This window comes from Neoarius graeffei, chromosome 18 (genome assembly GCF_027579695.1).
Source record: "Neoarius graeffei isolate fNeoGra1 chromosome 18, fNeoGra1.pri, whole genome shotgun sequence".
Classification (NCBI taxonomy): Eukaryota; Metazoa; Chordata; class Actinopteri; order Siluriformes; family Ariidae; genus Neoarius; species Neoarius graeffei.
Window position 1 is genome coordinate 16,948,690 of NC_083586.1, and position 144,179 is coordinate 17,092,868.

General features: G+C 41.6%; 1 protein-coding gene across 1 annotated transcript; it reads left to right on the top strand.

Annotated features, from left to right (window-relative positions):
- The first annotated feature begins 4,032 nt into the window (after nt 1-4,032).
- On the top strand, nt 4,033-119,718 carry LOC132865959 (receptor tyrosine-protein kinase erbB-4-like). The gene is made up of 27 exons (XM_060898466.1): nt 4,033-4,239; nt 41,657-41,808; nt 51,343-51,529; nt 77,179-77,313; nt 77,690-77,755; nt 78,185-78,303; nt 78,834-78,975; nt 79,190-79,303; nt 86,470-86,596; nt 87,020-87,093; nt 89,343-89,433; nt 89,562-89,761; nt 90,718-90,850; nt 102,520-102,613; nt 106,939-107,093; nt 108,342-108,386; nt 108,647-108,779; nt 108,911-109,033; nt 109,148-109,246; nt 111,464-111,649; nt 116,911-117,063; nt 117,200-117,275; nt 117,476-117,622; nt 118,019-118,116; nt 118,199-118,369; nt 118,490-118,751; nt 118,949-119,718. The coding sequence occupies exons 1-27, from the start codon at nt 4,146-4,148 to the stop codon at nt 119,716-119,718; spliced, it is 4,146 nt and encodes a 1,381-aa protein (XP_060754449.1). The 5' UTR covers nt 4,033-4,145.
- The last annotated feature ends 24,461 nt before the right edge of the window (nt 119,719-144,179 follow it).

Consider the following 144,179-nt stretch of genomic DNA (forward strand, 5'->3'; position numbering starts at 1 on the left):
CTTTCCTCCTTCTTTTGATGTGAAGAGAGGTAAGCAATTTATTATATATTTTTTCCATCAAAGTTGCATTTTGTGACTTCGAAGCTAAGTTTTAGCATGCTGTTTCTAGAACACAACATCAAGAAAACGTAGAAAAAAACAGCAATAATGAAAGAGCCGGGTTCTAAGCTACCTAAAACTAGCAATGGTAACTATTTTTTGTTACATAATGCACTCAGGCTGCCAGTCAGTGTGTGACCCCTGTAGGTGCAATAGGCTTATTGAATCAGTCTCATGTAAAAAGAGATCAGTCTCATTCATTAATCATTAATTCAAGTGTCTAATAGTTTATAGCTAAACTATTTAAATCAATGGAATAACTAATGGAAGCAGGGAATTGGTTACTAAGGCTATGGCATGGCACCCCCCCCCCCCCCCCTTTGAAAAATCCTAGCTATGCCCCTGTAATACATGGGCCGAATTACTAGAAATCACTAGAAATCGTTTGCTGTTTGCAGGGGCATAGCTAGGATTTTTCAAAGGGGCGGGGGGGGGGGGGGGGGGTGTCACACACTGACTGGCAGCCTGAGTACATTATGTAACAAAAAATAGTTACCATTGCTAGTATTAGGTAGCTTAGAAACCGGCTCTTTCATTATTGCTGTTTCTTCCATGTTTTCTTGATGTTGTGATCTAGAAACGGCACTAAAGCTTAGCTTTGAAGCCACAAAATGCAACTTTGATGGAAAAAATATATAATAAATTGCTTACCTCTCTTCACGTCGAAAGAAGGAGGAAAGTTTTGCTTGTTTTGACATGGCGAATTATTAACACAAGAGGAAATACTCGTAAATCACAACTAAACAGACTGCAGCTACACTGGCAGCTTGACCATGCTTTCTAGTGCGATTGTCTTGCGCTTGCGCAGAATTGTATCAATCCTGCGCTTCTTGGCTCGTACACCTGAAGGCGCGCCTGAGCGCGCGCCTAACAAGCTCTGGCACACGTGTCGTGAACAAAGAACACCTGTCTTTAATCAATGAACTATGTTTGGGCTATTTAAGGACTGCGCCCATGCAAGTACGATACGAAGTATTACGCCGCGTCTAGTTGTGCCTTAGAGAACCTTGTTTCCTGTCCCTGTTCTTGTTGACCTCCTGGTTTTTTGACTCCTGTTTCTCGTCCCTTGATCTTGTAAAGCCTCTGCTATTCTGTCCACGCCTCGATTGACCTCCTGCCTGTTTCCTCGATTACGACTTTGCCTGCTGTTTGCCTGTTGTGTGCATTTCACGCACTTTATGCTCATATCACACTGTGTATTATTTAACATATCTGCAGTTACATCTGCCTCTTCCGCACACACTCTGACAAACTGGGTTTTCGCGCCCAAACCACAGGGAAGAAAGAAAAAGAAAGAAAGCACAACTTTATTTATCACAAACTTGTGAAATTTCCTCTCTGCATTTAACCCATCTGAAGCAGTGAACACACACATGAGCAATGAGCACACACACAACCCAGAGCAATGGGCAGCCATGCTAACAGTGCCCGGGGAGCAGTTGAGAGTTAGGTACCTCACTCAAGGGCACCTCAGCCCAAGGCCGTCCCATGTTAACCTAACTGCATGTCTTTGGACTGTGGGGGAAACCGGAGCACCCGGAGGAAACCCACGCAGACACGCGGAGAACATGCAAACTCCGCACAGAAAGGCCCTTGCCGGCCTCGAACCCAGAACCCTCTTGCCGTGAGGCGACCGCGCCAACCACTACACCACCATGCCACCTGAAGTCAAGGTTATAGAAACCCTAATGAGGCTGAGGTGACAATCTAGTTTCAAAAAAAAATGTTAGAAAAGTTACAGTGGGCGCTTTTCTAATATTCTTATGTGGCTATTGAAAAAATGTATAATGTATGGTCTGACAAGGGGGGGGGGTCACAGGCACCCCAGGACCCCCCCCCCCCCCACAGCTACTCCCCTGGTTTGTTCATTAACATATGCATCCTGCCAAGTGGGCGGCACGGTGGTGTAGTGGTTAGCGCTGTCGCCTCACAGCAAGAAGGTCCGGGTTCGAGCCCCGTGGCCGGCGAGGGCCTTTCTGTGTGGAGTTTGCATGTTCTCCCCGTGTCCGCATGGGTTCCTCCGGGTGCTCTGGTTTCCTCCACAGTCCAAAGACATGCAGGTTAGGTTAACTGGTGACTCTAAATTGACCGTAGGTGTGAATGTGAGTGTGAATGGTTGTCTGTTTCTGTGTGTCAGCCCTGTGATGACCTGGCGACTTGTCCAGGGTGTACCCCGCCTTTCGCTCGTAGTCAGCTGGGATAGGCTCCAGCTTGCCTGCGACCCTGTAGAACAGGATAAAGCGGCTTCAGCATCTGACATGTCATCCTCACAGTTCCCCCCCCAACACATACATACATACATCTCATCGTTCATTAACACACTGAACTCAGGCACCACACATCTCACTTTACCTCGTTCATTTTCACTATTCTGCACTACCTCATCTTAACAGCTGCTAGTTTTTTTATACTGCTTATTTCATGTTTCATGTTTACCTGCTATACCTCAAGTGCCCTTGACTGTTTGGTTATTTGAACCAATTTATGTGTGTGTGTGTGTGTATATATATGTATGTATATATAAGTGTTTAGTCTACGTCTAGTTCATATCTAGAGTGTTTATACTAGGCTTGGGAAGATTCACCGATGCACATCGGAAAATCGATACGACCTGTTAAGATGCAGTTGCATCGATTTGCAAACATCGCATCGGAAAAAACCGCACATAAACTCGAGATGCATCGTATCTAAACTGTCTGCATCGATATAAACCGATTAATATCTTAATTTAATACATATAATGAATAAATTATAACATAACAGTTTAGAAAAGGGTCTGGTATTTCTGGGTTTCATCTCTCTATCTCTCTCCTACTCAAGTCTCGGCTCAAGTCTCGCGCGAATAGGTGGGTCCAACCTAGCTTTCGAATAGGATAGAGGCGGAAAGTCAGCCAGATAGCGGTTAACATGGAGGAAGACAAAACAGACATTGTTCATTCGGTGGTGGGTTTCAAGTCTAACGTATGGAAAGATTTCGGGTTCTACAAGCGAGGGGGAGAGCTGGACAAGACAACGGCCATATGTAAACTCTGCCGTTCCAGAGAGACCTGTAAGCACTTTATGTTGTACTTCCTGTGTTTCAAAATAAAAGGCACAGCTTTAATGCTTCAAGTGCCATAACTTGAACTACTCTGTATTCCATGGTGCACTTTTCTTCTGCATTGCATCGTATCGAATCGCATCGTATCGCACTGGACCGCATTGTATTAGAATTAAATCGTACTGTATCGCACCATATCGCAGCATGCGGGAGAATCGTATCGCATCTTAGCACTGGCAATTTCATTAATCTTGAATGTATCGAATCGTTGGCAGTGTATCGAGATGCGTATCGTATCGCTTTGATTATGAAGATTCCCATCCCTAGTTTATACTGTTTATATTGTCTGTCTGAGTGTTTAGTCTGTGTGTAGCTCTTATCTAGTGTTTACACTGTTTATATTGTCTGAGTGTTTAGTCTATGTCTAGTTCCTATCTAGAGTGTTTATACTGTTTATATTGTTGTTTGTTTTTTTCAATTATTCTATTTTTATTTATTGCATTGCCTGTTTGCACCGCGGGTCAGAGAGGACTGATATTTCATCTGTGCTGTATGTCGAGCATGTATAGCATATTTAACAATAAAGTTGACTTGACTTGACTAGAGATAATGAGATGAGATGAGATCCTGCCAAGTTGTCAAAAGCTAGGCCTATAATATAATGTTGTAATTATAAATACATTATTACACATTATAGCATTATCAGTCGTCTCTCTCTCTCTCTCTCTCTCTCTGGAGCAGGTGCGTTTATTTCAATAACACTCCTTTCGAGACCAACCTCCTTCTCGCCAGCCAATCATATAGAATAGTGGGCGTGTTTATGTAGATTAGGAGGCGGTTCTTTACCGTGGTGCTCTGAGGTAAAGTTGTGTGAGTGCAGTTTTAGCAGCGCGGCTAACAGTGTGAGAAACGCGGGCACTGAGTTAGGACATGAGGAAGAGAAATAAACTCTTATTTACTCCCAGGACAGAGTCACACCGCGGAATCCTTCTCAGCATGTGAATTTATGGAGACAGGAGCGAAAAAAATGCAGGCGCCTCGGCTTGTTCAGTGTTTTGTGCTGGCGGTTGCTGTCATCCGGACGAGTCGCGCGCAGGCAGGTAAAATAATAATAATAATAATAATAATAATAAAAGCTTTATACCTAACAGCTCCAACTTTGAAATAAAAAAAAATGGGAATTCACTTTAATATTTATATTAAATCTCCATATATTCACTTATAGCCATGCTTTAGTCCTGTGTGTGGGTGAGTGACGGGTATCTCGTGCGTAATGGACAGTTTTGGTTCGTCTCCGTTATCCTTATTCAGTTGCGCATGCGCGTTAATAAAACGCACATATGTCTTTGCTTGTACAGTATATAAGTTAGTGCGTGGTGTCTTCGAGTGCGTTTTATTTGGTCCTGGAAAAGTGTTGGGACTGTGCTGTAGTAGAGACAGAAGCCACACAAAGTGTGTATGCGTGTGAAAATGTGTGATGGATATGTCATGTGTGTGCAGATGAATGAATGCTCGTGGCAGTGACGTAATGACGTTGTGACACAACCAGGGTGTAAAAGATGTTGTGGTGCACTACAGAGAAAGAATACCATTGGACTATATAAGTTGGATTAGTGGTGTAGTGTACTTCTGTCACGTGCACAAAGGGTAAAAAAACCCCAACAGTTTTGGTATAATTTTTTTTTCGACCCTTCTTCTGTATACACTCATGCCAAGATGTGTAAGTCGGGATGAAAATCATCAGCAGCTGAAGGAAAAAAATAAATCAGCTCTGAGTGAATTTTAGATCTCTTTCTCTGACTCTCTCTGAAATCAGTTCTCTTTCCAAGCTTATAACAGGGTGAGTGTAGAACTGAGGACGAACGCTTCTGAAAGAAGGTTCAGTGTTTCTTTCTATTCAGAAGTGCAGCTCTGTCCCCACAGTGCTGCCGTGGCAGTGTGCCTGTGCTCTGGGTGTGTACAGTGTAGCCGACTGTCACTTTAGGTCACTTTAGGTCCAAACAGCACAGCCTTGTTACTGTGTGCTCTTGTTTCACTTCTCCAGTGACTCCAGGAGTTCTGCTTTTCGCTTGTCATTGTTTGTTTGAGGGTGGCATGGTGGTGCAGCGCGGAGTATTTCCACCTCACAGCTCCAGGGTTTGTTGTGTGTGGAGTCTTGTGTCCAGGTTCTCCTGTGTCCCCCCACCTCCCAAAAACATGCTAGTAGGTGGATTGGCTACACCTCAGCATGTTTTACCTAACAGGTGTGTGTGTGTTGTTATGAATTGGATCCAGGGTGTTGTCCTGCCTCTTGAAAAGTGTTCCCAAGATAGTCTCCTGATCCACTGCCTCCCTGACTGAAGGTTTTGAAGCGTTTGAGTCTGTTTGCTCTGAGGTTATTGTTCTGATCTTGAAGTGCAGTGCAGTGTGTGGATGTGTGTGATTGTTTGCTGAAGTTCAGGACCAAATGAATGAGGGGAGTTGTGTAGACCGAGACAAGGGGCTGCCGTTTGTTCTGAAATGGAGTCTCTCTCTCTCTCTCTCTCTCTCTCTCTCTCTCTCTATATATATATATATATATATATATATATATATATATATATATATATATATATAGTCTGTCTCACTCTGTTTCGCGTCTCTGTCTCACTCTTTTTAAACCTCTCATCTCTCTCTCTTTCTCACTGTCTTGCTCTTTATAAATCTCTCTCTTTCTCTCTCTCTCACTCTGTCTTGCTCTTTTTAAATCTCTCATCTCTCTCCCGCTCTCTCTCTCACTTTGTCTTGCTCTTTTTAAATCTCTCTCTCTCACTTTGTCTTGCTCTTTTTAAATCTCTCTCTCACGCTGTCTTGCTCTTTTTTAAATCTCTCTCTCTCTCACTCTGTCTTGCTCTTTTTAAATCTCTCATCTCTTTCTCTCACTGTGTTAGATGACGCGAATAATTATGAGAAAGTAATGAAGTATGTTGTCATATTTTTAGCCACTGAATCCTCACTTGTGCTGTCACTTTATTCGACTATCGGTGGGATTCAAATGAAGATGTTTGTCTTTACACATTTCTCAAAATGACAACACTCCAAATATTGATGAGTTGTAAAGGAAAGACAGTGTGATGCAGAAATTAGTGTTGATAAGGGACTGTGTTTTTAACCTCACTGACGTACACTCTCGCAGATATTCTGACCACTCATGCTTTCTAATGACATTAACAGGGCCTAGTTTCCCAAAAAATAAACAAATAAATAATTTAAACAATTTAAAGGAGAGCAAACAAATGACTGAAGTCCAATTAACACTAATCTCACTGGGTTAAGTGCACTGTGCTGTGTTCAAAACAAGCCTGTATTAGTGAATGCGGTCTTTCTCTAGCCAGAGAGCTTAATATCTGATCTGCTCTAGACCTCTCTAGGGTGAAGAACTAATTAACTTTGTCGGTTTTATTTCCAAAAATCTAAACAAAGAAAACAGTTACTGAAGAAAAAAAAAGAAACAAACAAACCAGTAAAGCCCAAGTTACATCAAATGCAGCCATGCTGTGTATAATAAGCTCCTGTATTAATAAACATGGCCTTTGAACCTGAACTTCCACGCCATACTTCATATCTGAACACCTGCTCCAGTGACTTTTTTTTTTTTTAATCCCTGTCCCAGTGCACACCACCGGGAGCTGAGTGCCACTTGGATACTGTAGTGCACTAGATAGGGTGCAGAAGTCATTAAGATTCGCTATATGTAGTGCAGAGTTGAAAATGCCCCTGGAAGCTGTTTGGATAAAACATTATTGTAATGCATAATAGCATGTGAAGTCAAGAGGTTTAACACCAGGTCAAATGTAACCACATCAACTCTGAGGCCATCCATTAGTTCTCTATAGCGCTTATCCGGCAGGGTTGTGGGTGAGCTGGAGCCAATCCCAGCTGACTACGGGTGAGAGGCGGGGTTCACCCTGGAAAGTCGACAATCTATCACAGGACTAACACAGAGATGAGCAACCATCACACTCGCATGGGCAATTTAGAGGAGGGAGTTGACCAAATCCTCATGTCTTTAGGCTGTAGGAGGAAACTGGAGCAGGGGGTTTTCTAGAAAAATTTAGCATGAGGGTGCTCACCATGGTGAGGGAGCGAAGCGACCAAGCGGGGAGTTGGTGCGGAGGGGGGGGGGGGTTCCCCCCCTTCCGCTGTGCAAAGCCTTTGAAAAATTGAGGCTACAATGGGACATTCTGAGGCTATCTGAGAGGGAAATTGTAACAAATTGTTTATTTGTCAACATTCTCATCTCATTATCTCTAGCTGCTTTATCCTTCTACAGGGTCGCAGGCAAGCTGGAGCCTATCCCAGCTGACTATGGGCGAAAGGTGGGGTACACCCTGGACAAGTCGCCAGGTCATCACAGGGCTGACACATAGACACAGACAACCATTCACACCTACGGTCAATTTAGAGTCACCAGTTAACCTAACCTGCATGTCTTTGGACTGTGGGGGAAACCGGAGCACCCGGAGGAAACCCACGTGGACACGGGGAGAACATGCAAACTCCGCACAGAAAGGCCCTCGCCGGCCCCGGGGCTCGAACCCAGGACCTTCTTGCTGTGAGGCGACAGCGCTAACCACTACACCACCGTGTCGCCCCTATTTGTCAACATTGAAAAAGAAAATTAAACTTTGTCACAAACAACACTTAATTCAAATTCTAATACCTCATAAGTCAAATTCAAGTTACACATAATACTAATTCCTCATGATTCAAATTGAAATTTATAATTCAAATTCAAGTGAATCAAGCTTACAAAGTATTAAACATTCACCAGAGAAATCTGTTGTTTTCTTATACTAGAATAAGGTAGAGTTAGTTGTTCAACATGAAAATAATAATAATAATAATAATTCCAGAGCAAAATTATTTTCTTTAAAAGGAAACTTAACAAGTAAGCATTGTAAAGTTGGAATCCAACCCAAATCACATAAAGTTTGAAACCATGCAAAAAATGTAAGCGCGCTTTAAAAAAAAAAACAAACTTTTCCTGGAACTTTTTCTCATTTTGCTTTTCCACTGAACACTTGGTGCCTTCATCAGAGCAAGACATCTGGTCTTCGTTCGTCACGGATTCTGCGACGCTGCTGTCACAGCGCTCTGTTGGCGTGTCCTTCAATGAGCGCTACGGCTTCAATGAGCTTCAATCAGCGGCACGGACCGATCCCTCGATTGTCGAGGTCTCGCCATCGGAAACATCTTTATCCGCTTTGTGACAGCAAAAAGAAGTCATCTTCTTCTGCCCCGGACAGTCTTTGGCTTTCTTCCGTTTCATGCCGCGGGATGACATCTTTAAATGCCCAAGTGTCAACAAAAACAACTCACGAACTTCTTCTGTCAAGAGCTCCCGCAACAGTGGGTGAAAAGTCATTCAGTCTCGAGAAATCTCACTCTACAAGTCAGCTGACCTTGTATGTAACCTATGTCAAATCTCGCGAGAGCAGCCGCGACAAGTTAACAACTAAACAAAGGGCGCCTCGGTCTGGAAAACGCCAATTCGGATCATTTTTGCACTGTCTGACGGTGTATCTAATATGATTGGAATATTTTTGGAATAATTATAACATATTTGATGATCAGACACATTGTCACGTGGTGTTGCTGGGATGTTTTCACAGAGAAAAGATCGTTTTGAGAAAGATTACATGTTGTGAAGTAGCATATACTGCATGGCCTAAGTGTGACTTGGGGTTCAATCGGCATTTCGGTAAGGGGGCGCGCGCCGAGAGTAAGAGGGCGCAGCACCCCTGTTCCCCGGTTTAGATGAAAGCATGTGGAGCACCTGGATCACACACACAGGGAGAACATGCAAACTCCACACAGAAAGATCCCAGTTGGCCACTGGGCTCGAACCCAGAACCTTCTTGCTGTGAGGTGACTGTGCTAACCACTACACCACTGTGCTGCCCACTGACTCTCTTTAATTCGCTACATAGCACTGCTCTTTGCACATGTAGGTCTGTAGGATGTGGAATGGCTTCATAAAGCACAGTTATCTTCCATGGAGTCCGTTTTATTTCTCCAAAATAATACCTTTCACCTTTGCTCACACTGTTTGATACTGGTGTCTGCTGTAACATGATATGTTTGAGCGAATACTTGTTTAATCATCCACCGATGTGGTCATGTGGTCATATCATCATCATCATCATCTGTGTGTGTGTGTGTTTCAGTGCCTTGAAGGAGCAACAGAAACCTCATTGCTGTTGTTTCCTTAAATTTGAAGGAACATGAAGCTCCGGGAAAAAGGTGGAGGTGATGGTGTGTGACCTCAGCCTGGCTGTATGTGGGGGAAAAAAAGGTTTTCACAACACACAGTGGTGAACACACAAACTCACACCTCCTGGAACAATCCCGCAATCATTTTTCATTCTCTTTCCACTACATATGCTCTTTCCTCCAATCTTTTCCTCCTCCATGCATTTTGTCATAAACTTGTCTTAGGAAATACATGCCTTTTAATCTTTCTTTGGCTTTTACTCATCCCTTGTTCTGCTCGTTTTGCTGTTTGTACATCTATCATAGGAACCTGCGTCAACTCCTCCGACTGTGTTTCTCCTTGTCCTGCTCTGAGGTCATAATCACTGGACGAGGCTGTAAATAGTAATGGAGAATCAGAAGGAGAGAGAGAGAGAGATTGTTAAAGGATGCAGGAGGATGATAGAGGGCTTGTGATGAGAACAGGTTGTATACGATTGAATTTTGAGATTGAGTAAGTTTACTCACTGTTCTCTTGTATATTATAGCTGGATCAAAAAGCATCATGCTCCCGTCAACCTGCAAGGCCGATTCCAATGGAGATGTTCGGGAAACATAATTACCATCTTTCATCGACCATCTGCTGCTGTCTGGCTCAGTTAGATAATTAGGACAACAGATCCTCAGGCTGGATTGCACAATTTCATCCAGGGATATGGAGAGGAAGTGCTGGAAGTTCTACTGGAGAGATTAATGGAGCTATAGAGATTATGGGAAGCTTGATTTGTATTATTATTTTTACAGTTATTGATTATGTTGATGCTTTGCAGCAATGAGTCACTTCAGTTCATTGTAACAGCCTGATTGGACTTGATTGTTTTAGTCATACTGTTGCTGAACAGTGTAATTTTCCAAACAGATGATTAAGCCGTGTTTGCAGATTAGAGATAGTCAACTCCCCAGTTATCTGTTCTAACACTCAATCAGTATGTGATGTCCTTCTACCTGTTGGTGTGTGTGTGTGTTTCATGCTATGTGTGTCGGTGTGTTTCACCCTGTGCTGTCCGTGACAGCAGAAATCCTCTCCATCTAATCAAACTGGACAACCTGCTGTGAGGTTTCATTCATCAGCTCGAGAGCAGACAGGTTTGATAAATGACCCATACTCTGGCCTGTCCTCTTTCTCATTGTCCTTCTCTGTCTCACTCACTCGCGCACACACACTGTCTGACAGGTTGAAATGTCTCTCTTCTATCAACGCAACCCTTTCTTAGCTTCTTTAAATAAGAATCTCTCTTTAGTCCAGCTTAAATGAAGTATGGTGCTTTCGGTGGAGTAGAAAACAGTCCAAGTTTAGACGTTTTACTTGGATCCTTTTAGCAACTCCATCTTTTAAACACCAACAAACCCCGACATTAGAAACTTCTGAGAAAGGATCTTTCACTCACACAAATGGGGATTGAGAGAGAGAGAGAGTGAGAAGTTTGCTTTTCCCACCTTTATGAAGACAAACTGTTGGTTTAAAACAGAAAATGGCTGAATGGATTGACTATGAGGACTTGTTAGTTTCTCCAGTTTTTTTTTTTGTGTGTGTTTTATGTTTCTACATTACTATTGGTCTTCTACTTGAAAGTGGAGGGATTTTTTTTTTTGGTCCATATTGTGGCTGTTAGATAGTTATTGTCTCCCTCAGAGAGAACAGCTCTCCGTATGTAATTCTTTGGTCACTTGTAGCCTGTGTTAACATTTAAACCTGCAGCATGTGTTTTATTAACAAATAATTCAGTGTTTTTGGAGTAGAGTGCTTGTAATTGGACAGTTATAAGCCTTTATCTACAAGATTAAATGTAAATATAAACGGATAAAGTGGTATAAGTTAAATAAAATTTGATGTTCTTGGAAAATAATCAACTTCAAGGTGGAAACAGTAACTCTGCTTCATCACACTGATTATTTTCCTCTAACAGCATGGCACAAAGTTTTTTATTCCTTACCAAACACCACCTTGATCACCACCACTTTGAAAATAATTGTTTTCCATCCTATTATCTTTTTTAAAATATTTTTTTATTTTTCATGAATTTAAGCATGGACATTAAACATATCTGATAACCCCTCCAACAACCCACCCACCCACCCCATCTCACCTCCTCCCGCCACCCTCTCCTATCCCTCCCATGTCCTATAAGTACATAGATAGACTATAAGAAAAAGATGAGGCAGCCTGCACAGACAAGCAGGGTCTCAGCTCATCATCTCTAGCTGCTTTATCCTGTTCTACAGGGTCGCAGGCAAGCTGGAGCCTATCCCAGCTGACTACGGGCGAAAGGCGGGGTACACCCTGGACAAGTCGCCAGGTCATCACAGGGCTGACACATAGACACAGACAACCATTCACACTCACATTCACACCTACGCTCAATTTAGAGTCACCAGTTAACCTAACCTGCATGTCTTTGGACTGTGGGGGAAACCGGAGCACCCGGAGGAAACCCACGCGGACACGGGGAGAACATGCAAACTCCGCACAGAAAGGCCCTCGCCGGCCACAGGGCTCGAACCCGGACCTTCTTGCTGTGAGGCGACAGCGCTAACCACTATACCACCGTGCCGCCCGACAAGCAGGGTAAAAAATAAATAAATATGTAAAGAAAAACAATGAGAAAGGAGGGGAAAAAATCCTATTATCATGGTGGAGACTGGTTTAGCTTTCATGGACCCGCTGACCCTGAATCATGGTACCGAATGGTGTGAATTTATTAGTCTAATGGCTACAGGACTTTCCTATATTTATATTCCAATGATGGAATGAGCACAGACTCTGATTCTTGCACCTGAGTTTAACATGCAGTCTTGCGTCCACAACGGTCTTAAACGGGTCGGGTTATACATGTAGATCGGATGATGGTATGTTTTGTGGTGTGAGACAGCGGCACCAGGGATCAAGGTAAGGGAAGAGATTCTGTGCTTAATTGGATGACCTGGTATTGATTGAGAAAAGGAGCTTGGGCTTGAAAGTGATAAAGAATGACCAGCTCCTGCCATTGTGTCCTATTAGGAAACCGTTTGAAGAGCTGCCGAGGTGTTTAACTTTGCATACTATGCATTCCAGTATTCCAGCGTTTTAAATGCTCTATTGTTAACTTAGCCTACATTTTCCTCTTGATAGAATTCACCTCCTCAGTGCAAATTGGTTTAGTTGTCATTTGTTAGATAAGAGATGTAAATATGACAGAACGGTAAACCTGAGGAGCAGGAAATTTATTTTACTCTAGATTATGTAAATTATTGGTGCCATTTGAACTATATAAAGTTGAGCTTTTTTTTAAATTTAAAGTCATATACATTGAGAAGCCATTCCATCATAGGTAATTCCATTGTTGATATATAGTGTGTGTGTATATACAGTAAAGTTGCTATACACACAGTACCAGTCAAAAGTTTGTACGCCCCTACGCTACTCATTCATAGGTTTTTCTGTCTTTTGTATTTTCTACATTGTACAGGACTGAAAACATCGACACTATGAAATAACATATGGAACATTATATAATTATGTGGTAAACAAAAGTTTGAAAAACATAAAAATGTTTGATATTTTAGATTCTTCAAAGTAGCCAGTGTTTACCTTGATGATGCTTTGCACACTATAGACCCTTTTCAGTCACGTGACCTTCGTAAACACGACCACCATTTTGGACATGTAGCAGACTTCGGCTCGAATTGGTTTGAATGCGAGGAAGACGACAAACGGAGAACATACAAGAAAAAGGAGTGAGATGCAGAAAACACCTTTGCTATCCAGTGACGTAGGGCATTTACAGGGCGAGCAGAGGGAGAAATAACAACAGTAACGACACATTAGCAACGCCGTACAGAAATAACGGTTTATGGCACAGACCCTTTCGGTTCTCGCTCATCTAGCTGCTACAATGACTGCTTAGACTGCAACAATAATACCTAACACACATTTAAGTAGGGCGGCACGGTGGTGTAGTGGTTAGCGCTGTCGCCTCACAGCAAGAAGGTCCTGGGTTCGAGCCCCATGGCCGGCGAGGGCCTTTCTGTGTGGAGTTTGCATGTTCTCCCCGTGTCCGCGTGGGTTTCCTCCGGGTGCTCCGGTTTCCCCCACAGTCCAAAGACATGCAGGTTAGGTTAACTGGTGACTCTAAATTGAGCGTAGGTGTGAATGTGAGTGTGAATGGTTGTCTGTGTCTATGTGTCAGCCCTGTGATGACCTGGCGACTTGTCCAGGGTGTACCCCGCCTTTCGCCCGTAGTCAGCTGGGATAGGCTCCAGCTTGCCTGCGACCCTGTAGAAGGATAAAGCGGCTAGAGATAATGAGATGAGATGACACATTTAAGTATCCGTTGTAAAGACGTGAAACTTGTCGAGTGACGAGTGTGTTCATTGATAAGCTAACACAATCTAAAAGTAGACATACCATCACACTGCCCTGGCGCTGTGTACAGTTTCCCTTCTCTGGTTTGTGCACTCACTATTTGCCATTACTTTCTCCAACCGTTGTTACAGATTACAGGGAACGGCCTGGATTTAAGAGACAAATACATGTTCCTCTTATTTTGAACACTTATTTGTAGGCAGTGCTTAATTTGTAAAGTGGGAGGTCCGGAGCGCAGAGGATGAGCGGCTCCGGTGCGGGGAAAAGGAGAGGGGGGAGGGGGGCGCAGCGCTGCGCTTCTGGGCATGTTTTGTAATAACACTGCAAATTAAGTTCATCTGCAGATATTTTGTGGATGTCGTTTCATGAGAGAAATCACCAACAAGACAGATATCAAAATCAGACATTAACACTAAATAAACTTGCATTTTTTTATTTAATTATTTGTTTTTTTTTTTTTGTTACATAGTCAAAAGAGGTGTCGGATCACCGGATCCAGTGTAAATAGCTGCCAGAGCCAACGCCCGAGGTTCCGGAGCGCGCTCTGGCTTGCTCCCCCTCAAATTAAGCGCTGTTTGTAGGACACTGCCTCTGATCTGTCCTACAGTCTACCAACAGCAAAGGAACACCACGCTAGCTAATGTCGTTAGCTAATAGCTACTACAGAAGAACAAAGAGGTTACAATGGGTTATTTTAGCCTATTTGGTTACACACTCGCCGCTACAGAATGTTAACAGCAATGTAATGCCTTTTCTGGCTAATTTTATTCGTCTTACCTCCAACAAAGTGGTCACTACACAAGCGCTGGTATGCCGAGGGCTGCCAATCTTTCCTGTTTATGGCCGCTATCCATCTTCTCCGTCAGGATCCGATAAAATGATAAACCTTGCCTTGTTTGTTGATGGTTACTACATCCAGGTGCACAACAATATAGTGGCATGATGGAAGTCTTGCTGAAAATAAACACTTTCTTTGCTGCCGTTCCTCAATGCTGGCTGTGGTAAACTACTGGTAGTACAGGTCCAAAATGGCGGCCGCGTTTGTCGTGACGTCACGTGAAAAGGGTCCATAGAGATCTTGCAGTCACGTGACCGGAAAGTACACAACCGCCATCGTGTCGGTCAAAAACACCGCTGAATACTGCTGCACTCGTGTACAGAATGGATCAATTTCAACCGACGGACTACACGGCTCATTTTTCTAATGAACAGATAACTAGATATATGTCTAAAATAAACGATCTACAGATTTGTGACCCTTATGGCTTTCCGGACGGAGTTTTCACGACCGGATTTTGAACTGCCAGCGGAATACCCGGACGTGTATGATTACCTCATCAACTTTCCCTCGCTGTTCAGTGGTGAAGCACTGCGTGCTTATAAATCTCTGGACAGTTATCTTTACAGAAATTCAGGATTTGTCAGCGACTCAGATGTGGCATCTTGTAAACAAGAAAATGATCCTCACTGGATGGGTAAGTCACTTAAGTATTGAGTATAGCACTGACCAGCCGATTATAGAATAGAATAAGGTAATTCCAAATCGTCCGTGTTGTTTACATGGATCTGGCGTTGGAGAGGTAGAGGCTTGGCAGTGGAGATTTGCGTGGCTGTTTTCTGAGCTTAGTCAACAGGCCGGCTCTGCCTGTAGCCTCGCTTTTGCTCCCGGCGCCGCCTCCTTCGCTTTGCTTCCGATAACAATCCACGGAGACCCCGCTGGTCTCGCAATCTCGTCCGGAATTTTTTTTTTTCTCGTCCGGAATGTTGTGCATGCGATGGAAATCGCTACAAACCATCATTTTCTGCTGGAAACCAATGTCCAGTAAGTCCATATGGTTGTAGTGGATATTGAAGTCTGGTACAGACGAACAACACGCAAAAATACACACAAAAAACATAAAAACCGTGCACAGGTAGGGAGAGCTTGTAGCCACAGCCGTTGTAGTAGAATTGTATATAGTAGGGTTTTCCCGAAGAAAAGGTAGAAGTAAAAGCAGAAGTAGAACCAGAAGTAGAAGGCGGAATATGGCGTTTGACCGACACGATGGCGTCTGTCACAATCTGGATCGGCTGTGACGTCACATGCAAGATCTCCTATAGGCATTATTTTAACCAGCTTCATGTGGTAGTCACCTGGAATGCTTTTCAATTAACAGGTATGCCTCATCAAAAGGTAATTAGTGGACGAGTTTCTTGCCTTCTTAATGTGTTTGAGGTCAAACAGTAAATAGTAAATAATAAAAATACGCTAAGTAAATAGCCCTATTCAACACTACAACTGTCATAATCCATAGTATGTCAAGAACTGCTCAACTAAGGAAAGAGAAACGACATCCATCATTACTTTAAGACATGAAGTGACTTTTAATTGAAAAATAAAGAAAAACCATTGAATTCGAAGGCGTGGCCAAACTTTAGACTGGTACTATGTGTGTGTATGTGTGCATATAAATACATAATTTTTATGTAAATGCATTCTACATACAGAGATGAAAGTTTAGGAATAAAAGCTTTATGGCTCTGTTAAACATCCAGACAAAGATGTTTACTGATGAAAAAGTTTAATAAGCTGTTAAAGCAATCAATAAAATTCTCAGCATTTGTTGATATGAGATTAAGCAGGGATGAGAGTTTTTGGCGGATTTCCGCTTTTTCTGAGCGAAAATCGATATTATGCCAAATCCGTTGAGATGTTTTTTTCATTGAGGGGGGTTGGGGTATGTTCCTTCGTGATACTCAAGCGTACGATGATGTTACATGTTTACATTTTCGCCATCTTTAGTCTCGCGGTAGAATACGTGTTATCTACAATGTAATTGGCCAAAACATCGCTGGCAAAAGCATGATAGCCAATCATAACAGTTGTTACAAGAGTGTGGGAGAGAACAAAAGCCAATCATAACAGTTCTTACAAGAGTGTGGGAGAGAACAAAAGCCAATCATAACAGTTCTTACAAAAGTACCCGCATCGTTCTATTTTATCGAAACTTGCACATGTTCATCGTCGCTGCGCTTCAAAAATACGTTTCTCTTTCGTATCGGCTTTTTTACTCAAAATGCCGAATACAATTGACAAGCGAGACGAAGCGAAGGTACGTGAAATTGATGCTGGTATAAAAAACAGAGAGAGGACTGACAAGCTTTTGTTTTTGGCCAAAAGGCTGAAGAAGTCGAAATTATTAAATGAAAATGAGAAGTGACTGTGAACTATAAATAATTGTATAAAGTGTACATAGACATTATCCCATAAACTTAGCATTCGTTTGATTTAATACATTGAACATGTATATGATGGTCAGTAAATCTGAATTAATGCTGACAGTTTTGAAAACTTAAATATTTCAAAAGACTTTGAAATCATATGCAACTAATGAGGACATAGGGTGACTGACCTTTTCTCCCTAAGAAATTTTATTTAATATATGAACATTTTGATAATTAATAAAACTTACATTTAATGTGAATTTAGTTTGTCATTTTTGTTGATCATAAATTATAACCATACCCTTGAATGTAGAATGTGATTTTATTTTGAATTCAAACAATACTCCTATTGATTTGAAACATATTTTCATGTAAATATATAAAAAAGACAACAGATTTTTTATCTACTACAGCTCAGATTGCAGGAAAAGTGGTTTGTAAGGCCTTATTTTTCAAAATTTTCCTGGGGGGGTATCCCTCCCAGACCCCCGACTTTGGGCGCCATCTTGTTTTCTGCTTTTTTGGTGACCACCCACTCTCATCCCTGATTAAGAGAGGAAAAAGCTGATGTATTCTGGCCGGGTATAACGTTACACTTGAGTTCATTATTCAGACTGAACAATGTGAGATTTCCATCACCGCTTTTAAACATTTGGGAGTTTTGGCCACACCGACCATGCTCTTTAATTAAAGGGGATTATTTTAATTAGAGAGCGTTGTGGGTCTCCTTATGAGGTCTGTTCTGTTTCACTGTGTGAGCTGTACTTGAATTTCTTTCCCTCCAGAGTGCTCCGAATACCAAACCAAAATGTTCTAATCTCTTTTCCTTCCATGAAACTCATCTGTGGAGTTGTGAGCTAGTTTATTTTCTTAATTAAAGGCTCAACAGAACTTGGTTGTCTGGACAGAAATATTAGACCCCAGATCCCTGGCTCAGGGTAAATGTTATTAGGCCAGCGTGAGTGTCTTAATTATTTTTAGATAAGATTTTGGAGAATGAGTAAACACAAACACATACACGAATCACAGTGCTGTTCTGAATGACGGCCAGGTCATTAAGAGATTGCACCAGGTTTTAACCATTAGCCCATAATGCTAGTTTAAGTGAATTAGTCAAGACAACAGGCTCATAAAGTGCTCACAGGATCCACACAGCATTTCTCCTCACACTCTGGCACCAATCCTCTCATTCCTAATGACCATCACTGTGTGGTGAAGTGGAGAAGAAAGTCAATGCCAATGGCAAATTTTCAAAGAGTCCCTGAGTGAGTGCCAAATCTGTTAGAGGGGTTACAGTGTAATAGACATGAACCCAGGCAGTCTCATTATTTCCTTGTTCACCTCTCCATCTCTGCAGGTGAATGCTGCCAGCCAGATATGCTGTAAAAATTACAAATCATTTACACTGTAGTCAGTGAGTTTATATATGATATATACAGTGCCCTCTATAATTATTAGCCCCCTTGTAAAGATTAGTAAAAAGGGTAAGAAAAAAATTTACCTTTTACTGAAGTTGCTTCATCTCACACAGAAAAAATGAGAAAAATCCAACCTTTAATTGAAATAAATTTATTCAGAGAAAAACACATGCCTCATCAAGAAATTATTATTTTCAACAAAAACATGTGCCACTATATTTACACGTACACACACACACGTGTGTGTGTGTATAGAGGATATTACATGGTTGTGTATCACAGTTTTTTGATATTATATGGACACATCCACAAAAAAATACTCGAGTTAATCCATCCATTATCTGTAACTGCTTATCCTGTACAGGGTCGCGCGCAAGCTGGAGCCTATCCCAGCTGACTATGGGCGGGAGGCGGGGTACACCCTGGACAAATTGCCAGATCATCGTAGGGCTATCACATAGAGACAAACAACCATTTACACTCACGCCTACGGTCAATCTAGAGCCACCAGTTAGCCTAACCTGCATGTCTTTGGACTGTGGGGGAAACCGGAGCACCCAGAGGAAACCCATGCAGACATGGGGAGAACATGCAAACTCCACACAGAAAGGCCCCCGTTGGCCACTGGGCTCGAACCCAGGACCTTCTTGCTGTGAGGCGACAGTGCTAACCACAATACTATCATGTTAATCATGTTACTCAAGTTAATCAAAAGGATTTTAATTTTGAACCGGTTTGCCACTTTGACAACGCCTGTCTAATCAGCAGGAAAACACTGGGAGTGACATCATCGGAGTGAAATATTGGAATTTATTATCCATACAAGACACTTTCAATGGAATAAAAACGTGTTCTATTCCCTTCTAGCAGGTTTCATTCATTTGGTTTGATAGCATGCAATATTGTTGGCATATCGCTTATCCTACGTGTATTACATCACTCTACCCAATGGAGAATGAGCATACAATATGGTTTACAATATCGCATCATTGTCAAGATAACGATATCACATGTCGGAAACATAAAACTTCCGCACTAGCAAAGGACTGTGACAATTTGTAAACAAATATGGCCGCCAGGTTTGCTTCATTAAATGTGGAAGGTTTTGAGAGAATTTTGGCTGCCAGGTTGTTCTGTTGTGTGTAGTTGTCGATGTTGATTTTAAAAGTAACTAAGTAAATGACATACACAATGAATGAAAAATACTGTGATGAGTGTGTGTGGAAGAAGAGTCTTGAAACAGAAATCTTAGTTTCTCAGTTGTTAGACAGTGCTACTTGCTCTTGATAGCGTTGGCTTGACCACTTTATTAACCCTCTGGGGTCTGAGGGTATTTTCTGGCACTAATGATTTTGGCATATTCTGATTTTGTTGTCAATTTCAACAAATCTAAGTGGTATTTTCAAAGTCATGTGACTTTTTTGTATTCAGCACAAGTTCAGCTACAATAATATTCATGTAGTATATATGTCATGATTGTACTTAAAAAAAACAAATAAATGAAGATGTTGTAAAAAGCAGTTTTAGAACTGTGCTGAAATTTGTGAAAAAAACATGACCTTACCCATTGTGTCAAACTGTTTTGGTCACTTGAGGTGATTCTGTTCAGTCTTAGGAATGGATCAAGCACAAAAACTTTCATCTGCTCCACTGATTTGGACATATGTCCTATTGTTTTGGGATAAAGGGTTGGCAGTGGGAGGAGTATTCAATGAGAAGGGTAAAAAAAATTCCATTCCATTCCAGGAGAAGAGTGAAAACCCCTCCCATTGTCAACTCTTAATCCCATCAGGTCAAGTCACAATGGGTAAGGTAATGTTTTTTCACACATTCCAACATAGTTCTAAAACTGCTTTTTACAACAGCTTCATTTATTTGGTATTTGACTTTATTTTGGTATTTGACTCTATTCAGTGTGTCTTGAAATTAGCTCTTGTACTATTTTACTCAGTTCAGAGCCACAACCAACTCTGTTACACAATTACTCTGTAATTTTGCTCCCACTCCAACTGCAAATTTTATTCTCTAAGCTCAAAATCAAGCAAAATTAACTATTTTTGAGGAAAATACTTTTAACGCTGGAAAAATAGCTCAGTCATTTTTCCTGTGTATGCACTACAGCACACACATATCACCCGGTATTCTCACAAGAAATAAAAGAAATATTTACACTTACTCGAGTTGATCTTTGGCTGGATCGAGTCAAAGTGTAAAAAAAAAAAGAGGCACCGCTCATCATCAGTGTCACAGTTCTCAAGATTGAATTGAATCACTGTCCTGAATCATGAATTGAATTACTGTCCTGAAATTGAATCACTGTTCTGAATCATCCGAAGTCCATAAAATCCGTGCGCCAAGTTTTACCTCCAAATAGCCTAAACTATGCCTGACAGATTTTATCCTGTTTACGGTGGGCGTTCCCACCGTGGAAGAGAAACCAATCGAAACTGAAAGAGTGAAAGTGATTATCATTCCATTACCATGTGAATAGTCTAATATGAATGTGTAAGTGCGCACTCAGCGCTCTGACTCCAGTGTGACTAAGGTGGCAAGTTTTATGTTTTATTTAATTTAGGTAATTTAAAAATATATATATAATATTATTTGGCATTGGGCACGTATGAAAGTGTAAAATATAAAGTTTCTGTTAATATGTTTATCATGCTTGTGTGATAAACTCACAAAGATATTTATCTAAATACATGACCTACTCATTCTAAAGCTCTCGACCCAGAGGGTTAACATTCGCAAACACTACTGATGAACGCTACACCGGCTGGAAGGTGACTGCACTGCCATACTGTGCTAACAGCGCTGAGTTGTGGGTAAGTTAGTGTTGGCCTTTGAGTACAGTGGGGCTTGAAAGTTTGTGAACCCTTTAGAATTTTCTATATTTCTGCATAAATATGACCTAAAACATCAAATTTTCACACAAGTCCTGGAAGTAGATAAAGAGAACCCAGTTAAACAAATGAGGAAAAAATATTATACTTGGTCATTTATTTATTAAGGAAAATGATTCAATATTACATATCTGTGAGTGGCAAAAGTATGTGAACCTTTGCTTTCAGTATCTGGTGTGACCCCCTTGTGCAGCAATAATTGGAACTAAACGTTTCTGGTAACTGTTGATCAGTCCTGCACACCAGCTTGGAGGAATTTTAGCCCATTCCTCTGTAAAGAAAAGCTTCAACTCTGGGATGTTGGTGGGTTTCCTCACATGAACTGCTCGCTTCAGGTCCTTCCACAACATTTCAATTAGATTAAGGTCAGGACTTTGACTTGGCCATTCCAAAACATTAACTTTATTCTTCTTTAACCATTCTTTGGTAGAATGACTTGTGTGCTAAGGGTTGTTTGTCTTGCTGCATGACGCACCTTCTCTTGAGATTCAGTTCATGGACAGATGCCCTGACATTTTCCTTTAGAATTTGCTGGTATAATTCAGAATTAATTGTTCCACCAATGATGGCAAGCCGTCCTGGCCCAGATGCAGCAAAAACAGGCCAAAACCATGATACTACCACCACCATGTTTCACAGATGGGATAAGGTTCTTATGGTAGAATGCAGTGTTTTCCTTTCTCCAAACAGAACGCTTCTCATTGAAACCAAAAAGTTTTATTTTGGTCTCATCTGTCACAAAACATTTTTCCAATAGCTTTCTGGCTTGTCCACGTGATCTTTAGCAAACTGCAGATGAGCAGCAATGTTCTTTTTGGAGAGCAGTGGCTTTCTCCTTGCAACCCTGCCATGCACACCATTGTTGTTCAGTGTTCTCCTGATGGTGGACTCATGAACATTAACATTAGCTAATGTGAGAGAGGCCTTCAGTTGCTTAGAAGTTACCCTGGGGTCTTTTGTGACCTTGCAGACACGCCTTGCTCTTGGAGTGATCTTTGTTGGCCGACCACTTCTGGGGAGGGTAACAATGGTCTTGAATTTCCTCCATTTGTACACAATCTGTCTGACTGTGGATTGGTGGAGTCCAAACTCTTTAGAGATGGTTTTGTAACCTTTTCCAGCCTGATGAGCATCAACAATGCTTTTTCTGAGGTCCTCAGAAATCTCCTTTATTCATGCTATGATACGCTTCCACAAACATGTGTTGTGAAGATCAGAGTTTGATAGATCCCTGTTCTTTAAATAAAACAGGGTGCCCACTCACACCTGATTGTCATCCCATTGATTGAAAACACCTGACTCTAATTTCACCTTCAAATTAACTGCTAATCCTAGAGGTTCACATACTTTTGCCACTCACAGATATGTAATATTGGATCATTTTCCTCAAGAAATAAATGACCAAGTATAATATTTTTGTCTCATTTGTTTAACTGAGTTCTCTTTATCTACTTTTAGGACTTGTGTGAAAATCTGATGATGTTTTAGGTCATATTTGTGCAGAAATATAGAAAATTCTAAAGGGTTCACAAACTTTCAAGCACCACTGTATGCTGATATGAAGAGAGCATGTATGTATGTATAATAATAATAATAATAATAATAATAATAATGGCTTTTTTGTGGTATATCAGACGTATTCCATTCAGCTACTCGTCTTCAACTCGTTCAGTATCATGCTGGCTGAATGGAATATATCTGCTAGACCACTCAAAGTCAACCAATTTTATTTAAATATGTCCTTCAGATCCGTGATGTATTTTGTATGAAAAATGTGTGTTTTTCAACATGAGAAGATAAACTTCATATCTTCAAGCCAACGTGTGATTTTCTTTTTATTATATAGATACATTCACAAACAAAAAGTACCCAAATTTATCAAAACAATTTGATCGATTTTCTCATGAGTGACATATGGAGATTTACGCCATGGTTTTGGTTCTTTATGTCCTGGATGAAGCTCATATGAAAAATACGAGAGGCGTATTTTAGTCATGAAAGTGTTCCGGATTTTCCCGGAATTCCGGATTTTTAGATTTTCATGAAAATTCCTCCGGATTTTTTCCGCTAATGACGAAATACCCTGAAATCTGGATATTTGACAAAACTCTTGAAAATCTCCGGTTTTCCGAATGGAGAAATTTATTTTTTGGATTTTTCGCATTCCTAGACGCGGCGTAATACTTCGCATAGTCCTTGCATGGGTGCAGTCCTTAAATAGCCCAAACACAGTTAAATTATTAAAGACAGGTGTTTTTTTTTCCACAGCGCGCGTGCCGGAGCTCGTTAGGCGCGCGCGCCCAAGGCGCACCTTCAGGTGCACGTGCTAAGGTGCACAGGACTGACACCGTTCTGCGCAAGTGCAACACAATCGCACTAGAAAGCATGTTCAAGCTGCCAGTGTAGCTGCAGTCTTTTTAGTTGCGAATTATGAGTATTTTCTCTTGTGTTAATAATTCGTCATGTTAAAGCAAGCAAAACTTTCCTCCTTCTTTCAAATTTATTTTATATATATATATAATTTTATGGTTTCGAAGCTAAGTTTTAGTGCCGTTTCTAGAACACAACATCAAGAAAACGTGGAAGAAACAGCAATAATGGAATTATTCTTTTAAGTTCTTTTCTTAAGACACGTATTTTAAATACGTGTCTTAAGAAACGAACTTAAAAGAATAGTTATAATTATCAGACATAATGAATTTTCACTACATAGCAATAATGGAAGAGCCGGTTTCTAAGCTGCCTAAAACTAGCAATGGTAATTATTTTTTGTTACATAATGTACTCAGGCTGCCAGTCAGTGTGTGACACACACACACACCCTACGCCCCGATTTACATGAGAAATTTGGTATTCATTGGTGTGTTTAAATTTACAGACAATACGAACTAATGTAAACAATTGGCTTCAACTCGCATAAATCTCATCTCATCTCATTATCTCTAGCCGCTTTATCCTGTTCTACAGGGTCGCAGGCAAGCTGGAGCCTATCCCAGCTGACTCGCATAAATATGAATTGGAAATTTTTAGTTCACTTTAGCTTCTGCAAACGCACAACTCTACTAAAAGATTGAAAAACGAAGCTCAATGTCCCCAACATTGAAACCTGAAAGCTTTAGAAACTCTAACAGACCTTTACTTTTTAACAGTACTGTTTTGGGATTTTGCTGAGTTTACCTTCAACTGTCTGATTTTTTTTCAAAGTAATGAACTGTGTAGCAGGAAAATCACTGCGTTTTCTAAATGCACTCCTGAAAATTACTCATTAACTAGGGGAATAAAATTTGATATTTTTGAAATGTTAATCATTAATGTACATGAAAGAAAAAGGCTTAAAAGTTATAACTTGTTTTAGTGAAAATAAGTACTAAAATGCACTAGAATGCAGGGTTTTGCGTGTTATTAAAATATTTTCGGGGGACATTGCCCCCCCCCCCATATCTTAGTTTGACTTTCAAAAGTTCAGGGTTTTTTTCTTTGCTCCACTTTCATCTCTAGTAGTTCCTAGTAAAACACCTGTGTCCATATATATATATATATATATATATATATATATATATATATATATATATATATATGTGTGTGTGTGTGTGTGTGTGTATATATATATATATATGGTGAGGATCTTTGAGGATCTGTTGGTTATAGAATTTATTTATGCCCTTGAATACACTGGGAAATGGGCCCTGTTATGCTTACTTAATGACTTGCTTACTGAAAGAAGTGTGTGTGTGTGTGTGTGTGTGTCCTGCAGCACTTTTTTTTTTTTTTTTAATTCCCGATTTTCCACTGTGACGGAAATGCAGTAGTCAGGATGAAGTCTGATCCCTGCCATGACTAAAGCCTTTGAGCCGTACATTTGTGCATTTTATCACATTTGCTTCCCTTTAGTAAAAAGCAGAACCTTTAGGCTGGTTGAACTCTTTGAAAAGGATGCCTGTTTACTCTGATCTTTTCACTTTGTCTTTTTTTGCCATCTCTCTGTTTCCTGTTTTCCTTTTGTGTCAGCTCTTTACATTTCTCTTTTTTGTAGCTCACTTTTTTCCCCTCTGTTGTTTCTCTACTTTGTCAAAAATCAGTAGCCATCAAACCAGTGATGCATGCAGCAGTGATGGTTTTCTTCATGATTAAAAGAAATTGGGCCAACAAGAGAGCTTGAAACTCAGCAGCTGCTCAGATATACAGATGTTGTTTTGGTCGACCAGTCAGAGAAGTGAGTGATTGTAAAGGAGTGAGAGAAAACATGTGTTTTGACATCATGTATGAAGATGAATGAGAGACAGACGGTCCCAGTGGCAGCCAGGTTGCTTGTGGCATCTGAACTCAATGCGGCACATAATCGAAATCTAATAGAAACTCCTGTGACTTCTCATCAGTGTGGTGTTAGTGGTGCACAGGGCTAATTTAAGGGTGAAGATGTTATCTTTAAATTGCTCTTGTCTGTGCTGTTGAATGGAGCTCAGGCATTGAGGATGGATAGCTGAGATCTTCACTTTCAGCTGTGAGATTTAGCAACATCCAAACGCACACTGAAAATCTGAGAAATTCACTGCCTCTTCTGTGAGTCAGTCTATTGACTTGACTTTTGGCTTGCTCTGCCTCCACAGTGTAGGTCAAATCAAACTGACCCAAAGCTGTGGAGTATTTCACTGTGAGCAAGCGATATTTTTGTTCCTGGTTAAACTTCTGCACTCAAGCTTTCAAATCAAATTCGAAGGACATGTTTGGAATTCTGCATTATGAATCTCGTATTGCTAGCTTTGAAGAATTCTTTCACCGTGTGTGATTTTTTTTTTTTTTCTGGAGGAAAAACGAAAGGCAAAATGTAAGTATATTTGTAATGAGTAGATTTACAAAAGGAGGACACAAGTAAGCATGAATGACGGCATTACATTTCATCCACTCTTTAATTTGCGACGCAGAGGGAACGAGAGGTCGGAGTTTCGCTATATGTGCTGTAGAGGATCCTCTCACCTCTCAGCTCTCCTCCATTAGCTGCTGGTGAAAAGCAGAGCTGTAATTTACTCACTGAGTGTTGGAACTCGTCCAGCGTCAGCCTTCGAGCACAGGATAATCCACACTCCCTGTTAACACTCATGCCACCTAAGCAGACTAATCAGTGGTGGTTCTTTCAGGTAGGTGAAGCTCTTGTATAGAAGTGGATTCAAGAGTCTGCGGTTCGCTGAGAGCTGATTGAAAGAGTGTGAGAGATGAGTGTGTCTTCACAAATGTCCGCATGGTTATCACATAAATTCCACACATCCTACATACACCTTACCTTAATACAAAGTATTTGTTCAGACCTTTGTTATAGTCACTTGGTGTAGGGGGTGTGGCCAAACAAGTTCAGCTTGATCATTTGTAGGTCACATGACAATAACTTTTATATAGGCTATGCGTATATACAATACTGTGCAAAAGTCTTAGGCACATGTAAAGAAATGCTGTAGACCAAAAATGGGTTTAAAAATAATGAAAAGAAATGTTTCAACATTTCATGCTATAAACATTAAGCAGTAAGCCATAATAAATTAAAGAAGGTCAATATTTGGCATGAGATGACCCTTTGCTTTAAAAAAAAGTAGTCTCAGGTACAATGAGTGCAGTCTTATAATGAAATGAGCTGTAGGTTTTACTGAGCATCTTACAGAACTAGCCACAGTTCTTCTGGACACTTTGACTGTCACACTCGCTTCTTAATTTTACACCAAAACCCAATAGCCTTCATTATGTTTTCTTTTTTTAATCTGAAAAGTGCTCTGTTATGTAATATGCTGCTCAGATACAGACTTTTTTTTCTGTAACATTTAATTTTGTGCTGGAAAATGAACGTTTGGAACTCTAAATTGTGTTTATATTGACTTGATAATGTAGAAGTCATAAAATAGAAATCTATAACAGTGTGTATGAAAAAAAAATAGTGCTGAAGACTTTTGCACAGTATGATGGACGGTTGCCTTGTCCCTGAACTAATCACTCCCATTAGTCAGTGGTTGTCCAGGAACATCGTTACAGACCTGCTCTGTGGAAAAGCTACAGACAAATAATTTTTATAGAGTCTAGAGTAACTCTGTTGTGAATAACTGTGTTCTTCCCTCCTGTTATTTGGTGATATCTTGCAAAATGTATAGACAGAATCCAGCTGGGAAGGGGAAAAAAGAGATAAGTGTGGAAAGGAAGCTTGTGTTTAATGAGCCATAAAAAAGAGAATGAGCTCATTTTCTAATGCTATGGCTAATCGGCACAACCTTGGCTAACTTTGTCATTCAGAATAACTAAACCTCCATTTCATGGTTGCGTTTCCTTTTTTAAAACCCGATACTTCAAATAAAATTCTGTTTTACTGCAGTGCAGGATTCAGTGATCCATTATTCAGAAACTACACAGTGCCTTTGGACACTGACGTGTGTAGATTTCACAGTGTTTAGGATCATCTCTCACTCAGGGATTGCTGTGGGGAAGAAGAGATTATTCTGTATGTGTAAGGTTGTAGAGAAAACACACGCTAATTTATCTGCATGTAGATGGCAGTGGTGAATGAGTCATTTACTCTCGCTTCAGCAGCCAAGACCCAGCGATCAGGCTTTTGTGTTGTTCCAGTACTTCCTTTCAAGCTTATTTTGCTGAACCGCTATTTAACTACTGGCTTTTTCAGGATTAAAGTTGATCCTGGTGTTGTTTTAAAATGTTTACAGACGTTCCTCAGGCATATAAAGCCTCATTACTAAGTCATTAGACACGAATCGAAATAAAACAGCTGGGTGCTTATTAAAATGATACAATTCATGATTTTCGGAGCACCAGGTGTAATGGATGGGTGGGCTTTAGGCCTTGTTAAGAATAATTAGTTTGCATTTTTAAAAGTTGTGACTTTGGAGAGGGCAGCACGGTGGTGTAGTGGTTAGCCCTGTCGCCTCACAGCAAGCAGGTTCTGGGTTCGAGCCCAGTGGCCGACGGGGGCCTTTCTGTGTGGAATTTGAATGTTCTCCCCGTGTTTGAGTGGGTTTCTTTCAGGTGCTCCGGTTTCCCCAACAGTCCAAAGACATGCAGGTTAGGCTAATTGGTGGCTGTAAATTGACCGTAGGTGTGAATGGTTGTGTGTCTCTATGTGTCAGCCCTGCGATGACCTGGCGACTTGTCCAGGGTATACCCTGCCTCTCGCCTATAGTTGGCTGGAATAGGCTCCAGCTTGCCTATGACCCTGCGCAGTGTAAGTGGTTATGGATAATGGATGGATGACTTCTGAGAAGAACTACAGTTTCATTGATGAGTCCCAGGCCCTGTTTTTTCAAGATTAGTTTTAATAATTCATCAGCTGCCTAGAAAACAACAAAACATGTGAAGCAAACACTCACAGACACAACAGATGTTCATGTAAATCATACATTTGGTCCATTGGGGAAGTAAAACATTCCAGTGTGCTGCACAGTGCCATGATTTGGTTGCCTGGAAACATCATCAATGAGGCTAAAAAGCTAGCTAGTAATGAGTGCTTAGATAGTAGCTAGCTAGTTAAGTCTGTGAATATTGACTAAGGGTTGATGTTCTGACATACATGTTGATGTTCTTGTAGCTTATTGTATTTGATTCCTCGACAGAAAGTCACCAACACACTGGCCAATGTTTCTATCTTCACATCGCACATAAAATATACTATTTGATTCAGCATCCTTCCTTTTTTGTTTATGTTTCATCATGAAGTGACTCAGCTTTAAGTTGCACTTTATTTTTCTGTGTTTTTATCAGTATTTCTTTTTTTCCTTCTTGTTGAACCTATTGGTCCACATGGCAACTATAAATAAAATAAAAACTTCTGTCTGATTGTTACAAAACAATGACACTGGAGACTCCTTCCATAAATGTTCACTAAACATCTCACAGAAAACATCGTATCAACAGCTTGTACACTCTTCTTTGTTATGTAATGAATAGTTTAGGTTCCAAAATCTGATTGGCTGAGCTGCGTTCATGGTCCTTGATATACACACACCTGTGTCAACATCACAATAATTAAATTCTGTAATGCTGCAAGTTGTAAATGAATAATGAAGTTTGTCTGTGAAGCTTCTCAGTAGGGGTCGACCGATAATCGGCCTGGCCGATATATCGGGCCGATATTCTGCATTTTTAGGGTTATCGGTATTGGCCATAATTTCCACCGATATGCCGATAACATGCGTTTTTGCAGCCATTTCGTTCCTAATGCGACTGTCCCTGCACGTCCTTTCCTGCACTCGCCTCTCTGAGTTCAAGAACACGGTCCCGCCCACCACAACATCTGATTTGTTGTGAACTGTTTCAAAGCGGCCGTACGGGCACTCGGGCAGAAGCGGCACAAGGGATACAGCCAATCAACACGCGTAGCTAACCGCTGTGAACTGTTTCAAGGCGGCCATATGGGCACTCGGGCAGAAGCAGATCCCACTTCAAGGTAAGGACACGCTGCTTTTGCCGCAATAAGTCACAAACACACAAGTTGCAAAAGCACAACATCATTATATGTTTACATTCTTCATCTACTACTCATTAAAACTGTCCATTTGCATCCGTGTAGCCAGGCAAACTTAGCTTACGGAAGGAAGCACTTGAATTAGCCTACAACCAACTAGTCTCGCTGAAACTACATGTAATGTCAGCAGTCCCCAGCATAATGTAGGCTGCAGTCATTTTTAAATCCCCGTCTGGAAACGTTGTGAATGTGTCAGTAGTTCTACTCGAACAGTAGAATGACAGCCATACAGAGAGGTGGTCAAGGGAAGACGAAATAAAATGTAGTGTTTGTGTTCTGTAGGCTAGCGCAAGCCTACTGGCTATTTGTTATGGTGTAGGGCTGTGCGATGTCCCCTTAATTGGCATCGACGATGTTTACAGTGCAAACATCGTGATGGACGATCATAGCGGGGGGGGGGGATTTTAATACCACATTATTATTATTATTATTATTATTAAAAGTATTAGATACTCATCCGAGGCTTTGGCACGTAAAGAAAAAAAAGCGCTAGGTGATGTGGAATATTTGGCCTTGATAACGGATATGTGGTCCAGCTGCAACATGAGGCCCTATATGTCAGCTACCGTACATTATGTGGACCGAGAGTGGGCAGTGGAGTCCAAATGCCTGCAGACGAGTTTCATGCCAGAGACACATTCAGCGGACAATTTAGAAGACGCATTGCGCGAGACACTTGCCGAAAGGAAAATAGAGGAGAAAAAGGTCACCTGTATAACAACGGGGCGAATATTATCGCAGCCATCAGGCAATTGAAATGGCCGTGGTTAAGTTGTTTTGGGCACAGTTTGAACCTGGCCATAACCAACTCGCTTGCGCAACAGAGGGCCAGTACAGACCGAGCGTTTGGAGTTTGCCGAGCAGTCAACACTGCGTTTGCGCACAGCTGGCTTCGGAGAAATGAGCTGCGCAAAGCGCAGGTGGAAATGAACCTCCCCGAGCACTCACTGATCACGGCAAGATATTAATCTGCTCTAACAATGAAAGACTAGTATTCAAACTATGAGAAGAAACTACACTTAAGCTATTACTCATTGTTTATTTACACCATATCAATTGAAGATGCGTTTCGGCCTTTAGTGCGCACTTGAACGCGTTAATTTTTCCAATTTATTAGTGTTTGAATTATTGCGCCAGCTTTTAAAATCATGATTTAATATTGGTTTTTTTTTACTGTCTTTACATTTATCAGAATCACCTTCATTCTTCCATTTGGTTTGACATTATGGGAGTGGACCATTTTGTGTCTGAAAGTAGGCCTATTTACCAGATTAAAGTTATTTGACTTCTGCCGAAGTCTGCGCTTCACTGCCGTTTGATAAGGTGCAATATTTCCTGACTGAAATCGTTAATAGTGGCTATTTGTTTGAACAACATGACAAATTTTACATTAAAAGTATAGTGTAGGCTAAAAAATGAAGTCAAAATTTATTATTAGTAGCATACTGTATTTGTGTAACCACATGTTATGTTCACTAGCACGTCCCTGCACCATAGCCTACGTGAGCAAGCGGTAATATTACTTTATACTGATTTATATAATTATGTATTTATATATAATTATATGTTAAATAATATATTTATATATTAAACAAAACTAACTAACTAAACTAACAAAAAACTAACTTTTTAGGTTAAATAGGCCCAGATAATACCGTATATGCATGTTTATGACAGGAGGGGGCGTGGTATCACGATGGTGGCTCTCCATCGTGATGGATGACCACCATCGTTGATGGACGATGGCATCGTCTGTCGGCACAGCCCTATTATGGTGATGAGTAAACTTCATGACGTGACTCGTGCTCAAAAAGCGCATTGCACTTGTATATGTTAGGTAACTTTATAAAGTGCTATTTGAACATTTAAACAAGCCAGGTGTGATATGGTGCTAGTAGGCTGTGCAATACTGTAGGGAGTTTGTCAGGACGCTTGTTGTGGGCTCAGTAATTAATTGTGTCATGGATGCACACTTGCTTGGATAAACGGTAATGAACGAAATACATCAATTAAACTCTTGACTTAAATGTTCTTATGCTACTTCACATTAGGGCTGGGTATCACCAGATACCTCACGATATGATACTATGGCGATATTTTGCCCACGATAACGATAATATCACGGTACAGCGATTCTGCGATAATCGATATATTGCAAGAAATTTCAACCACATCACAATATCTGTGTCACTGAAGAAAATCAGAATTTATTGACCACTGTAAAATTACATTTCACATACATAACTACACACTCTTGCCAGACATATATTTGTCTCTATTCTACTGCTGGCAAAACCAAGAGTTGCTTCACTACAACATACAGAAAATTCCCATTTCTGTGCTAGTATTATCAACTTTTCTGTAAGCATGGACACATCAGTGCTGCTTAACAAGCAGAATCAAATTGTTTTATGAAAACTTAAAACTTGCACTGCAGACTGCACATACATTTCAGTGCTAACACTAATATCAATTTGATCTTTGTAAACTTGAGAACATATACCTGAGAACATTTAACTTGTGCTTATTTTGCAGGAACAACACACTGTCTGAAACACATTGAAAAGTGCAGTGGGCATCTTAATTGGAGCATCTTAATTTAATTGGAGCGAAACAGGTTTTGCAAAGTGCATTCTCTTTGTCCGGCTCACTGTTTTTTTTTCTCCTTTCCTTTGGAATCCAAAGTGCCTCCAAACATCTGCCTTAAAGTTCGGCGGCGTCTCTAGGTTTATGTTAACAGCCATGCTTGCCTGTTTTTTTTTCCTCACTGCAACCGCCGGGGAAAAAAGAGAAGATGAAGAGTGCCTTGCAGTGAGGTAGCGGCACAGCGACACCTCGCGGAGCGGAGGTGCGGAAGTCGTACTGGATTTACAACCCGTCTGAAACATCTCATCTCATCTCATTATCTCAAGCCGCTTTATCCTTCTACAGGGTCGCAGGCAAGCTGGAGCCTATCCCAGCTGACTACAGGCAAAAGGCGGGGTACACCCTGGACAAGTCGCCAGGTCATCACAGGGCCGACACATAGACACAGACAACCATTCACACTCACATTCACACCTACGGTCAATTTAGAGTCACCAGTTAACCTAACCTGCATGTCTTTGGACTGTGGGGGAAACCGGAGCACCCGGAGGAAACCCACGCGGAGAACATGCAAACTCCACACAGAAAGGCCCTCGCCGGCCCCGGGGCTCGAACCCAGGACCTTCTTGCTGTGAGGCGACAGCGCTAACCACTACACCACCGTGCCGCCCCCGTCTGAAACATGATTTTATTATTTGAAAAAATATCGATATTCAAATTTTGAGTATCGATATTGAATCAGAAGACAAAGTATCGCGATATATCGCCGTATCGATATTTTTGCACACCCCTACTTCACATTGCGCTGTAATGTATTCCACTAGTATTTAATTCTTGCGCAAGTGATTCTCCTCGCGAGCGCTTCTGATTCGGAAAGCGATATACTCTTAAAGGAGCAGAGCCGTAGATGGTTACTTGTTAAGTTGTTACATAATAGGGAGTGATAGCCTACTTTATGTTTGATTTTACTTTTTAAAAAATGCTGCAGGCAGCTTCCTACACTTGATTTGTTATTTAAAAACTACTTGAAGTTGGCAAGTCTTACTTAGTTCTTAGTGTAAAAGAATTCAGAGTGTATTTTCATTTATTTTCCACTGAAAATGGTGAGCTGTAATATAGTAGGGAGTGATTTATTTTTTTATTGGTGAATATTTTATTATTATTTTATTTCTCATTTTATTCTAACTAATGTTTGACTTTATTGTACAAATGCTGCTGGCATCTCCCTGCACAAAATTTCATGTTCAGTTTTACAATTAAACATACATTTCATGGATATGAAGGTCTGTGTCAGTGTGTGCTATGTTTAATTTCATGTGAATTATAATGTTTACATTTATCGGTTGCACATATCGGTTATCGGCACCCCAATTCCATAATAATCGGTATCGGCCCTGAAAAAAAACATATCGGTCGATCCCTACTTCTCAGTCATCCAGGTATTGTAAACCATAGCTGCTAAAGAAAGCAACTGGAATTGCTTGAAATTCTTGAAAACATTTCACCTCTCATCCAAAAGGCTTCTTCAGTTTTGTCTGGCTAGTGGGGAGTTCCAGGTATTTATCCTCTAGTGGACCAAAAACAAACCTAAGAAGACTTGTTGACCCTCTCAGTCATCCTGTAGGTGTTTGGCTCACTGGTGGCCGGGTGTGAACGATGTTAGCAGCCTAGAGGATAATTAAGGTGATCTGTGGGTTATTGGCTCTCTCTGCCATCATGTGAGGTCATTGAAGTCAGCTGAGAATAATAAAGTTACACTTATTGTGTCCATAGAATGCCCTAATCTTTGTTATTGTCATGTTAGCAGCGGAATCGGCACTGGGCTATCCTTCGTGACTATTATTTCCAGAATCCACCCAAACATGGCTACCATGGACTACAATATGCAATCACCACAGACTCAGTCACGTTCACAGTCACTGGACTTCTGTCTATGTACACCTGTTCTACATTTCACATAAGCACAGCTCATAGTATAAAAAGGCTCTCGGCTCTCACACACAGTTGCAAAGTATTTGCTTACTGCATGCGTGTCGAAAATGACCAAGCGTCTTGTCCATTTGCTCATGCTGTTCGTTTTTTTTTACACCATTCCTGGTTTCTTGTGTTTTCTGGATTCTGCGTATTTCAAGTTGTTTGCCAGTCGCCTGACTTTGACCATGTTTTGGATTTGTCTGCCTGCTTTTCTTAATAAACTCTTTCATCTGCATTTACATCTGCCTCCAGCACTTCCCTGACCAATATGTTGCTTTGCATCCAAAGCTTAACATCATTGTGGTCGAAGATTCATTCATTTATTTCAAAAATTATTAATCATAAATAAAATGAGTATGTGTAAGTGGATGTACAACAGTGTGTCGCTAAACCTGTGTGCATTAGGCTTCATCTTTACTCATGCAGTAGAAATGATTAGCAAGTGAACACACTTAATATCAGCAGGTGTGTAGTTAACATAGAAACAAAAACGGACTACCTGCTGTTGACCAAAGCTGCTCCTGCTGAGCACATGGAGGAAGAGACATCGGTTATTCAGGAGCCACCACGAGTTCTTCTACTTTATCAGCTTCTGTTCTTAAACAAATGTAATGTTGGTTGTTAAACTTGTGGGTTTCTCACAGAGTGAGCATATCTTTGTGTTTTGAAAAGGCTAACATGGAGTCATTATACAAGAAAGTGAGGTTAGTAAATGAAAGATTGTGGACTGTGATTTAAAAAAAAACTAGACTTGGAATCATATAGGTGTGTAAAGACTGGGGGTAATTTGAGTTACACTGAGACATATGCATATGTTGTTTGCTTCATGCTAGTGGTCTGGGAGAGTCAGGATGTCCTTCTGCTCTCTTCCATTGTACTTATTCTGCCTTAATTGCAGCAGTTTGTCTCTGTTCAGGGAAAATTTCCGGAGGGGATTTTATTTGTCTAAAACAGTCGTCTCTATGCGGAGTCACAGTACAGGGTGTAGCGTCAAACCCATGGGGTTTAGGATTCATTCTGGCTGGAAGGTCAAACTAGCAGATCCACAGAGAGATTGAGAGACAGAATGAATGTGAGTTCACGGATACCACCCAGAGTTTCCTCAGGACTCTGTTCCACGTTTCCAGCCAGAGATGGTGCTTTGCTTGAGGGATGGATTATGATGAATTCATTAGCTAGCCCACCGGGAAAGTAAAAGCCCCAGTGTGTTGCCCAGCCCTATGTTTTGGCTCAGAAAAAAAGTGTGGTAGCTAATGTAATTTAATGAAGGCAAAAGCAACTGCATCATTCACAAATAATTAAGTTTACAAATCTAAGTTTGCTTGTCATATGCAAACATGGCTAATGCTATGGAATTTGCTAATGAATTAAATCAAAAGCAAAATAATAACCAACTGTAAATAACCAGTATTTACCATTCAAGAGGATGTGACTTAGCCTAGGTACATTTAGCAGTAGTAATAAAATCAGTGTGGCTTGGAATACTGTATGAAATGTTAATGAGTAATGAATTTGGGTTCTTTAACCACTTCTGGTCAGTACTGCTGTTGGAGATGAGTGTCAGTTTCACAGGAGGGATTAATAGAGAACATGGTTAGAATTTTGGCTGAAATTGGTCCAGATGGTACCTTGCTTTGTGCTCTTATACACATCTGTCTTCACTTTGTTTTTAATCTTGTGTCTCATGGTGTTTCCCTTCAATTTGACCCTGTAACATGATTCAGTTTGCAACTTTTGCTTCTGCTCTTCATATTTGATGTCTTATGCATTACCAGAGTTCCTCAAATATTGGGGAAGAGGACCAATTCGACCGTACCCTAAAATAGGATTTCACCTCCACTTCCTGTTTGAGCAGCAAGCTAAAGCACAGTGTGGTTTTCATTGAATCAGAGTGGAGAGAGCGGTTGGTGCATGAAATCATGGGTGTGTTTGTGCCCAGTACTGGCAGTACTCAGGATCTCACAGCTCTGCCAGAGTCCACTGTTTCTTGAGGGAGTCTGTGGTGTACTGAAGTGGGAGGAAGTTAGTAAGGGTTTATAAGGCAACAAAAGTTTTTCTCCCTTAACATCAACAATTTTAACTCCCTCTGAGTCATATCCAGCTGTGGAGAGTCAGGGTAATCTGTGGATTCCAGCTGTGTGTGATTGAGCTGTGCTCTGCCTCAGATCGATATTCGTTTATTAGAGTTTTGGTTGGTGGAACTGTCCTTGGTGCTGAAGTCGTGCTGCTTTGGGCATCATGACACCCAACATCGTGATACGACAGACAAAAAGAAAACAAGAAGTTATTTTATGCTGAAACGTGCAACTTCTCACACTAGCAACATTTCCTATCATTGGATCCATTTGTAAAGCTCCAAACCATCTCTTATCATCCTATGTTAGAGAGCACTTCTTCACAGGTTTTCCAGCCACAAATTCCCACAATGTGCTTGGTGCTTAGACAGAACTAGTGTCATCACCCACTGTAATGCCTTCAGGTTCCTTCAGGACCATCTAACCCAATCATAAAAACACACTGATTTAGCTCAGTTTCTCACAACAAATCTGACAGCTTGGACTTGATGAGGTCATGATTGTACTTCTCCAGGAATCACACTGAGTCTAGTTTTTTTAGGAGAAGTTGCGGTTGCCCCCTGAAAGACAATAAAAACACCTGCTTGATCCACAACTGGATTTGTGAACAAATGAAATTTGGATTTCGGGAATTTAGGAACACATTAATAAAACGAAGAACTTGCTATGGAAAAAAGTGAGTTCTATATAGATCTTGATTACTGGGTACATCACTGACTGAGGAATGGCTGTAATATTTTCTCACAGCATATAAATGCAGCTTCTGTCAAGGTCACCTCACGAACTGTGAACCTTGGTGCTGTTATTTTTTATGCTTACATTCTTTGATCTCTATTTGTGACATCTTTTAGATGCATCTACCATGATAGTCTGTTGACAAAGGTAGAAAAATATCACTGATACACTGATCTAATGTTGAATATCCTTGAGCTTTTGGGACATGCGCTCTGGTCCCCAGCTCTCTCTACAGCACAAGATCTTGCCAGTGTCAATATAAATATTTGATGTTCTTTGGTGAACAACCCCCTTTCCACTGTAGTGGAATTTTTTCAAGGAAAACCGTCTACAGTGTGAGTGGGTTCTTGGTGAAGTTTTGATTCTGCATTATTAAAGCCCCTGTTTTCAACAGATGAGGTGACATTTTAGTTTTATCACCACTTTCACTTAAATGAACTGGGAGCTGTTAAAATATCAGGCATTTATATAAATTCCATCAGCAGGGAATAGGACAGAGGAGCATCTGATTTTTAAATGTCATCAGCATTCATCAAAAAGTTCAGCAGAGGCCAAAAGTTTACACACCCCTAAGCTAAAGATATTCAAACTCAAATTTTGTCAAAACTCCATATATTTCACATTAGCATATACACTCACTGGTCACTTTATTAGGAACACCCGTCCACCTGCTGTTTTATGCAGCTCTCTAAGCAGCCGATCCCTTGACAGCAGCACAATGCATAAAATCATGCAGACACAAATCAAGAGCTTCTGTTAATGTTCACTTCATACATCAGAATGGGAAAAATTGTGATTTCAAAGTGTGACTTTCACTGTGGCATGGATGTTGGTTTGAGCCAGATGGACTGGTTTGAGCATTTCAGAAACTGCTGATCTCCTGCGGTTTTCACACACAACAGTCTCTAGAGTTTACACAGAATGGTGCAAAAAAAAAACCCATAAAAAACAAAAAAAAAATTGAATGAGTGAGCGACAATTCTGTGGATGGAAACAAATGCCTTGTTGATAAGAGAGGTCAGAAGAAAAATGGCCAGATTTGTTCGAACTGCCAGGAAGGATATAGTAACTCATATAATCACTCTTTACAACTGTGGTGAGCAGAAGAAGCATCTCAGCATGCAACAGCAGAAGACCACATTGGGTTCCCCTCCTGCAGCCAAGAACAGGAATCTCATCTCATCTCATTATCTCTAGCCGCTTTATCCTGTTCTACAGGGTCGCAGGCAAGCTGGAGCCTATCCCAGCTGACTACGGGCAAAAGGCGGGGTACACCCTGGACAAGTCGCCAGGTCATCACAGGGCTGACACATAGACACAGACAACCATTCACATGCACATTCACACCTACGGTCAATTTAGAGTCACCAGTTAACCTAACCTGCATGTCTTTGGACTGTGGGGGAAACCGGAGCACTCGGAGGAAACCCATGCGGACACAGGGAGAACATGCAAACTCCACACAGAAAGGCCCTCGTCGGCCACAGGGCTCGAACCCGGACCTTCTTGCTGTGACGCGACAGTGCTAACCACTACACCACCGTGCCGCCCCGAACAGGAATCTTAGAGTCAAAAACAAGTTCCTATTAAAGTGGCTAGTGAGTGTATTTCCTGTGTTAAGTAAATTAGGTTATATATTAAATTTGAAAATAATAGCAGAGAGAGACAGATATATTTCAGCTTTTATTTACTATATCATTTAAAGTGGGTGAAAAGTTTACATAGAATTTATCATTTGGTTTTGTTGCCTTTTAATTGCTTGGGCTATCCTTTCACAAGCTTCTCATGATATTTCTGAATCTTCCACAAAAGACAGTCAACTTGGTGTATGTTAACTTGACCCACTGACATTCTCATACATGTTGAATTAAATCTGTCTCTAATTGATTGTTTCAAAATGACCTAAAATATGAGCAAAGTACATGCAAAGTACAAAGTACATTGACTTGCCCAAAGAAATGTATTGTAACATGAAAACAGTGGCTGTAGACTGTAAACATCTGTGATGCAGATGTTTGCTACGTATATATTTCATCATATCTTTGGCGCACGCTTATTTTTGTGTAAACATTAGTGATGAATTGTGCAAAAAAAATGTGTTTGAGACAAATGTGGAGGTGTAATGGTGCTTATTTATGGTTGCTAAATGAAAAGCTTCAACATTAATCTAAAACTGGTGTGTGTGTGTGTTTTTTATCCCATAAATTGACCTTACATAAAAGCATTTTGACCAGAAATATCTAGAGAGATTAAAAATAACAACGCCATTTACACTCATTGTAATCAGTCATGTTCTGAGCCACTGTGGCATTAAATCTTGTCCACTGGCATTTAGGCCCCCTGAGAGTGGAGCTATTAAGAGTCCAAACAGTAAACTGATAAATGAGCCGAGGGTATTGACAGCCAATGCTTATCCAGGATGGATATGGCATAAACCCATACTCACTTGATGCCGGAATAGACCAAACATGCAAATTAAAGGTCTGTCAGATGCCTGACTAAATTCTAAAAATAAAAACTGAATGTAGTTTTGCAGGTACAGTAAATCCATTGATTTCTGCTTCTTTTTGTACTGCACCTCCACTGAAACTGCATCATGTTTCAGATACTAAATATTGGGGTTTATTACCTTTTAATGTTGTTACACCAGCATGGTTATAATCCTTATCCTTACCCTAATACTTGCTTCTCAATGACTTATAAACTGACCCTGCTATTAATGACCAAAACTCCCCTTCCAAAACTTGCACACTGAAAGTCTCATTACAAGTCTTGATATTAAATATTGCATTTCAAAACTCTTTTTCCCATCCTCAGCTTCCAAAGTTGCGATCCCAAAACCCCCTACTCTAAAATTCCTATTCTAAATCTCACTTTAACCAAATTCCAAAGCTTACATAAAAAAAAAAACGCATTAACTCACATTGCATTACTCAACTGGGGTGGTGTTTGAACACCAAGATTCTGTAATACACCTGTGGTGCAACCTGGACACATCGTCAGTGATGTTTCTCGAGGTCATTGGGTGTTTCGGGTCTTAACATCAGACACTCTCACCCAGGTGACCCAGCCGAGGGTGATCAGGTCCCAACTTGTGCCCAGGTAGTGTACTCTGCCATGTGTCACCCTGCTTCAGCCAGAGCCATCGGGAAGACTTCTCTGCTGCTTCCAAGATGTTTTTGATGGCCCTTCTTCTTTGCAGCCCACAGATTCCCAGGAGGCCCAGGACCCGATGTAGGGATTGACCTGCAAATCCTTGACAACCCACCTGCACAGGCTCACAGCAGGCCTTCCACCCTTGTCTCCGACAGTCAGCCACTAGATTGGCATGTTTGGCTCTCTTTCTCTCCTGAGCCCCCTCCAGTCAGTCTTCCCAGGGCATGGTCAACTCGATCAAGACCACTTGTCTGTATTCCCCAGACATCAGGACCATGTCAGGTCTGAGTGTGGTGGATGAGATGATGTCCGGGAACCTAAGTTGCCTCCTGAAGTTGACCAGGAGCTGCCAGTCCCTCACTGATGCAAGTAACCCACCCCTGGATCTTGGCTGGGGCTGTGACTTCTCCCCTGCTCAGACAAAGGTAATGGTGACCTTCACTGGTTGTTGGTGCTTGTTGTGGACTATGCCAGCACAGATAGTATCTGCTAATACACAGAGAACTTGGTCATGACGCCACCAGTACCTTCCCTCTCCCAAACTCTTCGGACAGCTGCTGAGAAGCTGCTCCTGAATATGATCTGGTGTATGTCCGCACACATGCCAAGACCTTACCTTTAAGTCACATGGTGACCATATGATATAGTATGGTACTAAAACATCACATTGTTGACAGTTATCTGTCCCTGGAACTTTTTTTGCCAAGTTCCTGCTGGTTTGAAGTTCCATGTTCTAATCAACAGGGACTCTGGCCGATATCCAGTGTTTGTTGATCCATAGTTAACCCATACATAACTACCATTCCATTTCACTTCTCCTAATTACCAGGTGCAGTGTGTAACACATTGATAACCTCGACTACAATGTCATAAGGAACTGAGTCATGATTCAGAAGGGTGCTTAGTTACTACCTCTGTGTTTGTCCTACTGGAAGGGGTGATGTTAAGCTTGTAGAATGTAAAGAGGACATATGGTGATGCCCAGGTAACTGCAATGCAGATTTCCTGGAAATGGCACTATTGTCCATGAAGAGGAGAGTGGCATGTCATGGTAGGACTGCAGTGATCCCCAGTGAGCCAATGTATGAGCAATGTGGTACATGTGTAACATGTGAGGTTGTTTGAGTCCAGCTGATGGAGCAGATAGTTATGTTTGGATAGACAGAGTAAAGTGTATGATGGGTTTAAGGATGTGTGCTTAATTACATGGTGCACTTACAAAGCAATACAATATATAATTCCATAATGCATACCTTGGGATGTTGTTACATGTGAAATAAAGAGGGAGTAATGGATGTGCAGTAGTTTCACACATTTCCGGCTATTTTTCTTTGTTTTGCAGTATGTGAGGGCACCGATAACAAGCTCAGCACCTTGTCAGATCTGGACCAGCACTACCACACTCTGCGCAAGTTCTATGAGAACTGTGAGGTGGTGATGGGAAACCTGGAGATCACCAGCGTCGAGCGGAATCGCAACCTCAACTTTCTCAAGGTGAAGCACACCAACATTAAAAATAAATCATCTGAAGGGCAGTAGTGTCAGTGGAAGCCACCGCATCTGAACAATTCCATACACGGGCCACTCAGGGACCTCCTGAGCAAAGCGCTGTGAGTTCACAAACCTCATGGAGAGAGCCAAGGAAAAAAACTGATAACCTCACTCATGCACACAAAGCTCTGTGGCTCTCACATACAGATGACTGACAGCCATCTCTGTTCAAAGAGAAGGATGGGTTAGTGAGAGTACTTATCACAGGGGAGCACAAGCTTGAAACAGCAGAGAGAGAGAGAGAGAGAGTGCTCAAACAACCCTCTCTTTATTCAGTCTTTCTCAACTTACAAACTGAACATTCCCAGGATTCAAACAGAGACGCAGTTATAAAGTAGGATTGACTGCAATCAAGTTAAAAAATTACCAGCTATTATGAAAAAACACACCATCAATACATAATTTGTGTCCATATCAGCCATTTGTGAACCGTAAAATGACTTCAATAGCTTATACACTTCAGATTTAAAGTCTTTTTTTTTAATATTCAAACTTTTTAAGTATGTAAAGAATGGTGACAGTAACTGCTTCATTACACTACGCCATTGTTGATTTATTTTCCTCTAACACTATAGAAGAAGAAGCCTTTATTTGTCACATGTACACTCAAGCACAGACTTAAGCACACAGCGAAATTTCTCCTCTGCATTTAACCCGTCTGAAGCCGTGAACACGCACATGCACACACAAGTGAGCAATGAGCACACACACATACCCAGAGCAGTGGGCAGCTATGCTACAGCGCCCGGGGAGCCGTTGGGGGTTAGGTGTCTTGCTCAAGGGCATTTTCAGCCCAACCTCAGGCCATGGCTACCCCAACTTAACTTAACTGCATGTCTCTGAACTGTGGGGGAAACCGGAGCACCCAGAGGAAACCCACACAGACACGTAGAGAACATGCAAACTCCACACAGAAAGGCCCCTGTCGGCCACTGGGCTCGAACCCAGAACCTTCTTGCTGTGAGGCGACAGTGCTAACCACTACACCACCATGCCGGAAGGAAGGTGGAGCTGTGGGAAACAGCATCGTAATGATGTCACCTCGTTATCACACTCATTATCCATCATTGTAACAGATAAAACCTGGAAGCAGCATGGGTTCTACTGAGCCAGGATTAGCATAATTAACACTTGTTCTGTGCTAATTACCTTGATTCCCTCCACCTCTCGCCAGTGTTAACTTCACATCATACGTGAGGGTGTGTGAAAGTTTATCAGACGTTGTAGCCATGTTATTTGGTCTATGTGAATGAAAGCAGATAGTGCATTTATCAGGAGCTTTTCAGGAGACAAGTCTACAATTTCAGTTTATAATGTAGAATTGCACACACAACTGCATTATTATCCCACAATGCTGTTGGTTACTTGATTCTGGTTGCAGGTGATTTGTTTTCTATAACAGTAGATCTGAGAGTAGTGCACCAGCAAATCACAGGTTTATATTTTTGTGCTCGTCTATCAATGTTGTCGTTTCTACAGTAACAACTTACATTCACTGGCCACTTTATTAGGAACACCCACGAGGTACAACTGCTGTTTTATGCAGTTCTCTAAGCAGCCAATCCCTTGACAGCAGCATGATGCATAAAATCATGCAGATACAAATCAAGAGTTTCAGTTAATGTTCACTTCAAATATCAGAATAGGAAAAATTGTGATCTCTGTGGGGCAGCACGGTGGTGTAGTGGTTAGCGCTGTCGCCTCACAGCAAGAAGGTCCTGGGTTCGAACCCCGGGTCCGGCGAGGGCCTTTCTGTGTGGAGTTTGCATGTTCTCCCCGTGTCCGTGTGGGTTTCCGTGGGTGCTCTGGTTTCCCCCACAGTCCAAAGACATGCAGGTTAGGTTAACTGGTGACTCTAAATTGACCGTAGGTGTGAATGTGAGTGTGAATGGTTGTCTGTGTCTATGTGTCAGCCCTGTGATGACCTGGCGACTTGTCCAGGGTGTACCCCGCCTTTCGCCCGTAGTCAGCTGGGATAGGCTCCAGCTTGCCTGCGACCCTGTAGAAGGATAAAGTGGCTAGAGATAATGAGATGAGATGAGAGGTGATCTCTGTGACTTTCACTGTGGCATGGGTGTTGGTTTGAGCCAGAGGGACTGGTTTGAGTATTTCAGACACTGCTGATCTCCTGGGGTTTTCACATACAACGGTCTCTAGAGTTTACACAGAATGATGTGAAAAACAAAAAACACTGAGTGAGCGACAGTTCTGTGGGTGAAAACAAGTTCCTTGTTTGTAAGAGAGGGCAGAGGAAAATGGCCAGGGGTGGGTTTCCCGAAAGCCTCTTAAGGCCAAGAGAGTCTTAAATTATCTCTTAAGATCCATTGTCAAGCTAATGTGGTTTTCCCAAACAGCATCATAGCCAAAGTAGTCCTTTAGTTTGCTCTGAATTTACAAGGGACCTGGACCACTTGTTCAAAACAAAGAGTGACTCGTTCACAGCCAAATACACAGAATGTGCTGCGCCTCTGAGGGACTCTCACAGTCAATGGGGGAAACTGGTGTTGAATCTGCTGCCAGCGTCCAATTATTTTTCTTGTACATTGCAAGTACATCGAGTTAATTATTAAATAAATATATGCAAAACATTATTTCAAGTTATGGAATTATGTACAAATATCGTAATGTCACATTGATATTGCCACATTTTAATCAAATTTAACTCATTTAGGTGAGTGATTAACTAATTTAGTGTCATAAATGAGACATTTTTGCACCTCTAACATTGTGTGTGTGTGTGTGTGTGTGTGTCAGCTCTGCGATGACCTGGCAACTTGTCCAGGGTGTATCCCACCTCTCGCCCATAGTCAGCTGGGATAGGCTCCAGCTTGCCCGCAACCCTGCACAGGATAAGTGGTTACAGATAATGGATGGATGGATGGATGGAGATATATATATAAGGAGGTCAATTCAGCCTCCTTAGGTACACACTACACACAGATCAAAACTTCTCTCTATCTCTCTGCACACACGCACTTATAATGGAGAACATTGTCCACTTGGCTTTGTGGATAACAGTTGGAATAATCACGACTGCATGATCGGGGGGGCAGTGAAATGAGCGAGCATGGGGAACACATTTACTTAATTATTTAGCTTATTATTTGTTTATTCTTTCGTGTGAACACTTGCTCATTTAATTAAAAACACGCTTGGAATAAAAGAAATTGCCCCAAAATGTAAAATAGTTTCATTAATTAATTACCACATTATATACATGCTTCCAGATGATACTATATATTATTTTATTTTAAACACTTTATATTTCATTAGATTTTGATTAAAAACGAATGCTATGTGAGCTTATTGACTGGATTTAGTAACTACTAATGCCTTCAGCAATGACAGTATGATTGCCTTTAGCAACTACTAATGCCTATATCGGGGACGCGCATTGCAAAGATGCTCTTCGTCCTGTTGCTCTTTAGAATCCTTCTTATGAGTGAGTTTGGGAAAACCACGTACAGAGACCATGTTCATTGCTTCAGAGAGTCTCTCAACTGGCTCTTTAACCCTAAAGAGCAACGTTATCGGGAAACCCACCCCAGATTGGTTCGAGCTGCCAGGAAGGATATAGTAACTTATATAATCACTCTTTACATCTGTGGTGAGCAGAAAAGCATCTCGGCATGCAACAGCAGAAGACCACATTGGGTCTAGAAACAAAAACAAGTTCCTATTAAAGTGCCCGATGAGTGTACACAGGGATAAGTTATTTAAAAATGCATAACTTAATTGATGATATTGTGAAGTTTTTACAGTACGTTGGTGCAGCATTATTCTAAAAGGCATGTGACATTTGGAACAATTAGTCACTATCAGTTCAGAACTACTCATTAGGTGTTGTTTGATTTCCTTCTCCAAGTTGATGCCGTGTACAATGGCAAAGTATTCAAGTAGCTCTTGGAATGCTCATCACACTAGCACTCTTACATCTCATGCCGAGAGATTTGCACTGTGAGCCAGATGATATAAGAATGAGGCTTTGCTTTGCTCATTTAATATATATATATATATATATATATATATATATATATATATATATATATATATTTTTTTTTATATATATATATATGTGGGTGTCAGCTGGGTTGGGATAAATCAGCCTGTCTTCTTTTTGCCGACTTTTCAGAAGCAGAACAAATCAAATTGCATTAAAATAATACAATTTAGACAGTTTTTCCTTCAGCTAGAATGGAGAATTGGTTTTTGGGATTGTATTTGATCAACTGTGACATTAACAACGATGAAGCTTTTACTGGCTGAGGTTTTATTGTGTTTGTCCCTCCCACCTCCCTTTTACCACTTGCAAGATCCTCTTTTGACTAAAGTTTTGTAAAGATTTGCAAGAACTCATACAAAGATAAAGTTTTAATGGATAATATTTGAGGATAAGGATAGGGTAAGGAGTGGGATAAGTGCTCAAAAGCTTGTGTATTTATTTTTTTACATTTCAATAAAATTCTAAATTGCTTTCACTTATGAATTTTGCATGAGATTGGGTTGAGATATGCTTAGTTTAAGAAGAAATCCTTTTGGTGCCTTACAGACTGTAAACTGGAAGATAAACTAGCAGAATCCATGAATTATGGAATATATGATGCAAAAGTTAAAAAAAGATTTTTTTTTACATTGATAAACTAGATTTGAGAAGGGAGTGAAACTTTTGCTGTTACCAGAAGACACTCCTCACTATAACCCTATTTCTGTAATAGGTGAGAGGCCAAGGGCCATAGAAACGGAGATCGGTGCCACCTGATGTGCCTTAAGGGCCTGGTTAGTACTTGGATGGGAGACTACCTGGGAATACCAGGCGCTAGCACAGGAAGGACTTTGACTTCTTTTGACACTAGGTGAAGTCTCCTTTTGGAAATAACTGCTAATTAGCAGGTGTAAATCCAAGTGAAGCATGAGTAAAAGCCTTAAGGTTGTCAAAAATGACAGCCATTACACTTGTACAAAAACTTGAATGAGCTAATGTATATGAAAAGCAGTCAGTTCTTTAATGTTAAGATATGACACTAAGTTAGCACTTACTAGTGCATCTCAAAAAATTAGAATATTGTGAAAAAGTTCAATATTTTCCATCAGTTATTTAAGAAAGTGAAAATGTTATATATTATAGACTCATTACACATAAACAAAAATGTTTCAAGCATTTTTCTATTTTAATTTTAATCAGTATGGCATACAGTACAAAAACATAAAAAAAAATCTCAAAATATTAGAATATTTCATTTCGAGTTTGAGTAAAACAGTATGAACACAGTGTATCTCTCGGTCTAGTTCAGTACACACAACCACAATCATGGGGAAGACTGCTGACTTGACTGTTGTCCAGAAGATGATCACTGATGCCCTCCACAAGGAGGGTAAGCCACAAAAGGTCATTGCTGAAAAGGGTGGCTGGAAAAGGTGCACAAGCAACAGGGATGGCCGCAGTCTTGAGAGGGTTGTCAAGAAAAGTTGATTCAAGAACTTGGGAGAGCTTCACAATGAGTGGACTGAGGCTGGTGTCAGTGTATCAAGACCCATCACGAACAGACATCTTCAAGAAAGGGGATACAACTTTCGCATTCCTAAGATCAAGCTACTCCTGAGCCAGAGACAATGTCAGAAGTGTCTTATCTGGGCTAAGGAGAGAAAGAAATGGACTGTTGCTCAGTGGTCCAAAGTCCTCTTTTCAGATGAAAGTACATTTTGCATTTAATTTGGAAATCACGGTTCTAGAGTCTGGAAGAAGAGTGGAGAGGCACAGAATCCAAGGCATTTGAAGCCCAGTGTGAAGTTTCCACAGTCTGTGATGATTTGGGGTGCCATGTCATCTGCTGGTGTTGGTCCACTGTATTTTATCAAGTCCAAAGTCAACACAGCCATCTACCAGGAGATTTTAGAGCACTTCATGCTTCCATCTGCTGACGAGCTTTTTGGAGATGCTGATTTCCTTTTCCAGCAGGACTTAGCACCTACCCACAGTGCCAAAACTACTACCAAATGGTTTGCTGACCATGATATTACTGTGTTTGATTGGCCAGCCAACTTGCCTGACCTGAACACCATAGAGAATCTATGGAGTATTGTCGAGAGGAAGATGAGAAACACCCGACCCAAAAATACAGATACGGTACGCTGAAGGCCACTATCAAAGCAACCTGGACTTCAATAACACCTCAGCAGTGCCACAGACTGATCACCTCCATGCCACACCGCATTGATACAGTAATTCATGGTAAAGGAGCCCCAACCAAGTTTTGAGTGTATAAATGAATATACTTTTCAGAAGTTGGACATTTCTGTATTGTAAATCCTTTTTTTGATTGATCGTAGGGAATATTCTAATAATTTGAGATACTGGATTTCTGATTTTCATGAGCTATAAGCCATAATCATCAAAATTAAAACAAAAAAGGCTTTAAATATTTCACTTTACATGTAATGAATATAGAATATATGAAAGTTTACCTTTTTGAATTAAATTATGAAAAAAGGAACTTTTTCATGGTATTCTAATTTTTTGAGATGCACAAGTATACCTTTAATACAACCCTGTTTCCAAAAAAGTTGGGATGCTGTGTAAACTGTAAGTTGAAGCGGAATGTGATGATTTGCAAATCATGGAAACTCGATACTTCATTGAAAATCGTACAAAGAGAGAACATATCCAATGTTATTGTTTTTTGAAAAATATATTCTCTTTTTGAATTTGAAACCAGCAACACATTTAAAAAAAAATGGCATAGGGGCGTGTTTACTACTGTGTTGCATCACCTCTACTTTTTCAAGTTCAAGTTCAAAGTGTTTATTTTCATATGCACAGTAAGGACATGTCCACTTGCACAATGAAATTCTTAATTTGCTGTCCACCATGAATGCCAATTACAAATAAATAAATAGGTGGAAGAAGTAATACAAAGTAAGGCAATATAGTGCAAAAATAAAAGCAAAAGCAACAAAAACACCCAGTATAGTACAAAATAAAGGTTAAATGTAGTGCAAAATAGGTAGTGTAATACAAAAATAAGGCAATGATCAGATGTAGCAGCAGAAGGGCAGTAATGTGCGAATGTGCAAACAATGTAACCAGACGTAAACAGTCAAAGAAACATCAGCAAAATGGCAGTAATATGCAAATATGTGCAACCAATGTAATCAGATGTAAACGGTCAAGGAACAGCAGCAAAAAGGTTTAAAGGTCCCATGGCATGAAATTTTCACTTTCTGAATTTTTTTAACGTTAAAATGAGTTCCTCTGACCTTCTTAAGTCACCCCAGTGGCTAGAAATTTCATAATGTGTAAACCAAACTATGCCCAACATTTGAGAATGGCGCGTCAAAACGGCGCGTTGATAAACTCTTCCCTTTACTACGTCAGCAAGGGAGATGATCCCCACGCCCCCCCTCTGGATTCCCACCCACTGTATGGATTGCCCCGCCCAGTTGTAGTGAGGAGACCATAGAGGACACAACATGGCGTCACCTAAGCGAGCGAAACATGGAAATTGCGCTGTACATGGATGTGACAACACAGAAAAGAGTCTGTTTTTACTGCCGACGGGAGAGCCCCTGAAGAAGCAGTGGCTTAATTTTATTTACTTCAATAATACGCCGTCGAGTCTACCTAAGACGGTGTATGTTTGTCAGAAGCATTTTCCTGAGGAATGTTTCCACAACTTGGGACAGTACAGGGCAGGTTTTGCACATCAACTGTCACTGAAGCCTGGGTCCGTACCAAGCATCCCTGCCACATCAGCCACAAACACCGAACAAGTAAGTGTATAACTGTTAAGTCGTTTTGCCGTGTTTTAAAATTGGTGCCACGTTAGCCTTGCATTGGCTACATTAGCTGTGCAGCTAACCACTTCCTGTAGTTAGCCAGGTACTCTGCGCTACAAAACCAAAAAGCATGCAGCATGCTCTGTTAAACTGAGTTTAGTCTGGAAATTGACTGTAACTTATGAGCTTATGTTTTGCCGTGTTTTAAAATCGGTGCCACGTTAGCCTTGCAATGGCTACATTAGCTGTGCAGCTAACCGCTTCCTGCAGTTAGCCAGGTAATCTGCGCTACAAAACCAAAAAGCATGCAGCATGCTCTGTTAGACTGAGTTTAGTCTGGAAATTGACTGTAACTTATGAGCTTATGTTTTGCCGTGTTTTAAAATCGGTGCCATGTTAGCCTTGCAATGGTTACATTAGCTGTGCAGCTAACCGCTTCCTGCAGTTAGCCAGGTACTCTGCGCTACGAAACCAAAAAGCATGCAGCATGCTCTGTTATAATAGCCAATCAAAACAGTTTTTACAAAGACATCCACATTCTTTTTTTTAAGTCACTCGTTCATTTTATTTGTTTGTTTGTTCAGTAAAAACCCAAACATTTGTTGAATTTATTTTATTTCCTCGCGTCGCACCTTAATGATGTCAGCGCGCGGTATTTTTCCCTTCGCGGTTTGTTCCTTCTCTCTCGCCATACTAAGACACCCACATCCGCTTGTTCTGACCCACTGGAGGTAGCGTCACAGTGCTGTTAGCCAATCAGAGGTAACACGTTTACATGTCATGAATATTAATGATAAGACCCGCCCCCACCCTCTACCCTTTCCCGCCTCCTGCTTCTCATAAGCAAAACGACGCACTGGGAAAAGCGCTGAAATGGGGCTTTCTCCCAGGAGGCTATATCTACGTGCCGAGGGTTCATTTCGAGAAAGGCTGCGGATATAACATCCGGAAACCTCCACGAGCCCGTTTAAAGCATCAACAAACCACCATACCATGGGTCCTTTAACAACACTCTGTAAATGTTTGGGAACTGAGAAGACCAATTGCTGTAGTTTTGAAAGAGAAATGTTGTCCCATTCTTGCTTGACATACAATTTCAGTTGCTCAATGGTTTGGGGTCTCCTTTGTCATATTTTGCACTTCATAATGCAGCAAATGTTTTCAGCGATAGACAGGTCTGGACTGCAGGCAGGCCAGTTTAGCACCTGCACTCTTTTACAATATACTTTTATATATAGACTCATGGTAACTTCAGAGCCAGAGGTGACCATGGCAAGGACTCCTTGTGACATCATGAGGAAAAAGCCTTGTGTCAAAAGGGAACCCATTCTTGTCTGGGTGGCACCAGATAGTGGGATTATAAATCTTGACAGCATACCGTACAAGTATAGAAGAGTAAAGACAATGAGTAAAGGCACATACCGGTAAGTGTATTGAAAGAATCTTCAGTGAAAACAGACTGTGAATAAGTGTCCTGGAATGAGCACAGAATAGTCTTTATGATTGCAGCAACTACCGTAGGGACCATTGCTAGAGACCATCTATGTGAACAAAAAGTGTAGAAGTTCAATCAGGAGGAGCATCAGGATGGATGAATCAGGCAGGTCCAGAGGGTGAGACAAGATACAGCAGAAGAAATCTAAAATGAAGAAATTAATAATTTTCTATTTGAAAGAATAAATGGATTGTTTTTCCTCATTCCAGTCGATCCGCGAGGTGACCGGTTATGTCCTGGTGGCTCTGAACCAGTTCGACTATCTGCCTCTGGAGAACCTGCGCATTATCCGCGGTGCCAAACTGTATGAAGGCCGTTATGCTCTGGCCATCTTCCTCAACTACAGGAGAGACGAATACTTCGGTCTGCGTCAACTCGGCCTCAACAACCTCACTGGTACTCAATCTTTATTTATCGCTGTCTGTATGGATGTTTCTTTTTCTGTGTGCATACTCTCTTTTTTTGGCTCTTTCTCTGGAAGGAATTCCCTTGACATGGCTCAATCAGCACAGCAACACAATTATGATGGACATGGTTTGCTAAGTGGGCGGCACGGTGGTGTAGTGGTTAGCGCTGTCGCCTCACAGCAAGAAGGTCCTGGGTTCGAGCCCCGGGGCCGGCGAGGGCCTTTCTGTGTGGAGTTTGCATGTTCTCCCCGTGTCTGCGTGGGTTTCCTCCGGGTGCTCCGGTTTCCCCCACAGTCCAAAGACATGCAGGTTAGGTTAACTGGTGACTCTAAATTGACCATAGGTGTGAATGTGAGTGTGAATGGTTGTCTGTGTCTATGTGTCAGCCCTGTGATGACCTGGCGACTTGTCCAGGGTGTACCCCGCCTTTCGCCCGTAGTCAGCTGGGATAGGCTCCAGCTTGCCTGCGACCCTGTAGAAGGATAAAGCGGCTAGAGATAATGAGATGAGATGAGATGGTTTGCTAAGTAGTTTCCTACAGCAATAATTGCACCTCTTTGAAAAGCATATTAAATGCTTATTCCTTTAGTGTCCATTCTGTCCGAATTAATTTCTGGTCTTGAATTTCACTAGCGCAGCATGTTATTACCTACTTTTACTACTTTAGCTACTGTACCACTTTTTAGCCATTGAATCAGGTTTCTAGGCAACCAAAACACACAATGGGCTTGCTGATGAGTTTATTAATCTATATTTCCATTAATTAAAAAAAAAGTATGAATATTTTAAGAAATAAAATGCTAATCTAGCTATCACACACACACACACACACACACACACACACACACACACACATATATGTATCTGTCTGTCTCAACATCCTTTTATCTATGAGAGACGATAGTGTAGCATCCAGATATGTTTTTATCTGCATCTTCGTGAGTGGCTGTACAGTCCAGTCTGTGAATGACAGTCTCTGCTGCATTTGCTGCAGATGAACGGCGATGCCTGCTGATGCTGTCATTTTCTCTCCTTCCTTCTCGCTCTCTTGTCCTCAAGGTTTTTGTTTCTTGTCTCCTCTGCTCTCTGTATGCCCTTTCTGACGGCAAGGTGCCAAGCTGCACAGTCATCTGCACATCGCTCCCAGGTGGTGATGTTGATGCTGCACAGTTTCATGTCTTTCTTGCAGACATCTCTGTAGTGCAGGTGTGGTTGTCCTGCCCATCGTGAACCCTTTGCCAGCTCACCGTACATCAAGTCTTGGGGAATGTGGCCTGAGTCCATTCTCCTGATGTGGCTGAGCCAACAAGGACGCCTCTCACTGAGAATGGCAAGCATGCTGCTTTTCTTGGCGTGTTTCAAGACCTCTGTGTTGGGCACCTTGTCCTGCCATCAGATATGTAGAATATGTCTGAGGCACCTCAGGTGGAAGCTGTTGAGTTTTCTTTCGTGGCTGGCGTATGTGGTCCACGGCTCACTACTGCAGAAGAATGTGCTTTGCACACAGGCCTGGTAGACTTGCAGTCTGGTCTTCTCGGTGAGGCTGAGGTTTTTCCAGACTCTCTGATTTAGCTTAGCCATAACTGCTGCTGCCTTGGTGATCCTGTTGTTCACCTCTGCATCAATGGAGAACAAACTGGAGACAGTGGACCCAAGGTACGTGAAGCTCTTAACAACTTCCAGGCTGTGCCCATCGATGGTGATGTTTAGAGGAGCGAATGTGCCTTGCACCATTATGTTTGTCTTCTTCAGACTGATGGGCAATCCAAACTCCTTGCAGGTGTGGGAAAAGCGACTGACAAGCTGCTGTAGACCGTCTTCAGTGTGTGATGTCAAAGCTGCGTCATCAGTAAAGAGCATCTCATGGATGAGTACCTCTGTGACTTTGGTCTTGGCACAAAGGCGGGCGATGTTGAAAAGCTTGCCATCAGTCCAGGTGTGAATGTAGACACCTTCACTGCAATCCTTGAAGGCATACTGGAGGAGCATGGAGAAGAAGATGCCAAAGAGCATCGGCACAAGGACACAGCCTTGCTTTACTCCACTGCTGACCAGGAAGGCCTCAGATGTTGCACCATTGAACTGCGCTATGCATGTTTTCATGGAACGAAGTGACAACTACACTTGGGGAGGACAACCGATCTTCTGCAGTAATCTGAAGAGTCCGCTCCAGCTGACCAGGTCAAATGCCTTTGTCAAATCAGTGAAGGCGATGAAGAGTGGCATTTGCTGCTCTTGACACTTCTCCTGCAGTTGGTGTAGTGAGAAGATCATGCTCACAGTTGACTGGCCAGCTCGGAAGCCACACTGGGACTCTGGGTAGACACAGGAGGCTAGGGTCTGCAGGCACACCAGAGCAACATGGGTGAATGCCTTCCCAACAATGCTAAGGAAGAAGATTCCCCTGTAGTTGTTGCAGTTGCTCCGGTTTCCTTTGTTCTTGGACAAAGTGATGATATGAGCATCATGCATGTCCTGGGGGATGTATCCCTGTTCCCAGCAGAGGCATGCAGGGGTTGGAGCAATGCAGATTTCCCACTCTTCAAGACTTCTGACGGGATGCCGTCACTCCCGAGGGCTTTCCCACTAGCAAGGCAGTTGATGGCTATACTGAGCTCTTCTATGGTAGGTGGTATATCTAGCTCCTCCATGCCAAGCAAATCTGGGATGGCATTTTGGGCGGTGTCAGTGACAACATTCTGGGTTGCATACCAATCCAGCTCAATCCAGCGTTGCAGCTGCTTCCCCTGGTCTGTGATAACTTCACCCATCTTGGACTTGAGTGGGGCTGTCTTGGTAGTAGATGGGCCTGTCGCCTTCTTGATGCCCTTGTACATCCCTCTTCCATCCCTGGTGTTGGTAGCTGTCTGTATACTGCTGCAGAGGTTCAGCCAGTAGGTGTTGGCACAGTGATGGGCAGCCTGCTGGGCTTTTTTCCTGGCAGTCTTGAGGGCTTCCAGTGTACTAGGGCTAGGTGCTGCCTTGTAAGCTAGGAGGGTTCCCCTCTTGGTCTCAGTAATGGGCTCCATTTCTTCCCAGTGGGCCTCATACCAGTCAGCATTTTTATGCTCCTTTTTCCTGTAGGTGGTGATGGCCGACTTGTACATGGCGTCTTGGAGGTGGGACCACTTGGCATCAATGGAGTCTCTGTCAGGCATCTTATCATCGAGGGCCTCTTGCAGCTTACTGACAAACTGCTGCATCTTCTCTGGGTTTCTTACACAGCAAGTGTTTATGCGTGGGTGACCCTTCTTCTTGGAGTGGTGCATCTTCTTTGGTGCTACATGCACCTTGCTGACCACAAGAGAGTGATCCATGTCACAGTCTGCACTGTCATAGCTGCGGGTGAGGAGGATGCTGGTGAGTTCCGCCTGCCTGGTGATGACTAAGTCTAGCTGGTGCCAGTTGCGAGAATGTGGGTGTCTCCAAGACACCTGATGGATTTCCTTGCTCTTGAAGGTGGTGTTGGTCATGCATAGGTCATGAAAGCAGCACAGCTCCAGCAGTCATTGGCCATTCTCTTTGATCTTGCCCCTTCCATGAACACCAAGGCAGGTGGGCCAAGCCTTGTGGTCAGCTCCCATTCTGGCATTGAAGTCTCCAAGCAAGTAGAGGCCTTCAGTTTTTGGAATTCTGGATATCACTTCTTCCAGGGCTTTATAGAACCGATCTTTTTCCTCTGGGGTGGAGTAGAGAGTTGGGGCGTACACACTGATGATGTTTGCTGGGCCTGAGGATGTTGCCAGCCGGAGTGCTAGGATCCTCTCACTGCCAGATGATGGAGGCTGAATGCAGGCAAGAAGCATGTTCTTCACAGCAAAGCTGACACCGTGCTGGTGGGGTTCATCCGAGGACTTCCCTTGCCAAAAGAAGGTGTAACTTGCTTCTCTGATAGTTACGCTGTCAGCCAGTCAAGTCTCCTGAAGGCAAGCAATGTCAACGTTAAGTCGTGAGAGTTCTTTGTCTATGACGGTGGTTTTGTGGGCATTTTCAATTTGCTGCAGGCCAGCAGAGAGGCCAGGGCACATGGTCCTGATGTTCCAGCTTGCAAAATGAAAAGCTGGAGTCTTCTTTCTTCTTGAGTTGCCTGGTGCAGAATCTGTGGACTACCTTTTGAGAGGGCTCTCTGAGCTCCACGCACCCAGTGGAGCAAGCAGGCCATGGCGGGACAGCACCTTACTGGCTGGGGGCTGCCAAGCTTGAGGCGGGCAGTAGCTGTCCAATGGGGTGTGATGATCCCTCCCACCATCAGAAGTGACCCCTGGCGCTCATTTCCTTTGCCAATCGGATGAGCTTAGAACCAGTAACTGCCACTTCCCGTGTTGTGTCGACATCTTGCGATGACCCTGGAGTGTCCTCTCCAGTGGAGCTACAAGGCCTGGGCAGGGTAATATGGAGAATCACCTGTTGCCTATGCAGCAGGTCCCCCCTCTCCATGCAGCCACTGTGGTCCACAGGAAAGGCAGAAGCCAATGCAGTTTGTCAATGGCAGTGCCGCAGGAGTTGCTAGAAGCGCTGCAGTTCAGCATCAGACCACCTTAGGGACTCAAGGTCTGGATTTAACCTTAGGGTTTACTCCCAAAGCCTTTCCTATAAATGGGTATGGCTGCAAGCAGCAGAGGTTTGAAATCAGAGTTTTCCTTCTCCTAGATGGGCTACCTTCCCAGGTTGATGAACCCTATCTGCCCAAAGCATCGGTTTAAGGTGCCAATTACCTGCCTCTGCCCCTTCTCCTATCAGTAATAGCAGTTCCACTGGGCTTATAGCTAAGCCACATGTGCAGGCTAGGAGCTGGTCTTGGTTGTCAAAGGCTATTTGAGACTCATGCCATGAGGAGCTTTTTTATAGACAGTGGGAGCTTATCCCCATTGCCACTCCTCGGCTATGACAACCTTGGAACCATTATATATATTATTGCTAAAACAACCTCTGTGAGAACTAATGACAAAAGTTTGAATTGTAGCCAAAAATGTTTTTTTTTCTTTTAAGGCTTCCAAGTTTTAAAAAAAAAAGTTATAGTAACCCATACAACTCCCTCACACTTTTCTGCTTTCTAAACTCCATTTTACCAAGGAGAAGAAACATCCTTTAACTCCTGTGATAGTCACACAATATTGCTGTTTAAAAAAAAGGGAAAGAAAGAAAAAAATCACTGAAGTAATAATTAGTGTCTTTCCTGTACATCAGATTTGAAAAAAATCCCTTTGTTATGTCAGTGAAAATGACCAGTGTGTAAAAAAAAAATTATTTTTTTTTTATACACCTACACATAAATAACATTTGTATTCTTGGATTCATTTTAAGCGACTCCTCTAAAACTTCATGTTTAATCCAGTGCAAAAGATTATGGAATATTTTACACATTAATGAAGTGCAAGTCTAATGTTCTGCTGATAAAGCTTATGACAGCTGGATAGTCCAAGATCTAAGGTCTAATATGCTTTTATTATTTAGTAGAAAGAACTATACACAGAGAGAGAGAGAGAGAGAGAGAGAGAGAGAGAGAAAGAAATCCATACTGTGTGAGATGGTGTGAGAACTGGGACAGTGACATGTATATGAGGGTGAGGAGGTGAAGGAACGCTTCTGCTTGCTTTATACCCATGCGCAGGACTGCAGTTCATTCACGACTCAATAAATTCCCCAAGATCGTGAAATATATATTACACAGGGGTCCAAGTGGCGTCAACACTCCCATCTGTATTCAGTTCACTTCCTCGACTGCTCACTGCAGTGGATTCAGGAAGTAAGAGACTCTGGGTCTGAAGGGACTCTTGTTTATTTTCATTTCAGTTGGAAATAGTGTAAATAGGCATAATAATAATAATAATAATAATAATAATAATAAAGATTAAACACCACAGTGCTGTTGAATTTTAAAATTTCACAGGGTGTTAATTAGTTTTTGTGGCATTTTGCTTCGGAGCATTGTAATTTTAACACTGGACTATGCTAGAGCAAGCAATTACACAAAAATACACCATAAGAGCAATGTTATGTCATAAGAACTGAAGATGAACCAATCAACAATTCAATCTTGAATGATTATGCATTTCAATATCGAACTATTAATGTTTCCCTGAAAGCCCCGCCCCCTTCCTCCATCCCACATGCTCTTAAGTAAATGATTCACAAAGCACTGTTTCTTTCTGAAGAATGAGGCATAGATGATAACTGAGCTTGTATGGGGAGAAAGAGGGGTATCCGGTTATTTAGCACAAAAGTCTTTTAGCACAAATCTAAAGTTTTCTAGCACAAATCCAAAGTCTTTTAGCACAGGTTCTAAAGTCTCTTAGCACAACTCTGTATTATGGTCACAATAATTGAAAAAAAAAATACTCATCTTGATATAGGAAGGGTTTATTAAGATTGCTTAGGGACTGGAAGCCAGAATTTCTGCTGCTGTGCATGTTAAGGATCAGTTGTTGATCCCTGAAACGTGGACTGAAAATCCGATTCTTTGGTGTCTTTGGATATTTGTAGTTAAGCCATAACAAACTGTGAATTGTGGGCACCTTCCTAGATAACATCAGTCACTTCTGATCATATCACAAATTCAACTGACTGTCAATAATTATGCATTGGCCAAATTAATTAAGTCACAGCAATTACCTAAAATGTAAATAGGTTAATAAAATAATTGAAATAGCTGTACATAGTTTTCCTTTCTTTTGACCTTTTTTTCTTTTGTAAAAAAATTAAAATAAAGACCAAAGAAAAAAACTTTCTTTAAACTCTTATCGTCTTGTAAATTTCGCTTGACTTTTCATTCTTTATCAAATTGGCAAATTGTAAATAACAAATATTATATAATTTAAGCTTAGCACTTTAATAAAGACAAAACAAACCTGGAAGTTGGCTGTACTGGTGTATTGTGTCAGGGTACGTGCTGTGTTAAATAATTTGGAGGGAGGATTGGTGACTAACATGGCTACATCAAACATGGTAGATTGAAGGTGGCAGAGTGGGGAAATACAATCGCTCGTTTTTGATCGGTATCTTGGCAACTTTCATAAAAAATCCATCAAACATCTTTAAACATGGTCAGTAAGTATCCATAATAAAGATTAAGTGTTCTTGGATCTTGTGCTAAAGAACTTAGAGTTGTGCTAAGAGACTTTAGAACTTGCGCTAAAAGACTTTGGATTTGTGCTAAAAGACTTTTATGCTAAATAACTGTGAACTGAAAGAGGCGGGGCACCCCCTTTGGCTTGGGACGAAAGTCTCTAGCGCTAAATCGTTTATTTTAAATTGCAAGCAAGAAAATTCAGTATCGCACAAGCCTAGTTTTCTGGGAGAGATGAGTTTACACTTTGTGGTTTCTCTGTAATATGCAGCATTAGCTTTAAGAGAAAGTGAAGTAACGAATGTTTGTAGCTGCTATAACGTAAGTGATAACAGCAACTAACTTGTTTTCCAGACATCTCGCAACGTAACTATAAACAGACAAATAGTATGACGTTTTCTTGAGTTAATTAAAAGTCATTGGCAAACTGGTATAAGTGTGGTATAAAAGTAATAAAATGTGACTCTAGGAATGATAACGTCTGGAAGTACTTATTAAATGTTAACTGTTATGGTATTAATGGGAAATAAACAACAAAATAAAAAAAAATCAGCATTGAAAAAAACTGATGATGCAATGGTAATGCAATAACTGAGTAAACACATTCCTCATTCCAGCCATTTCAGTGTGTGTCCTATAAGACAACATTTATGCTCTTGAACAGAGGCAGGGGAAAAAAACACACTCACAAAATACAAGACACAGTAGAGCTCTCATCTCATCATCTCTAGCCACTTTATCCTGTTCTACAGGGTCGCGGGCAAGCTGGAGCCTATCCCAGCTGACTACGGGCAAAAGGTGGGGTACACCCTGGACAAGTCACCAGGTCATCACAGGGCTGGCATATAGACACAGACAACCATTCACACTCATGGTCAATTTAGAGTCACCAGTTAACCTAACCTGCATGTCTTTGGACTGTGGGGGAAACCGGAGCACCCAGAGGAAACCCATCCAGACACAGGGAGAACATGCAAACTCCGCACAGAAAGGCCCTCGCCGGCCACGGGGCTCGAACCTGGACCTTCTTGTTGTGAAGCGACAGCGCTAACCACTACACCACCGTGCCACCCCAGAAGTAGAGATTTTTGTGAAAATCAAATACAAAGAATCCAAGTAAAAAAAGGCTAAATTGACTTTCATGTAAGAGATAAACTATGCATGGAGTATCTTGCTTGTGCTTTTATCTCCTCTTTAGACTCATTAGCCTTCAGTACATTACATCATCCTCTTTTGTCTCATTGTCTTTTCAGAAATTTTTCAGATTCATCTTTGAAATTCGGGTGGCATGGTGGTGTAGTGGTTAGCGCTGTCGCCTCACAGCAAGAAGGTCCGAGTTCGAGCCCCGTGGCCGGCGAGTGCCTTTCTGTGTGGAGTTTGCATGTTCTCCCCGTGTCCGCATGGGTTTCCTCCGGGTGCTCCGGTTTCCCCCACAGTCCAAAGGCATGCAGGTTAGGTTAACTGGTGACTCTAAATTGACCGTAGGTGTGAATGTGAGTGTGAATGGTTGTCTGTGTCTATGTGTCAGCCCTGTGATGACCTGGCGACTTGTCCAGGGTGTACCCCGCCTTTCGCCCGTAGTCAGCTGAGGTAGGCTCCAGCTTGCCTGCGACCCTGTAGAACAGGGTAAAGTGGCTAGAGATAATGAGATGAGATCTTTGAAATTCAATTGAACCCCATCAGGTGCAGGCTATGCAGCTAATAATTAACCAGTGAGAATCATTTCCTGGTAAACTCCTGCTTTCATTTGTCCCCCATGTGAAGTAAAAGCACCATGTGGTACTGTAGGGTTTTCTGTACGTTTGCTTCAGTAGTCAGAATCAGGAAGGTATTTCAAATCCATTTCCTCTGAACACTCATCCATTCATGGGCAAAGTTGGTCATCAGGTATATTTAGACTCTACACAGTTTCTGAACAAAATCTGAGTTTCAAATCTGCAGTGCACTTTAGTGAAGCCAGTTATAAGCTTAACGTGCAATAATTTATAACTGAATTTTAGAGGTATTATTCATCATTCATCAGTATATACTGATTTTTAAGTGATGCTGCATGTATAAATCTTCAATTTGAATCTGGAAACATGGATTATAAATAAGGATTATAAACACAGTGGGGTGATATTAGTTACCACACTGTAGGTGACTCTCTAATGCTTGAAAACATTTACATTTTATCATTATTACTGCATTTAATGTCATGGAAAATCATGACATATCACTTGTGTAAAAAGCCTTAACAGTTTTTCCCTTTCTTGAAATTAATAAAGCAATAAATAAACAAATAAAAACTCAGCTTGTTATGTTGCAGAGAAACCGCAAAGCATAAACTCTTCTATCCTGAAATCCTGAGAAATCCAACAGTGTAGTACAATGCAAAGCACTCTTGTACTTTCTTTCATACTTTTTTCCCCCATCGAAATCAATAAAGAAATTTGGTGCTAATTTTTCATGCTGATCCTTCTTGACACTCCCTTCTGCTATGCTTCTAAACCAGACTGATGATTGGACAAAAACATGACCAAGTCTGATTAGCTCAGGAGCAGCACATGTGTTGGTCAGAATCTCATACATATAAATTTTATGAAACCAATCCAGCTTTGATGCCATGCAAGCAGCTTGATCTAATTTTTCCTTTGGCCTTTGCTACTTTAATATACACGGCAAACAAACAGGAACATCTAAGCCTTTGGAGATCACAGCTCTATGCAGCTCAAATGTAAAGTACGTGTTTCTAGAAAAGGCCATCATCAATGAATGAGTGAATGAAGGCTGCATCCCAAATCTGCTGGAGTAGTGTCCTTCCATTGTGACTTCCTTTCATCCACACACTGCTGATCTACACATGAAAGCATAGCTTTAAATGCTTTTACTTCTCCTGCATGTTTTATTGAACCATCTGTGCAAGAAAGAAAGAAAGAAAGAAAGAAAGAAAGATAATTTTCTAAAAATAAAATCCACACTCATTATTTATCAGTGCATAGAATAGCACTTGATCCAGCACAACCTATTATTTTGAACAATTAAAAAAAAAGTTGATTGTGCAGGCCTCAGTGTTAACTTTTGACACCTTTAATGGCCTCAAAAAAAATTTGACCCCCCCCTTGAATTTCCTTTTGCCCTAAAATTTTGTGGGATTTCGGCAAGTTTTCAAGTACACGGTTCAAGGCAATACTGATATGTTTTCTAGGGGTATAATTGAGTTATATAGACAAAAGTACATGTTTTTAGAAAAACAACAACATTTATTTCTGCACCCCGCCTTTCGCCCGTAGTCAGCTGGGATAGGCTCCAGCTTGCCTGCGACCCTGTAGAAGGATAAAGCGGCTAGAGATAATGAGATGAGATTTATTTCTGCAACAGAAGAACAAGACAAGCCCTGAAAACATGAAACATAAATCAATATCATATATGTAAGACTTGGGTATGGTACTAGTACATAATACGTCTTTTTATATAGAGTTTAGGATACAAAACACACTTTGTTTTGCCTGTAACAACGATTAGCGATATTGCAAAGATGAATTATAAAACTCAAAAAATTATAAAACAGGAGTCTGTACTGCCTTATCATTCAGTTTGCCATTGCATTTAGGAGGAAATTAAACAACCTTTATAGTGCGGTTTACTATTTGAGACACAAACATGTCTTTCCATTCATTGAATGTACTTACCACTAGCTTTTTTACATATATATGTGGACATCCTGAAGTCAATCTGGGAAAACGTAGAGGGCACCAGCGACCACTCGTAGTGATGAAAAGTGCAAATGTGCACGCATGCCTGAAGCGAGCCAATCAGAATCAGCGTTACAAATTGGGAAGAAAAAACAAAATGGCGATCACAGCGGAGGCGAGGATGCTGGTTAATACGTCTTATTTTTTGTAATGTACTCGCTCGAAAATCATTTTTGTGCTTAAAGAAGCCGACCATAGGCGTGCCCGAATGGGCCTAACTCGCTAAAATATTTCTGCCTGAGCGTCTTGGTCGAGCAAATCGGGCATTCAGACAATGCCCGATTTGAGGCTTGTTGTGTGCACAGCTTAATGAAAACATGGAAGATTCTGGTGTTCTATGACTTGGGGAATTTTTACAAATTGGTTTGAAAAAATAATTAATATTTGGTGGAAACCCAACAAAACACTTGATATGAAGTATTCTGGTGATGCCTCATTTTCATGGTATTCAACAATTTTTTTTTTTTTAATTTTCTCATATCACAGCTGAATGGGATGACATCGATGTAGAGGTGCAAAGAAATTAGGCTGGTTGGCTTTGGGGGGACAATGCTGCATGCCACATGGCCTTTTGAATGAATTTCAGAGTTGTTCTCCCATGCTGCCATGGCACTCGTGACTCCAAATATGGAAACAAATAATTTTGGGGAGTTTGTGCGCCAAGCTTTTATGTATACAGACAGTTGGACAGAATATTTTTGCATATTCAAAGCAGGTTCCAGTTTGTCTTGCCAGGTAGTTTTCATTATTGATTGATGCTTTTTTTGGACGATATGAACTGAAGTACATATTTACATCCTGACTATGATTCATCTCGCCAACCTATAGGGAATTACTCCAAATATGGAGACAAATTGTTTTGGAGATGTTTTGTGCCAAGTGGCTTATAATACATCTCTGAAAGCTGAATATTTTATGAAGTCCCTCTTTTCATATTCAAAGCAGGTTCCAGTGTGTTAGAGACAGTGTGTCTGTTCTGCAGTCTACAGCTATTCTGTAACCTGGATGCTTTATGAGAAGCTTTAACAGGTTCCAAATTTAATTCTCTAATGTGAGGCATCCTATGTAGAATTTTCAAGCTTTCAATCTTCCTGTCTCACAAATTACAGCTGGAGTACGCGAGCATTAACCCTTTGATGCAAAACATGGGTCAAAAGTGACCCGGCTGAGTTTTTATCTTCTATATCTTTACAATAAATTAATTCCATCATTCAGTATTCAAGGTATTCCTCAATTAACTTGTTTTTGATCATCATACATCCTTATTTTATTTTTTCCTTTCTTACTTTTTGAATAAAAACCCTTTTTGTATCACTACCCTTCTAATGCACAACATGGGTCAAAAACAACCTGCATTCATTTTCCAGGTTATTTCATGTATGGCTGAGTGTTTCTATGATATACTTTTGAAATAAATTCATTTTGTCATTTACTTTTCCAAATATGCAGTAAATATCTTGTTTTTGTTTAGCACAACTCATCATTTTTATTTTTCCTTTCTTAAGTTATGAACAAGCACAGCTTTTGTAATTCTACATCAAGTTTACACACATGGGTCAGAAACGGCCCGCATGCATTTACTACAGCGTTTGGTGGGAACTGTGAATTGTGCTTGTGTCAGACATTTCACAGCTCAGCACGGCGCCCTTTGCCCATCTAATACGTGTAAGTAATGTTTTTCAATTGTTCTAACATTACCTTAGGAAAAAAATTGATTATGTTTAGGTTACCTTGAGAGTGAGTAGATTACTTGTCAGAAAGTTACAAGTAATTACTATTAGCTACCGAGCTGTTGACATATTCTACTTTAGTTAGCTAATTTTATTGTAGTTGGCTTAGCTAACTACATAGTTAATAAATAAATAACTGGCCCCATTCACTGCTAAAGTAATTACTTGAAACAAATTATTATTATAGTATTAAGACATTTAATTTTAAATCACACTTGGATGACCCATGTGTAGTAATATAAAAAGTATTTTTGTTCATAAAGTAGGAAAGAAAAACATTAATTAATGATTTGTGGTAATTAAAAACAAGATATTTAAAGAATACTTGGAATATTCAATCATAAAATAAATTGATTTCAAAAGATAGAGCAAAGAAAAACTCAGTCAGCATGAAATAACCTGGAAAATGAATGCGGGTCATTTTTGACCCATGTTGTGCATTAGAAGGGGTGTGCATATGTTTTGCATCAAAGGGTTAAATCTAACGCAAGGTGCTATGCATAAACATGTAGCAGTCAGGGAAAACACACTGAATATTGCTATATCTGGAATTCTGGAAAACAACCAAAAATATAAATTATTTATATTTTCTGCCTGTAATATACTTAACATTTATTTACTTTATTCTGCCTTCAGAGATCATGTTGTGTAAGAAGCCAGTTTAACCAACACAGCTGTAAAAACTGCCAGTTGACCTCAAGACATCTTAAACTTGCTGGTTTTTGAAGATGTGGCATCCCAAATTTTGAAGCCCTTTAAGGCTGGAACATCTCGGCATTCATCTGAGTAAAATGTTCCTACAAAGCAGCATGAAGAAAAGAGGAATGCGTCGTTCATTACATTCATCTTGTAATCCTTTAAAACCTGACATATTTCATCGTGACTCATTATGAAACAGTAGGATCTGAGGCAGCTGAAATGGAATCAGAAGTCTGAAACACGATTACAGTTTAGGAGGCTGTGGGAAGAAGAGTGGCTCGTCCACACACACAGGAGTTACATTAGCACGTTCATTCGTCATTCTCAACAATCATGTCTGTGTTAGCGCAGGAATCTTATTGAAGTAGACTGCAGGGTTTCTCTTGGAGCTCCGTGAGGTGAGTTACGACAACATAGTAAGGAGCTGTGCACAGAACATGTGCTTAACCAGATTCTGAATATCAGGACCTTTCCCCAAGTAAATAGGGATGTAACTTTTGAACTTAAGTCAGTGACTCTGAATATGGCCTAAAGTGCCCATTTTCTGGCATTTTCCTCAAATAATTCACTTTATGCTATGTTGTATAAAGTCTAATTTCAAAGCTTTAGGCTGTGTTTATAGTAAACATTAATACAGCTACAGTTTGTCTCACCATGTTCTAGAGCACATGGATTTGAAAAATTAAGTACACATGTAGCGCCCCCTTGCTTGCCTGGCAGTAATATGGGGTGCACTCCCCAGGTTCTTTGATGTTAAGTCTAAAAGATTCGCAATTCAACAGAAGTATGAAAATATGAACTATTTACTTATATACAAGAGTTTCAGTGTGTTGGTAACTTGCCAGCGCCCCATAACGATCCCACAATTCCTTGCGCGCTCCACCCGGATGTGACGTAAAGTGGAACTGCTTTAACTGTATTGAGAGTGCCTCAATTCACTCTCTCATGTTCTGACTACTGGAGTGGTCGGAAGGACTGTAGGCACGCAAGCTACAGTGTTGAGACTAACCGCTATTGTCTGAGAACAGCCTGTTCAAATTAGTTTCGGCCGAACTTTTGAACGACCCGCTAGGTTTCAGTGATGTAGTGGTTTTGATTCTAAACCTTTGCAAAGTTTAACTACAGTTAAGTAGTTTTCCACGCTAAGAGGCATTTGCGGACAGCTTCGCTCCTCTCAGCCTTTTTCTCATCGACGCATCACCGGAGGTTTCTCCCGAAGCACCGTGGACCAGCTAGGTCTCCATCTCCCTGCTTCGTTTAGCCGCGGTTGGACGCAACTCGCCGCTAACCTCCTCTCCTCGGACCGCGACCCTCAGCGCGGACATCGGAGAACGAACTTCCATCGCATTGAGTAGGCACTTGGGCAAATTTTAGTAATTTGTAGCTTATTCAGATGGTTGTTAGGGTCATGTTTAAGCTTTGAGCTGTTTAGCATACCCGCTCAGACACGGAAGGTGTCTTTTATTGTTTGTTTTGGTTCTGTTTTTCTTTGAACTTGTTAAACAGGGTATCTTGCATGTTATGTCTTTCCTTAACTCCATTGCTAGCTTCCCTATCTGATTAGCAGCGCAGCGACAAGTTTGTTATTTTAAGCCCCGAGGCTGGACCGCTACAAGGCCTAGTCCTCTCCATCCAACACCTATTACTCTTCCTCTCTCTCTCTCTCTCTCTCTCTCTCGCGTTGAGTTCTTTGCCTAGATAGTCTGTTGGAAATTGTTGTTAAGCACAGTGTTTGGATCCAGCTGTAACGTGGCCAGATTCTCATTAGCAACTCATTGCTAGCTACCTCAGGGTGATACGCTAGCTGGTAGGCTTGTGTTCTCGACTAGGCCTGCAGGCGCCATATTCCCCGACGCCATTTTGGTACCTCCCTCATTGAGCTACCTGTGATACGTCACCTAGTTTACGACATCTAGGCATTGACCGCCATTTTGCTTAAGCATTGCTAGAGTGGCTAGTCGTTAGCATCTGCCCACAGATACACACACACACACATCTACACACACGCACGCACGCATCGGCTTTCCCTAGTCACACACACACACACACACACACACACACACACACACACACACACACACACACACACACACAAGGGCTTCTCTTTTCCTATCTCTCTCTTTCTCTCTCTCTCCTGCCCCAAACCTATGGCCCAGGTGTAATTGTCCATTGTTGTGCCTTGTTATTACCTTTGCCTGACACTGAATGTATTTTGTGAGATTCTTATTAGTGAGTAGTAGACAAATAAAAGCTAATCAAATTGAATTACATTTTACTTGTTCCTGTTGTTTATTCACAAGGTCAACTATTTAGAACTCCTTTTTCCTTCAAATTTAGCTTTTGTATACAATTGGGTTTCCCATCTAATGCAGAGCTACCATTAATCTTGAATGTAACCATTCACGGTGAATATTAAGATTAATAATTTAAGATTTTATGAGACTGATCTTTAATTATAAATTGATTAATTCAATTATCAATTATTACATAATTTATAATTTAATTAATCCCAATTCCACCTACATAAATTGGTGCCCCGTGTGAGGAATAGTTTAATGACCTTGTGAATTTCTCAACAATAACTTGTAAACTGCTGTATACCCAAAGACAACTGCCAAGGTATAACACAGGTGACTTTAATGGTGAATCATTAACAGTGTGTTAATCACAGAACTGAAATTCAGCTGTCAACCACAGTTAGCTGATAAACCGGTTTAATTGATTAGTACATTAGAGTAATATCTAATCCAAGTACTTAATTAATATTATTAATAATAATCATTATTGTTAACTAATATTATTAATTGAGCTAATTAATACAAGTGAAACATTAGTGAAAAACAAAGTAGCTAAGAAACCACAAATCAATTATTTAGCAACTTGGATTAAATTAAATTCTAACCTAGTCAACACCTAGTATTAATTTCCTTTAAGTTAATTAATACATTTCGAACAAAATGTCTTAAAAAAAGAAAGGGGACCGGAGAGTGTGCTCCAATTATAGGGGAATCACACTTCTCAGCCTCCCAGGGAAAGTTTACTCCAGGGTACTGGAGAGGAGAATTCGACCAATAGTCGAACCTCGGATCCAGGAGGAACAATGCGGTTTTCGTCCTGGTCGCGGAACACTGGACCAGCTCTATACCCTTTATAGGGTGCTCGAGGGTTCATGGGAGTTTGCCCAACCAGTCCACATGTGCTTTGTGGATCTGGAGAAGGCATTCGACCGTGTCCCCCGTGGTATTCTGTGGGGGGTGCTTCGGGAGTATGGGGTTCGGGGCTCTTTGCTAAGGGCTGTCCGGTCCCTGTACGAACGGAGCAGGAGTCTGGTTCGCATTGCCGGCAGTAAGTCAGACCTGTTCCCAGTGCATGTTGGACTCCGTCAGGGCTGCCCTTTGTCACCGGTTCTGTTCATAATTTTTATGGACAGAATTTCTAGGCGCAGCCAGGGGCCGGAAGGAATCCTGTTTGGGAACCACAGGATTTCATCTCTGCTTTTTGCGGATGATGTTGTCCTGTTGGCTTCTTCAAACCAGGACCTTCAGCATGCACTGGGGCGGTTTGCAGTTGAGTGTGAAGCGGCTGGGATGAGAATCAGCACCTCCAAGTCCGAGGCCATGGTTCTCGACCGGAAAAGGGTGGCTTGCCCTCTCCAGGTTGGTGGAGAAGTCCTGCCTCAAGTGGAGGAGTTTAAGTATCTCGGGATCTTGTTCATGAGTGAGGGAAGGATGGAGCGTGAGATCGACAGGCGGATCGGTGCAGCCTCCGCAGTGATGCGGTCGCTTTACCGGTCCGTCGTGGTGAAGAAGGAGCTGAGCCAAAAGGCGAAGCTCTCAATTTACCGGTCGATCTACGTTCCGACTCTCACCTATGGTCATGAGCTTTGGGTAATGACAGAAAGAACAAGATCGCGGATACAAGCGGCTGAAATGAGTTTCCTTCGCAGGGTGGCTGGGCGCTCCCTTAGAGATAGGGTGAGAAGCACAGTCACTCGGGAGGAGCTCGGAGTAGAGCCGCTGCTCCTTCACATCGAGAGGAACCAGCTGAGGTGGCTCGGGCATCTTTTTCGGATGCCTCCTGGACGCCTCCCTGGGGAGGTGTTCCAGGCATGTCCCCCCGGGAGGAGGCCCCGGGGAAGACCCAGGACACGCTGGAGGGACTATGTCTCTCGGCTGGCCTGGGAACGCCTCGGTGTTCTTCCCGAGGAGCTGGCTGAGGTGTCTGGGGAAAGGGAAGTTTGGGCTTCCATGCTTAGACTGCTGCCTCCGCGACCCGGTCCTGGATAAGCGGAAGAAGACGAGACGAGACGAGACGAGACGAACAAAATGTCGCATTCCCCATCAAGTGAGTCAGAAGAGCCCCTCCTCTCTCTTTTCGACGTTGTAGGCGATTTAGGCCAAGTCCTGGAGGATAGGAGAAATTACTTCTGTGATCTGGACCAAAAGGCTCACTTTGATGAAATACACATAGCCGTTAGGGAGCTTAAGGAGCGTACGATGACTCTCCCAGAAGGGCTACCCAAATTGTTCATGATCTACTATAAGGAAATGGAACATGTGTGTATGACCATCAAACAAGAGAAAAGAACACTAAAACGACAACTGGCCGAAGCTCAAAGGAGAGCAGAAAGCGCGGAGAGTAGCCTCGTGGGCATGAGAGCCACACCAGATGAACTAAAGCGCGAAATAGAATGCCTCAGAGAAGAAGTGACACAAGCACGTCGCTCAGATGAGGGATCGGCCAAACCCTCCCAAGAACAGAGTTCCGCTCTGGAGGAGGAAGAACCTGAGCTTAGAACAGTAGATCAGACACAGCACCCAAGCTCAACTCGCGTGAAAGCTGCGCGATCGCCATCTCATGGCGCTGGGAGTTTTTACTTTACTCCCCACTACACCCCCTCGTGCTTCAATATCGCTGCAGCCTCTAGCACGCAGAAAACGCCACGCTACGTACCCTCAGACTCCTCTGACAGAGAGGCCGCCTACAAGCCGAAACGCAGACATAGGCGATATGAGAGCAGCTCAAATAGCGAAGACAGCGAGGACCCCTATGGGTCAAAATCAAAACGCCTCGTCGCAGAACGCAATACTAGGATCCGCCAAATCGACATCCTTGCGAAAGACATAGAGCATTTTGAGCCGGAAAATCATAGACACCGAAGCGTTAATGATTATTTCCGGGAAATCGAACGTAGCCTCCTGGACCTGCCAGAGGCTACGTCGTGTGAAAAGGCCAGACTAGTCTGGAAAACTTTAGGTAGTGGCGTACGAGCATTCGTTGAGACCCTACCACAGTCAGTCCTCGACAACTACAAGAAAATATGTAAGTACTTGAAAGAGGAATACTCGTTGTACAAGGACGAGACTGCTGCGACGATGGGTGCCATTCAAATCAGACAGAAACGAAGCGAACACCCTCGCGAGTACTACCGTCGGCTCCGCGCGGCGTACTTTCAGGGCAGAAGCGAGCCCGGGCTAGAGGAAGATCGCAACTTCAAGTCCCTCTTCCTCCATAACCTTCACCCGTGCATCCGTAACCAAGTAACACTCGCGTGTCGCCAGCACCCACATACTATGAGAGAAATGCGTCGCACCGCACAACTAACATGGGAGACGTTCGTCTAACCCACGGACCGCCACGAGGACGATCCCAAAGTCCTCAGCCTACATGAGCAGGAAGGTCAGTCCTTAGGCCTAGAAGGGGGTGAAGCCCCAAACAGCGGACCCCCTTGGGCGAACCCAAACCCCGGCCACCAGACGTCGAGTCAACCCAAAGGTAACTGGAAAGGCCGACAAGCTGGAGCCAAGGGGGAACAGGGCCCCAACGCCAAAGGGCAAGGTAACCGCAAACCTGGCAGTCACGGCCCTAAATCTCAGAATAGCAGACAGTCAGGGCCCCATCGCAACTCCTCTCGAAGGGAGCAGAGCCCTAAGCCAGCTACCGCTAAACAAGCCAACCAAGAGCCGCTTGGGATGGCAGAACTGAGGGCCGAACTAGCACAGATTAAACAACTGCTGAGTGATAAGAAAAAGAAGGGTAAGCCGAGCAAGGACAGGGACAACCCGTCAGCATGACTAGGCCGGGACCCATCCCCACCACCACCACGTGTCTACCTCGTGGGGTGGGGAAAGGACCCCTGCCCGATAGGCAGCGATGAGGTGAAACAACCCCCTCCGGTGGTGAAGCCTGACCTGCAGGATGCACCCCTGACGCAGTTTCTTGGAGATTTGGTTAGGAAAGGCAACGCCAAGCGTATCTATACCCCAGTGGTGGTAGAAGGCAACGTTTCCCTCCAAGCTCTCTTGGATACTGGGTCGGAAATCACCCTGATGTGTTCCAAAATCTTCGCAGAGGTTTCTGATGCGCAGCGCGCGCAAGGTAGACCCATCAGAACCGAACGCTGTGACATCAACTTGGTTAGCTTCACCCAGAATCAAGCCCCAGTAACAACCATCGCATGGTTGGAACTCACGTTCCAGGGCATGTCCATCACTCACCCCACTTACATCTGCTCTGTTGGGGTAGAACCGTTCCTCATTGGCCAAGACCTACTAGATAGGCTAGCGCCCCTCATTGACTGTCGTCGTGGGCAACTGTGGGCCCAGGTCACGTCCCCACAGACCCCAGATCCTCGTCGTCATGACCGAGCCCGTTGCAATGAAGTTAGCGCGGATGCTACTCCACCGATAGCTGAGTCAGGGCAGTTCCCCGAGAACCTCGAGACCACTCTGCTCCACCCTGAGCCGAGTCAAGAAGCGCCCAACTCAACCGACACTCTTCTCAACCGCAACGCGCTCAATGGCCACCCGTCTTTGCTTTGCTTTCTTGGCGAATCTGCCCCAACCAGGTACTACCCCTGGATATCTGGCAACATTACCGTCAACGGCGTCACGGCACCGGGCGTCAGGTTAGCGCTTTGGTCAGAGAAGTCAGCCATCAGCCAAACGTGGTTCGACATAGTGCGTCAGAGCACTCCTTCCTCTGTCTTTGTGCAGAAGAGCCACCGGCTACTGTCAGCCGAACAACCACAGAGCCCCACCAAAGCCACGGGCGTCTGTGCTGTGTCGCTCGCCATCGGTCAGAAAGAATTTCTTCATTTCTTGAGTGTCATCCCCGGACTTCCTGACTCACTGGTCATCGGGGCAGACATCTTGGTCAGACTGGGAGCCCAGCTGGACCTAGTCAACTGGGTCATCTGGACCCAAGCCGACGCCGCTAAGCACCCGTTCCAAGCCAAGCTGACCCGGAACAAATGCGGTCAGGACAAACGATTCCCCAAGCTTGCCATGTCGCTAGCGAATTCGACATTGTCATTCCCGCTAGGACTGCTGGTTCCCCTCTTAAGCTGGCCATCATGAAAGACCAACAGTTTCGTAGCTCCCAGGCATTCTTCCAGCCTCTCAAATTCTTCATGGAGCTTGACTTAGCCGTGTGTGGGAATCCGCTGCTTGAAGTGAGTCATCGTTCCGCTTACCTCCTGGTGTACACACCACGCAACCAGGGACCTTCCCGGTGGGTCGTGCCCACAGATCATAGGGGGGTCATGTTGCAGTACGCTCACGACAACCCGTGCGGGGGCCATAGGAATGCTCAGGCGACCCACCAGACACTCCAAAAGATTGTCTATTGGCCCTTCATGATTCAGGACGTGTACCGTAAGCATTTTAGGTCGCCCACACAAACAAACCTCGAAACTGGGCCTAACTCCGAGATTGGGTCCAACATCGAACACGCCAAGCGTACCACAGTTCACATGCTCGAACAGTTACAGAAGTTCATAGTCACTGAGGAGGAACTCAGCGGCAAAACACGCCCTAAACGGTTCCTCGGAGGACTACTTACTGCTGCATCCGCCATCGGCTCTCTGTTCTCAATGGGCCTCTCTGCCGTTAACACCGTTAGCCTGACCGCGGTCAAACGAGAAATGAACATTCTTAAGAAAGAAATGCCAGAAATCCAGGGTAGACTACTAACTCAACAGGAGGAGCTGCAGGGCCTAGGCAAAACCCTGCAGGGAACCATACTAACCGTTAACATGCACTCTACATTAATCAAGAACACAGTGCATGCCGTAGACAGGCTAGCGACAATCATGAGAAGCGAAGTCAAGTACGTCCGAGTAATCCGAGACCTAATGCAGGACCTGATGAGAGAAGTAAGTAGCTCTCTCAGCACCCTGGGTGGAGGTAAAATCCCACCATATTTGATACCCCTCAGCATGGTTGACAGCATACTCCGATCTACTACCACGACTAATGTTTACTCATCACAGATTCATCTGGCTTATAGTCTTGGCAGTGCTATTCCCATTTTTGTGAACCCTCAAAACCTAGAAATAGGCTTCATCCTCAATCTCCCCGTTATTGAACGGCAAAACATATACAGAATCAAATCTGTCCTTAATGTAGGTTTCTGGAACAATGACGTACACGTACGTTTGCAGACACCTCCCACCATAGCCTATCACGATGACAACCCCTCTATCTACCTCATCCCTAACTTAGACATGTGCACCTCTACCAAAGATATCCACTGGGTCTGCCCCAGCAATCCCTTTATCCGAGACACCACACACCGTCTCTGTGGATTGACAAAAGTCCCCGATCAGAAGTGTGCAGGCAAATTGTCCATTAAAGATGAAGGAATAGGAACTAGAGTAGAAAGAGCTGGTAATCGGTGGCTAATCAACCCTCCCCAAACTGAGATTCTGATATCATATGATCAACATAACACTGCCACTAGAATGAAGATCCCTAACGAAACCTCTCTCCTAAGTGTCCCACTAGGAGCCACTGTTCACGTGGGTGACATCACCCTCCATCACCTTAGCGCTGACCAGTATGAGACCGAGATAGAAATGCCCGATGCCTTCCCAGGTCACGAACTTGAGATAAACTCCATCCTCCAAGCACAACTACTGCTGGAAGGGACCAAAACCGTGCAATTCAATCTTAAGCCCACTGGCATCGCTACCACTTTCTTGAATTACCGCGCAAACCCCTCGTCCGATCAAGGATCTTTAATGAGCCGAATTGCACTGGGATTTCTAGCTAGCGGTTGGGTTATCACAGTCTTCATAGCCATCACTCTACATAGGTACATACTGACACTACACCGCAAACTGGACAAAATGATCTATGCACCTGAGAAATTAGATCGTGGCATTGTCCGATTCTCCATCAGGCCTAAGGCCTCCACTAACTTTCTTGAAGAGTAGGCTTGCTAACACGCTAACTAACCCCTCTCTTCCATTTTCTTTTATGGAGTTTTGATTATTTCTTTGTTTGCTGTGTGAAATGTTGTATGTAGAAGGTAGTTAAGTAGCCATAGTGTAATTGTTTTCATGCCCAAGTGCCTATGCATCTTATGGACGGTATGAAATGTATTGAACTGTTGAACTGTGTCTGAAAGACTTTTCACAGAAAGGACCCTTGGAACTACCTCATTGTGGATTACTAGGGACCGTGGGTCGCGGACTAAACACCATGTGCCCATAGAGTATCACTCCTTTCAGCGCCTATGGCCAAGGGTGGAATGTTGGTAACTTGCCAGTGCCCCATAACGATCCCACAATTCCTTGCGCGCTCCACCCGGATGTGACGTAAAGTGGAACTGCTTTAACTGTATCGAGAGCGCCTCGATTCACTCTCTCATGTTCTGACTACTGGAGTGGTCGGACAGACTGTAGGCACGCAAGCTACAGTGTTGAGACTAACCGCTATTGTCTGAGAACAGCCTGTTCAAATTAGTTTCGGCCGAACTTTTGAACGACCCACTAGGTTTCAGTGATATAGTGGTTTTGATTCGAAACCTTTGCAAAGTTTAACTACAGTTAAGTAGTTTTCCACGCTAAGAGGCATTTGCGGACAGCTTCGCTCCTCTCAGCCTTTTTCTCATCGACGCATCACCGGAGGTTTCTCCTGAAGCACCGTGGACCAGCTAGGCCTCCATCTCCCTGCTTCGTTTAGCCGCGGTTGGACGCAACTCGCCGCTAACCTCCTCTCCTCGGACCGCAACCCTCAGCGCGGACATCGGAGAACGAACTGCCATCGCATTGAGTAGGCACTTGGGCAAATTTTAGTAATTTGTAGCTTATTCAGATGGTTGTTAGGGTCATGTTTAAGCTTTGAGCTGTTTAGCATACCCGCTCAGACATGGAAGGTGTCTTTTATTGTTTGTTTTGGTTCTGTTTTTCTTTGAACTTGTTAAACAGGGTATCTTGCATGTTATGTCTTTCCTTAACTCCATTGCTAGCTTCCCTATCTGATTAGCAGCGCAGCGACAAGTTTGTTATTTTAAGCCCCGAGGCTGGACCGCTACAAGGCCTAGTCCTCTCCATCCAACACCTATTACTCTTCCCCTCTCTCTCTCTCTCTCCCTCGCGTTGAGTTCTTTGCCTAGATAGTCTGTTGGAAATTGTTGTTAAGCACAGTGTTTGGATCCAGCTGTAACGTGGCCAGATTCTCATTAGCAACTCATTGCTAGCTACCTCAGGGTGATATGCTAGCTGGTAGGCTTGTGTTCTCGACTAGGCCTGCAGGCGCCATATTCCCCGACGCCATTTTGGTACCTCCCTCATTGAGCTACCTGTGATACGTCACCTACGTAGTTTACGACATCTAGGCATTGACCGCCATTTTGCTTAAGCATTGCTAGAGTGGCTAGTCGTTAGCATCTGCCCACAGATACACACACACACACCTACACACACGCACGCATCGGCTTTCCCTAGTCACACACACACACACACATGCACACACAAGGGCTTCTCTTTTCCTATCTCTCTCTTTCTCTCTCTCTCCTGCCCCAAACCTATGGCCCAGGTGTAATTGTCCATTGTTGTGCCTTGTTATTACCTTTGCCCGACATTGAATGTATTTTGTGAGATTCTTATTAGTGAGTAGTAGACAAATAAAAGCTAATCAAATTGAATTACATTTTACTTGTTCCTGTTGTTTATTCACAAGGTCAACTATTTAGAACTCCTTTTTCCTTCAAATTTAGCTTTTGTATACAATTGGGTTTCCCATCTAATGCAGAGCTACCATTAATCTTGAATGTAACCATTCACGGTGAATATTAAGATTAATAATTTAAGATTTTATGAGACTGATCTTTAATTATAAATTGATTAATTCAATTATCAATTATTACATAATTTATAATTTAATTAATCCCAATTCCACCTACAAGTGCAAATACAAAAGCATACATGTATAAAACAAAATACACACTCGTGAAACAATAGCGAACTTTTCAGTTGCAACTTATAACTTAGTTGAACTTTTCAGTTCAATGTCCGTTGACATTCAAATACTCATTTTCCTGCTCAAACAAGCTATTGGAAAAAACTGACTTATTAGCTGGCAAATATAATGTTAACTTAAAATGTACAGTTGCACTGAAAGGTACAGAAAATAAAAGTACATTAAAGGAAATGAAATACAATAAATACCCAACCATATGTTAGAGAGTTCTTAGGTGCAGGCCTGGTCGAATTTTCCCTATGGAAGCAGTATCCGTGGGTTTGGAAGGCGATGTCCGTGCTGTGGAAGACGAGGATGAGGATGACTACGGCAATGGTGTTTTTTTGCACTTAGGCTCCATTAGCAGTTTGTGCAGCAACGACAGAGCAGTAACTGTGCTGGCTACCGTCTAGAGACGCTTCAGCTGGCTGACTGGCCAACAACGCGCATTGTAGAGTCTCAGCCAGTCTCTACAAGTCCTCGAAACTAACAATTTCAGCAATAATTCTTAAAAGTCACTTTCTGTGTCTCTTAACCTTTGTTGTTACGTAACCTGGTGTGCGGCCAAGGTTACACTTTCTCTCTTGCTTTTTAACATAAACCTTTTTTCTCTTGCCACCTTCTCTGCCTCGTGTCATTCTTCTCCTCTCTCTCCTTCCTCCTCCCTTGACCTGTCCTTCCTTCTCCAACATCTGATTGGCTCCTCTTCTTAACTTCCAGTTGAATGTAAATATTTTTAACTTATTTTTAGCATATATATTTTAAAATGTATTATTAAAACATTTTAACATATGAACAACACACATGAATAAAACTAAACAAACAAAAACATATGCACATAGTCAAAACAAATAAATCCCATAGGGCTACACACAGAAAGTGTGTTCTTTGAGAATCAGTAGATGTATTTGGATATGTTTATATAGTCTGGATCCGTCTGTAGATTTAAAGACATTTTGCAATGCAGTGTAAACAAATAAACAAGAAATGCAATGACTGTGAATTGAATCTAGATAAGATTCACACTTTAAATAAACTCCAGTTTGTGTAAGCGAATTTAAACTACATGCTGCATTACTACACCAGCTTTTTCATACCCTCTGGATTAAATAAAGTATATATCAGTGTACATATCAGAACTGATTTTCAACCTTCTCCATCAGAGATCCTGAACGGTGGTGTGTATGTGGATCAGAACAAGTTCCTGTGCCACGCAGACACCATCCACTGGCGGGATATCATGAAGAACCCTCATGCCGAGCTGCTGGTGGTGCCGTCCAACAACAGCGGCTACTTGTGTGAGTAAACCCTTTTACTGTATACTGTAGCTATCACTGATTCATTGAGAATAAGAGCTCATTTCGCTGACCGTTTTAGTGATATTATGATGGAGATGCCACACAAACGGATTATAAAAGCCTGTAACGTTTCCCTGACATGGGAAAGTCTTCATGGCAGGTGTTTACACTGAGAAAAAAACCATCAGTGATTAAAGGAAGTAATTTGTTTCATTCTTAAAGGAAGAGAGTGGACCACAGGGTGGTAACAATAACTACACTTTATTACACCATCTCCTCATCATCAATTATTTTCCTATAACAGCAGAGGAAAACACAGAGGGTTTTATTCCTTACTTAGGACTTACTTACTAAAGTGGCTTTTTTTTTTTAACAGGCAGACAATGCCATCGATCCTGTAATGGACGCTGTTGGGGACACCAAGAGAATCAGTGCCAAATCTGTGAGTGTCCTAAATATAAACATGCTGTGTAAGATGTTTTTTTTGTCTTACTTTTATGCTAACCATGTTTTCACATGAGTGCTAAAAGAAACAATCCGGGATAAAAGCCAGTGTGTATTACAGACACATCACCTAGTCAGTACCAAACTAAATATCCAGCCTGAGAACTGTGCTTGTTTTGTCTTTACATGCTATATGTTGCTGTTCTTGCATTGAGAGTGTCTGCCATAAACAAAGTTTAGCTTTTATCTTTTTGAAATGTAGATTTTTTTTTTGTTGTTGTTGAATATTTTGAAAATTATGAAGGGGTTTTTGTTTCCTATTGCACACAGGCTTGTGGATCCAGCTGTACATAACTGTGAAAAAAGAAAAAAAAAACTGGTGTAAGTTGTGTAAGTTAAATGTGTGTGTGTGTGTGTGTGTGTTTAGTAACGAAGACAGTGTGTGCTGATCAGTGTGACAGTCGCTGTTTCAGTCCATATGTCAGTGACTGCTGTCACCGCGAGTGTGCTGGAGGCTGTTCAGGACCCAAACACACCGACTGCTTCGTACGTCCTCTTTCTTTTACACAAATAATATACAACATTGTTGTCTGATTATTTTTATAGTGTACAGTAGAGACTTATTCAAACATTCACAGCAGTGATATAAAGTTAACTTTAAGGCTGACATTTAATACAAATATAATCAGTTTGATAATATTACAAAATTGTACTCACCGAATAAGTCGGCTTTAATCTCAGAAAAGTAATAGCACCCCTGCAATAATGCCGTTGTTGTTGATCGCTTTGAGTTTCAATTACTTAAGGTTATTGCAGTGCACACACAGGGACTGTTTACATGCCGAGATTTTAATTAGAACAACATTTCACTCTTTTACATTCTGCCTTGGATCAACTGTTTATTAGGGTCCCCCCCCCCTTTCCATATGTGAGTTGTGTTAAATTAAATTAATAAAACATAGTGGTTTATGTCAAAACAAATCTTAATTGTGTTCTAGATGAATGATTTATGAGCTAAAGTGAGACAAATATGCTTACTGACTTCTTGATTATGTGGTGTTGTGTATTTGATGCAGGCTTGTACTAACTTTAATGACAGTGGCGCTTGTGTGACTCAGTGTCCCCAACCTTTCATCTACAACCCAACAACCTTCCAGTTGGAGCACAATCCTAAAGTTAGATACACATATGGAGCATTCTGTGTCAAGAAATGTCCACGTGAGTGTGGCAGAAAAGACATGTTGTTATTGAGTAAAATTATATCCAAATGTGGGTGTTGGTTGATTTTCTCGCTTGAGTACACATCAAGAAAGGTTTAAAAGTCAACATTTTGATATACTGAGTATATAGAAAATGTCATGACATGCCACATGTATTGGTTGAGGTTTTTAATATTTAAAATATTAAAAAGTTCCACTGTGGTCTCCTCCAGACAACTTTGTAGTGGATCACAGCTCCTGTGTTCGAGCCTGCCCAAGTAACAAGATGGAGGTGGAGGAGAACCATGTCAGGATGTGTGTCCCCTGCACTGACATCTGTCCTAAAGGTGAACATCCACCACTCCATCATTTACAGTCTCTTATCTCACATTACAGCACTATTGGAACTGTAAAGATGCACCAGTTAAAGTAAATCTGATTGCTATTGCTATCAGGCTTATTTAAGTAGACCTGGGTAATAATGATCTACAACTATGGTATGACTTTTCATAGCTCATCACAACAATTTTAGATGATACAATGACTGAAAGTTTTTCTTTTTTTGTTCTTTTGACTCATGTAAAAATACATTCATTCTCTAAAACGTGGGAAAACTCTACAGAAGCCCTGAATATATGGAAATACTGTCATTATTTTGACGTAATACATATCGTGTTATTTTGACAGTAATATGTCATTATTTCAAAACATTATTTCAATGTAACCAATTGTTTCAAGATATTTAGTCATTATTTCAATTTAGCATCTCTTTAGTTGGTTGTATTATTTTGTTATTCCATTGTTATAATTTGTTATTTCAACTTGCTAGTTAACAACTCAGGATCTATAAGATTAATTTATCGAATATTTAAATAATACTGGCTGACTTTGAGTGGGATATCAGATATATTCCATTCAGCTAGCATGATATTGGATGAGTCGAAAACAAGTTCAATATCATGTTAGCTGAATGACATATATCTGATATACCATGAAAAAAATCAGCCAATATTATTATTATTATTATTATTATTATTATTATTATTATTATTATTATTATACATACACATTCGATGGAACAATTATAGATTTTACAAAAAGTTAAGAATGGGGCGGGTGTGTGTGTGTGTGGGGGGGGTTACTTACCAATATTGAATGCTGAGTCTGATCGAATGTAATTCAATGTTTTTTCAAGTCAGTGTACATGCACAAAGTCAAAGTTCTAACAAAAATGGCACAAGTCCAAAAAGGCTGAACAACAACCCAACTTATATACAAGCTATATACAGGTTGATAGTTCAAGTTCAAAGTTACTTTTGGTTGGAGTTAATTGTTACATTGCAGTTGTTCAAAACAAAAGGGCTTTGCTGAGTGAAGTCCATGAGTGAAGTCCTCTTGTAAAAGTCTCTGTCACTTTTCCTCACCTCCAAGTAGAACTTTACATTTCCACTATTGCTCTCTTTTCCAGTTTTTCGATGTCTGTTGGTATGTTTTTCTCTTGTAAATATGCGTGAAGAATATCCAGTGAAGTTTTGGTAGCTTTTCGGGTGTTCATCATGTCTTTCACTTGAAATCTAACGCTTTTAATGAAGCAAACCTCGTCGCCATGTTTGTGTACAAACTGTCAGTCACTCACTAGCACGGAAGTTTTACATCTCAGATGTGTCTGTTTTCCAGTTTTTTGATGTCCGTTGGTATGCTTTTCTTTTGTAAATATGCGTGAAGAATATATAATGAAGTTGTGGTAGGCTTTTGGGTGTTCAGCGCCTCTTTAGTTTCAGTTTTCAGTTTATTTATTTAGTGCTTAGTCCAAGCATTGAATTAACCCCATCTTCTCTCTCTCCCAGCCGACAAAGAAATGATTGTGTGCAGGCACAGCAGAAAAGTTTTGTCATTGGATCTTCGCCTGAGCTCTGATGTGTGACATTGTGTTTTCTTGACAACGTGCCTATTTATTGCTTTTATGTCTATTTATTGTGTTGCTTTTTGTGCTGTTTTGTTCTTATGCATCTATTTTATTCCCTGTTCCTTGCATTTTGCACTGCCAGTACCAAAAGCTACTAAACTGTGTTTCTGTCAGGTGTACGAGGGAGGCGGATGTATGTGCAGAAGTGTTCAGTTTAATAAAGTGTGTGTATATATATATATATATATATATATATATATATATATATATATATATACACACACACACACACACACACACGCACAAAGGCAAACAGTCCAAATCGGCAGGCTAGATCAGAGACGTGAAAACAGGCAAAAGGGTCGGTCGAGGCGCAAACAGTACATCAAAGGCTAAGTGAGAACAATGACAAGAAACAGGCACAAGAATCAAGAAACCAGGAAAACAGGAACACGGATAGAAAGGTTTGGTACAGTAATGTGTACTTAACGTACCGTAATACTTTGCGATGTACATGCATCAGCACAGTCCTTAAATAGGTAAACACATAATTCTCTAATTGAGTTCAGGTGTGCCTTGATCACGGCGCGTGTGCTGGAGTCCACTTGGCACGCGCGTAGCCCGAGGTGCGCCTTCAGGTGCATGCACCACAGTGTGCAGGACTGACGGTTTCGTTGTTTCTAAAACAATGACAATAAAGTTCTATCTATCTACGGTGCTCGGCGTAAATGAGTACACCCCCTTTGAAAAGTAACATTTTAAACAATATCTCAATGAACACAAACAATTTCCAAAATGTTGACAAGACAAAGTTTAATATAACATCTGTTTAACTTATAATGTAAAAGTAAGGTTAATAATATAACTTAGATTACACATTTTTTTCAGTTTTACTCAAATTAGGGTGGTGCAAAAATGAGTACACCCCACAACAAAAACTACTACATCTAGTACTTTGTATGGCCTCCATGATTTTTAATGACAGCACCAAGTCTTCTAGGCATGAAATGAACAAGTTGGCGACATTTTGCAACATCAATCTTTTTCCATTCTTCAACAATGACCTCTTTTAGTGACTGGATGCTGGATGGAGAGTGATGCTCAGCTTGTCTCTTCAGAATTCCCCATAGGTGTTCGATTGGGTTCAGATCAGGAGACATACGGTACTTGGCCACTGAATCACTTTCACCCTGTTCTTCTTCAGAAATCCAACAGTGGCCTTAGATGTGTGTTTAGTCATGCTGGAAAAGTGCACGATGACCAAGGGCACGGAGTGATGGTAGCATCTTCTCTTTCAGTATAGAGCAATACATCTGTGAATTCATGATGCCATCAATGAAATGCAGCTCCCCGACACCAGCAGCACTCATGCAGCCCCACATAAGGACACTGCCACCACCATGTTTCACTGTAGGCACCATGCATTTTTCTTTGTATTCCTCACCTTTACGACGCCATACAGTTTTGAAGCCATCAGTTCCAAAAACATTTATCTTGGTCTCATCATTCCAGAGTATAGAGCCCCAGTAGTCTTCATTTTTGTCAGCATGGGCCCTGGCAAACTCTAGGCGGGCTTTTTTGTGCCTGGGCTTTAGGAGAGGCTTCTTTCGTGGACGGCATCCATGCATGCCATTCCTCTGCAGTGTACGCCGTATTGTGTCACGGGAAATAGTCACCCCAGTTTGGCTTTCTACTTCTTTAGATAACTGCAGTGAACTTGCATGCTGATTTTCTTCACCCCTTCTCATCAGAAGACGCTCCTGTCGAGGTGTTAACTTCCGTGGACGACCTGGACGTCTCTGTGAGATGGTTGCAGTTCCATCTTTCTTAAATTTTTGTACCACTTTTGCTACAGTATTCTGACTGATAAGTAAAGCTTTGCTGATCTTCTTGTAGCCTTCACCTTTGTGGTGTAAAGAAATTATTTTCTTTGGGGAATTCTGAAGAGACAAGTTGAGCATCACTCTCCATCCAGCATCCAGTCACTAAAAGAGGTCATTGTTGAAGAATGGAAAAAGATTGATGTTGCAAAATGTCGCCAACTTGTTCATTCCATGCCTAGAAGACTTGGTTCTGTCATTAAAAATCATGGAGGCCATACAAAGTACTAGATGTAGTAGTTTTTGTTGTGGGGTGTACTCATTTTTGCACCACCCTAATTTGAGTAAAACTGAAAAATGTGTAATCTAAGTTATATTATTAACCTTACTTTTTCCTGTTACAAGTTAAACAGATGTTATATTAAACTTTGTCCTGTCAACATTTTGGAAATTGTGTTCATTGAGATATTGTTTAAAATGTTACTTTTCAAAGGGGGTGTACTCATTTATGCTGAGCACTCTATCTATCTATCTATCTATCTATCTATCTATCTATCTATCTATCTATCTATCTATCTATCTATCTATCTATCTATCTATCTTATAACAATATTGCGCGCTCCTTCTCCATTGGGGAGAGTGACGTAATACATGGAGGATAAGCGACATAATAACAATATTACATGCCATCAATAAACCTACTAGAAGGGAACAGAATACATGCTTTTATTCCATGGAAAAAGTGTCCTGTATGTATAGCTTTTAACTAATTATTATCCCGTGTGCTGTATCCGTGATAGTGAGTACACTCTCTGGCCACTTTAATAGGAACTTGTTCTTGATTCGAAGATTCCTGTTCTTGGCTGCAGGAGTGGAACCCAACATGGTCTTCTGCTGTTGCATGCTGAGATGCTTTTCTGCTCACCACTAGGGCTGTAACGATATGCGTATCGAAATCGAAATCGCGATACGCAGAGCCACGACCCGTATTGCGATACAAGAAGGCAGAATCGCGGTACACCCTTTCAAACTTCTCCTCAGCCCAAAAACAGAGGCGCTTCCAAACTTCAATTTATGAATACTTTACTTTTTATTTAAATTACATTTTAAACTTACTTAAATTACTTTTATTTTTTTATATCTATTAGTAAGTCGTTTTTTCGCTGACCTGCGATAATCTTCTGCGAGTCACGCAACGTCCACACTCGCCACTGGCAGAGCATTCATTTCTTTTAAGCGGTCGCCATTCTGGTTGCGACGCGGGGAGCGAATCTGTTAACAAGCAGCTCATTGGCTGGCTAGGTGTGCCACAAGCCAATCACAATCACTTGACCGGAAAGGCATGCAGTGTTGCCAGATTGGGCAGGTTTAGGTGCTTTTTGGCTGGTTTTGAACATATTTTGGGGTGGAAAACGTTAGCAATATCTGGCAACACTGAAGGCATGTCTGCTTGGGCGGAAGCCTTCTGCGGCAGTTACGTTTTGACACGCGAGCAATGTTTCACTATAAAAATTCCGTAATTTCCATCTGTTTTCCGCGATCACAGAAAATCATTGGCCCTATGAGAGTGAGACAGTGAGAGAGCCACCCCTATACCCCCCCCCCCCCCCCAAAAAAAATATATATCTTAACGGATTTACACGATTTGGAAAAATGACTTTTTCAGAAGCGAAAAAACCAGAGCTTCCGGCTCAACAGTATTATTTTGAGAAATAAAACAATCTTTGGATATACATTTGTTCATTTTTGCATACATATTACTCATTCTCTGCAGTGGTCTGAATTATTTGTTATTAAATAGTTAATGTAAGTAAGTAAATGTTAATAAGTCAAATTTGCTACTTTAAAAAAACATTTTAAAAAAATCATGGGCGTATCGAATCGTGGGTCAAAAATCGCGATACGAATCGAATCGTGAGTTGGGTGTATCGTTACAGCCCTACTCACCACAGTTGTAAAGAGTGATTATATGAGTTACTATATCCTTCCTGGCAGCTCAAACTAATCTGGCCATTTTCCTCTGACCTGTCTTATCAACAAGGCGATTGTTGCCACCCACAGAACTGTCACTCACTCAATGTTTTTTGTTTCTCGCACCATTCTGTGTAAACTCTAGAGACTGTTGTGTGTGAAAACCCCAGGAGATCAGCAGTTTCTGAAATACTCAAACCAGTCCATCTGGCTCAAACCAACACCCATGCCATAGTGAAAGAAAGTCACACTTTGAGATCACAATTTTTCCCATTCTGACGTTTGACGTGAACATTAACTGAAGCTCTTGATTTGTATCTGTGTGATTTCATGCACTGCGTGAAATCAAGGGATTGGCTGATTAGAGAACTGCATAAAACAGCACAAGGATGGGTGTTCCTAATAAAGTGGCCCCTGAGTGTAAGTGGGCTTTAGTGGAATTCAGCTGAATTTCATATTTACATACAGTACCAGTCAAAAGTCTGTACAGCCCTACTCATTCATTCATAGTTTTTTTCTGTGCTGTGACTATTTACTACATTGTAGAAGGATACGGAAGACAAAAACTATGGAATAACATATAGAACATATATGGAATTATGTATTAAAAAGAAAAACCAAAATGTTTCATATTTTAGATTCTTTAAAGTAGCCAGCGTTTACCTTGATGACACTTTGCACACTATTGGCATTCTCTTAACCAGCTTCATGAGATAGTCACCAGGAATGCTTTTCAATTAACAAGTGTCCCTCATCAAAAGGTAATTAGTGAAATTTCTGTGAAATTAAATAGTAAATAATAATAAAATTATAGTAAATAGCCCTCTTCCACAAATGTAGTAATCCATATTATGTCAAGAACCACTTAGCTAAGTAAAGAGAAATGGCATCCATCATTTTAATCTTTATTTCTTAAAAAATAAAGAAAACACACTGAATTAGAAGGTGTGTCCAAACTTTTGACTGGTACTCTGGAGGAAGCCATGGCTAGAGAAACAGCTTTGGGACTAAAAGGTTGCCGGTTCAATTCCCTGGACCAGTAGGAATGGCTGAAGTGCCCCTGAGTAAGGCACCTAATCCCCAACTGCTCCCCAGGCTGCTCTGGGTATGTTGTATGTTGCTCTGGATAAGAGTGTCTGCTAAATGCCTGTAATGTAATCTTTCATGTATTCTATGTCTAATGATTGGTAATTCACTGCAAATACAATGCATTTGGTTATGGTACGTCAAAATTAAAGCCAAATAATACAAAATAATCAAATAGTAATTTGAAGTATATGGGGCAACTTTAAATGATGAGATATTACGTCAAAATAATGAGATAATAACTTTATAAATGAGAGTACATCAATGTGAGCTATTAAATCAAAACCATGTGGTAATAACTCAAAATGACGGGTTAGTAAGTCAACATAATGAAATATTATGCCAAAAATAATGATATTAAGTCATAATTACAAGCTATTAAGCCAAAATAAGACAATATTACACTGAGGACTTGAAAATATTCATTGAATTTACGTAATTAAAATGCATACGTCAGGTTTATAATTTGAGGTAAATAAACTGAGGTTCTTTTAAATTGACATTTTTTCATATAATGCATAATTTATAATAATTCACAGTAATTAGAAGCTTGTTTAAAATCAATTTAGTATAAGCAAAGAAATTGCATTTTGATGAAAAACGTAATATTTTTGCAGTAAAATGAGTAGTTAATTAGTTAAGCAGTGTCATTAGCTTGAGCCTAGAGCTGTTTTCAGTCAGACATTTATCAGAGTTTGAGTGTTTGTTGGTGTGTGTGTTGATATTTGAGTGTGTGATGGTATCGGGACGGGCAGTTTACACACAGCCCAGACTGTCGACTCCAGCAACATCGACAAGTTCATCAACTGCACCAAAATCAATGGCAACCTGATTTTCCTCGTCACTGGGATTAAAGGGTGAGAAATTTCTCTCTCTCTCTTTCTCTCTCTCTCTGAAACTTACAAGACTGGCAACATAATCTATGATTTTTATTTATTTATTTTTTCTTCGTGAAGTAATCCATCTCCGAGCCTGATTTCCCCAGAGTGTGTTCAATTTTCTGCAACAGAATTTACTTGAACTTTTGAGCTTTGCTTTTCACATACTAATTTTTCTTGAGTCTCTGTGCTGGTATTACAGATTTTTTTTTTGCTTATTTGACAGTTTCTTACAAGCTGTAATTCAGAAAGATTGTCAGAACTCATTTAATGTTTTCTTCAAGCTGCCTTGTTGCTCTGAGACATCATTAGTCCATCCTTCACTCCCTGAGCTTTTTTTCCCCTCAACGTCTCAGGAGCTCTCTTATGCTTTCTAACACCATCCTACCTTCTCTCTACCAGAGACATGTACCACGGTATCAGAGCTTTGGATCCTGAGAGACTCAGCGTGTTCCTCACAGTTAAAGAGATCACAGGTGAGGAGCAGCGTTCAGTTATACACCACTTTACAGACTATTTAGTGCACAACAGCAGAACCATTTGTGAACGCTGACTGTTAATGTTTATTGGTTACTAGTGTATAGGTTAGTGATGATGAGATATGACAAGCAAAATGTTCAGGATGTTCTGAGCAAATAACCCTTTAAAAAAGTCACCAAAAAATAAAATGGAGATAAAGTGAATATATGAACCATTAAGATGATTTGAGCAAAATTATTAAAGCATATAATAGAAACTATGGAATAAAATATATTATAAAATGAAATGATGTAAACCAAAATAAAATGTAAAATATAATTTACTATGGCGGAACAGTGGTGTAGTGGTTAGCGCTGTCGCCTCACAGCAAGAAGTTTCTGGGTTCGAGCCCAGCGGCCGGCGAGGGCCTTTCTGTGTGGAGTTTGCATGTTCTCCTTGTGTCCGCGTGGGTTTCCTCCGGGTGCTCCGGTTTCCCCCACAGTCCAAAGACATGCAGGTTAGGTTAACTGGTGACTCTAAATTGACCGTGAGTGTGAATGGTTGTCTGTGTCTATGTGTCAGCCCTGTGATGACCTGGCGACTTGTCCAGGGTGTACCCCGCTTTTTGCCCGTAGTCAGCTGGGATAGGCTCCAGCTTGCCTGCGACCCTGTGGGACAGGATGAAGCGGCTAGAGATAATGAGAATGAGATAATTTACTACATATCCAATGCTTAATAAAATATTACCAAATGTACAATTTACAATAAATATAAATGTAAAAATAAATGTAAAATCTAATTCAATCAACAATACAAATAAAAAAAAGTCAAAATGTAATGAAAATCATCATTTAAATAGCAAATCTCAATTTCACACAGTATAATAACATAAAAACAGCACATAAAGTGAATATATGATTATGATTAGATAATACTGGCAATAATAATAAAATATAATCAAAATATTTAAAAAAATCTTCTAAATGGTAAATTATGTACATACAGACTTTTTTTTTCTAAAGTATCTGTATTTTAATTATTTTTGTCTGTAATTTTAACTTTTTAAACTGGTATCTTTACATTATTGCTTATTATTAATCTGAATTTTTGGAAATAAATAATGTAGGCGTAACAGTGTATTTATCAGTTTGTTAGAATTTAATTGTACTATTATATCTCCTGCTCCATCTTTCATCATATTAAACTTGTGCCTCAGACTGTGTTGTGTAGCTAATGGGGTGAAACTTTCTTGTAATGAAAACTGCAGCAAAAAGAAAAAGTAATGGCGCCTCTCACACAAAACGCACATTATTGAAACACGTGATGGTTATTGCATGCCTTCTAGTCAATAATAAAACCCTGTCACTCACTCACTCACACACAAACACACACACACACACACACAGATATATATATATATATATATATATATATATATATATATATATATATATATATATATATATATATGTGTGTGTGTGTGTACACTACCGTTCAAAAGTTTGGGGTCACTTTGAAATTTCCTTATTTCTGAAAGAAAAGCACTGTTCTTTTCAATGAAGATCACTTTAAACTAATCAGAAATGCACTCTATACATTGCTAATGTGGTAAATGACTATTCTAGCTGCAAATGTCTGGTTTTTGGTGTAATATCTCCATAGGTGTATAGAGGCCCATTTCCAGCAACTCTCACTCCAGTGTTCTAATGGTACAATGTGTTTGCTCATTGCCTCAGAAGGCTAATGGATGATTAGAAAACCCTTGTACAATCATGTTAGCACAGCTGAAAACAGTTTAGCTCTTTAGAGAAGCTATAAAACTGACCTTCCTTTGAGCAGATTGAGTTTCTGGAGCATCACATTTGTGGGGTCGATTAAATGCTCAAAATGGCCAGAAAAACGTCTCGACTATATTTTCTATTCATTTTACAACTTATGGTGGTAAATAAAAGTGTGACTTTTCATGGAAAATACAAAATTGTCTGGGTGACCCCAAACACTTTTGAACGGTAGTGTGTGTGTATATATATATATATATATATATATATATATATATATATATATATATATATATATATATATATATATTTTTTTTTTTTTACATTTATCAGCATTTCTCATTCTGTTCACTTATCAGTGTGTATTTTTGTGCAATCACAGAAAAAGCAGACTGTATGTGGAAGAAATGTCATTGTTAAATGTTAATGTCAGCAGCATGGTTTAGTGTAAAATTCATCTCAGAGTGAAAATGATGATGAATTTTTAGGTTTCTTGAACATCCAGTCATGGCCGGAGAACATGACAGACTTCAGCGTGTTCTCCAACTTGAGCATCATTGGAGGAAGAACGCTTTATAGGTGAGAGTGAAAGAATGCGCACATAGAATTAGGTGCATTGCATTGATCGGGACTGATTTACAGACTAACTGTAGAATACAATTATTTGTGTTGTTATTGTTAGTGTCAATGCTGGTTTTCTCTCTCAGTGGTGTCTCTCTGCTGATCCTGAAGCAGCGCTGGATCACATCCCTGAGCTTCCAGTCTCTCCAGGAGATCAGTGCTGGGAACGTATACATCAGCAACAACAGTCAGTTGTGTTTCTATCACACGCTGAACTGGACGAGGCTTTTTCGCTCCAGCAGTCAGAGATCACTACTGAACAACAACAAGGAGATGCAACAGTGCAGTGAGTGGATACTCCATCCAACACAAGGCAGAGAATACAGTAAAAATAGATGAGGATAACACACATGAATTCTTTCATGAGGCTAAGCTGGATGTGTCGGGTTTGATGGCAGTAGCGTCCTAATGGCTCTGTGTTAAGGAGAATTGATTGTGCTCGTTAGCCGCCTCACTCATTAGCTGCTTATCCATACAGACCAGTGAAGTGGACTGAGCTTCATTTGTATCACGCCGGATAGAATTTATGTGCGTGTCTGTTTATGTCTAAGGACACTCACGAATCACTTCAAAATGTATATTTTTGGTGATGGTGATCTCCACAGGCAAGCTTTATCTTTTATGGAGTTTTGTGTACATCATTAAACATGAATAAAAAATATGTTAATAGTTGCCATAGTATAAGAGGAATAAAGTGCTTCAGGTAACAGTAACTCTGCTACGTCACACCAGCCTGTTGTTGATTATTTTCCTATAACAGTATAGGAAAATATGACACCGTCAGTATGACATCGTTGTGTCAAACTCTGGCATATCAGACGGTGCCGCTTACACTAAGCGCGTTTCATCACTGCAGGGAATACACATCCTTTCCTTTAGAGTCCTTTACAGCTTTCCATCACTTTCTGTGACATTTAGCACTGTGCGTCGTCATGGAAACCCACATTCATCCTCTCCCAAAGAAAAGTTTTTGTGCTGACGTGACTTCCTGAATTTGTTTCTACTCTGGGTAGACAGGTTCCCCATGCTTCTCCAGCAGCAGGTGAGATTGACAGATGTCTCAAGAGGAGCTCCAGAATATCCCTGTCTGTTGCATCTACAACCTCCACAACTCCAATGATCCTCATCTTTGCAGTCACATGATCATCCAGATCCCTATCCACAAATGATCATAAGATCCTGGTGAACAAGCTGAGCACAATGCTAACAATAACATTATTACATGTGTGGTGTGTTTTACAGTTACAGAGCAGCATGTGTGTGAAAAGCTGTGTTCAGAAGCAGGATGTTGGGGTCCCGGTCCTGACCAGTGTGTGTCCTGTAGGTACTACAGTCGTGGGAGGACATGTGTAAAGTCCTGCAACCTCTACCACGGGTCAGTGCTTTTACTTTACATGAAGTGAAACCTACTGTATATAGCAGGGGTTCTCAACCTTTTCTGCTTTGAGGCCCACCTATTCATACTTATAATGAGTCAGGGCCCATTAAAAAGGATCCCCAATTATTTTGGCTCATCTATTCTCATAGAACCTAATAATCTATTTTAAGGTGTATTAATGGGATGCAACATCACTCCCTGTCACAGAAGGGAGCCCAGGAATTAAATAAGTGCAATAGAAACAAACTGTGTTTAATTGTTGGTATTGTATTTAAAACTGTATGGATGTGCCAGAAGCCAATGTAAAACCATGCATGCGGGTCATTTTCAGTCAGAAGGTATTAATGATCCAAAAGTGGAGTCTGGTCCATTAACACGAGAACTTACTGCCACGTTTGTGTACAGCAAACAAGCAAATTATTAAAACCAAGAAGTACACTCAAAAGAAGTGGATATGGAAACCAATGAATGGTATAGATCCTTACATGCTAACAAAGAAGGATTTTTCCTAAGAGTTGGAAAATTATCTATCCACTGAGTTCCCTGACATCTCACACTACCTGGTGCTGCAGACATTGTTCTACACGGACACACAGATGAAAACCTGGAAGAGCATGGAGGTGAGGGCGGCACGGTGGTGTAGTGGTTAGCGCTGTCGCCTCACAGCAAGAAGGTCCTGGGTTTGAGCCCCGGGGCCGGCGAGGGCCTTTCTGTGTGGAGTTTGCATGTTCTCCCCGTGTCCGCGTGGGTTTCCTCCGGGTGCTCCGGTTTAACCTGCAAAGACATGCAGGTTAGGTTAACTGGTGACTCTAAATTGACCGTAGGTGTGAATGTGAGTGTGAATGGTTGTCTGTGTCTATGTGTCAGCCCTGTGATGACCTGGCGACTTGTCCAGGGTGTACCCTGCCTTTCGCCCGTAGTCAGCTGGGATAGGCTCCAGCTTGCCTGCGACCCTGTAGAAGGATAAAGCGGCTAGAGATAATGAGATGAGCATGGAGGCGTACAAGTTTTTATATGTGTCTGGATTAAAGATCTGGGGATCAGGAAACTACAAGATAGATGGCGGTAGACTGATCTAAATGCAGGAACAGTTTTATTAGCAGGTGTGATATTTAAGTCAAGTTTAATTTTATAGCGCTTGTAACAATAGACATTCTGCATTCTAACAATAGACAACAGCTTTACAGAGAATTAAAGACTTTAAATATGAGCTAATTTTATCCCAATTTATCCCCAATGAGCAAGCCTGTGGTGACGGTGGCGAGGAAAAACTCCCTCAGACGATATGAGGAAGAAACCTCAAGAGGGATCAGACTCAAAAGGGAACCCATCCTCATTCTGGGTGATGACAGATAACGTGATTATAAATAACTCACTTCTATAACTGTGTCCTATGCAGTCACAAAGTATAACTGTGTAACCAGGAAATTCATTATAGTTTTAACATCAAGTCTGTTTTTTTGAAGTTATAAACTGTTCACTGATGGAAACTTGAGTGCAAAACTGTTCATGACAACTGCAGTCTTAAAGTTAGCAAGTCAGCTGTAGTCCTCAGACATAAATGTATTACTGTAACATCTTCCAAGTGTTTTTTTTTTTTACAAAAGCAAAACCCAAAGCAGAGTATTTCAACAGCATTATAAACATGACTAGAAACAAATGTGACCGTGATAATGATGATTCTTTGCAAAGCCTCTGTGAAAACAGCTTCTGTGTCTCTGTGTGCTGATTTGCGCTCAAATCAGTACCAGGCATTTCCTATAACGACTGGGTCCCAAGCGCGCGCACAATGCTCTCCGTGAGCACGCGCGGCCACTCGAGCTGCACCGGACTCAAGCACACAAAGGTGCGACAGTCAAGTGTTCACCTGCTGTGTGACCACAACTTTTAGCTCTTGTGTATATTGCCACCAAAATGCCTCATTTTCATTGATAACCCATCGTAAAGCATCGCGAGCTGTAATGTGACCGTAGCTTGATGCGATGTCGGATGCAACCCAGAAATTGTACCCTACTACGAGTAAAAATGATTTCCGGTGCCCCTTGAGAGTGACAGCCAGTTACAGCAGCTCCTCTCTTACTTTTCATTCTTTACTTTTTTTTTTTACCTTTTTTAATGTTCTTTTTAAGTTTTTCACAGTTTACTTAGTTTCTTTTAACTACTATTTATTTTACTACATGAACTATGTTTGGAACACTTGTGTTTTTTCTGCTTGTTTGTGGACTTCTGTTCGCGCTTACGTCGGGAAAGCTGGCTCACAGCCATGGGGCTATTGTTTACACCAGGGAACAGCTACTAGCACTCAGTAACACTGCTGTGATCCCCAGAGGTGGAAAAACCCGGGTGCAGAAAGTAAAAACCCTGCCACATTTTTGCTCCAGCCAATTCAATGAACCAGCTGATCCTAATTACCACATCCCCTAAGCCAGGTTATTGATGAGCTAATTGGTGAAATCACCTGTGTTGAGAGCACAGGCAGAAGGAAAACCTAAGCAGGACTTTTACTTTGTCAATCCAGTTTTTCCACCTCTGGTGATCCCCAAGGAGATTCTGGATATACCATGGGAAGTAAAGAGATGGAGAAGGGGAAAATGTGCCAGTGCTGAGCATCGTGCCGAGAAGAGATGCTACAAACCCATCCTTCCATCCATTATCATGGGGAATGTAAGATCTCTTCCCAATAAAATGGATGAGTTAGCGGTGCTGACTCGGCACCAGTGGGAATACCGGCAGTGTAGTCTGATGCTGTTTACAGAGACATGGCTAACTGAGCTAACTGAACTAACTTCGGATGCTAACATCGCGCTTGATGGCTTTCAAATTTGGTGTGCAGACAGGACAAAGGAGAGCAGTACGAGGAAAGGAGGGGGACTGGCTGTGTTTATCAACGATAGATGGTGTAACCCGGGACACATCACTATTAAAGAGAAAATCTGCAGTAAGGATATTGAACTGTTAGCATGAGGCCGTATTATTTACCAAGGGAATTCTCGCATGTTATCGCGATAACTGCTTACATTCCCCCCCTCTGCTGACGCGAACGTGGCATGTGACGTCATCCACTCAGTCACAAGCGGACTGCAGGTACAGCATCCACAGGCTCTCATCCTGTTCTCTGGGGATTTTAACTATGCTTCACTGTCCTCCACGCTCCCTAACTTCAAACAGTACGTAACATGCAGCACAAGAGACAATAAGACACTGGATCTTTTTTATACCAACACCAAGGAAGCATATTGTACATCACCTCTCCCCCCTGAGCAAATCTGATCACAACTTGGTGCATCTACTGCCAGTCTACAGATCTATTGTTCACAGACATCCAGTCAATACACAACAGGTGAAAAGCTGGACTAATTAGGCTTATGAGGCTTTGAAGGACTGCTTTGGCACTACAGACTGAGATGTTCTTCGGGAGCCCCATGAGGACATAGACAGCCTCACGAGCTGCATCACGGACGACATAAACTTCTGCGTGGAGAAGACTATGCCCACTAAAACAGTATGGTGCTTCTCAAACAACAAACCCTGGGTCACTCCTGAGCTGAAGGCTCTCCTGAATGAGAAGAAGAGAGTATTCAGATCAGGAAACAGAGAGGAATTGAGGATGGTACAGAAGGAGCTGAAAAGAAAGATCAGGGAAGGCAAAGACTGCTACAGGAGGAGGATGGAGGACCAGCTGCAGCAGAGCAACATGAGTGGAATCTGGAGGGGCCTTAAAACCATCTCAGGGCTTAAGGAATCCAATAGGCAGCTTGGAGGTGAGTTGCAATGGGCAAACGACCTGAACAACTTCTTTAACAGATTTGATCAGGCACCAGCCCTCCCCCCAGATCAGCCCACTGTTACTGCTACTGTCTCTTCCTGGTCATTGTCACCCAGCCCACAGACCTCCTTCTCACCCTCTCAGCACCCCTCAACCATCACACCTCCAGCTCAGTGCTTCACACCTCCATGCATAACACCAAGCACTCAGCTGTGCTCTTCTTTGTCCTTTGACAGAGGACAAGTCAAGAGGGTACTGGGTAAGATGAAGGTGAGAAAGGCTGCAGGTCCTGATGGCATCAACCCTGGGCTCCTGAGGCATTGTGCTGACCAGCTGTGCAGAATAGTGCGGATATTTTCAACTTTCCTGGAACAGGAAAGAGTGCCAGTCCTTTGAAAGATGTTGTGTGTAGTTCCGATACCAAAAACTGCACACCCCACTGATTTAAATGGATATAGACCAGTAACGCTGACCTCTCACCTGATGAGGGCTCTAGAAAGACTTGTTCTGGCACATCTCCACACACTGGTGGGGCCAGCTATGGGTCCCCTGCAGTTTGCCTACCAGCCAGGCATCGGGGTGGAAGATGCAGTCATCTACCTGCTTCATAGATCTCTCATCTTGAAAAGGCAGGAAGCACTGTTAGAAGCATGTTCTTTGATCTATCCAGTGCCTTCAATACCATCCAGCCGACTCTTCTGAGGAGTAAGATGGAGGGTGCAGGGGTGGACCATCATCTTACCTCGTGGACTATGGACTATCTCACAAACAGACCACAGTATGTGAGACTGAAGGACTGTGTGTCAGACACCATTCTTTGCAGCACAGGGGCTCCACAGGGGACAGTCCTGAGCCCATTTCTGTTCACACTTTACACTGCAGACTTTAGATACAATACAACTACCTGTCATCTACAGAAGTTCTCTGATGACTCTGCTATTGTGGGCTATATCCTAGATGGCGATGATGGCGAGTACAGAAAACTGAAAATTGCCCCTGTCCCAACTTTTTTGAGATGTGTTGCTGTCATGAAACTTCAAATGAGCCAATATTTGGCATGAAATTTCAAAATGTCTCACTTTCGACATTTGATATGTTGTCTATGTTCTATTGTGAATACAATATCAGTTTTTGAGATTTGTAAATTATTGCATTCCATTTTTATTTACAATTTGTACTTTGTCCCAACTTTTTTGGAATCGGGGTTGTACAAACCTGTTAATTTATGCAAACTTGTTAATTTTTTTTATCTCTAAATTTGTAGTATATTTCTTTTATATATATATATATATATATATATATATATATATATATATATATATATATATATATATATATATATATATATATATATATATATATATATATCCTTTTTGGATACTTAGTGCTTTTGCACTACTCCTTCACTGCCTTATCTTTTTCTCTTTATATATTTTGCTGTTGTAACAATGTAAATTTCCCCTTGTGGGATAATAAAAGGCTGTCTTATCTTATCTTATTCCACTTGAAAAAAAATTCACAGCCCACTAGATGGCGCTTTGCAGCCCACTAATGGGCTGCAGCCCAGTGGTTCAGAAACACTGATGACCAGTCCCCCCAGGATTCCGCGGGCCTTTTTTGTGATTGTTGTGGGCTAAAATGTCTGATGTTGTGGGGGGCGTTCCAAAAACTTGCGATGAAAGTTGCGGGGTTTTTTTAGGTTTTTGTTGCGATTACATTGCAGGAGGAAGAGTTGTGAGAAATTGTTGCGATTTTCTCTTTTTGTGATTAAAATTGAGTGATTGTTAAATATTAAGTTATTACTGGAAAAACTATTGATTAAAAAAAAACAAAGACACTGAGAAATGGTCCTATAAACAACTTTACCAATATAAAAGATTACCAGGACTACAAAAATGCAGAAAAATAGGCTTTACTTATCCTGTTGGTTCAAAAATTAAAGTGCATAGAACCTCACAGCACAACATAAAGTTACCTTATAATATAAATGCCTCAGCTTTCATGTAAGAAAAAAAACTATTAATACTAGTACTGTGTGCAGGCAGTCTCTCCTGAAGACTAAATTAAACAATAATTATAAACTAATAAAATAAATGGCTCAGGCTTCATAGAAGAAAAAAAAAACAATTTGAACAGAATCTCACAGTATGATGCTGAAGCTGCCTAAACAATGGAAAATAAAATACCATTTTGGCAAAAATGTTGGCATCCATTAATTTCTTGTATTAAGTAAAAAAAAAAATGTAAAGTGCACACAGTCCTTAACTGTAAACATAGCACACTTTCAGTAACAGAATTTAAGCCTATATAAACACTGACTCGCACAGCACATGCTGGTTCTCTTGAATGTATACACGGAAGTAAGGCGGAAGGTAGTTTGTCGACGTCACCTCAAGACGACGCCAACGATTGGTCAAATTTGCGGGAAAGTTGCAGTGATTGGATATAATTGCAACACCGCCCTGAATTCGCAGGGATTGGTTGAATTTGCGTTGAAGTTGCAAATCGCAATATCGCGAAATCCTGGAGGGTCTGATATATAGTGACAAAATCAGCTGTGTTTTATTCCTCTGATACTGCAGTGACTAACCATTGTAGCTTTTTACTAATTAAAAAATGACATGCTGTACTTTTATTTGATCATAGTAACATAGTTTGTGAAACAAGTTTCTGTTGACTTGCATTACAGCATCTACAAAAAATCGTTCCCTCACCTTCACCACTCTAAAGCCTAGGTCACAACCGGCCATACGTGCTCCTACAGCTGGTCTACGTGCAAAAAACGCAAGAAATGCACGGAGGGCGCGTGTGTGACATGCTGATTTTCGAGCCGTAGACTGGCCGCAGACCGGCCACAGAGGTTCTTTGGCATGTCAAACTCACTCTACGGGTGCTTAAGTTTTTTTCAGGTTGCAAGACAAACTTATGGCCAACGTGCATCTTTCTCCACGAACAAAAAAAAAAACACAGCGATTTGGGAAACGCCAAAAATCGCACGGCCAAAAAATCGTACAGTTTAAGCCTAGGTCACAACCGGACGTATGATTTTTTGGCTGTGCGATTTTTGGCATTTCCCAAATCGCTGCGTTTTTTTTTTGTTCGTGGAGAACGTAGTTGTGGTGACCATGAAGGAGTAAGATCACCGCGCACCCAACGTACAACCTGGAAGTCGAACGTGCGTACCACGCACGAAATCTGAGGCTGCTCGGATGTACGGCTGTCACTTAATTCATACAGCCAACACACGTAAGTTGTAAGACCAACGTCCTTCAAATGTGCAATAATCGTATTGACTGTGCGTTCCATGCAGGCTTCGTATGAAGGTTGCAAGAACTGTGCACGGTCTGTACGTTGTGCGTACCAACGACGTTCGTTTGTCGCACAGCGGCGATTGGAGAGGGGTATATATACAACCCCGATTCCAAAAAAGTTGGGACAAAGTACAAATTGTAAATAAAAACGGAATGCAATAATTTACAAATCTCAAAAACTGATATTGTATTCACAATAGAACATAGACAACATATCAATTGTCTAAAGTGAGACATTTTGAAATCTCATGCCAAATATTGGCTCATTTGAAATTTCATGACAGCAACACATCTCAAAAAAGTTGGGACAGGGGCAATAAGAGGCTGGAAAAGTTAAAGGTACAAAAAAGGAACAGCTGGAAGACCAAATTGCAACTCATTAGGTCAATTGGCAATAGGTCATTAACATGACTGGGTATAAAAAGAGCATCTTGGAGTGGCAGTGGCTCTCAGAAGTAAAGATGGGAAGAGGCTCACCAATCCCCCTAATTCTGCGCCGACAAATAATGGAGCAATATCAGAAAGGAGTCCGACAGTGCAAAATTGCAAAGAGTTTGAACATATCATCATCTACAGTGCATAATATCAAAAGATTCAGAGAATCTGGAAGAATCTCTGTGCGTAAGGGTCAAGGCCGGAAAACCATACTGGGTGCCCGTGATCTTCGGGCCCTTAGACGGCACTGCATCACATACAGGCATGCTTCTGTATTGGAAATCACAAAATGGGCTCAGGAATATTTCCAGAGAACATTATCTGTGAACACAATTCACCGTGCCGTCCGCTGTTGCCAGCTAAAACTCTATAGTTCAAAGAAGAAGCCGTATCTAAACACGATCCAGAAGCGCAGACGTCTTCTCTGGGCAAAAGCTCATTTAAAATGGACTGTGGCAAAGTGGAAAACTGTTCTGTGGTCAGACGAATCAAAATTTGAAGTTCTTTATGGAAATCAGGGACACCGTGTCATTCGGACTAAAGAGGAGAAGGACGACCCAAGTTGTTATCAGCGCTCAGTTCAGAAGCCTGCATCTCTGATGGTATGGGGTTGCATTAGTGCGTGTGGCATGGGCAGCTTACACATCTGGAAAGACACCATCAATGCTGAAAGGTATATCCAGGTTCTAGAGCAACATATGCTCCCATCCAGATGACGTCTCTTTCAGGGAAGACCTTGCATTTTCCAACATGACAATGCCAAACCACATACTGCATCAATTACAGCATCATGGCTGCATAGAAGAAGGGTCCGGGTACTGAACTGGCCAGCCTGCAGTCCAGATCTTTCACCCGCAGAAAACATTTGGCACATCATAAAATGGAAGATACGACAAAAAAGACCTAAGACAGTTGAGCAACTAGAATCCTACATTAGACAAGAATGGGTTAACATTCCTATCCCTAAACTTGAGCAACTTGTCTCCTCAGTCCCCAGACGTTTACAGACTGTTGTAAAGAGAAAAGGGGATGTCTCACAGTGGTAAACATGGCCTTGTCCCAACTTTTTTGAGATGTGTTGTTGTCATGAAATTTAAAATCACCTAATTTTTCTCTTTAAATGATACATTTTCTCAGTTTAAACATTTGATATGTCATCTATGTTCTATTCTGAATAAAATATGGAATTTTGAAGCTTCCACATCATTGCATTCCATTTTTATTTACAATTTGTACTTTGTCCCAACTTTTTTGGAATCGGGGTTGTATTTCGGCATATAATACTTTGGTTTCTCACTGTGAAAATGGCAATCCCTCTGCAAAGACTTCGTCTCCTACATTTTCAATTCCAACTTCGTGAAGCTGAGGAACACCACAAAGCTATACTACTCTATCTAATTCGTGAGAAACAGCACAAACAGGGGCCAAGACCAAGGCGATGGTGGGTACGTCCTTGGATACAGAGAAGGCGGATGTTAGGGCAGTATAACACCCTTTTCCAGGAGTTGGAGAGAGAAAGCCAGGGTGACTACATGTCATACATTCGCATGGACCCAAACACCTTTGCGGAATTGCTGCTACGCATCACACCACGCATAACCAAGGGGCCAAGGTGTGTATTTGTGAAATATTGAGGAAATATTGAGATTTCTCTGGGGGTAAAGAAAATGTTTGCATTATACATATATTAATTAAAATCCAATAATGGTCACTATTAAAGCATACATATATAATATTTCAGGTACTTAAAATTTCTTTTTGTTGGGTATATTTACAGAAGCAGACGACCATTGGAGCCTGGGATGAAATTGGTGATCACTTTGTGTTTCCTAGCGACGGGTAGCAGCTACAGATCTTTAGCCTTCAACTTCCGTGTCGCCCACAACACCATCAGCCTGTTCATTCCCAAAGTGTGCTCAGCCATATTTGATGAATACCACGAGGAGCTGTTTGAAGTCCCCTCAACACCTGACCAATGGCATGATGTAGCGCAGAAATTTTGGAAACGGTGGAACTTTCCCCATACTTGTGGTGCTATAGACGAGAAACATATAGCTATAAAGAAACCAAACAAGAGTGCTTTGCTGTTCTATAACTATAAAGGATTTTTCTCTATTATATTGCTTGGTGTGGTGGATGCTGAATACAAGTTCGTCTGGGCCACTGTTGGGGGCAATGGCTCTGCATCAGATTGCGGCATCGTCAATGCTTCCCAGCTGTACCTGGCACTTGTGGGGGATTCACTTAGCTTCCCCCGTCCTGAGGCACTCCCAGGAGATGACTGTGACCTTCCGTACTTTCTTGTGGGCGACGACGCATTCCCCCTACGTACCTGGATGATGAAGCCATACAGCAACAGGGGTATGACGCATGCAGAGAGAGTCTTCAACTACCGACTCTCATGGGCAAGGCAGGTGGTCGAAAATGCCTTTGGCATTCTCGCACATTGCTGGCGTTGCCTGCTCACCACATTGCAGATCGGTCCTGGCAAGGCCGCCAAGGTCGTCAATGCCATGCTTGCGCTGCACAACCTCCTCAGGATGCGCCGACCAGCTCTCCAGGCAAATGAGGTGGATCAGGACGATGATGATTGGACCGTGGTACCAGTTAATGCGACAGAGAAAAACACAGCTTGAGCATGTCAACAATGTTATGGTTTTTTTTAACCTGTTTAAATGAAGAAACCACCATAGAAATGCCTGTGGAACTTGTTTCTATAGAAACGATAATGTATTTGAACGAGTGGATTAATATAAACCTGTGAATTCTTCCAAATCAGAATTGAGAGTAATAAAAAAAAAATTAGGACATTATTTATAAGCATGGCATATGGATTTAACCGTAATGCTAATTGTTCTCTTATCAAACAGAGAAAAAATACAATTAATACGTGAAACACAATCCGTCACACAACTGAGCGTGAAATTACAGCCTGACAAAAAGGAGAAATTGACATTTCGTTCCGGCAGGATTATTGAAAGAATGCCGTCATTGGGTCGGAACATTCCTTCTGGTTTATTCATTAAAACAAAAGATATTCCCCCACTGTGTCGCCTGTGAATGTGGCTGCGCTGTGATACGGTTGTTCATTTAGCTCGTGACAATATGCATGGTCTGCTGCGGAGCGTCTGATGAATAGAGATGACTTTGATAAGTTTACTTTATCATTTTCTAACTCCTTTGCTTTATTTCACCTCCAGAGGTAAGGAATCTTGTTAATATTTTTTTCCATGATTGTAAAGTCAATACAAATTACTTTAATGTTGTTTAAATACTATGTAATTTTACTTAGAAAGCAGCATTTTTGCCTTCAGTCCCTTGAAATATCAAATATTTACTTATTTTTGCATTAGTTGGTGAATCAATTTAACATCTCATTCTTGAAAATATTCTACAAGTCAACACAAATTTGCATCATCCGAATTTCCTGAATTCACATTTTTATGTACATGCTAATTTTATGCTAAACACCTCAACCACCATGTTACTCATTTAAGAAAACATGGTTTCTTAGATCCAGTGTTTAAAATGCTGAAAAAATAAAGTTTAAGAATAACAACGTATAAACAGCACCACAATTGTCGAATTACCTTGCTAATAAATTCTATTTTTCTCCACCTCTACACACTACACCCAAAGCTTACCTTGTATGATTTCTGGTTAAACTTTTCCAGAGCAGCATTTCTTTCTTTCTATATTTCATTTCATTGCCACAGCCTTTCTCTTTAGTTGTTTACCCGTGTCCTTGCTAAGAAAATTGACAGCTGTCATTTAACGTTGAAAAGCTGAAAAATATCCCGTGTATCCCATGCCAGTCTTTTGGGCTACAGTGGAGTGGATGGCTGTTTGTCCTGTTTTCCCCCTCCCAGTGGAAGGAAAGTGAATTATTCATGGTTCGTCTCACAGCCCTGGAGCTCTGGACACTCTGAGCTCTGGGTTTTGAGGAGCTGAAACAATAAGAACTCAAGGGTCATAGTTTAAATCTGCTGACGATTGTGGAAACCTGAATTGCTATTTATTCCAGTCAAGGCTATGACACAAGGGTGTTCTTTCATAACAGAGATTTTGATGGTTTTGCCCATACTCTGTGTGTGTGTGTGTGTGTGTGTGTGTGTGTGTGTGTGTGTGTGTGTGTGTGTGTGTGTGTGTTACAGAGAATTTCGGGAGTTCATCAATGGATCAGTATGTGTGGCGTGTGACAGCCAGTGTGAGAAATCTGGAGATAAAACATTGACCTGTCACGGACCAGTAAGTATCTTGATTCTTCTTTCTTTCTTCATTTATTTATGCTGTAACATACATGATGACAGGTACTAGCATGTTTGACAGATGTTTTCTCTCTCCTTCATCTCTGTACCACTACCATCTCCTTCTCTCTTTCTCTCTCTCTCTCTCTCTCTCGGAGTGCATGGAGGGCGTGAGTGGGCAGAGCATGGCGAGTGTGTGCGAGCTGTGGCCTTTGAAGATTGTCCTTCCTCGGTAGATTGTCCAGGGGTGTGAGGGAAGGCTGCTTCTTATCTGGAATATTATATTCTCTCGTATATATTATCAGCCAAAGTAAACTGGTCTAAAAGTGAGCCTTTGTTGCTTGGTCAGAGGTCAGAGGGAATATCAAATCTCCCAGATGGGTTGCAAAGTAAAATAAATGGTTTTAAATGTTTGTGTGTGTTTTATGGGAATAACACAGTTGTGCAAAAAACAACTGGGAAGGAGTAATTGAAAATGCCAAGGTTTGGCTTCAGAACGTTCTGGGTTTGAGCCCAGTGGTCAACGGGGGTCTTTCTGTGTGGAGTTTGCATGTTCTCCCCATGTCTATGTGGGTTTCCTCTGGGTGCTCCGGTTACCCCCACAGTCCAAAGACATTCAGGTTTGGTTAATTGGTGGCTCTAAATTGACCGTAGGTGTGAATGTGAATGGTTGTTTGTCTCTATGTGTCAGCTCTGTGATGATCTGGTGACTTGTCCAGGGTGTACCCTGCCTCTTGCCCATAGTCAGCTGGGATAGGCTCCAGCTTGCCTGCAACCCTGCACAGGATAAGTGGTTACGGATAATGGATGGATGGAAGATTTGGCTTGAAAGAAAGAAATGGCTACACCCAAAAATGTCATACAGAGGACGTGCACTTATGATTAACAACATGGTAGCTTCATTGTTTTGGCTTCGATTAGCCTGTGTGGACCCCCACCAGACTTACTGAGCAAAATGCAATCTTTCCCTCTTAATTTTTTGGATGATTTACATTAGGTCCCACAATCAGTTTTGCTTTTGCCTAAGGATGAAGGTGGGCCCAGCCTCATATGCAAAGTAGGACTGCAGCCTTTTGAATGCAGTTTGTAAAGAGTTTCTTGACTTAATCTTCAGATATTTCCTGTGGGTCTGTAATCTGAAAAATTCAAAAAACTTTTATAGGACTGGGGCTAGATAAGTCCCTTTTCCTAAAGATGCTACTTGAAATAGACACCTCGGCCTTGCCATCTTTGGTCAATCTTTTTAGAATTTGTGACATTTGTAAGTTACAAAGGGAAAGACCAGTAACCTGCTTATGTTAATTTCTGCAAGAGTCTCTGGTCTGTGGAGTGCATTTGGACATCACTCTTGTGGTTTTCCTGTATTTAAGAGACTTCTTCAACTGATTAAAAAAAATGCCCTTGATCTAGCCAGACCAGATTTTTTAAAGGTAAAGAAGATAGCAGGCTGTTTAGGGATAAGGTCAACTCAGACAACTGCTGCTTCCCCAATCAATGAAATTAAGCTAGTTGAAGATTACTGTGCATAAGTAAAGTCCTAATGAGCAAGGTAACTTTCCTGGATTGGTCCCCTCACCCAATCTGGATTGGAGTATAGGTCGGTTCTTAGAGTCCAAGAGCCAGATGACAGTGTTTTTGTGTGTTGTCAGTGATAAACAGTTGTATCAGGCCCATGTGAAAGTTTTTAAGAAAAGGACTTTAGATAGGGTGGGTGATTTGCAGTGGAGACTCTTGCACAGTGCTATAGCTATTAATGCATTTGTATCAACCTTAAACCCAGAGGTTGGTCAGGAATGTCCTTTTTGTGGTCAAAGAGAGACAGTTTTTCATGCTTTCTTGCACTGTGTAAGTTTGCAGCCTTTAATTAATTGTTTTAATGGAGATTTCGCAATGGAGATTTTCACTGTTGGGTTTAACCCTCTAGGGTCGAGAGCTTCTCTGATGAAGCTCGGCAGGTTTAGAAAAAGTAGGACAGATATTTAGATAAATATCTTCACGAGTTTTTTATCATACAAGCATGATAAACATATTGACAGAAACGTTATACTTTTACATTTTTCTATGTGCCCACTGCCAAATAATATTGTATTTTTTAAATTACATAAATTAGATGAAACATAAAACTTGTCACCTTACTCACGCTGGAGTCGGAGCGCTGAGGGCGCACTTATACATTCATAAAAGACTATTCACATGGTAATGGCATGATAATCACTTTCACTCTTTTGGTTTTGATTGGTTTCTCTTTCGCACTGGGAATGCCCACCGTAAACAGGATAAAATCTGTCAGCCAAAGTTTAGGCTATTTGGAGGTAAAACTTGTTTGCGAGATGGCACGCAGATTTTATGCGCTTCGGATGATTCAGGACAATTATTCAATTTCAAAACAATGATTCAATTCATGATTCAATTCATGATTCAGGACAGTGATTCAATTCAATCTTGAGAACTGCAACACTGGTGATGAGCGGTGCCTTTTTTTACTTCAACCGATCCGGCCGAAGATCAACTCAAATAAGTGTAAATATTTCTTCTATTTATTATGAGCATACCAGTTGATACTATGTGTGCACTGTAGTGCATACACAGGAAAAATGACTGAGCAATTTTTTCCAGAGTTAAAAGTATTTTTCTCAAAAATAGTAAATTTTGCTATACTTTGAGTTGAGAGTAAAATTTGGAGTTGGAGCAAAATCTCATCTCATCTCATCTCATCTCATTATCTGTAGCCACTTTATCCTGTTCTACAGGGTCGCAGGCAAGCTGGAGCCTATCCCAGCTAACTATGGGCGAAAGGCGGGGTACACCCTGGACAAGTCGCCAGGGAGTTGGAGCAAAATTACAGAGCAATTGTGTAACAGAGTTGGTTGTGGCTCTGAACTGAGTGAAATAGTAAAAGAGTTAATTTTAAGAAAGCACTGAATAGAGTCAAATACCAAAATAAAGTCAAATATCAGATAAACAAAGATGTTGTGAAAAGCAATTTTAGAACTGTGTTGGAATGTGTGAAAAAACAATTATCTAACCTATTGTGATGAACCATTTTGATGACTTGAGCTGATGGGATTAAGCGTTGACAGTGGGAAGGGTTTTCACTTTTCTCATTGAATGGAATGGACTTTTTTACTCTTCTCACTGAATACCCCTCCCACTGCCAACCCTTTATCCCAAAACAATAGGACATTTTTTTTTTGATGGCCAGCTAATTGTCCAAATCAACGGAGCAGATTTAAGTTTTTGTGCTTGATACATGTCTAAGACTGAACATAATCACCTCAAGTGACCCAAACAGTTTGTCACAATGGGTAAGGTCATGTTTTTTCACACATTCCAACACAGTTCTAAAACTGCTTTTTACAATATCTTCATTTATCTGTTATATTTTTTAAAAAGTACAATCATGACATATAGTACTTGTATATTATTGTAGCTGAACTTGTGCTGAATACACAAAAGTCATATGACTGAAAATACTGCTTAGATTTGTTGAAATTGACAACAAAATCAAAGCATGCCAAAATCATTAGAGTGCCAGAAAATACCCTCAGACCCCAGAGGGTTAAACAGACAGAATGAGTGTAAACTGCTAAATTTTATTTTGGATCAAACCAAAATGGCCATTTATATCAGCAGAAAAAACAAGATTGACAATCAACTTACTATGCATTTTATCATCACTCACCAGTGTTATGGTTCTTATCCATTTTTTGTGCAATATGTTCTCTTGTGCAAGGTTTGGTTGTGACCCTACTGTCACTGTCTATTGGTCTAAGTCTGTGTTTCTAGTGCAATATGCATGTCTGTCTAGCTGTCTAGTATGTTTACCTATTGTTGTCTTGTGTGCATTTAATGTAACATGTTTATTTGTTTATTGTACATACCAGCACATTGGAGTGTGGGGAAACGTAATTTCTTTCAGCTGTGTACTGCTTGTTGTATGGTCTGAATGACAATAAAGTTTGACTTTGACTTAGTAATGATGTACTAGTTTTATTTTCGGCTCTGATAAAACCTGGGGTGTTCATTGATTTTTGGTTTTACAAACTTGTGCAGGAGCTTGAGCCTTTTGAAATATGGTATTACAAACAAGTTTTATGTACTGTGTTTGAGAGTGAATTGCACTTTTAACAATCTTTTTAGAATACCCCTGTTTATGATTAAATCTGCAGTGTTGCTGCCTTTCAGGTCTCCATGTAAATGACACATGATTTGATATTTTAAGATGTTATAGTTGCATATTTCTGTATTGTAATAAAGAGTAATATTAAAAATCAAACACTCTCTCTCCTCTCTCTCTCTCTGTCTCTCTCTCTCTCTCCTCTTTAGGGTGCAGATCAATGTATGAAGTGTGTTCATGTGAAAGATGGCCCCAGTTGTGTGGAGAAATGTCCTGATGGGCTGCAGGGTGCCGACAGTTTCATTTTCAAATACGCTCACAGCAACAATGAGTGTAGACCCTGCCACACCCACTGCACCCGGGGGTACGTACGTGTGTGTGTGTGGGTGTGCTCATGTTTGATTAATGCTGATAAACTAAGTGCTCCAACAAATGACAACTGGAAAACAAACAAACAAACAAACAAACAAACAAAAAACCCCTGCAAATATGCACTGAAATGAACCACAAGGAATTAGATCACTTACTCGCAATGACATCATTTCCTCATAATGCAGCAGCAACCTGAGTTTAATAGCAATAAGTTTGCATGCTGTGTTTTTTTTCCATATTAACTTATCTACTGCACTGAATCAAATACAGAATTAAATCTCTAAATCACACTGTATTAAATTTACAACTGCTGTAGATTACAGTTATTATGGTTATTATTCCTGGCATCCAGCAGAGATTTTGAACCTGTCTCAGAGTTCACAGCTTTAATAGAAAATATTTTAATTGGGACTAAATTGTCCATTAGAGCTCAGTGTCACTGAGCAGTTTAGCTGAGATTAAACTTCCTGTTCCAAGTGCATTCTGGGTACATGGCCTCAGCCTGTTAAAATGGAGGATATTATAAACTGTTTAAATGTCTTTAGATCATAGAGTAGTGTATCAGTAAAACCCTTTTTATTACATAAGCTATTTAATAAGTCTTATGGTTGTGTTTTATGTTGCATCACACCCTCATAATAGTCTGATATTACTACTACTACGAATAATAATAATAATAATAATAATAATAATAATAATAATAATAATAAACAGTTATTCACCGAAGGCAAAGTGAATATTAATGGATAATATTTGAGATGAAGTTGAGGTTATTATTCACCAATATTCACTGAGCCTGATGCAAATAATTGTTTTAGTATAAATGCACAGTTGATTATTTCAAAAACATCGTCTTCAAAAAAAATTATTTCACACTTCAAAAGCGGCATGTAAATGTAATAACGGCGTGGCGCAGACTTGTGTCACTTATCTATGCCGAGTCACATAAAATACTTTTTTTGAAATCGATAAAATAAATCACAATTCCATCTGACCTTTGAATAGTTTTAGACCAAACTTCTTAGCATCTTTAGTGCTTTTAGGGACAGCATTTTCTTTCATCATTTGTAATTCTTCCTCACTTACAGTGACGAAGCGATTGGGCACCTTTTTGCCGAGTTGCTCGAAGTGATTATCGATAAATAGTCAGAGTTTCTCAACCAATCAGCACGCGCAATTTCCTATAATCACCTCTCTATTTATATGAATAATAATTTTTACACAACACTATGTGTTTCAGATGCACTGGACCTCAGATTCAAGACTGCATTGGAATAATGGACAGGTAATAATAATAATAATAATGCAAAATTGTCATGTGACCGAGTTGGAGACCGATGCAAATGCAGTTTAGAAAACTGGGAAACAAATTATTATTATTATTATTATTATTATTTTTATTTTGCTCATAGTCACCCATGCTGGAATGAAATGCTAATGAACATTTTTTTAGATAAAACACCTCAAATAACTTATTCTCTTTCTTCTTCTGTTAGGTATTTTTACATTTTTGACAGTTTAAATGTGAGCTGTTTTTCATTACAGGACTCCTCTGATTGCAGCTGGAGTTATCGGGATGATGTTTGTGCTTGTGATTGTGGTGCTTGGTTTTGCTGTTTACATCAGACGAAAGAGCATCAAGAAGAAGAGAGTGTTACGGCGCTTTCTGGAATCCGAGGTACAAATTAATGATTTAGGATCTGCTGTATGTATATGTATACACACGTGTGTGTGTGTGTGTGTGTGTGTGTATTGTATGAGGTGAGTACAGTGCATTGTAGTAACTGATTTGTGATTTGTGTTGATCAGCTCTTGGAGCCTCTTAAAACCAGTGGAACAGCAGTGAATCAGGCTCAGCTGCGCTTACTAAAGGAAACTGAAGTGAAGAGGGTTAAAATCTTGGGATCTGGAACCTTCAGTACTGTTTACAAGGTAATCGAGGGAAAGTGTGTGTGTGTGTGTGTGTGTGTGTGTGTGTAGGTGTATGTGTGATAAGTGTGTATTTTATTATTCTATAAAATGTTTTGATGTGTTTTTCTCTATCAGGGCATCTGGATACCTGAAGGTGAGAGTGTGAAAATCTCAGTGGCTGTAAAAGTCCTCAGTGAAACTACAGGACTGAAATCCAATGCAAAGTTTCTGGATGTGAGTCACAACAATGCTCTTTTCCATGCACATGAATTTCCAAGTGCACACACCTAGTTCTTTAGTTTAATACAACCAAGATTCCAAAAAAGTTGGGACAAAGTACAAATTGTAAATAAAAATGGAATGCAGTGATGTGGAAGTTTCAAAATTCCATATTTTATTCAGAATAGAACATAGATGACATATCAAATGTTTAAACTGAGAAAATGTATCTTTTAAAGAGAAAAATTAGGTGATTTCAAATTTCATGACAGCAACACATCTCAAAAAAGTTGGGACAAGGCCATGTTTACCACTGTGAGACATCCCCTTTTCTCTTTACAACAGTCTGTAAACGTCTGGGGACTGAGGAGACAAGTTGCTCAAGTTTAGGGATAGGAATGTTAACCCATTCTTGTGTAATGTAGGATTCTAGTTGCTCAACTGTCTTAGGTCTTTTTTATCGTATATTCCGTTTTATGATGCGCCAAATGTTTTCTATGGGTGAAAGATCTGGACTGCAGACTGGCCAGTTCAGTACCCGGACCCTTCTTCTATGCAGCCATGATGCTGTAATTGATACAGTATGTGGTTTGGCATTGTTATGTTGGAAAATGCAAGGTCTTCCCTGAAAGAAGCGTCGTCTGGATGGGAGCATATGTTGCTCTAGAACCTGGATATACCTTTCAGCATTGATGGCATCTTTCCAGATGTGTAAGCTGCCCATGCCACACGCACTAATGCAACCCCATACCATCAGAGACGCAGGCTTCTGAACTGAGCGCTGATAACAACTTGGGTCGTCCTTCTCCTCTTTAGTCTGAATGACACGGAGTCCCTGATTCCCATAAAGAACTTCAAATTTTGATTCGTCTGACCACAGAACAGTTTTCCACTTTGCCACAGTCCATTTTAAATGAGCCTTGGCCCAGAGAAGACGTCTGCGCTTCAGGATCATGTTTAGATACGGCTTCTTCTTTGAACTATAGAGTTTTAGCTGGCAACGGCGGATGGCACGGTGAATTGTGTTCACAGATAATGTTCTCTGGAAATATTCCTGAGCCTATTTTGTGATTTCCAACACAGAAGCATGCCTGTATGTGATGCAGTGCCGTCTAAGGGCCCAAAGATCATGGGCACCCAGTATGGTTTTCCGGCCTTGACCCTTATGCACAGAGATTCTTCCAGATTCTTTGAATCTTTTGATGATATTATGCACTTTAGATGATGATATGTTCAAACTCTTTGCAATTTTACACTGTCGAACTCCTTTCTGATATTGCTCCACTGTTTGTCGGCGCAGAATTAGGGGGATTGGTGATCCTCTTCCCATCTTTACTTCTGAGAGCCGCTGCCACTCCAAGATGCTCTTTTTATACCCAGTCATGTTAATGACCTATTGCCAATTGATCTAATGAGTTGCAATTTGGTCTTCCAGCTGTTCCTTTTTTGTACCTTTAACTTTTCCAGACTCTTATTGCCCTGTCCCAACTTTTTTGAGATGTGTTGCTGTCATGAAATTTCAAATGAGCCAATATTTGGCACGAAATTTCAAAATGTCTCACTTTTGACATTTGATATGTTGTCTATGTTCTATTGTGAATACAATATCAGTTTTTGAGATTTGTAAATTATTGCATTCCGTTTTTATGTGCAATTTGTACTTTGTCCCAACTTTTTTGGAATCGGGGTTGTAGATGTATGAAATAGAAAGTATCCTATCTTTATTAAGAACAGATATAAACTATATTCATGCACATGCACTGTCAAGTGCATAAATCTCTCTCTCTCTCACACACACACACGCACACACACATACACAGATGAGTAGATGCTGAGGGTCACTCTTACTAATGGCTTTCAGCTTTTCTGAGAGGTAAGAGAACACTAAACCCACTCTTTCATTATTTATTTCTCTCTCTTTCACTCTATAAAGGTTCATGGATAATGTTTAGTCTGGGATTTGAGCAGATGGATAGTGATGCCCTTTCTCTTTTTCCTTAGAGCTCTGAAATACACTTCATTCTTTGCTCTTTCTTACTTTACTTCAAGGCCAATGTTAATGCACAGCCTTTTCTCTCCATTCAGGAATGAATGAATGAATGAATAAATAAATAAATAAAGCTTAGCATGGTCGTCAGGTGAATGTTAGCATCATTGTGTTTTCGAAAGGGTCTCAACCGGCATCTGATATTCACAGCTTTCTATTCCAAGGTCATGTTTTCTCACCCCCAGGAGGCTGTGCTGATGTCCAGCATGGATCACCCGCACCTGCTGCGTCTGCTCGGGGTGTGTGTGAGCCCGAACGTGCAGCTGGTGACCCAATTCATGCCCCATGGCTGCCTGCTGGATTATGTTCACGAGCACAAGGACAATGTTGGCTCTCAGCTGCTGCTCAATTGGTGTGTGCAGATTGCCAAGGTAAGAGTGTTCTGTTTCTGCTTGTGGCTTGTATTTCTTTTTTAGTTTGTGTTCTGTGTGTTCATGCAAAAATCTACAAGTCCCTATTATTGAGACAGTAAAAGTCTCAATGCCCTTCATTAAGATTACCAGGGAAAGTCACAGAATATGAATACATTCTTCAAATTTCCTAGCTAGCCTTTCTAGCTTTTAAATCACACCAGCTTTCGACTTTCAGCCAAAAATGCCATTTACTTTTCATTTTAGGATAAAGCGGCTAGAGATAATGAGATTTTATATATATATATATATATATATATATATATATATATATATATATATATATATATTAGTGCTGTCAAAAATGTCGCGTTATTAATGCGTTAACTTGACTCAATTTTAACGGCGATAATTTTTTTATCGCGAGATTAACGCTCTGTGACATGATGCCACGCCCCGCACAGCCAGAGTCCTCTGCCCTCCCCCGAAGAGCCACGGTGCTCGGCTTAAGTTTCGTTTTCCCATCGGTGGCTCCAGCCCCACTTTGCAGTGGCTGTGACAAGACGTGTTATGCTCTGCAATAAAAAAAAAAAAAAAAAACATTGGTACAACCAGTGTTCGAACTATGCCGATATTTTCGGGGGGTCCCTTTATTCCCTTGGGGGGGGGCTTGCGCTTGTCTCAGAGCGCGGCTCTCCATCGCGCGCTCACTTCGGATATGCAAATGCTTCCCGTTACACATGATTACTATGTCAATAAACATCATTTTGACAATATTTTAGAGACCCCCCAACATTTCCCAAGTCATGTTTTCAAGGGATCTCATGTCTGTTTCAGGGGATCTCGGATCCCCCGTGTACCCCCGTAGTTCGAACGGTGAGCAAGCCCATTCACTTTTTTATGCTGATAAGAGAATTACAATGGTTTTTCATGTGACAAAAATGTGCGATTAAATTGCGATTAATCACGAGTTAACTATGACAGTCGCGACATTAATCGCGATTAAATATTTTAATCGCTTGACAGCACTAATATATATATATATATATATATATATATATATATATATATATATATATATATATATATAGGTACACCCATACATAGACCTTCCCTTGACACCAGCACAATGCATAAAAGCATGCAGATACAAATCAAGAGCTTCAGTTAATGTTCACTTCAAACATCAGAATGGGAAAAAACTGTGATCTCAAAGTGTGAATTTCACTGTGGCATGCGTGTTGGTTTGAGTATTTCAGAAACTGCTGATTTCCTGGGGTTTTCACACATAACAGTCTCTAGAGTTTACACAGAATGGTGCGAAAAACAAAAAACACTGAGTGAGTGACAGTTCTGTGGGTGGAAACAAACGCCTTGTTGATCAGAGCGGGCAGAGGAAAATGGCCAGATTGGTTCGAGCTGTCAGGAAGGATATAGTAACTCATATAATCACTCTTTACAACCGTGGTGAGCAGAAAAGCATCTCAGCATGCAACAGCAGAAGACCACATTGGGTTCCACTCCCGCAGCCACGAACAGGAATCTTCGAATCAAGAACAAGTTCCTATTAAAGTGGCCGGTGAGTGTCCATGTATATATATTTGGATTATGATTGGTAAGCCACATTCATAAGCAATTAAAGAGAGACATGTCAGCTTCAGCTATTCAACTTAAATGTGCACAGTAAAAAGGTTCTTCAATGAAAAGCCATAATCATAAGCAGCTGGAGGGGGGTTCAAAGTTTACCAGTAGCGTTGCTGTTTAATGAAAGTTGTGTCCTTGATTTCTTTATTCAGCAGCCCCTATAAACTGATAAATCGCAGTATGTCTGCACAGCATGGTCCTCCTCTTAATGGTCCAAGTATCCATTTTTTTCTTGGATGTTCTGCCACATCACACAACTCTGCTGCTTTTGTTTTTCTTTTGTGCCCTTTTATTTTTTTAGCCTCAGGCTTCCTTCCTGCCTACAAAGCTCCTACACTGTCATGCTTAGTCCCCAGCAGCATGTGTGTGAAGGCGCAGAGTAAATGAGTTCCAAGCACAGATGATGAAGGACACCTTCAGAGGTCACCTTCATCCGCAGTGGCTTTCAGTGTACTTTTGCCTTTACCATTTTGCGCACAAAGTCCGCATTTTAACGCCACTGATACAAGTCACTCAAAAAAAAAAAAAGGAACTTGATAAACATGGCCGATCCACTCGAACTATGAATCTGAAATGGTTGATGGTTGCAAAAGAAGCCTTGCCCCTTTTCTCTATCTCACACAGTAATCTCTCATCTCAAATCAGTTTTCACTCTTGAAACATGAGGCCTTGCTTTCTGGTAAGGTAAATGGAGGATGTTTTGAGATCATTCGTGTGAAATTAAATCTATCAGTGTATTCGAATTACTGAGCATTAAACACATATGAATAACATCAATCAGCAATGTTTACTGCATTTAATAATGGCACAAAAACTGTCTGAAAATGGTCAAAAACTGCTCTATTTTGTTTAGAAATTGTGCCAGAAGATCGACTTGGCTTACAATAGAGCCCTGCACTCCCGCGGAAGTCCCGTGGGACCCGACGCAAAGCAGTGCAGTGCAGGACAAATTTTGAAAGCTCATTGCGGGCGCGAGGGGGAGTGCACAATGCGGGCGCGGGCGGGAGAGGTGAGCTGCAGTCCCGCTAACTAAAAACGTGTTTAAAATAAAATTTATAAATTATTAATTTATGTCTATCGTATATAATTTGTGCTGGATATTTTATTTGGCATTAATAAAAACATTTTAAGATGCCTAAATTTGCGGATGTGGTCTAATCTCGCGTACGTTTCCGATTCCTTTCCGCTCTTCCGTGTTTGAGATCTCCGATCATGGCAGAAGAGCAGAGCTCCTCTAGTGAAGCTCACAGTGCTTCAGAAGTAAGTGCTGCTTTAAAAAGAGGTACATTTACCATTAAAAAGTCAAGAGTATTAGTCCTAAGTATTAAAAAGTATTAAAAAAAGTATTAAAAAGTATTAACTAGTATTAAAAAGGACTGTGTATCGCACAGATTGTTTATTTTAAAGCTAGAAATAGACAGTGTATAATCTGAGGAGCTGGTTGTGGTTGCGCAGCACTTCATATGAGATGAGAATGAAATCGCGGTTGGAATCATAACGCCACAGACTCGGAAGTGGGAGTGCGAGTGCGCAAAGCAAGAGCTGTCAATCAAAGCGAGAGCTGTCAATCATGAGCACATGCAGCGCTCAACTTGGAATGTGTCAGCAGAATGTCAGAGTCTAAACAATAAACTTACAATAAATGAAGGATCGGTCAGTGGAGAGCTCAGCTAAGCTCAGCATGTTTAATTCCCCAAGCCAATGACAAGAACTTTCGTGAGAAATAACGCGAACGTCTGCATCATGTGGGATTTGCGGGCGGGAGTGGGACAAAATATGGCAGGCGCGGGCGGGAGCGGGACTGAAAATCATAATTCTTTGCGGGAGCGGGACTGCACAATGCGGGAGCGGGCGGGACTGAAAATTCTGTCCCTCGCAGACCTCTAGCTTACAATGAGGTGTCAAATCTAACACGTTATGAATACTTTTCGTAGTAATGTTACTTAGAAAGTGATTTTAAACCATTTTCTGTTTTCTCCTGTCCCATCAACATGATCAAACAGCATGGTTGAGCCTGCTACAGTAGAAGCTGGAGTGTGTATGTATTAAATGTTTTACAGTCACCACAAAGTGCTTAAGGGGGAAAAAAACTGCTGCCACTCATCTGTTCAAGAACCCTGCTTTCTTATTTATTGCTGTACATCATTTTTTTTCTTAGAATAGAAAGAAAAAGAGTGTGCATGCAAACTTTTCTAGTGGTGAAATTCACACATGAATTATGACCGTGATGTGTTTATTTGTAAGCGACACAAGCTACTGGTGTAAAATGCTGCCTTGCTGTCATGCTTGGGTGCTTTATTTTTGGTACGACTTTCCCCTTATCCTGCTTGCTAACCTGCACCACTGTCAAGTCACCTGTCCATTGTGAACTGATGGCTCACACTGGCTCTTCATCGCAGACTTTCGGACACTGACTTAATGACTTCTATCAATTATGCGCCCACCTGCGATACGTCCCTGCTGTTGGAGGTTGTCGCGGTCGCACCACAGCCTGATTGGTAGCAGATCCTCATTTAGAGACAGTTCATGGCACATGGAGGAATAATAAATGAGTTTATGGTAATGGAAGCATGATGTATTAGCAGGACGGATTCTGCTGTATCTCCAGCTGAACCAGGAACGCTGGCTATTCATCCCTCTGAATGTGGTGCCATCTCATTGCATAATGGATTATTGATGAACTAATTAATTGTGGAAGTACATTTTGATTGGCTATAGCAGAAGTATGGCAGGCTGAATAGGATGTTGTGCATCTTTTTTTCCCTTTCCTGTTTCTGTGTGCCCAGTTAGTAAATTAAAACACTCAATAAACCTGTCAAGAAAACCCTGGCATCCCAATACCCAGTGATTCCTTGCAACCTCATTTCTCTTATAAGAATATAATACATTTTCTTTATTTTCTTTTTTTCCTAGAAGCCATCCTTGGTTGCATTCTTAACATACTGTTTCATTACATAAATCTTTACAAATCATTACTTTTATATTTTTAAAATAAAGGCCAATAATTGGCAACTGAAAACTGTTCGATCTAGAACAAATGCACCAACAGGTTCGAAGCAGAACAGACCTCAATTCGTTTTGACGTAGTGGATGTTGACTGGTTTATGACCTTCAGGACCTTGAAAACCTCTTTCTCTTTTCTCTATATAATGTCACACAAATTCTGTTTTCGATCTTGTTGTAAAATGATATTGCTGTAATAGGGTACATAGGGAGCCTCTTTGCTTTGACTCCTGTGGATTTCTAATTTCTAATGCACTCACTAAAACCAAAACAATGTAAAGCCAATGTGAGTGATTTTGCCCTAAAGCACTCCACTCGGCAGACATCAATGCACAGGGCTGGCTGCTATGCTAATTAGCATGAATAGATTGTGATTGGGTTGCTCTGCCTTTCATCATGACCATCTCTAATGGAACATGTAGGAATGGTTAAAGGCTAGCAGTGTGTGTAAAAGCAGAGAACTGGACCTGCATTGACACCATTAAAACAATGATTTCACACAGATTTGCAGTGACAGAATATAATTTGACAGGGCTTAATACCGAACCTTGAAGGACGCCTTCAAGATTGTACTTATAGGATGAGAGAAATGAGCCTAACATACTTATATGAATTATGATAACATATATTTTTAGGGTATGATGTACTTGGAGGAGAGAAGGCTGGTCCATAGAAACTTGTCTGCTCATAATGTTGTGGTGAAATCCCCAAACCACATCAAGATCACCGACTTTGGGCTTGCTCAGCTTCTGGGTGCTGAGATGGAGTACAATACAGATGAAAACAAGGTTAGAAAGTTTACCTTAAGCCACAATGGCATTCTTTTAAACTTCGATATGAACATGATCAAGCCTGCAGTATAACTATAGCATATACTATACAGAATAGACGTCTGTGTTTTCTTCTTCTCCCATTCGCATGCAGATGCTCATCAAGTGGATGGCACTGGAATGTATTCACTACAGAAAGTTTACGCACCAGAGTGATGTTTGGAGTTATGGTAAAGCAAATGCTCATTATGACTAGTTTGCATAATATAAGTCCAAAAAGTCATGTCAGTATTTATGGAGGAAAAGTTCAGAGTCAGAGTCCAGTTGTGCAGCTGCTTAAGTAATTTTTTCAAGTGTGCTTCTTGTCACTGTCCATGTCATTCATTTATTCAGTCATTTATGAAGCAGCCATTAATATTTCTTTCATCAGGAGTGACCATTTGGGAACTGATGACATTCGGAGAAAAGCCATATGATGGCATTCCCAATCGAGAGATCCCGGATATTCTGGAGAAAGGAGAACGTCTGGCTCAACCTCCTACATGCACCATTGATGTCTACATGGTCATGGTCAAATGTAGGTCTCAAAGCTTAAATTTTCTACCTGCAGATTGTAAAACAACATGTGTTGTGTCTAATTACAATTACATGACATGCTTTTCTGATTCTAATCACTGTATCATTAATAACTACATTGTAATAAATTGATAGAAATGAGTAATTATTGTTGTAGCATGAGCTTTAGAGGGAGAATTAATTCAGTGTGAAGTGGAAACGTGCAAGAGCTTGACAGCATTTGATAGAAATGATTCTATCAGCAAGTGAGGGACAAAATTGAAAAATTATTGACAAAAAGAAAAGACGTGGTGCAGGAGAATTTTCCATTTATTTGTGTTGCATTAATATATTTCCTGCTGAAAGGGAAAGCTGCTTCATTTTATGACTCCTTAATGAACCTTTGTCTTTGCTCAAGGTTGGATGATCGATGCTGACAGTCGGCCCAGGTTTAAAGAGCTCGCTACAGAGTTCTGTAGGATGGCAAGAGACCCTCAGAGATACCTAGTCATCCAGGTGAATAGCGAAAAGACTTTTTTTTTCTCTTAGTTGTGACACTTTACGCTTCTGGAGAGTATTGGGGTATTCTTTGTTTCAGGGAGATGACTGCATGAAGCTGCCCAGCCCCAACCACACTCAATTCTTCCACAGTCTTTTGGATGAGAATGAACTTGGAGATGTGATGGATGCTGATGAGTACCTGGTTCCTCAAAACCTCAAAGCTTCTGTTTCCTCCCATCCTTCCAGTCCTCATCTGGATTCCAGTCGGGTAAGGCTTGTAGTACATAGCACTACTGTATCTTTGCTTTTTTCCCCCTTAGATAATAATCAGACATGGAATTGAGATTTTTTTTGCCTGTTCTTTTATTGTGTCTTGAATGACATGCAGGGACTGAGTGACGAGACAATAGGAACACAGAGTTGTGAGGCAGCCACGTTGTCTGGTGAATTGTTTTTCCCAGTGAAGCCTGCGAAGGAGGAGCAGCTCTGTCATGGAAAGCTGAAGAAGAAGCTCAGCACTGCCTTTGTGGAGGACAGCAGCTGTCAGCGCTACAGTACAGATCCTGCTGCAGTCCTGAAAGAAAGAACCCAGAGTAGAAGTGCTGAAGAGGATCGCTGTGTGGTCGCCAGGAACGACAAGAGTTTCTCAGGTAACCTCTTCTGTTTCTGCTGTTGTCCAGTGTTTCATGCTGGTGGGAAACAAAATAACAATAATAGAACCTCGTGTTAAATTATGTAAGTGGATCAATGAATAAATTAAAATCAATAAATTGTGGGATACCCTGCTGTCATTCTTGGCAGGATCTTTGAGAGCTCATATTAAAAATGCTTCTTTTTTTAATTCCAGACCCTATTGAGGAGAATCCTTTCATCACACACCAGAAAAACAGAGAGATTCATGCACTGGACAACCCAGGTTACCTTGGCAACCATGATGGACAGCTCAAGACTGAGAATGAGAGCATTAACACTCCTCTACACCACAACAGAGATGAGATAATGCAGGAGACCCTGAAGAAAAGCGGGGTTTCTCTTCCTCTGCTGTCCAGAACAACAAGCAGGATGACAACCAGCCACGTAAATCTCAGCACTCAGTCAGACAGACCACATGTTCATTTTACAATTCCACCAGTTCAGCCTCCTCAAAGTGGACCAATGAGTCAAAATGGCCACCATCTCCGTTCAGGTCATGGTCTATGTACTGATTATCCAAAGAAGTATGTCCTTCCTTCAGTAACAGGACAAATATGCCACATCAGCCACCAAATCCAGCCTGGTTCTCCTGGTCCTGCTCACGTCTCACACCAACACGATAGTGTTAAAAATAGCAGCACTGCTCTACCAGGCCGTGTAATCCATCAAAGCAGCACAACAGAAACAGGTCATGCTGGAACAAGCAAGAAGTCCTTACACACAAACAATCCAGAGAAGCGGCATCACAGCCTTCCAGCCAGTGTTCCACAGCATCCTCCTCCAGATCCCTCACTGGTCTGCAGGAACAATTTCATCTACAAGCAGAATGGCCGTGAGAACCCAGAGAAACCATCAGAGTCCAGCATGAAGCCAGGAACATTTCTGCCTCCTCCACCATATAGACACAGAAATACTGTCGTGTAACATCTCAATCATCATGTTCCTCAGAGACTGCTTCTTCTACCAGCACGTTAAAGATATTACTTTCTAACTCAGCAGTTACTCACCTGCTGGAACATTTCATCTCATTATATATTGTATACTCTATACGCATATATATATATATATATATATATATATATATATATATATATATATATATACATACATATATACATACATATATACACACACAACAGTAAGTCAAAAAGTTCTAAGACAAATTGGAAAAAATATTTATGAAAATAAAGCTATTTCTCTACATATCCTCCATTTAAGTCTAAACACTTCTGCAAGCGGTGTTTTAATTGGAGAATTCCTTCTTTGTAGAATTCTGGGGGATGTCTTTCACACCTTTTGAAATGATAACATCTGTCTTTAGAACTTTTTACCCCTGTGTGTGTGTGTGTATTTTATATATATATATATATATATATATATATATATACACATACTGGGTGCGATTTGCTGGGGGGGATGGTGGGGATCATCCCCCCCTCTGGTTTTTATCTCTGCTGAAAAAAAATCCTCGGGGACAACCCCGTCAATAAAACAAACAAACCAAAAAAAAAGTTGACATGACAGGCATGTTGTGACACAGTTTTCTATGGTCTACATTGCACTCACTTTCAAAATGACCCGAAGTGGCAGCTTTGATGTTCACGAACGTCCCCAGCAAAAAGATATATTGTAGATAATAACAATATCTTTGCGTTCTATGCAGGGATGCAAACAGCGCGCCTTTTGGCGGATGCTGCCTTTTTCACGGCCGATTTTTTTTTTTTTAGGGGGGACGTTGGAGTGTCTGATTATAATTTCAAAGTAAATTCTGTATTAAAATTACTAAGTAAGCAAATCCGTTACAGTCCATGAAACAGGAAGTATAAGGATGAGAAAAAAACAGTTTAAATCGGAAAGCTGGGCACAATGTGAACTGCTCCATCAGAGCAAACTGTTCATTTAGTATTCATGTATTTTAGTGATTTTCGAGTCACTGTCCATTTAATCTGGAGGGAGAGAAACATCACAGCAATGCGAACTTTGTTGTGTTAGTGTTCGTGTATTTAGTCAGAGAGATAGGAAGATGAATTTACTATCTCTGGTTAGTGTTCGTTTTCATTTAGTGTTATTCATTTGATATCATCGGATGTTATTGAGCTGTTAGCCTATTGTTACCTTAATTTTGTGACGTTTCATGATTAAAAAAAAAAAAACATCCCCCCTTCTGGTTTTTTGACAAATCGCACCCTGTATATATATATATATATATATATATATATATATATATATATATATATATATAACAGCTGAGAGAACACACTGTACCTTTCAGCCTTTTGTACCTCCCCTTCATCCTGTGTGTGGGTAACATGAAAACTTTGTAAATTCTGGAACATGTTGAAGGATTTTATAGTATATTTTTTAGAAAACCGAAGGCACCGGATTGTTTACACATCAGTCTTGTATGATAAAAACATTAATACATTTACCTGGAATTTTTTTTTTTTTTTTGTGCAGTGTGAGAACTTGTGTGCTGTTCTGAGACAGCAAAGCCTTAATCAAGAGGCTGGTTAATCCTCCCTGACTCACTCGTGGATGTTATTTAATACAAATGTAGAGCGCTGAGACATTTCCAAGGTAGAAGTGTGAATACTAATTGAGAACGTTGTACTGTTGGCTTTTTCAAAAGAATAATAATTGAATGTTTTTCCTCTCCATGTTGTAAATCTATGTTTAACATGCTGTATTATTCCTGGTTGTGGACTGGCACAGTGTGTTTCATGATGTATATTTTTGGATGATGATCATTACACAATAAAATGATTGATATAAATGAAACTATCTGCATTGCCTGTACAGTCTTTTACTGCTTGTGCTGTTGAAATAAATGAGCATTTTGGTTTTTTACTCATAAATAAGCAACTTTCCAACAATTCAAACTGAGTAAAGGGAAAAAAAAAAAACCACCTGCCCCACATGTATATTATTACAATAAAGAAAGCAAAAACACAGTTTGGGTGATGAAATGGAGTAACTGTTACCACCCTTAAGTTGATTATTTTTCACCAACCTCTCTTTTTTCATGTCTTGGAAAAAAAATCCAGCAAGTGTTTTATTCCTCTTATACCACTTGAAATTTACCAACATTGACAATTGTTTTATTATTATACATTAGCAAGCCAAGATCCATTCAAGAATATTTTTTGTCAAGTCCTTATCACCTGTTAATTGATCTTATATACTTTTGTCCATACACAATAATTCTAATGATTCATGAGTGTGGGCAGTACGGTGGTGTAGTGGTTAGCACTGTTACCTCACAGCAAGAAGGTCCTGGGTTCGTGGCCAGCGAGGGCCTTTTTGTGTGGAGTTTGCATGTTCTCCTCATGTTTGCGTGGGTTTTCTCTGGGTGCTCTGCTTTCCCCCACAGTCCAAAGACATGCAGGTTAGGTTAATTGGTGTCTCTAAATTGACTGTAATGTGAGTGTGAATGGTTGTTTGTCTCTATGTCAGCACTGCGATAACCTGGTGATTTGTCAAGGGTGTACGCCACCTCTCACCCATAGTCAGCTGGGATAGGCTCCAGCTTGCCTGCGACCCTGTAGAAGAGGATAAGCAGCTACAGATAATGGATGGATGGATTAATTAGTGTATGTGCATATTTAACACAGCACATTATTCACTGCAAAAATATTCGAGTAACAATGTTAACATTTGCATAAAATAATGTCATAAATTTCAAGAAAATGTAGCAAATACAAACAGGATTTTAATTGCATTTCAAAGATTTTATTTGAGAACTTTATCCCAAAGCTCATGACCATAAGTGAGAGTCGGAACGTAGATTGATTGGTAAATTGAGAGCTTCGCCTTTTGGCTCAGTTCCTTCTTCACCACGACGAACCGGTAAAGCGACCGCATCACTGTGGAGGCTACACCGATCCGCCTGTCGATCTCATGCTCCATCCTTCCCTCACTCATGAACAAGATCCCGAGATACTTAAACTCCTCCACTTGAGGCAGGACTTCTCCACCAACCTGGAGAGGGCAAGCCACCCTTTTCCGGTCGAGAACCATGGCCTCGGACTTGGAGGTGCTGATTCTCATCCCAGCCGCTTCACACTCTACTGCAAACCGCCCCAGTGCATGCTGAAGGTCCTGGTTTGAAGAAGCCAACAGGACAACATCATCCGCAAAAAGCAGAGATGAAATCCTGGGGTTCCCAAACAGGATTCCTTCTGGCCCCTGGCTGCGCCTAGAAATTCTGTCCATAAAAATTATGAACAGAACCGGTGACAAAGGGAAGCCCTGCCGGAGTCCAACATGCACTGGGAACAGGTCTGACTTACTGCCGGCAATGCAAACCAGACTCCTGCTCCGTTTGTACAGGGACTGGACAGCCCTTAGCAAAGAGCCCCAAACCCCATACTCCCGAAGCACCCCCCACAGAATACCATGAGGGACACGGTCAAATGCCTTCTCCAGATCCACAAAGCACATGTGGACTGGTTGGGCAAACTCCCATGAACCCTCGAGCACCCTATGAAGGGTATAGAGCTGGTCCAGTGTTCCGCGACCAGGACGAAAACTGCATTGTTCCTCCTGGATCTGAGGTTCGACTATTGGTCGAATTCTCCTCTCCAGTACCCTGGAGTAAACCTTCCCTGGGAGGCTGAGAAGTGTGATTCCCCTATAATTGGAGCACACTCTCCAGTCCCCTTTCTTAAAAAAAGGGACCACCACCCCAGTCTGCCACTCCAGAGGCACTGTCCCCGACCGCCACGCGATGTTGCAGAGGTGTGTCAGCCAAGACAGCCCCACAACATCCAGAGACTTGAGATACTCAGGGCGGATCTCATCCACCCCCGGTGCCTTGCCACCAAGGAGCTTGCAAACCACCTCAGTGACTTCGGCTTGGATAATGGACGAGTCCACCTCTGAGTCATCAGCCTCAGTCTCCTCAATGGAAGACATGATGGTGGGATTGAGGAGATCCTCAAAGTATTCCTTCCACTGCCCGACAATGTCCCCAGTCGAGGTCAACAACTCCCCACCCGCACTGTAAACAGTGTTGGCAAAGTACTGCTTCCCCCTCCTAAGGCACCGGATGGTTTGCTAGAATTTCTTCGAGGCCGACCAATAGTCCTTCTCCATGGCCTTCCCCAACTACTCCCAGTTCTGAGTTTTTGCCTCCGCAACTGCCCGAGCTGCGGCACGCCTGGCCTGCCGATACCCGTCAGCTGCCTCAGGAGTCCCGGAGGTCAACATGGCCCGATAGGACTCCTTCTTCAGCTTGACGGCATCCCTTACTTCTGGTGTCCACCACCGGGTTTGGGGATTGCCGCCACAACAGGCACCGGAGACCTTGTGGCCACAGCTCCGAACAGCTGCGTCCACAATGGAGGTAGAGAACATGGTCCACTCAGACTCAATGTCCCCCACGTCCCTCGGAATCTGGGAAAAGCTCTCCCAGAGGTGGGAGTTAAAGACCCCCCCCTCCGACAGAGTGCTCGGCCAGATGTTCCCAGCAGACCCTCACCATACGTTTGGGCCTACCAGGTCTGTCCAGCTTCCTCCTCCGCCAGCGGATCCAACTCACCACCAGGTGGTGATCAGTTGACAGCTCAGCCCCTCTCTTCACCCGAGTGTCCAAGACATAGGGCCGGAGATCAGATGAAATGACAACAAAGTCTATCATCGACCTCCGACCTAAGGTGTCCTGGTGCCACATGCACTTATGGACACCCCTATGCTCGAACATGGTGTTTGTTATGGACAAACCATGACTAGCACAGAAGTCCAATAACAAAACACCACTCGGGTTCAGATTGGGGAGGCCGTTCCTCCCAACCACGCCCCTCCAGGTGTCACTGTCATCGCCCACGTGAGCATTGAAGTCCCCCAGTAGCACAATGGAGTCCCCAGTCTGGGCACCCCTCAGTACCTCTCCCAGGGACTCCAAGAAGGCTGGATACTCTATACTGCTATTTGGCCCATAGGCACAAACAACAGCAAGAGCCCTCTCCCCAATCCGAAGGCACAGAGAGGCGACCCTCTCGTTCACTGGGGTAAACTCCAACACATGGCGGCTGAGCTGGGGAGCTATAAGCAAGTAGACACCAGCCCACCGCTGCTCACCATGGGCGACTCCAGAGAAGTGGAGAGTCCAGCCCCTCTCGAGGAGCTGGGTTCCAGAGCCCAAGCTGTGCGTGGAGGTGAGCCCAACTATCTCTAGCCGGTACCTCTCAACCTCCCGCACAAGCTCAGGCTCTTTCCCCCCCAGCGAAGTGACATTCCATGTCCCAACAGCTAGCCGCTGTGTCCGGGGATCAGGTCGTCGAGGCCCCTGCTTTCGACTGCCGCCCAATTCACACTGCACCAGTCCCCTACTGCTACCTCTGTGGGTGGTGAACCCACAGGAGGTCGGGCCCATGTCATCTCTTTGGGCTGAGCCCGGCTGGGCCCCATGGGCAAAGGCCCAGCCACCAAGCACTCACATACGAGCCCCAACACCGGGCCTGGCTCCAGGGTGGGGCCCCGGCTGCGCCATACTGGGTGACGTCACGGTCCTCGATTGTTTCTCCATAAGGGTTTTGGTGAATGAGCTTTGGGTAATGACCGAAAGAACAAGATCACGGATACAAGCGGCCGAAATGAGTTTCCTTCGCAGGGTGGCTGGGCGCTCCCTTAGAGATAGGATGAGAAGCACAGTCACTCGGGAGGAGCTCGGAGTAGAGCCGTTGCTCCTCCACATCGAGAGGAATCAGCTGAGGTGGCTTGGGCATCTTTTTCAGATGCCTCCTGGACGCCTCCCTGGGGAGGTGTTCCAGGCATGTCCCCCCGGGAGGAGGCCCCGGGGAAGACCCAGGACACGCTGGAGGGACTATGTCTCTCGGCTGGCCTGGGAACGCCTCGGTGTTCTTCACGAGGAGCTGGCCGAGGTGTCTGGGGAAAGGGAAGTTTGGGCTTCCATGCTTAGACTGCTGCCTCTGCAACCCGGCCCCGGATAAAGCGGAAGAAGACGAGACGAGAACTTTATCCCACCAATTTTTTTCTGATTCTTTCTTTTGGTGTAGAAAATTCCCTGATTCCTCATCACAAATTTTCACTTTTTTTAACTTCCCAAAGGAGATTTACCAGTGTGCGATCATACTTTCAGCATAGTTCAGCAGCTCATGATTGATTATTAGGCATATAATGATATATCGTGCGCAATGATAAATTGTAATACAATAATAGTGGGAATACATGTGACTTCATTGTAGGCAGAAGTAACACAGCTCTAATGCTGTGAAAACAAACAAACAAAAAATCTAAATTGGAAAAGTGGTGTTGCATGATTGACCACAAACAGATTTAACAAGAAATTAGAGCTCTCTTTTTACAGACTCCTGAAAGATAAAGAGAAGAGAAACAAATGGAAGTAGTAAAATGTTCAGAAAAGTTTATTAAGAAAAGGTTTATTTGTTATTAAATATAAATTTTTAAGAAAAGGAATATTTTAGTTAGTAGGCTATAATATTTTACTCCAACCTTAACAAATGTGGGTAAATAAGTATTGCTGCTTATTAAGGAAATTAAACAAAAGTTTTCTTTTTTATTTCAAGTAAAGGAATATTTAAGTTGATAAAGAATAGGAAAATAAATCTATCCATTATTCATAACCACTTATCCTATGCAGGGTCACAGGCAAGTTGGAGCCTATCCCAGTTGACTATAGACAGGATACACCCTTGACAAGTCGCTAGGTCATCGCAAGGATAACAGATAGACATAAACAACCATTCACACACACCTAGAGTCAATTTAGAGCTACCAATTAGCCTAACCTGCATGTCTTTGGACTGTGGAGGAAACCAGAGCACCCAGAGGAAACCCATGCAGACATGGGGAGAACATGCAAACTCCACACAGAAAGGCCCCCGTTGGCCACTGGGCTCGAACCCAGAACCTTCTTGCTGTGTGGTGACAGTGCTAACCACTACAGCAGTGCTTGAAAGTTTGTGAACCCTTTAGAATTTTCTATATTTCTGCATAAATATGACCTAAAATATCATCAGATTTTCACAGAAGTCCTAAAAATAGATGAGAATCCAGTTAAACAAATGAGACAAAAATATTATACTGGGTCATTTATTTATTTAGGAAATGATCCAATATTACATATCTGTGAGTGGCAAAAGTATGTGAACCTCTAGGATTAGCAGTTAATTTGAAGGTGAAATTAGAGTCAGGTGTTTTCAATCAGTGGGATGACAAATCAGGTGTGAGTGGACACCCTGTTTTACAGAAAGAACATAGATCTATCAAAGTCTGATCTTCACAACACATGTTTGTGGAAGTGTATAATGGCATGAACAAAGGAGATTTCTGAGGACCTCCGGAAAAGCGTTGCTGATGTTCATCAGGCTGGAAAAGGTTACAAAACCATCTCTAAAGAGTTTGGACTCCACCAATCCACAGTCAGACAGACAGTGAACAAATGGAGGAAATTCAAGACCATTGTTACCCTCCCCAGAGGTGGTTGACCAACAAAGATTACTCCAAGAGCAAGGCATGTAATAGTCTGCAAGGTCACAAAGGACCCCAGGGTAACTTCTAAGCAACTGAAGGCCTCTCTCACATTGGCTAATGTTATTGTTCATGAGTCCACCATCAAGAGAACACTGAACAACAATGGTGTGCATGGCAGGTTTGCAAGGAGAAAACTACTGCTCTCCAAAAAGAACATTGCTGCTTGTCTGCAGTTTGCTAAAGATCATGTGGACAAGCCAGAAGGCTATTGGAAAAATGTATTGTGGATGGATGAGACCAAAACTTTTTGGTTTAAATGAGAAGCATTATGTTTGGAAAAAGGAAAACACTGCATTCCAGCATAAGAACCTTATCCCATCTGTGAAACATGCTGGTGGTAGTGTCATGATTTGGGCCTGTTTTGTTGCATCTGGGCCAGGACGGATTGCCATCATTGATGGAACAATGAATTCTGAATTATACCAGTGAATACTAAGGAAAATGTCAGGACATCTGTCCATGAACTGAATCTCAAGAGAAGGTGGGTCATGCAGCAAGACAATGACCCTAAGCACACAAGTCGTTCTACCAAAGAATGGTTAAAGAAGAATAAGGTTAATGTTTTGGAATGGTCAAGTCAAAGTCCTGACCTTAATCCAATTGACATGTTGTGGAAGGACCTGAAATGAGCAGTTCATGTGAGGAAACCCACCAACATCCCAGAGTTGAAGCTGTTCTGTATGGAGGAATAGGCTAAAATTCCTCTAAGCTGGTGTGCAGGACTGATCAACAGTTACCGGAAATGTTTAGTTGCAGTTATTGCTGCACAAGGGGTTCACACCAGATACTGAAAGCAAATGTTCACATACTTTTGCCACTCACAGATATGTAATATTGGATCATTTTTCTCAATAAATAAATGACCAAGTATAATATTTTGGTCTCATTTGTTTAACTGGGTTCTCTTAATCTACTTTTAGGACTTGTGTGAAAACCTGATGATGTTTTAGGTCATATTTATGCAGAAATATAGAAAATTCTAAAGGGTTCACAAACTTTCAAGCACCACTGTACATCACCATGCCGCCCAGGAAAACAAATATTGCAAAATACTTTTTTTGGTAATAAAATTTTCTTCATCTTTTTTTTTCAACAATATTATGGGAAAATTGAATCATGAACCCATTTTTGTGAATCAAATCGAATTGTGAATTGGGTGAATCATTACATGCCCATTGATTTTTTTTTCTTCATTGGACATCAGGTTCCCAAATTGTCCATGACTGGATCCCACTGTGTTTTTCCAGGGTTCTTTTCATCTTCTCTTTGAGCTCTTGGGACCTTCTGAACATAACTAAAATATATTAATTTCAAGGGAGGATATTTTTAAAAAGAAAAAAAAAATCAGTGCTCTCATGGTGTCAGGATGTAAAAATTAAGCTGTTGGAATGAGATTAGTGTAATAGCAGATGACATATTTAAAGCAGATTAACTCTATTTGACAGTGCAGAGATACTCTTGGGCTAAGTAGAAAATAAGATAGAAAACGAATTTCCTGCTGTTCAGGTTATAATATCTTCACTTTCACAGGAAACTAATGAATACTGAGCCTTACTGTGTGGCAGGAGCTTGCCATGTCATCCTAAATTAAATGGTTCAGTGATAAAAAGTACTTAGTGTTACCATTGCACCTCATTCTGTAATAGACCAGCACTACAGATGAGCAATGCTAATTTTAAGCTCTAAATTTAAATTATATAGTTCCATGTTGTAACAGTTCCATGATGAGGGTGGAGTACAGAAGCATGGCAGGTGGGAATGGATGTTCACACACACTATTTTCTTTTAATTTCTGCTTTTCAGCATCACACACTCACTCTCCCAGTCTCTCACATGCGCGCACACACACACGTGTTCTAGTTGGGAGAGCCCCCTTCTCTCTGCTATCTCCCTCCTTTTCTATCCTCTGTCACTGCAACACAGACATTAATTAGACACAGGTGCATTGACTTTGCCACTCACCTTCCCTGGCCCCGCCCTCCATTCACAAACCGATGTTAGGCCACGCCCCCGCTGCCACATACCCCCACTGCCTGACTCAGGCTGGGAAGCCATCCAGCCTGCAGCGGACTCTCCCCCCCGACGGGATAGGAAGTCCGCCACTACCATCTGCGCCCCCGGCCTATGGACCACCTCGAATTTAAATGGCTGGAGGGCTAGATACCAATGGGCGAGCCATGCATTGGCATCTTTCATGCGGTGGAGGTACTGGAGGGACGCATGGTCTGAACAGAGGGTGAAAGGCACCCCAGCAGGTAGGCTCGGTGGGTGAGGACTGCCCACTTGATAGCCAAGCACTCTTTCTTGATGGTGCTGTACTTAGTCTCACACATCGAGAGCTTGCAGCTGATGTACAGCATGGGGCGTTTCTCACCCTCCAACTCCTGGGACAAAATAGTCCCCAGCCCTCTGTCCTCACCAGTCACCAGTCAGTGGGCTGGTGATGTCCGAATAATTAGGTATGAACCTACGATAGTAGCCAGCCAACCCCAGGAACTGTCTCACCCCCTTTTTGGTCTTAGGCCTTGGGCAGGCCGCAATCACTGCTGTCTTGTCAATATGGGGATGCACCTGCCCATGACCCAAGTGGAAACCCAGATACCATACTTTCACCCGCCCAATTGCACACTTTTTTGGGTTGGCTGTGAGACCCACCTGCCTCAGCGACTCTATGATGGCCCTAAGGTGTTCCATGTGCTGCGGCCAGTCACTGCTGTATATAATTATGTCATCTAAATAGGCTGCCGCATAGGTGGCGTAGGGGTGGAGGACCTTGTCCATGAGCCACTGGAATGTAGCGGGAGCTTCAAACAACTCAAAAGGAAGCGTGACAAACTGGTGTAATCCAACCGGTGTGTAAAAAGCCGTTTTCTCTCGGGATAAAGGAGTCAAGGGGATCTGCCAATATCCCTTTATCAAATCCCGTGTCAAATAAAAGCGAGCCATGCCTAACCGATTGAGCAACTCATCAATGCGAGGCATTGGGTATGCATCAAATTTAGCCACCGCGTTGATTTTTTGCTAGTCCACACAGAACTGGACCGACCCATGGACCTTGGGTACCAGGAGCACTGGGCTGCTCCAGTCACTGTGTGACTCCTCGATTATGCCCATATTGAGCATGGCCTTAAGTTCATCCCGAACCATCTTTTTTTGTGTTCGGGTAAGTGGTACGGGCGGCATTTCAATGTGGTGTTCTATGAGGTGAGTGCAGCCAGGAAGGGGTGAGAACACATCAGAAAATTCCTCCTGCAACTTGGCTACCTCTGTGAGTTGGGCCAGTGAGGGGTAGTCTCCATAAGGGACCGGAGCAGTTCGGGTTGTGGTTTTGGTTATTTTTACCTCCGGCCCCAACTCCGCTTTGTCCGGAACTACCGATGGCAACGCCACAGGGACCCCCTCATTCCAATGCTTTAATAGGTTGAGATAGTATATTTGTAGAGCCCCGCCCCATCCGTTCGCCTCACCTCATAGTCAACGTCCCCAACTTGCCGTGTGATCTCAAACGGTCCTTGCTGCTTGGCGACTAATTTGGAACTCGATGTGGGCAATAATATGAGTACTTTGTTTCCCAGAATGAACTCTCTAAGGCATGTGCCCCTGTTGTACAGCCAGGCTTGACGTTCTTGTGCCTGCCGCAAATTCTCCTGGGTTAAGTGAGTGAGTGTGTGGAGGTTGGTGCGCAGGTCAAGAATGTATTGAATTTCGTTTTTACTAGGTGAAGGTCCTTCCTCCCAATTTTCCAATAGCACGTCCAAGATGCCATGTGGCTTTTGCCCTTATAATACTTCAAACGGGGAAAATCCCGTGGAGGCTTGCGGGACCTCTCGTACTGCAAATAACAGGGGCTTGAGCCATTTATCCCAGCTACATGCGTCTTCACTTCAGGGCTTTACATTAACTTTTTTGCTCACTGGCCACTGTGGCTAGTGGTTTTCCTGAGTCACGAGCCATTCAGCCTTTTCACTTGCCACAATTTTGTTGCCAGGAAATCGCAGTTTTTTCTTCACCATGATACGTTAAAGTTTGGAAGCTCTAGATTTAATTATGAATGGCAGCGTATAATGTGTCTCTACAGTAGCACTCAAGTATTCAGTGCTGTTAAGGTAGCTCCCTATATAAAATCATGCAACCAATTCAGAAAAAAATATAAACAGAGTATTCTGTTTATTGAACTCAAATTTAAGCCCCTTACAATATGAAATATCATATAATATGAAAAATAACATTCAGTACAACTGAACTGATTCTAATATTAAAAGTCCAATTCAACACATTTATCATTGAAAAACATTTGATGTTTTGATATGTAAGTATTATGTGTATTATCAAGTATTATTATGTATTATCTATTAATAGTGTGTGTGTGTGTGTGTGTGTGTGAACATGTGTAGAGAGAGAGAGACATTAAATGTCCTCATTTCATTCATCATCAGATGAGTCTGAATGGTCCATGAAAAATGGTCTTTGTGACCTGAGGCTTCCAGCAGGCCATAAGTTGATAGCTGGGGTGGGATCAACTGCTTTCCAATCGCATGAACATTTCTAAACAGCAGCTCCATCCTCTCCAGCTCAGCTGACTTCATGACAGCCAGGGACTTGAAAGCAATGCCGTCCTGTAGCGAACTAGCCGTCTTCGCCTGTTTTGATGTTATAGTACCGATGTGTGCATTTGACTTTTCGTGGTCCTTTATAGTTCCGAGTTTAAAATTATTGGTGCCTGTCTTTGCCAGACTTTCTACAGTCTTCCCAGTACATGGTATTTTCGGTTTTGCTATGAACTAGCCGATCTCGCCCTAACTTCCATTTGTCATTGAACTGTCTTATATTCCTATTAGTGCCTTGTTCATCTCTGCCCCTCTTTTCCTGAGCAGCAGGGTTTGAAACTCCAGCTATATGCCGCCACATAGTGTGCTTGTCAGTCGTCAGCAACTTTGTTGCTTTGTTCATTAACTGCAGGTTACCGTATCACTGATTTTATCTGAAACGTTAACGAATGTTCTAAACAATTCTAACATGTTGTCAGAATGTTTATGCAGGTGCTCATGGGAGTTGTAGGCGCATAATATTACATTGCAATGTGTTTATTATATCAGATGCCTTCAGAGAAAACTACAATTAAAATATATCGTCATACCACAGAATAAACCACCTGCCAAAGTGGCTAGTGGGACTAAAGTTATTACCCGCCAAAGCCGAATTTTACCCGCATTTGGCGGGTGGGCGGGTGCTAATGTAAAGCCCTGCTTCACTTACAAATTTCTGAATGAGATTTTTAAGAGTTTGATTAAACCTCTCTACCAAACCATCCATTTGTGGGTGATAAACGCTGGTGCAAATGGATTTAATCCCCAATAACCCATACAGCTCGCGCTGTGTGTGTGACTTAAATGAAGTGCCTTGGTCTGTCAGGATTTCTTTCAGAATCCCAACCTGGGAGATAATACGGAAGAGCGCTTCCGCAATACTGTGTGTTGAGATATTGTGGAGAGGCACCGCTTCCAGATTATCACCTTGCATAGTCCACCAGAACTAAAATAAAGCGATATCCTTGTGCTGACTGATCTAATGGCCCGACGAGATCCATACCAATTCTTTTGAAGGGGATCTCCATTAGAGGGAGAGAGCACAAAGGTGTTTTTGGAGTGGCCATGGGACTTACTAATTGGCATTCATGGCACACCGCACACCACCGACAAATGTCCCCATGAATCCCTGGCCAATAGAATGGAGCCATTATTCGGGCTAGTGTTTTATCCTGCCCTAATTGTCCGGCCATGGGATTAAAGTGAGCCGCATGTAAGACGAGCTCCCTATGGCTCTTAGGGATTAACAACTGGGTTATTTCTTCACCGGTTTGAGTGTCCTGCATCACTCGATACAGTCTATCTTTAATAATTGTGAAGTACGGGAAGACAGGTGCCGCATTTGGCTGGAGAGTTTGACCATCGATTACTCTCACTTGGTCAAACGCATGCCGCAGAGTTTCATCACATGACTGCTCTAAAGGGAAATCCTTGTGGGAATCCCCAAGAGTGGGAGGAGGGGAGGGCTGCTCCTCACTCCTTGTATCGTCCTGATGCAGTGATGACGTGAACGGCTCTGTGACAGCTTCTCCAGTCAATGCCATACCATGATCCCCCTGTGGCATTTTATGGTAGGACCCACTCCCTACTACATATTCCAATAATGTTCAACACCCTGGCCAATCTGTTTCCAAAATCAGAGAGTGGGTGAGACGAGGTTTAACCGCCGCCTTAACTCTATGCTTTTGGCCCCAAAACAGAATATGGACAGACACTAAAGGGTAGTTGTGAACACCCCCATGCACACAACACCTTCACCGCTTGTACTCTCCCCAATGCCTCACCTTGCACCAGGCTTTGGTGGATTGAGGTCTGATTGCAACCCAAATCCGCCAATGTGTGATATATATCCCCTTGAATGCTTACCGGTATGCGATACGTTCTGGCCCAATCGGGGGCGGTCTCTGGTGTGTCGGGGATGCAGATCACAGCTCCCACCTCCATTGTGGAGGCCTAGCTTGAGAGATGCTCCGGCTCCCCACCGCACCATCACACTGGCCCAGGCTTTCCCTCTGCACTGGTGTAATGGGCGTCACTCACCTGAGAGGGAGAAGACACAGACATGGAAGAGGGAGATGGGAGAACTCCATGGGTGCGACGGGCCAGCTGGGGAGGAGCCAGCCACTGCCTCCACAGTAGGGGAACAGGGTTAGAGAGAGAGAGAGAGAGAGAGAGAGAGAGAGAGAGACAGAGGGGGGGAGGGGGGGAGGAGAGAGAGAATGAACATGAGGAGAGGCTCCTCATCCACCTGCCGTCGGAACTGCCTCCAGATGGTCCTCTGCCAACTTGATGGTTCGTTCCAGCGATACCGAGCAATGACACTGGACCCATTCCGCTGTTCCTTCCAAAAGTTGAGAGATGAATTGCTCCAGTGTCACCAGATTGATGACCCCGTTGGCATCAAGGTCTTCCGTCCTCAGCCACTGCTGGCAGGCATCCTGGAGTCGCTGGCCAAGTGCGAACGGCCGGCCAACTTCCTCCAGCGTCAGCGTCCGGAAGTGCTGGCAGTGTTGTTCCGGGGAGCGGCCGACACAATGGAGGATGGCTTTCTTCAGGTCAGCGTACCTGAGCCGGCTGTCAGCAGGGAGCTGCAGCGCTGCGAGCTGCGCCTTGCCAGTCAGAAGTGGGAGGAGGTACGCTGCGTGTTGTTCGAATGCCCCCCCCCCCACATTTTGGCCACTTGCTCGAAAAGAGCGAGGAAAGCTTCCGGATCATCCTGCGGGCCCATCTTCATGAGAGTGGTGTGAGGGTCTGCCGTGGTGCTGGTTGAAGCCCCTGCCGATGTGAGCAGATGCCAGAATGCCTGGCAATCTTCCTGCTGGGCCAGCATCAAGGCTTCAAAGCTGTGTTCCTGCTCCTTCCGGAGTGTGATCAGCGCTTGATGCTGGTTCTGCTGCCCAGTAGTGAGGGCATGGATGAGCTCTTGGAATGGGGAGGACTCCATGTGATGTTTCCCTTCTGTACATCCCGGGTTTCGGCACCACTGTAACAGTTCCCTGATGAGGGTGGAGTACAGAAGCACGGCAGGTGGAAATGGATGTTCACACACACTCATTATTTTCTTTTATTTTCTGCTTTTCAGCGTCACACACTCACACTCTCACACACACTCTCTCTCTCTCTCTCTCTCTCACACTCTCACACACTCTCTCTCACTCACTCACTCACTCACTCACTCACTCACTCACTCACTCACTCACTCACACGTCTTCTGGTCGGGAGAGCCCCCTTCTCTCTGCTCTCTCCCTCCTTTTCTATCCTCTGTCACTGCAACACAGACACACATTAATTAGACACAGGTGCATTGACTTTGCCACTCACCTTCCCTGGCCCTACCCTCCATTCACAAACTGACACTAGGCCACGCCCCCGCTGCCACACATGTACTGACTTATGATTTTTTATTTTTGGTCAGATGTGCTTGTAGAGAATAGAGAATTGCTCTGCTAGCAAGTGCCTTTCTTTTGTCCTTGTAAGCAATCACCTGTTTTTAACAGCAAGGTATTTAAATTTGCCGTTTACTACGTAAGGAATAAAACACTTTGAGTGGAGTGATGAGTTCATGTTATAGTGCTGAAGGTGATTCTTTTCTGATCTGAAGACTTGTCGAACAGCTGCAGTCTTTCAAGTTTAAAGAGAAATGTTTATATTCTTTCAACAAAGAAGTATCTAGAAACGGTTACATTTGGAAAGGAGATGTTCAGAATGTTGTGTGCGAGTTGTTAGAAATTTTAACAAGGCGTGAACCATGTTTTTTTGTTGTTGTTTTGTTTTGTATTGTTTTCTCATCTTGAACGCATGACACTTGTTCAGTCTAAAAGATCATGAGATTTTTTTTTTTCCAAAAACATGTTATTGTAGGGGTGGCACGGTGGTGTAGTGGTTAGCGCTGTCGCCTCACAGCAAGAAGGTCCTGGGCTCGAGCCCCATGGCCGGCAAGGGCCTTTCTGTGCGGAGTTTGCATGTTTTCCCCGTGTCCGTGTGGGTTTCCTCCGGGTGCTCCGGTTTCCCCCACAGTCCAAAGACATGCAGGTTAGGTTAACTGGTGACTCTAAATTGACCGTAGGTGTGAGTGTGAATGGTTGTCTGTGTCTATGTGTCAGCCCTGTGATGACCTGGCGACTTGTCCAGGATGTACCCCGCCTTTCGCCCGTAGTTAGCTGGGATAGGCTCCAGCTTGCCTGCGACCCTGTAGAACAGGATAAAGCGGCTAGAGATAATGAGATGAGATGTTATTGTAGGAAAAAAAGGCTGTCATGGTCCTACCTGTGGGCTTCTCTCTTCAGGGAACATCTCCACTCAGCATTACCGGCCACGCCCACACTCACTTCCTCTTATTATCTTTCAGTGACTGTCATTGGCTGTTGCCGATCACCTGCTTTCCCCCGTGTGTATTTAAGCTGCAGTCCTCCCAAGCTTCTGTGTCAGATCGTCTGCAACTCTCAGCCTGATTACCTGCTCTGTGTTCCTACTACTCTGACTCCTGAAATTGTCTTGTTCCGTTTGACTCTGTCTGCTCTCCAGCCCCGGTACCCTGACCTGCCTTCTGTTCCATTTGACTCTGTCTGCTCTCCAGCCCCGGTAAGCTGATCTGCCTTCTGTCCCGTTGATTCTGTGTTCCTATTTGCTCTCTAACTCCTGCCTGCTGAGGGACTGCTCGCTTGGAGACTGCCTGAAACCCAAGTACTGTCAGCCTACAGCCACAGCTCTCTGACTATGCCAGAGCCTGTCAGATCTCTGAAGCTAAACAGGGTCGGGCCTGGTCAGTACTTGGATGGGAGACCTCAGACATCACCACCAGCCATCCCTGCCTCTCTGTTCTCCTGCCTCTGGACTTCACACATTCTCCCAACTCCCTTTTCCCCTATTATTAATAAACTGTGGTTTGAGCACATTTGATCTCCTCTCCTGTCTGTTCCGTGACCATGGCATTAATTAACAATTTTTTTTTCCAAAGTTGAAGTGCATATTGGTGAATAATAACTGAGATGAAGTTGAGGTCAATATTCACTGAGCCTGAGGCAGATAATTGTTTTAGTAAAAATACACAGGTGATTATTTAAAAAATAAAATCATATTAAAAAATAATTTATTTCAGTCTTCAAAAGCGGCATGTAAATGTAATAACGGTGTGGAGCAGACTTGTCACTTATCTACACTGAGCCACATATACTTTGTTTTGAAATAGATAAAATAATTCACAATTCCACCTTACCATTTCAATCGTTTTAGACCAAACTTAATAGCATATTTAGTGCTTTTAGAAACACAATTTTCTTTCATAATTTGTAATTCTTCCTCACGTATGATGACAAAGCGATTTTGGCCTCCATTTTGCCGAGTCGCTCGAGGTGATTATCGAGAAATAGTCCAAATCTCTCGACCAATTAGCACACGCAATTTTCTCTAATCACCTCTGTATTCATACTAAATAAGCATAAAACAGTAATTAAGATGATTAGTCAATTTGATCTAATTTTCATCCATCCATTATCTGTAACCGCGTATTCTGTGCAGGGTCGTGAGCAAACTGGAGCCTATCCCAGTTGACTATGGACAAGAGGTGGGATACACCCTGGACAAGTCACCAGATCATTGCAGGGCTGACACATAGAGGCAAACAACCATTCACACTCACATTCACACCTACAGTCAATTTTAGAGCCACCAATTAGCCTAACCTGCATGTCTTTGGACTGTGGGGGAAACCGCAGCACCCGAAGGAAACTCATGCAGACACGGAGATAGCATGCAAGCCCCACACAGAAAGGCCCCCGTTGGCCACTGGGCTCGAACCCAGAACCTTCTTGCTGTGAGGCAATAGTGCTAACCACTACACCACTGTCCCGTCCCCTAATTTATATATAATTTACATTTATATGCCTTGCTAAAGAAAGCAGGTCCTAACTGTGCTTTAAGTGTTTCATCTTGAGATACAAAAACAATTCTATAATAAAATGTCATTTGGTTATTATATTATGTTTCTCTTTATTTCAAAAACCTTTGTTTAGTTTGCGAATCCATCATTAAAGTATAGGACAATTCAAATTATCTCATGTAAATTCCACAGCAAGTAGCATTTAATTAAGTGAATGGTGACATTTGGAAGAGGAGAGAATATGAGACTGTCTCGCTAAATATCTATAATGGCTTGCATAATTATTCACCACTCCACCTCCCTCCCCCCTTGAACTTTCCAATATTTTGTAGTGCTGTGGATAATTTGCGAGATATATATATATATATATATATATATATATATATATACACACACACATATATATATATATATATATATATATATATATATATATATATATATATATAATACAGTGGTGCTTGACAGTTTGTGAACCCTTTAGAATTTTCTATATTTCTGCATAAATATGACCTAAAACATCATCAGATTTTCACACAAGTCCTAAAAGTACATAAAGAGAACCCAGATAAACAAATGAGAGAAAAATACTATACTTGGTCATTTATTTATTGAGGAAAATGATCCAATATTACATATCTGCCAGTTGCAAAAGTATGTGAACCTTTGCTTTCAGTATCTGGTGTGACCCCCTTGTGCAGCAATAACTGCAACTAAACATTTCCGGTAACTGTTGATCAGTCCTGCACACCAGCTTGGAGGAATTTTAGCCCATTCCTCTGTATAGAACAGCTTCAACTCTGGGATGCTGGTGGGTTTCCTCACATGAACTGCTCGCTTCAGGTCCTTCCACAACATTTTGATTGGATTAAGGTCAGGACTTTGACTTGGCCATACCAAAACATTAACTTTATTCTTCTTCAACCATTCTTTGGTAGAACGACTTGTGTGCTTAGGGTCGTTGTCTTGCTGCATGACCCACCTTCTCTTGAGATTCAATTCATGGACAGATGTCCTGACATTTTCCTTTAGAATTCTCTGGTATAATTCAGAATTCATTGTTCCATCAATGATGGCAAGCCCTCCTGGCCCAGATGCAGCAAAACAGGCCCAAACCATGATACTACCACCACCATGTTTCACAGATGGGATAAGGTTCTTATGCTGGAATGCAGTGTTTTTCTTTCTCCAAACATAACGCTTCTCATTTAAACCAAAAAGTTCTATTTTGGTCTCATCCGTCCACAAAAAATCTTTCCAATAGCCTTCTGGCTTGTCCACATGTACTTTAGGAAACTGCAGATGAGCAGCAATGTTCTTTTTGGAAAGCAGTGGCTTTCTCCTTGCAACCCTGCCATGCACACCATTGCTGTTCAGTGTTCTCCTGATGGTGAACTCATGAACATTAGCCAATGTGACAGAGGCCTTCAGTTGCTTAGAAGTTACCTTGGGGTCCTTTGTGACCTCGCCGACTATTACATGCCTTGCTCTTGGAGTGATCTTTGTTGGTTGACCACTCCTGGGGAGGGTAACAATGGTCTTGAATTTCCTCCATTTCTACACAGTCTGTCTGACTGTGGATTGGTGGAGTCCAAACTCTTTAGAGATGGTTTTGTAACCTTTTCCAGCCTGATGAGCATCAACAGCGCTTTTTCTGTGGTCCTCAGAAATCTCCTTTTTTCGTGTCATGATACACTTCCACAAACATGTGTTGTGAAGATCAGATTTTGATAGATCCCTCTTCTTTAAATAAAACAGGGTGCCCACTCACACCTAATTGTCATCCCATTGATTGAAAACACCTGACTGTAATTTCACCTTCAAATTAACTGCTAATCCTAGAGGTTCTCATACTTTTGCCACTCACAGACATGTAATAATGGATCATTTTCCTCAATAAATAAATGACCAAGTATAATATTTTGTCTTGTTTGTTTAACTGGGTTCTCTTTATCTACTTTTAGGACTTGTGTGAAAATCTGATGATGTTTTAGGTCATATTTGTGCAGAAATATAGACAATTCTAAAGGGTTCACAAACTTTCAAGCACCACTTTATGCTGATATGAAGAGAGCATGTATGTATGTATGTATGTATGTATGTATGTATGTATAATAATAATAATAATAATAATAATAATAATGGCTTTTTTGTGGTATATCAGACATATTCCATTCAGCTACTCGTCTTCAACTCATTCAGTATCATGCTGACTGAATGGAATACATTTGCTAGACCACTCAAAGCCAACCAATTTTATTTAAATATGTCCTTCAGATCCGTGATATATTTTGTATGAAAAATGTGTGTTTTAGGTCATATTTATGCAGAAATATAGAAAATTCTAAAGGGTTCACAAACTTTCAAGCACCACTATATTTTATATATATATATATATATATATATATATATATATATATATATATATATATTCCTGAAATCCTGATCAATGAAATCCAGTTCAGTTACAGGTCCAGTAACACTACAATTTGTGGAAAGGTTAAAGCAGGTGAATATGTATGCAAATCAGTGTACTTCCTGTGAAAGTACTGCAGAATGATCCATCTTTTGAATAATATGTAATACATTAGGAATCCACCAATCACACTTTTTCATCTGCCTTATTTGTATTTTACATGTGAAAGCCTTTAATGATAAATAACAATGTGTTTTTTGTAAACTAAATAAATTTCCATGCATCTCTTGATCTTGAAGTTAAAAAGAAAAAAAAAACACCTGCAAAAGTTGCATTAAACTTAAATTTGTAGCTTTACCCCTGATTGTTATTCAGCACTGAAACTACAGACTCCTTCCATAAATGTTTCTCATATGCATAAACCCCTTTGTATAAAAACTTCACCATACTTCTTCCCCGCTTCTTCTGTTATTCTTGATCTTTTCACATCAATTAATTTCTTACGTTATGTCTTATTTAGCCATGTGTTAACATTTATTCTTTTTTAGCAATGTGAAAGAAATGAAATGCTATAATTTTACATTTTATACACTTTATCCATAGAAACTTGAGTAATAAAGTTGTTTGCTTATTTGATGAACCAACCACAATCAGAGGTCAGGTCAATAATATAGTGTGTATGCTGTTTACACCTGTAAATGACCTTATTGACTCCACTGTGTTATCTTCATCGTTACCACAAAGAAACCAGAGTATAAATGACCGAAACACTCTATAGGGTTCTAGTCTCTCTCTAAACAATCCAGATAAAAACATCATGGTGTTCAGGATTATTGTAATCAGTGTGTCTATTGATTGTCTGTCCAAGACCTGAGAGTAATCTGGTTTTAATACACTTGCACTGAAAGTCCATTCTGCACTTAAGTGTAGTGGCTTAGTAGAGAAAAGAGCGAAACCATTGATATGGGGGACAAAAATCTCATCTCATCATCTCTAGCCACTTTATCCTGTTCTACAGGGTCGCAGGCAAGCTGGAGCCTATCCCAGCTGACTACAGGCGAAAGGCAGGGTACACCCTGGACAAGTCACCAGGTCATCACAGGGCTGACACATAGACACAGACAACCATTCACACTCACATTCACACCTACGGTCAATTTAGAGTCACCAGTTAACCTAACCTGCGTGACTGTGGGGGAAACCAGAGCACCCGGAGGAAACCCACATGGACAACATGCAAACTCCGTACAGAAAGGCCCTTGCCGGCCACGGGACTCAAACCCAGACCTTCTTGCTGTGAGGCGATAGCGCTAACCACTACACCACCATGCTACCCAGGGACAAAAAATAAAAAATCCTGTAAGAAAAACCTTACTTCATCGAATATATTTTGAGATAATTACTTCATTCATTTGTTGTGCATGAGTGTCAAGCTTATATTTATTTGTCCTGTAGCATCATTCAGGAAATTATACAAACCTTTCCCAAAAACACTGAACCATCCATGTTCCTGTCATAATTTTATGCCATGCAATAATCCATGAAGTAACACACTAATGTCCTCCAAAACTGCTGATCTGTGTCCCAGGCATCCATGTGGAACAGCAGCTCCAGCAGCAGTGAGATGATGGATTAAATCCATTCGGGAGTAAAACACACACATTTATCTGGGACACTGGGACAATATACAGTATTCATGTAATAAGAAAGGAATAAAACAATCTGTGTTGTGCTGTGAAGTAATCAACAACAACAACAATAGCAAAAGGGTGTGGTAAAGCAGAGTTAGAGTTGTTTATAAAAATAATAAAGTTGTCCATTTTGTACATCCTGATTTTTTTCCTTTTATACTGCAGCAATTTGCCAATAATAAAAGTTTTTTTTTAATTTCTTAAATGACATTATTTTTAAAATCCTTTTCTAGTTATTTTTTTTTAACTTAACTTAACCATAGCCAGTGAATTTCCAGCCACCAGACAGCACTCCACATCACACGACAGCAACCAACCAGGAAGGGAGAAGGATATCACGTGCTCCCACCAAGGCACATGAAACCAACCACCTGCATCTTTTTGAACTGCTGCTCAGGCAACATCACAAGTGGCATAACACACTCAGAGGAAAGCACTGTCTATCCACCTCCACACGCATGAGCTCAGAGACACCTGATTTGTTAGACTCACTGTTATTAATAGAGGAGAGAGAATACCACCCCTCCCTGAGAGCACAGCCAATTTTGCTCTCTTGGGCTCCTGCCTGTGGATGGCTATAACATCATCGAGATCAATCATTGTGATCATGAAAGAGCAGGAGCACGTTTTCAGGAGTTACATTTCACGTCCATGAACCACTTTAGTTCCTGTTTCTGCAACTGTAAACAGTTCCTCAGTAGGCTCTCTTTTTTTTCTATTTAAGTTAAAAAACACAGTTTGATATATTGCCAACAACCTACAAAGTCATAAATTATGTACCAAAAACCGTCTTGTGTCAGAAATCTTAAAAGCTTTGACACTGGAGACTCCTTAAAAAGCCAACGCCAGGGACAAAAGGGTAATTAAACATCACCTTGCATGTTTATTACACAATATTTAAATATGTCATGCTCCACCCCGGACTTCCACTCTGGAGATTTATTATCTCCCAGTTCAGCGCTAATCTGGATCCGGGACGGGACTTTCTTCTTGCCGGCATTCACTTCCTGGTTTGCTCTGCTGTGTATAAAAAGGCCACTCTCAGAAGGGGACTTTGCCAGAACGTCTCATTGTTTTTTTCACATTGTCTCTGTGCCCTTATTGCTTCTTGGATTTTTGCTCTCTGTTTTGCCTGTTCCTTGTCACAGTTTTTGCACTACGTTTTTTTGTCTTTTTCATGTTTGTTGTGCTACGTTTTGGCCTCAAGTATTTTGTTTGGACTATTTTTTATGCTTGCATTTTTTGTCCTTGCCTGCCTCGTTTTTTGTCCCTATTTTTTTCTGGATTATTTTTGGTTTATTTTTACTCCTATTAAATCTTTTTTATTATTGGATTTACTGGTCTGTGTTCTGCTCTTGGATCCTACTCACCACATCTCACCTCCCTTAACAAAATAATATTAGCTGGCGTTGAGGGCGGCATGGTGGTGTAATGGTTAACACTGTTGCCTCACAGCAAGAAGTTTCTGGGTTCAGCGGCTGACAGAGGCCTTTCTGTGTGGAATTTGCATGTTCTCCCTGTGTCTGCGTGAGTTTCCTCTGGGTGCTCCGGTTTCCCCCACAGTTCAAAGACATGCAGGTTAGGCTAATTGGTGGCTGTAAATTGACTGTAGGTGTGAATGCGAGTGTGAATAGTTGTTTGTCTCTCTGTGTCAGCCCTGGGATGACCTGGTGACTTGTCCAGGGTGTACCACATAATGGATGGATGGTGTTGAGTGGTATATCAGATTCCATTCAGCTAGTATGATATTGAATGAGCCAAAGATGAGTCAATATCATGCTAGCTGAATGGAATATATCTGATATTCCATGAAAAAAGCCATTATTATTAATCCATCCATTATCTGTAGCCACTTATCCTGTACAGGGTCACAGGCAAGCTGGAGCCTATCCCAGCTGACTATGGGCGAGAGGCAGGGTACACCCTGGAGAAGTCAAAAAGTGCATTGCAGGGCTAACACATAGAGACAAACAACCATTCACACTCTCACCTACGGTCAATTTAGAGCCTCCAATTAGCCTAACCTGCATGCCTTTGGACTGTGGGGGAAAGCAGAGCACCCAGAGGAAACCCATGCAGACATGGGGGGAACATGCAAACTCCACATAGAAAGGCCCCCGTCGGCCACTGGGCTTGAACCCAGGAGCTTCTTGCTGTGAGGTGACGGTGCTAACTACTACACCACCATGCCTGCCCATCCATCCATCCATCCATCCATTATCTGTAGCCACTTATCCTGTTCTACAGGGTCGCAGGCAAACTGGAGCCTGTCCCAGCTGACTATAGGTGAGAGGCAGGGT

Bases quoted from the DNA above. Each gene is read 5' to 3' on its own strand.
- LOC132865959 (XM_060898466.1), top strand. From the start codon at position 4,146: ATGGAGACAGGAGCGAAAAAAATGCAGGCGCCTCGGCTTGTTCAGTGT. The intron at 77,314-77,689 runs GTGAGTAAACCC...TTTTTTTAACAG, and splicing joins CAACAACAGCGGCTACTTGT to GCAGACAATGCCATCGATCC. The intron at 111,650-116,910 runs GTAAGAGTGTTC...ATATATTTTTAG, and splicing joins GGTGTGTGCAGATTGCCAAG to GGTATGATGTACTTGGAGGA.